At 33.1% G+C, this 122,504-nt stretch overlaps 6 protein-coding genes and 1 long non-coding RNA gene across 12 annotated transcripts in view; 3 read left to right on the top strand and 4 right to left on the bottom strand.

Moving 5' to 3' along the window:
• The first annotated feature begins 1,534 nt into the window (after nucleotides 1-1,534).
• LOC140434543 (FAST kinase domain-containing protein 5, mitochondrial) lies at nucleotides 1,535-14,316 on the top strand. The gene is made up of 5 exons (XM_072522885.1): nucleotides 1,535-2,222; nucleotides 2,648-2,961; nucleotides 4,213-4,930; nucleotides 8,443-8,669; nucleotides 14,187-14,316. The coding sequence occupies exons 1-5, from the start codon at nucleotides 1,604-1,606 to the stop codon at nucleotides 14,262-14,264; spliced, it is 1,956 nt and encodes a 651-aa protein (XP_072378986.1). The 5' UTR covers nucleotides 1,535-1,603; the 3' UTR covers nucleotides 14,265-14,316.
• Nucleotides 14,317-19,734: 5,418 nt separating this feature from the next.
• fest (wurstfest) lies at nucleotides 19,735-33,269 on the top strand. 2 transcript variants are annotated; one of them, XM_072522884.1, is made up of 5 exons: nucleotides 19,735-19,857; nucleotides 21,648-21,850; nucleotides 25,168-25,424; nucleotides 32,045-32,359; nucleotides 33,035-33,269. In XM_072522884.1, exons 1-5 carry the CDS (start codon nucleotides 19,821-19,823, stop codon nucleotides 33,258-33,260), a joined length of 1,038 nt encoding a protein of 345 aa, XP_072378985.1. In that variant the 5' UTR covers nucleotides 19,735-19,820; the 3' UTR covers nucleotides 33,261-33,269. The 2 variants fall into 2 exon arrangements, with proteins under 2 accessions (XP_072378985.1, XP_072378984.1); XM_072522883.1 differs by having other exon boundaries at nucleotides 19,751-19,857; nucleotides 21,636-21,850.
• On the bottom strand, nucleotides 27,639-30,432 carry LOC140434542 (uncharacterized). The gene is made up of 3 exons (XR_011950059.1): nucleotides 30,274-30,432; nucleotides 28,066-29,742; nucleotides 27,639-28,009 (listed from the first exon to the last, which is right to left on the bottom strand). It is a non-coding gene; the product is annotated as an uncharacterized lncRNA (long non-coding RNA).
• A 2,165-nt stretch (nucleotides 33,270-35,434) lies between the features above and the next one.
• On the top strand, nucleotides 35,435-39,749 carry LOC140433684 (dehydrodolichyl diphosphate synthase complex subunit nus1-like). Its single transcript, XM_072521663.1, has 2 exons — nucleotides 35,435-35,820; nucleotides 36,464-39,749. The coding sequence occupies exons 1-2, from the start codon at nucleotides 35,449-35,451 to the stop codon at nucleotides 36,656-36,658; spliced, it is 567 nt and encodes a 188-aa protein (XP_072377764.1). The 5' UTR covers nucleotides 35,435-35,448; the 3' UTR covers nucleotides 36,659-39,749.
• A 5,755-nt stretch (nucleotides 39,750-45,504) lies between these two features.
• On the bottom strand, nucleotides 45,505-91,885 carry LOC140434539 (prostatic acid phosphatase-like). 5 transcript variants are annotated; one of them, XM_072522879.1, is made up of 8 exons: nucleotides 91,826-91,885; nucleotides 52,606-52,734; nucleotides 52,453-52,551; nucleotides 52,087-52,323; nucleotides 49,422-49,607; nucleotides 49,242-49,365; nucleotides 48,426-48,634; nucleotides 45,505-45,750 (listed from the first exon to the last, which is right to left on the bottom strand). In XM_072522879.1, the coding sequence occupies exons 1-8, from the start codon at nucleotides 91,868-91,870 to the stop codon at nucleotides 45,571-45,573; spliced, it is 1,209 nt and encodes a 402-aa protein (XP_072378980.1). In that variant the 5' UTR covers nucleotides 91,871-91,885; the 3' UTR covers nucleotides 45,505-45,570. The 5 variants fall into 5 exon arrangements, with proteins under 5 accessions (XP_072378980.1, XP_072378979.1, XP_072378981.1 ...); XM_072522878.1 differs by lacking the exon at nucleotides 91,826-91,885 and adding an exon at nucleotides 84,292-84,436; XM_072522880.1 differs by lacking the exon at nucleotides 91,826-91,885 and adding an exon at nucleotides 76,954-77,081.
• Nucleotides 91,886-97,449: 5,564 nt separating this feature from the next.
• LOC140433682 (uncharacterized) lies at nucleotides 97,450-98,211 on the bottom strand. The gene has a single exon (XM_072521662.1). It carries the CDS (start codon nucleotides 98,209-98,211, stop codon nucleotides 97,450-97,452), a length of 762 nt encoding a protein of 253 aa, XP_072377763.1.
• A 2,469-nt stretch (nucleotides 98,212-100,680) lies between these two features.
• Nucleotides 100,681-122,504, bottom strand: part of su(f) (cleavage stimulation factor subunit su(f)) — a 36,302-nt gene continuing 14,478 nt past the window's right edge. Inside the window, exons 6-13 of the mRNA XM_072522876.1 lie at nucleotides 118,883-119,041; nucleotides 118,635-118,826; nucleotides 118,378-118,569; nucleotides 116,010-116,326; nucleotides 108,399-108,593; nucleotides 107,353-107,516; nucleotides 101,422-101,556; nucleotides 100,681-101,027 (exon numbers count right to left, since the gene is read on the bottom strand). Of these exons, the coding sequence (XP_072378977.1) occupies nucleotides 100,822-101,027; nucleotides 101,422-101,556; nucleotides 107,353-107,516; nucleotides 108,399-108,593; nucleotides 116,010-116,326; nucleotides 118,378-118,569; nucleotides 118,635-118,826; nucleotides 118,883-119,041 (1,560 nt within the window). The 3' untranslated portion in view covers nucleotides 100,681-100,821. The remainder of the gene's footprint in view (nucleotides 101,028-101,421; nucleotides 101,557-107,352; nucleotides 107,517-108,398; nucleotides 108,594-116,009; nucleotides 116,327-118,377; nucleotides 118,570-118,634; nucleotides 118,827-118,882; nucleotides 119,042-122,504) is intronic.

The following is a 122,504-nucleotide window of genomic DNA, read 5'->3' as shown; positions in this document are numbered from 1 at the left end:
GGGGGGTCTGGTTATATGTGTTCAGTCTAGATCAACGCTGGTTTCCCCCCTTAAACTTTAGTATGTATATTACGAAATATAAAAGAAATAAGCAAGTGGACTATAGTGAAATAAAAGAAAATATAACATATACATTGAATTCTAACTACACCAATTTCTACAAATTTAAAATATGCGACGTGATCCACACTACAACAAATATTATTTATTTAAAGTTAAGTGTTGTGGATGTCTCTTGTCCTCGACACAAGACGAGAACCAAACTATTAAGTGGTTGATTATAAAGACTCCGATTAATAAATTTTCGTCGAAGGAGGTACCAATTCGATATTGAAGTAATTGTAGATTGTGAGTTAAATAATTTTATTTATTTGAGCATGGTTACACTTTTATTATACAATTTGTGTTAAAACTACCAAGTATAAAAACTTGTCCACTTTGCTATGTCTATATACGATACTGCTGGTGAAAGTGAAATAATTTTACGTAGCACATGGTGACCGTCTCAACTGGAGACGTGAGACTGTATTGTCAGACTTCTGACTGGAGAGTATGAATGAAAATATTCTTCTGAGAGTGCGAAATAATTACGTATAATGTATGTACAGCGCGAAATGTGGACGATCCCAACTGGGGACTAAAAAGTGTGTTTATGGGTATAAGAGTATGGGAGATAAATTGTACGTGGAATACGAAACATGGCAGTCCAAACTGGAGACTAAAGAGTGTCTAGTTACCGCTAAGAGGAATCTTAACACAAGGAGGAAAATTAACTATCTTTTTTATTGCCTTCTAGTTTGTATATTCAAATAATAAAACGTTTTGTATAATCTACCATTTTAAAACCTTTTAGTAAAAATATAACGATAAAAATACAGGTATATGCTTCAAATTGTTTCTTTATAACCATAAAAGATATTTTAATCTAGATTACTTACCCATAAATTAGCAGTTTGCCAAACTTTTAATTCATAGTCAAATTTGATTTTTTAAGGCTTAAGGGCTACCGATCATAATTAAATAGCCAAATATTCATATTTACTTTATTAAATGACCCTTTAGGTTCCGTTCCCATTCTTTAATCATGGATTATATTCTCTCATAAACACTTGACCATTTTGTGAGCACTGTCTCATCCAGGTCTTCCTATATATTCACATTAGTTCTTTTAATTTTAGTCTAATTTTTATTTCCTCTTTAGGTCTGGTTTATTCTTTTCCTTCCTCAAGATATATGTGTTCTTTCTTAAAATATTTAAGTTTTTTTTTCAAAGAATCACTTATACCGGAATTATACTTGAAATAAATTTATGTTATAGCTTGTACTTTCGGTAAACTCAACCTATATTTCTATTATATATATTCTTGTAATAAATACAATTTAGCTGTAGAAAGAAGCAAAGAAAAATCTCGAATTAAGTCTTCATGTAAACCACAGGCGCATGAGGAAAAACGCCATAGTTTATGCAACTAAACGTATTCAATACTTGTCAAAATAAAAATAAAATTTGATTTTTGACAACCAGCAACCAGCATTTTAATATATATAGGTTATGTCAGTTATGTGAAGTTTTTTTAAATTATTATTATTTCATTGAATTAAAATGTTAAGACAAATATATCGTTATTGTAAGCCTCAACACGTAGATTTTTTTCTCAAACATAAAAATGTTTCTAGGCCTATAATTAATTATTTAAGTTTAAATAAAAATACATTTTTCTGTTACAATCTTAAATCAAGTTTTCATATCTCTTCAAGTAATAATAATGTATTCATAGATCATGAAAATATTTATGCACATAAAATAGTTTGTAAAGATTTCGTCAGCAGCAATGTAATAAATGTACCAGAAAGTGATGTCTCTTCAACCAAACATTTTCAGGAAGTTCTGGATCAAAATTGGAGGGACTCTACTATAAGCGATATTGTTAATGCCTTTTATCAGGTTAAAAATTTTTGCATTAGGAACGATATACCTATTTCAGATACCAGATTCGACAATTTAGTGGATGGTTTAATGGACAATTGTGAGCACATAAATGATGATCAATTAATTGGTTTACTGTATTGTCTTTCAGAATATCCTTCTGTAGAATCCTATAAATCACATAATTTTCATGATGTGTGGAGTTGTTTGGATGATATCTGTTGTTGGAAGATAATTGAATGGGACAAGGACAAAAGTTTCACAGTTGCGAATGCATGGTACAAATTGCGTTTAGGTAAGTTTTAAAGTCAGTTTTAATCCAAACGAGCACTCATGATATATTGCTCGTCATTTATACCTTAAGTAAGATGTTAATATTTTTTGGTAGCATTTCACAATCAAAATGTTATTTATGATGCTGATGATGTGTGAAAAAGTTTGTTTATTGTTTATATTGACTCTGGTAAAATGTTTAACCTTCCTAACAATCAACAATTTGAATATTTTAAAACTAGGTAGATAGGAATAAAAATGATAATGAGTAAAGAGCACTAACAAGAAATTATTGTTTTCCTTTTTCTAAACTTTTAATAAAAAATCACTGTCATTAATATAAGGACTTTTCAGAAAAAAGTTTTTAATTTTTGTACTGATTTTATAAAATTGCAATTTTGATCTACATTATTTCTTTATATCATACTATTTTTTTTTTAATTACAGGTAAACACTGTGATTATATTTATACACTTATTAACAGAACAGCGAAGAGAGCTGATGATCTCACCAAAGAACAGTTACTTAGCATTTATTTCTACCTTAATGTCTACAGAAAAAGAGCTGTGGACTTTGAATATGAATTTGCTCTAGAAAAACTTGTGAATGATATGGACATTGATGAGATGGGTGTAATTGCCATGGGATATTTTAAAACTAAAACAAAAATTAAGCTAGTAAATATTCAAGAAGCTCTGGCAAAAAGAGTAATAGAACATTCAAGTACTGCACATGATATAACATTAACAGCAATATTAAAGGTACATTTTTTTGTTAAAATGGTATTTTCATATAGGAAGATAGAGCAGTTGTATTTTATTTTCATATTTTTTTGTTATTTCTCTTATATATGAGAGATTACTATAGAGCTATAAAAAACCTAAGTAGAGTAGGCTTCGAAATGCCTTAAAAATAAGAAATGTCAGTAGTTTAGTCACTACTAAGTTTTGGTGAGTGATATACCATTTATGACTTGACATTGCCAATGTAAAGTTTGGTTTTAGAAGTATATTTTTAAGAAAATTAATTAAAAAGAGTATTCATTACAGTAAAAATTATCGAATATTATTTGCATATAGATCTAAAGTAAATTGTAAGTGGCAGTATTCAGTTCCAGACTGCATAGTTTTCCAAAAGAAAAGTATGAGTTAGTTTTTGAGTCAGTAGTGTCAAAATTAGATATAGATAGGCAAATTATTTGTCAGTTTTCAAAGAAGCAGAATGTATTTATTAAGAAATGGTACAGCTAAGAATATTTGATATCAAACCAATGAGTAGGAAAAGGAGGTTCACTCAGATTGGGAATATTTTGATCATCGTCCCAAAAATTCCTTCCATACCTTATTAATAGCTGAAGTAAACTTACTGTTGCAGACTTCTTTAACTGAAAAAAGAAGAATAATCCTGAATAATGGAACTGTATATTAATTACTTTTTATTAATATATAGTCTTAATCTTGTACAGATTGAATTCTTTGATCTAATCCCTATCTAATTCTCAATAATGTTAGGGATAGGGCTCTGAACAACACAAATATGAAATCAGCCGACAATGCAGATCCAATGCGTATCAATGTGATCGTTTGGTTTGTCTGGACTGTCTTTCCTTTTAGACTACACAAATGATATTCCTTTTAGGTTTATTTCTTACTGTCATCTGTAGCTTTCTATAAGATATGTAAAAATAGTCTTTTATTTGATTTTTATATTTCGTTTTATCATTATTGTTATACTTTCCTTTGCTCTTTTTGATACATCACTTTAGCTTTAGTTTTGATACATCCCATAGCTTTGGGATTGCCTTTATTTTGGATTTTCTACAGAGCATAGGTATCTTTTTCACATTCTCTTAATTCCCTCTGTACTGTTATTTGGGCCTTTTAACTTCGAAAATGCTAATCTCAATATATCTCCTTTTCCTTTTTCTGGCATGAAAATACTGTACTTATCTTGTATACCCGAAGCTGTTTATCAGTATAGCTAATTAAAATAATAGCATATTCTTCTTTTAGGTTTTAAGGTATTCAAAGCCTTTTAAAATAATCGGGATAATAGAAAAAATGGTTGACAACCTGTATCCAGAAATCGATAGACTCTCAGATCTATGTTGTACACATTTGGCACTTATGAGCACCGGTATACAAACTTATAACAAAAGAGTATTGCAGAAAGTTTCCCAAAAATTAGTTAAAAATATTACAAATCCAGAAATTATTCGTTTTAAGGACATTGAAAGAGTCTTAAATGTTCTGACAATGTTTAATTATGACCCGAAAACAAATCCTGATATATTTAAAGCTTGTTATGAAGAAATACACAAACCTGAAAGGTTGGCAGAGACAGTGAGATATGCCAGATGTTTAGCGTGTGCTTTGAATTATTTGAGCCTTCGAAATATATACTCTGATGAATTAATGAATAGAATTTTAGATGAAGAATATATAACAAGTGTGTATGGAAAAGGAGCGAAGATGATACCTAGAGAAATATTTTCGTTGGATTGTAGTATTGATATAGAATGCCCAGACTATAAAGGAAATAGACTGCCTCCTCACTTAAAATATAAAGCTGCCAAATGGTTAACTGAGTTTACTCCCAGCTACAATCAGTGGAAGAAATTGACAGCAGCTGATAAGTTAATTTTAGATACAATTGATACAGTTTGTAGTGTAGTTGGTGGTGAAAAATTTATGCATGTAAATTTTATTTTACCACATTTTTCCCGAGCAGGTAAGTGCTCTAGTTTGATTTGCGCTTTGTTTCAAATATTTTTATATTGCTCATTTTCTGTTTCGTTGGTCCTTTTGAGTTTGATTTTTGTGTATGACAAGTTTTTTACCAGTATTATATTTATGTAAAAAGACAGCTGTATGGCAATATCTCCAGATTTTTATATTGCCGATCTTCTGTTTTTCTTAATTTTAGTTCGTGATTTCTAAATCTTCTTCTTTTTACCCATTAACCTGTTGCAGGTATCATGAAAGCTGGAAAAACTAGCCTTCTTACCAGTATAATTTTTGTGTCAATAGTTATTTTATGGCGTTTCAATTTTTTTTTAGTATTGACATAAACCTTTTTGTAATTCCTGATCGGCGCTGTTTTTCTTCAGTACAACCCCCCTTGTTAGTTATTTAGTGATTTCTAAGTTCTGTTCTCTATTTTTCATCAATAATTTTTCCATTATTCATGTTCAATAAGTGCGACTGTAAGTTTTTAATCAAACGCCATATTTGTAGCTGTTAATTTGGTTACATTTTTGTTCCTAGTATGTGTTTTTCTCTTCTTCTTAAATTTGATTTCATAGATCTTCATCTGTTGATGCATCTTAAATGATTTTCGAGAGTTTCAGATGCAGTTTTCTGTAAAACATTTTTTATATTTTGATATTCTATATCGTTCGTTACTTCTAGAGTAGATATTTAGGTTACTAACCTCCTATGGTTAGATGCATATTTACTTTCTAAGATTATTTGTATTGGCTATCACATTTGACCACATTACTCTAACTACATTCCTTTTTTTTTAATGTAGCACTAGTTCCAAAAAAGTGTAGAAGTGCTACACTAAGTCGTTCCTTTGCAAGGTGTAGTGCTACGCCACTCTGTTCCATTGAGAAATGTAGCAAAAAAAGTGTAACATCAGTGTCGATAAATTTACACCTGATTCTGAGAGAGTGACTATCTACACTCATTACACTCGTCTTGCGAAGTATCATCCAACCGAATTTGTTAACTGTTTAGCTGTCAGATGAGTGTTTGTTTACAAAAACTAATTATAATAAAGTTTATTTAAATTAAAGAAGAAAAATCGAAAGTAGAAGAAAACAATAACCTGTAAAATAAGCTGCAGCAGGTGGTACTTCTGATTTCTCATGATGTGTCCCAAGTATTCCAATTTTCTACGTTTTATAGCTGGGAGGTGTTCTAGTTCTCCAGTGATGCGTTGTAATATGGTTTCATTAGATACATGATGTATCCATGGGAGCATGCGTCGATAGCACCACATCTTAATGCATTTATGCATTTACACGAGGCGTTTGTGCGTCCACCCAAAAAGCAAAGTCGAGAGCCTCTCAGAATCCTTATTCAGGTATAGATATTGATGGAGAGATTACAGATTACTTTACTTATCTTATTGAATGTGCCTCTTGATTTTTGCATTAGACATCTTATTTCTCTTAAATGGTCCCAGACTTTATCTAGGGAGCTAAGTATGTTATTGTCTCAGCTATTGGGAGAACTACATTGTTGACATTAAATCGTGTCTGGTCGATCTTGATAGTTAGTGTTAGTGTTTTTTTTTGTTTTTCATACCATATTCACAGCACGCAGTCGCTATACAGTTTATAATTCTCTGAAGCCCCTCTGCACTATCAGCTATAAGGACAATGCCATCTGCGTATCTCAGGTTGTTCACAACCTCTCCATTTATTATAATTCCGTTTTCTATTTTATATAATACTTCTTTAAATAGGTGTTCTGAATAGTTCACAACCCTGACATACTCCTCTTTTTATGTTGAATTCCTCTGATGTTTCATTCTAGGTATAGCTTTGACATCTCTGCGTCTCTGTTATCTATTCCTGACTCTTGTAAGATTGAGATGAGTTTGCTATGCTTGACTATCGAAGGCTTTTTAAAAGTCCCACTTCCTGCATAGAGGTGTATGTCCCACTTCTACTACTAGCTCCATTGTGTGGAGGTGCTTGCTTAATTGACAGTGACCAGTTAAAAACCAACTGCCAAGCGATCGGAGCATTTATTTGCGTATTTGCAGGCGATTTGTTCTGTTTCAAGTTGTTTAAGAACGTCTCCCTGTATTTGGTCTGATCTGGGAACTTTCTTGTTCTTCAGTCTTTCGATAGGTGATTCCACTTCAGTCTGTGTGATGGTGAGTCCCTTATCACCGCTCGAGCGCACTGCCTGAGTTCAAAGTTGCTCCAGGTCTTCGTTTGTCTTTGGTATCTTTTCATTTCTTTTATTTTCTTATGGAGGTTAAAGCTGTCATGTTTGGCTGTAGTATTTCTATTTCTCCGCATGTTTCCTATAGCCATCGCTCTTTAGTGTGCTTGATTGCTCTGATTATTTATCTATGTAATTCCTTGTATTTCACTTGATTTCTATTACTGTGTTGTCTTCTTTTTTCTATACGCTTCAGAATAGCATCTGTTATCCATTCCTGCCTCTTTTCTGTCGTGTTTGAATACTTCTTATTGTGATTATGGATATTTTTATTTTGTTCCAGAGCTCTTCTATTCTGTGTAATGGTTAATATTTTCCGATTTCTTTGTTTATATTTTCTATAGTTTGTTGGAGTATACTGTCTTGTTTGATTGTCTTAACTATTTCAGATTCAAGTATTCAGGTTTACAGGACCCAATTTCCCTAAATTTCTCCATGCTCCTGGTATGTAGCCCAACTCAATCTAGCCTGTAGTGTCGTACATATTTTTTTGTACAAAAGGTCATTTCTCATCTGTAGACGTATTGGATCATATTCCGTCAGGACCCGGTGATTTATATGGCTTAAATCAGTTTATTATCCATTTGACTATGTCGTGATTCTACCGCTTCTCTTGCCATATGCCCATTTTCATTAGAATTATGAGTTAATATCTCCAGTCCGGTGTACTGTCATGTGTCTGGTGATATCAGATTCGTTTCAGACTTAGGAAAGTGTACCCTAGAAAGTTCTTTCAGGGTTTCTTCACTGTTCTGGGTATATTCACCTAACTCGTTTTGGAATGAAATTATATTTATCTGAGGCAACTTTAAGAGAACAATATGGAGCCTAGACATTTATTCAATCTGTTCTATCTCCTCGCAATGTCCTGTCCGTTAGTGTATGCCTTATTGTCCGTTTAACACTGCCTAAAAAGTATTCCAGGTTGATGGTGTGTACTATACAATTTTCCTAAGAAGGGAATAAAATAAATTCTTTTTCTATTGTATAAAACAACATGCACTACTATGTCTTATCTGTCTAACTCTTTCAAAAGATGTTATAGATTTTGTTAGATGATAGTTGTTCCGATTTTCACTCATATATTTTTCAATTTTTTTCAAGAATTTATTTCTACATTCATCAATCTTCAACTATGTATAGGCTATAATCTATAGATCTAAAAGGTAGACCAAGGCTGTACATGGACTGTCAGTGATCACAATTTATTTATAACTTTCTTCATATTTATATATCATATGTGTTCTTTATGACATACTTTAAATTCATTTTCTGTTTTAGATATTATAGTATGTAAAAATAAAATAACTGGTAAGGTTGTAGAACCAGTGGGTTTTCAAAATTATGTATTAGGTGATGTAATGGTACCACATAAAGACAAGTCATTAGAATGGTTCGCAATAACGGTAATAGGATGGAACAATACCGTGAAAGATACTAACATGCCACTAGGTACCTTTATTATGAAGCAAAGACAATTGAGGAAAATTGGATATACTCCTGTTTTTGTAAGTATATTCATATACATAAATCATTCATGCACTTAAGTACAATAACTTCTTATTTGCAGTTAAGTAATAAGTATGGAACAGCCAAATAGAATAAATTTCTGATTTAAATAATAGTACACATTAAAAAAAATTCTCCAAAGACATTTAACACGCTTAAATTTAAAAATCTTTCCTAAATTTAACACGCTTTTAGTGAGTGTTATAATCTCATAAGTGTGAAGTAGGGGCTCGTGACATGTAACTCACAAGGTCTTTCGTTGTCTATTCAATATTCTATTGTTTTCCAATATTAGCAAAAATTAATAGTAAAGAAATAGAGTTTCAATCGGGAATTGCCGACAGGATTTGCTCCAGTTTATTTAAAATATCTAAAAATCTAAATTTCTTTTAAATTAATAATCATTTAATCATTAAAAGGTTATGTTAGTAACCCGATACAGCACTGTATCGAAAGACCAGACAGAATTCTCGAACATCTGTATATATATATATATATATATATATATATATATATATATATATATATATATATATATATATATATAAATGTTTGTCTGTATGTCCTTTATAGAATTGTAAATTATGCATTTGATTATGTGCAATTGTGCATGAACCAACGAAGGTTTCTAAGTTGGTACGACCAATTTTCGACAGATGGTGCCACTGTTATTCTAGTGAATTTCATATATTGCCGTGACAGTTCATGCTAATTTGAATTGAAACTAAAACAGCGAAAGAATAGTGACGTTTCGAGTTGTGGATGACATAAGATTTTATGTAAATTGTGAAATTCATGTCCGGCTCACATGAACAGACAATATTGTGCGTATTTTTATATTTGGGAGCGTTTTTCGAATAGTGTTGTGCATTTCATTGCAAGTTAAATTAATTTAGATAAATAATTCAATCGAATTGAATCTAGTCAGGTATCATCGTGAGTAGAATTAAGATCGATTTCAGCGATTCTCGAATACTGATTTTTTTCACTTTAAATTTTCTTCAGCAAGTTGGTGATCACTGTCAATATTAACATTTCTATCGGTGTGTGAACAGCCGGTTCAATTGAATTGGATCCATTGTGAGATTCGGATTGCTGATTGACATCTAATAATTTTAAGCGCATTTTTCATGTCGTTCTCGTACAATTATGCCTTCGAAGCGACAAACAATTGGCCGATCTACACCTCAAACACGGAAGAAAAGAGCATTACGAGCCTCCAAATCAGACGAATAACGAGCATTAAAGCTGGAAAATCGTCGGGTATATGTCACTGTGACCCGTTTGTCTGAATCATCTGAACAACGAGAAGTAAGGTTAGAAACTGACCGGTACGTACTACTCAGGCCCGCTAGTCTGAGACAACTGAACAACTGGAACGAAGGCTGCAAACTGTTCGAATAAGCACTGCTTGATCAAGACGAACGCTGCACGCTGATTTAAATCTTGACTGACCTCACCTGACTTAAATGACAGTAATAATGATTACAGTCTTCATCCAAGTTTCGTCATTTAAAAAATGGATAAAATTTGTATTGTAGCGCCCTCAAATTTAAAAACGAAATGCAAGGAATGTGATACCCCAGTGGACAAGTTAAGCAGCCAGAATTACATCCAGGTGGTACATGCAACCTTCTTTCACTCATTTTGGCAACCTTACGATCACAAAATAATATTGCACAGGCAATTACATCATCCGGAATTGCATCAACTCTTTTGGATGGTGGCTAAACAGCGCATTCAGCATTAAAGCTGCCATTGAATTTGCAAAACACTAAGGCACCAACATGCAACATCATCAAAAACTCTGGAATGGGAAAAATACTCCAAACGTGTCAAATTATTATATGGGACGAATGTACAATGTCTCGCAAGAAAGCATTGGAAGCGCTTGATCGTACACTCCGAAATTTGAGAGGAAACGCACGGACTTCGGTGGCACACTAATTTTAATGTCTGGTGATTCGACAAACACTGCCGGTTATATCACTTTCAACACCCGATGATGAACTTAATGCATGTCTCAAACCATCAGTTTTATGGCGTCATTTACATAAATTGACTTTGAAAACAAACATGCGTGTACAACTTCAACGGGATGCATCGGCTCGAAATTTTTCAAAACAATTAATGGATATTGGAAATGGGCGAACGCAAATTGATGAATCTACGCAATGCATCAACTTGCCAGCAAACTTCTCTAAGATCACCGAAAGCATAGACGAATTGGCTCAAAAAGTTTTCTTAAACATTACACACATAAATCATCAGTGGCTCAGTTCGCATGCTATATTAGCTGCCAAAAACGTCGATGTCAATACCATCAACTTAACCATTCGGAATGAAATACCCGGCCAAATGACAACATATAAGTCCATAGTTATTGTGGTGAATGAAATCGAAGTTGTCAACTATCCAACTAATTTCTTGAATTCGCTTTATTCGCTAGGCATGCCACCGCACGTTTTTACATTGAAAATTGGCGTACCCATCATTCTTCTTCGAAACATAAATCCAGCACGACTTTGCAACGGAACCAGATTCTCAGTCAAGAAAATGATGAACAATGTTATCAAGGCAACAATTTTGACTGGAAAATTCAAAGATGAAGACGTACTATTGCCGCCTATTTCAATGATCCCGGCATATATGCCATTCTAATTCAAACGTTTACGGTTATTGGTGCGACTCGCTTTCGCAATGACTATCAAAAAAGCCCAAGGACAATCGTTGCAAGTCTGTGGATTAAATTTGGAGAATCCATGCTTTTTACATGGGCAGCTCTATGTGGCCTGCTCAAGCATCGGAAAATTTTTATTTATTCACCCGAAGGAAAAACAAGAAATATTGTGTATCCCACAGCACTTCAATAAATATCGAATTGAAACGAAACGCTGCAATGTCACAATTTTTTCAAAATGAACAAAATCAATAACTTTACTTAATCAGTAGAACCCATTTGTACCTTTCGGTGTTGGGCCGTTTACAATACAATTCATTAAATTACAATATTTGACAGTTGTCTGAGGTGTCCTAGCTCTTAACGAACTTTCTCCATTCCTTCCTATTGGATGCCATCTGTGTTGCTTCCTGCCAAGTCTTACCCTTACTCTGCAGTATCTGCGAGATGTCACTGTTCCATTCTTTAATGGGTCTTCCTCTTCTGTTCTTCCCTATTGGTTTGGCGTCCCACACTCTGTTTACTTGTCTATTATTGTCCATCCGGGTTAGATGTCCGATCCATGCCAATTTTTTCTCTTTGATTGACTCGAGTATCGGTTTGATTTTGAATCTTTCTCTTATTTCTTCATTTCTGATTCTATCAGTTCTTTTTACTCCTATCGTTCTTCTGAAGTATTTCATCTCTGCTGCCTGAATTCTGCTCTGATGTCTTTTGTTTAATATCCAATTTTCTGCTCCATATGTCACTGTAGGTCTATATATTGTTTTGTATATTGTCATCTTGGTCTTTGTTGATATTTCTTTGTTATTAAGGAATCCTCTATTTAGTGCTTGGAATAGTTTTCCTGTGTTTTCCATTCTGTTGTTAAGATCATCCTCGATGTCTCCTAGGTTGTTGATTACTGTTCCTAAGTATTTGTATGAATTTATCTGTATTATTTTTTGTTGGTCTATCATTACTTCTATTTGATCTTCCGTCCCTTGTTTCCTTGATATTTTCATTATTTGAGTCTTCTCTTTGTTTACGTTTAAGTTGTATTTGCTTGCTTCTAGGTTCCATTTCTCTAAGTTGTATTTCAGTTTTTCTGCAGTTTCCGCAATTAATACTATGTCGTCTGCAAATATACACATCTCAGCATTTATCATTTGCATTTTGTTCCAACCGATGCAGTATTTCTTGAATGTTTTCTTACATTCTTTCACTATCTCATCTATTAAATTTATGAATAGTACTGGGCTGAGACTTCCCCCTTGTCTAACTCCTTGGGTTGTTTCAAATGGTTCTGACTGTATATTTAACATTCTTACTGTATTTGTTGTTTTCATGTATATGTTGCTTTTATCAGTTCTTCACTTACTTGTTTCTTCTTTAGGCTTTCCCATATATCTTTTCTTTTGACTGAGTCGAATGCTTTTTCCATGTCTATAAAGCTCAGATGTATTTCTTTATTTTTCTTTAAGGCTTTTTCTATTACTTGTTGCATGGTGAATATATGGTCTTGTGTGTTGTGTCCTTTCCTGAATCCACTTTGTACATCCTCTAATTTATGTTCTATTTCTTTTCTAATTTTCCTTTCTATTATGGTTTCGTATACTTTTGCTGCTACACATAGTAGTGATATACCTCTATAGTTCCTACAGTCTCTTGTGTTTCCTTTCTTGTATATAGGTATAATTACTGCATTTGTCCATTCTCTGGGTATTACTTTTCTCTTCCATATTAGGTTATATATGTATAACCTAATTAGGTTATATATAAGTATAACATAACTATGTTATGTTATACTTATTGTTATACAAAATCAATAAAATGACTCAAAATAAATTGAATATTAGTGTAATGTCTTTCCTTAGAATTTATTTTAGTTGGTGGCTTAGCAATGCGCACAGGATACAGCCAGTTTGTAATATATATTTGTAACTTTAGTATCCTATGAATTATTGGTGGAAAAAAAATGGAAGAAATGGGTAAAATATGGTCTGAAACTCCAGTTCAACACCTGAAAAGCCATAAAAAAATGATAAGAGGAAGTCCTATTGACTTAAAATGGAATCTAAGAGGTCAAATGCATGTACAAAGTTTTAAGACTTCAAGATTTCCCTGTACAAAGTTTCAAGATAATAGGAATTTTGCTTCAAGTAAAAGAAAAAGCATAAGAATTAACAAAAGAAGAAGGCCCGTTGATCCAAGTTTAACAGGAACGATTTCCAGGGTAGAAATCAAAACGTCAAATATAAAGTATCTTCAATTAAAATAAATATAGTACATAATGTACAGGGAGATAAAGTTTTATGACAAAATCCGTTATATCTGTTATTATAGTAGATACCAAAAAAGTTACAAAAATAGGAGGTAGTTGTAAGCTTCACATTTTAAAATTATTTACAAATATACCAAGGTGTTCCATAATACTGTACCGCATCAAATATGTTTTTTTTTAATGAAGCACCCTGTATTTTATTTAAAATTTAATACACGCTTCACTTCGTCGTTACAAGAATACAAAGTTGTTTTGTGTTATACAGTGGTATTTAAAAAGTTATAACCAAATGTTAATGAAAACCGTAACAAGATCGACGCTCTTTATATTTGAAAAGGGGTACAAAGTTTTTAAATAATTGTCAAAATTCATAAAAATTATTGATTTTGCCTGAAAGGGTTCTTTTGTATTTATACCTTTTTATAAAGGATTTTTTAAATTAAATTTTTGTGATTTATGGGATAAGTTTTCCAATGAAAAACATTTTACATAATGCTAAAAGGACAAAACGATATTTCTTTCACTTTTTAAGTATTTTATTTTATATATTCTCTCATATTTTACTCTTTTTAGGTAATTTGGTCAGAGTTTCAAAATTTATCAACAGACATGATGAAAAAATATATATCTACTAAACTTGGATTAGGATAGTGTAAAAAAATTATATTTATTATTATTTTTTAAATATAACATTTTAAAAATCTCTTGTATTTGCTTTTGTTATAGAAAACCTACGTTTTGCAGGTAGTCAAGAAGAGTTCATTGATCCCATACGACTTGTTGAAAACGAAAATCAAATATTTGGTCTGTAGTTAAACATATCAAAGACAAAGATCATGATAGTGAATGGACTACATAACAATCATCCACACATAAGCACGATTGACTGGTTTGAGGTTGTGAGCTCATACTTATATCTAGGATCATTGATCACAAACACAGGATCACAACAGGAAGAAATAAAACATACATGTGATCTGGCAAAAATCGCCGTAGGAAAGATGGCCCAAATATGGAATGACTTTCAAAGTTCACGAACTCTAAAAATGAGGTTTATAACTGCGTAATATTCCCAATACTGACATACGGAAGTGAATCTTGAAACCTAAGACAAGCGGAAAGAAGAAAGATAGATGCCACTGAAAGTCACAAACGTAGAAGTACTACGTCGTATAGGAAAAGAGCCAGAGGTTATATTAATTAACTATAAAGTGAACAAACTCGAATATTTCTGCATTATTACTTCAAAATATAATGCAGGGAAAAATAGAAGGAAAAATAAATCCAGGACAGAAGAATGTCATGGTTGCGAAATTTGTGAGAGTGGTTTGCCTACACCACGAATGCGCGCTTTACTCAGAATCCCTAGTTCATTTAACTATATGGTTCACTGTTCACTGCAATATTGCAGTATTATTACGCGTCGCGGCTTTGCTTTATATACTTTAATACTTTGATCTGTTAACTACTCTAATGTTTGGCATGCAGGTAGTGATTTTCTTTCCGATATACAATAGAGTGGAAAAAAAATGGGCTTGATTTTTCTTAATCAGGACATCTAGGTAAATGTAAGGATGAGTCATGCTTCATCGTGATCTGGAACTTGGACGAATACCATTTAGATGGATTTGAAAAGATACCAAAATATCCTCCACCGTGGTGCCAAATGCCGAATGGGCTTTGACTTGTTTGTAGAATTGATTTTGTGGACAAGCAATGTTTAACGATGGATAAGTCGTTTTGTTGGACATTGTGTAAACCTAAATATCCTGAAAAAAAAAACAGAATACCAATATTAAATAAAAATGATATTATTAAAATCACATTTTTTAATCAAAATCACTAATAAATTTCGACAAAAAAAGTTTGGACTAAATTTCATTATTAGAAAACATACACATGGCGCCGGCTGTAACAAAATAAGTAATGATAAATAAAATAATTTTATTCTTCAATAATATGCTTCTATGCGGACAAAAAAGTAGGGGAAGCTCAAGCACAGTCGCGCGTAATCTCGCATCGTGAACGCACACCAGTGAAGTGAAGTTCCAGACAAACCGCAAACAAAGGTTCAATCGAGCGCGAAAAACGCCAACAACGTCTTCCAACGGTCGCTAAATCCTAGTGAACCCGCGAACGGATCCACGTTGCCGACGGGACGCGTTCTGGAAGCTTTGACCACCAGAAACAAACAATAAATGCGAAATTGTCACGTGGAGGTATATAATAGTGCATGTAAGGTACCAAAACTTGCAATCTAGCATCAAAACCGAACGGGCGTGGCTCCAGCTGGTCGATAAATCCTTGAAACAGGTTATTGAAAAATAAGGGGGCAAGGAGATATTGACACTGGTGCTGATTTAGAGCTCATCGCCGTAGAGCCCTACCGTAATACGCAAGTGCACACTCATCCAGGTAAAGTCAACACAACACAGACACACATCCAAACTCGATTACACCTCACAATATACACATATCTCTAAGAAGTTTTCTAGTCAAAGAAAGCTTAGAATCCTCAAAAACCATAATCTCCTTGGAGATATCCCTTTTGACCTGGAAACGGAAGCATCCGAAAACCAGACCATCCTATGCACAACGGGCCCTCTTCCCAACTTGAAAGAGTGGGAGAAGGGTCTGCGAGCCACCACAGACCACAGTGACGTATCCATATCCATGCAAAAACCCTCAGAATACATAGACACAAACAAAACCATACCAAGAACACTCACAACTCCAAAGAAAACACAAAAGAACACACACACAGAGCAATATCACCCTACCCCGTCCACATCCAAAGCAGACACTCCATATTATAATCCACCAACCCGCAACCCTACCAATCACACCCCTGCACATACACAAAACCTATCTTAGAACGACAATAACTGAAGAAAATGACGGATCACAAGAAATAAACAATAGTATATAAGCTGTGAACAGATGCCTTTACAACCTTCAAAACTTTATAAAATCGAAACAACTAGTAAGATACACAAAGATAAATCTATATAAAATAATCAATAAGACCACAATGATGTACGATAGTGAGACGTGGACGATAACAGAAGCAAACGAAGAGCGACTATGTGTTTGGAAAGAAAAATCGTAGGGAAAATAACAACATAAGAAAAGAAATTAACCCCAGAAGATTCCTCAGAAGACATTCTAAGGAAAAAATGTAAAAGACAAATATGGGAAGAAACCCCAACTAGAAGAAGACCCCGTGGACCCGAGTGTGGAGCTTAAAGCTATGGGCGTGGAGAATTGGATGGAGATTACACAAGACAGAAAGGAATGGATGTATGCTGTCAAGTCGGATACCTAGCTAACAGAGTTAGTAAATAAGATCTCTCGATTTATCAGCCTTTTATAAAGAATATTTTTTTATAAAAGGTTTCAAAAATATTGGGAATAATCTAAAATGAAAAATTATTAGGAGTACGGTCCTGACAGTTACAAATAAGGTACAAAAAAATTGAGTACAAAATTAAATGTTATTTGCCTAAAAATACATGTCTCCTGGAGAGTACTTCAAACAGAAGAAACCAAGTTATTATTAAAAGTCTAAGAATTGGACATACCTACTGCCTTAACACATAAATACTTAACCTTCCACTACACGCGCGCGGACTGACAGTCCGCTGTTGATTGAAATATAGAAATTCTCACATATCTCGCACTATTTTCTGCAGCCGCTTTGTATATGTTCATCCACTCGGCTGCTTTATGTTAGTCTAGACTGAGAAGTTAGTACGTTATCTTGTTTCCAAATCTTAAGCAAATGCGGATTGAGAGTCCGCGCGTGTGTACTGGTGTAACTGACATATGTTTTATATTTATTGGATTATTTAATTAACTAAAGGTAAGATCATGATTTTTTTAACTTATATTATCTTAGTTAGTGTGTGAGCATGTATTCCCACAATTTCATGTATAAATCAATCTTTTTTCTGCACAATCTTACAATCAAAATCAATTTCTTTTATATACAAATAATATGCAAATATTGAACCGCCTTCAAAAGTTAATGGAAAAAGCATTATTAGATGATGAGTAACAAGAACCTTTCTATGATGATGATTACGAAGACGAAGACTATGTGGAAGAAAGAAATGATAATTCAGAAAGCGAACAAGATATTTCGAATATTGAAGTGAAAGCAAATCCTGTCACAAAAGCATTTTTTATTGGCAAAAACAAATCTACTAAGTGGAAAAAAATGTACCACCAAAGAATGTTAAAATCAGATCTGTGAATTTATTGAAACATTTATCTGGTATGAAAACTTCAACTAAAATACTGAAAGAACCACTTGAAATCTGGACATACTTTTTTAATACAGGTATGTTAGAAATTATTGTTGAATATACAAATCAGCATATCTTCAACTGCAGCCAATTATTCTCAAGAGATACATCACCTACGGACATGTGCGAGCTTCAAGCACTATTTGGATTGTTGTACTTAGCCGGCATCTTAAAATCAAGTCACCTAAATTTACGAGACTTATAAAATACACAAGGAACAGGGGTTCCAATTTCTTTTACGGCACTTAAGATTTAGCAATTCTGAAACTCGCGAAGAACACAAAAAGCTGCACAAGTTAGCACCCATACGGAAAATATTTGATGCCTTCGTTACCAAGTGTAAAACTGCTTACAATCCTTTTCATTCTTTTCAGTCTTTTTCAACAGTGGATGAGAGTAGGCGTTTCGAGGGCGTTACCCAGTTAGGCAATATATTCCAAATAAACCCAATAAATATGGGATTAAAATTTTCGCCTAGTTGATGCCAAGTGTTATTATGTAGGACAGCAACCTAGTAGTCATGCTGTGAACAACTCTTCCAAAGCGGTAGTCTTGACATTATGTGAACCCATGTAAGGATCAGGAAGAAATATTAGATACTAGCGATAACTGGTTCACAAGTATGGATATATTAGGTTGTTGTATTCGAAATAATTAATATAGTGAAGTAAAATAATAATAAGTGTTTGTAGATAATAATGGTTCAATATAGAAGAATTTATTGAATCCGTCTCATATTTGCTATATCAATATGTACTGAAGCAACTTTTTGAGGCGCGTGTACTGAAAGGTTAATAACAAAAGAACGATTACCTATATTATCCAGCTGCTCTGATCCACTGACTGTTAAACATATCCTGCTTATATTGTCCGCAATTAATGGAAGAAAGAAGATCCTACGGATTCACAGGTAATGTTAATAGTGTTAACCTATTTAAAAGACATCAAATTATTCAATTATATTTAATGTAATAATTGTATTTGTTATATCCAGTAATAACTCCACCACCAATAATCCTCCAACCACTGGTTGATGTTGTTTTGTGTTTAAATAAAAAAATATTAGTAATCTCCAAATGCAGTATCAGATTTTCCATACAACAAGAACTGTGATAGTTTGAATTGCTTCTCCCCTTATAAAAACTTCGTTTACAAAAATAAATCTACAAACAGCAAGTAGAAAATTAGTTTCCAGGAAGCTCAATACCTATAAAAATAGAACAATGAATTACTTATTGTAAGTATGTTTACAATTTTTTTGTATTGAAAATTTTCGGAAAACAAAATATTTAATTATTGTTTATGTCTTGTAAGTCCTTTTTATCTATATTTCTTGCAAATAATATATCATGTTGTTGTTGTTTATGTCTTGTAAGTCCTTTTTATCTATATTTCTTGCAAATAATATATCATAATTTTTTTTTCTTGATTCAGTATGATGTAAATTATTTTCTAGTTGTTTCTCGTCCTTTTTTTGTTTTTCTTCTTTTTCTTAGCACTGTTCCCTTTTCAAGGATTGATAACATGTACCTTCTTCTTCTGTATTTTGCCATGGTCTCTTGTCTTTTGACACATTTTACTTAATTCATATATTTTCTTTATTTTATGTCTTTTAATGAATTTATGACCTAATTCTTTGTTCTCTTCCTTGAACATTTTCACAATCAGCGACTTAACCTAATAGGTATAGTTTTACAAAAGATATGTGCTTTTTTTTTAAATTAAATTTTAAAATGTCAATTTGACAGTTACATAAATATGCATTTTAACATATTTTTTAATAATGACAGACATATAAACATTTCTCATTTTATGTTTATCTAGTGGACTGTGAAAAGCAGTTTGTTTACCGTAGACAGTTCTTTCAGTTTTAGCCTTTTTTCCCCAAAAATCTTTTAAAATGGATAAACCCCGTGATAAAGTGTTTCGCCGTAAAGGTAAGAATTATTTTCCCCAAATGCTAACTGTATCTTATATATAAATCAAAAGTTCATATTTTATTTAGAAATTCTGTTAAAAGCTATAAAAACCACCTTCCAACTAAAATAAATAAATTGCATATAACGTTTTGACTTTGAAATGATGCCAAATAAAGTATAAAGCTGTAACAGTTGTTCGCTATATGAATAAATTCAAAATCGAGAAGGTTAAGAAAGTAAAGCCAAATATTACCTAGCCTAACCGAATGTTTGTTAATAGGTATATTTTAAAAATTTAATAAAATATTTAAAATGGTTTTTCTAATTATCGTTCCATTTTGAGATAATTTTTTTCCGCCAAGACAAGCATAGCACATTACACAATATTATGCTATATGTTTTTAAACTCTTCTAATTTTTCTAGATAGACAACAAGCTTTAAAATAAGAATGGAGTTGAAATAAATTTTTATTAAGTGATTATTATTTCTAACAACTAGAATAGACAAGTTAAAATATGTATAATTTTTGTAGAATTTGGTGGAATTTCTAGTAGATTTTATCTTCTTTGGCACATTCAGTGTCAAATAACAGATTTCGCAGTTATCTATATGTAAAATATAGGTATTATAGGTATAGGTAAATATAGTTATTAGCTATAATAGTATACAAGATAATTCATACCGCGTATCGTTAAAATCTAAATACGAGTTTATACGCGTAGCTTATAGACACAAAATGATGCGGTGTCTAGCTTATGAACAGGACCGTTCTTAGGATATCTGACGCCCGGTTACGAGAGTAATTTGGTCGCATCCATAAACCCAACTTTCCCAGAAAAATTTAACAATTTTACGTTGTAAAAAACAAAATTGTAAGTGGCATACAGAGTTTATTTAATATAATATAATTTTACAACTTATTTGTAATATTATATAGTAAAGGAATAAATACAGGATAGGATGTTAACATATCTACTAATAAGTTGTATAGTAAACTTTTCTTTTCTTAGTCTTGCACCTCCAGGTCGGAATGGACTTCCGGGTTATGAGCAGGGATTGGCGCGTGAGTGGTTTTCAATTACCGTCCATGCCCGCTCACGCATGTGAGTTAAAAAGTGAAATTTATTAAAAAAAACTTTTAGTAAAACTACGAACTCAAATGCTAACAAAAGACTGATAGTCTTCCTATTGAGAACTGTCTCTTACCGTGTTTACTACTCTATTTGTTCATTCGGCTTATATAATCGTTCCATTCTACTCGTCCATTTCTTACCCAGTCCTTGATGTACCATCAATTTTTTAAGTGGTTTCATCTTTGCTATTTCTAATATCCTTTTGTTCACTCTCTGAGGTCGTGTTTCTGCCGCGTTTGTCATTATGGGTATGATGACTGTGTTGTAAATTTGCCTTTCATTTCTGTCCCGATATTTTTATTTCTCCATATTGTTTCATTCAGGGGCAACCTACGGCTCTGTTTGCTCTATTCACTTGATCTTCCACTTCTGTTTCGAGCTTTCCGTAGCTAGATAATGTGATGCCTAGATATTTCAACTCGATCACTTTTTCTATTATCTGACCTTCCAGCTCCAATTTACATCTTAGCAAATTTGTTTCTCCCATTTGGTATCCTTTTTAGTTCTTACTTTTTTTATTATTTCATCAAAAATTGGTTGAACAATACAGGACTCAGAAAATCTCCCTGAGTAATATCTGCTTCCTCCATTTTAATATAAACTGATTAAAATATCACAAAATTAGACGATTTAGGTATAAATCAACTTTTTACCTTTCGTAGTTACATTTTCAGATAGTATAACCAGGATACCTAAAGTGTACGAAAATGGACGCAAGGATGTACCCCGTCCTAGAAGTAGAAGTGTTTTTACAAGTTCTCATGCTAATGACGACCTTCCTACCAGAGATATTGTAAGGTACGAGGGGCAAACCTCTCGCCCCCTGTACGTTCCGAAACCCATTACAGTGAAAAATTACTTTTCTGAAGAATACAATGTAAGTAGACAATTTTATAAGTTACAGATATTTATTTACGTCTTCTTTTTTTTTGTTCTTTTTCTTTTTACTTGAGTGGATTACATTTCTTTTATTTTCTTTCATTCTTTTTTTTGTTATTTCTCTTAAAATAATATGACAGACATTGTACGAGATTATTTATTTGGAATTTTTTTCATTTTCAATAAGCAAAGCCCATTGGAATTTACTCTCGTCTACACTTTTTTCAGACAAATCCCCTTCTTTAAGATTAAAGTTTGTGACGGGTACCTATTTTAGACAACAGACTCAGTAAAACACAGGTATGAATTAAATAAAAATATATTCGAAATAAATAAATAACAAAATAAAATTAGACCCTATGTAATATATACAATAAAAATTGAAACGTCAATCCTGGCGACGACGGCGATACGACCGTCGCGAAATCTGCGAAAAATAAAACACAATTAATGGCATACAATCTAAACGGCAATTAACGTGTGTTACTACACACAGACGAAAAGAAACGGATCGAAGGAATAGAGATAGAATGTGCTAATTAACACTCAGCCCGGCGAAGAACGGAAGGTGACCAATCAGTAATCGGTCACAGAAGAGAATACCTCTGTCTCAAATCAATACTCCGAAACTCACCTTTCTCTTGCGGCGGCTGCTTTTTTATACGGTTAAAGGACTTCCATCTCCTCTAGCGCACATCGATGGAAAAGGAACTTGTGGTGGTGATGCGTATGTACCGTTCGCGTCATAAAAAATTGGTACAACTCTTATAACCAAAAACCGTGTTTTTTAAGTTGTGTACGTTGGTCTTGTCACATGTGTCATTCTAATTTCTAGGGCACTGTTGCCAGTTCAACGAAAATATTATATGAAACCAGCTAAAAGTAGGGCTGTGTGACAGATCGCCAGTTTTGAGTATATTAAAAACTAAAACATTATCGATCATTCTCTATCAGTCAGTCACATTTATTTAAACATGCATCCTAAAAAATTCTCCTATTACTATTGTAATTTTCGATAATCTTAATTAAGTATCCACACATTGATTTGTGTTTTATTAAAATTTATGAAAATATTTCAATTTAAAAATAATGATAGATAAATCAATCTAGACATAACTTTAAATTATTATAATAAAACATTACAGTGAGATATTGGATTGTAACTGTCACGTTTTGAAAAGCGTTTTTTCGTCCCGGATATTTTATAGTTTATAGTATATATATAAGATAAAGTATAATGTTAGTTTTTCACATTTATTGTTCTTGTAATAAATAATAATTTAATTTTGGTAGTTTGCATGTAACTAAACTTATTGACACAAAATACAATTCGTGTTCGGTATGTAATTGAAGTATAAAATTACAGTATATGCATTCCAATGTTCCCTGTGCCAATACCCTAGGTTTAAAGATCCTTCAAACATTTTGGATATTAGCTCAACCCTATCTCTGGTTATTAAATTTATTAGATACGAGTTTTTGTTGTTAATAATAAAAATAATACCTATCTAAAAACTTTATACATTTTTGAACGTTATTTTTATTATATTTAGATTTTGTGCAATTCCGTGGTCTGTGATGGCAACAACGAATTGATTCATGGACTATTGTGTCCAGTCTGAACACAGGTTTACATTGGGAAAAAAAAGTGTACCAGTTTTATATGACGGGAAGTGTACGAAGCGCTAATGGGACTGAGGCGATGCAGATCGTTACAAGTTGACAGGTTTTTTTTTGGATCGCAATAATTCCTCTTAATATCTGTGAATAGTAGTATGATGTTCCATTAGGAACCTCTGTTCGAATAAAATTTGGTTGTCTTCTACGATGGTACGTCCAGAAACGACTGAAACGAATTCTCAACAAAAATTTGGTTTACTTACCATCATGATACATATTACATTATTGCCCTCAGGTAAATCAGTATTTTTCGTTATTAAACGAGGTCTGCTTTTTCCCGGAGAAGAGAAAACTGTATTGTATACTGTTTTGCTCGCCAATTTAAGTACAGCTACTACCCTTTAAAACAAAGTTAAAATATTATTAATATTTTTAATTGAAATTAAAAAAAAAACCAAAAATAAAAAGTTCCTAACTATAAATATTTTGTTATGTAGTAAAGTTGGCAAATAAATAATGACGCTTGTCATACTTAAAGCTTTATAGTAGTGCACATTTGAAAATTGTACTTTTTTTTATCTCTTGAACAGATGACAACGGTTTCAAGGGTCCCCCATTCCTTTTTTTCTAATTCAAATTACTCGATTAAATTTAAAACGAGTTCTTGTGCTTGTGAGGTAAGAGTTTTTCTAGGCATAATCTAAAAAATTCAATAAAATATTTTATTTTTGTCATTTCCTTCACTTTTTCGAAAACTTAAAAAAACCATTCCTTAAATGTGTGAATAAGGTCAACTTTGTATATAAATTAATGGCAAAATAAAATACACTTACCATAAAATTTCACTCCAATATACAATTAGTTGTAAAAACAACTGTTTGTGTAATATAAATAACTTCTAAAGGCAAAAACAGGACAAAAAACAGCAAAAAACTCAACAAACCGAGAGCCACAAGTAAACAAACCGGAAACGTCACAAATCGTACTTTAAATCTGAAAACGTCCCCAAGCGTCTTTTTTATACCTTATATCCCTTTTCGATGTACTGAGTTTAGAGCGTTCATAAAAATAATGTGTCTTTACTTAATAACAGGCGGTAGCTGGTTTGTCTTTAGTTTCATGCATGGAAGACAATGTGTGTGCTAGATAAAAAGTATGTGTTTTATTTCACCAGGTACTAATGACGCACGGGTAAAGAACCATGGACTCAACTGTACCTTTTGGCTCTCGTTATTGGTGGATATTGCGTTTGACTCTTTTTAGACGTACAGATAGTTTTATGCCCGTTGGAGGACATTGTTTGTGTCTAAAAGTGTTCTAATTTATCATTATTCAAGTTTACATTTTTTTATAGCATGATTCGTTTAAGTCTTTATGATCCTTCTATTTTGTTTAGGGTGGTAATTCAAAGTAATTTAATGCTCCATAGCGTTAATTTTTAATTTATTCAGTTCCAGAGATTTCCATAGGAATTTTGTTTTTCTTCTTCTTCTTCTTCTTCTTCTTCTTCTTTTTATATAGACATGACTCTGTCTGTTTTGCACATACATAAATGCAAAAATAAAAAAAAACAGAAACGTAGAGAATATAAGGAAAGATCCATTAGTATCTATTAAAAGTTTCTGAGAAATGCCAAAGAAAAATATATTTAATATTAAATTGATTTAAAGAGAACTAATTATTTTAAAATTTTAGGATGCTTACACGGACGATGGCTATTCTGGTGGTACCATAATTTCACCACAAGGAATTATCACCATGCATCTACGCGAATATATCAGAGTTGATTTGTCGCTTGACCGCGCTATTCGTATTTCAAATGCAAAAAATGGTATAGTTTTGGCTCTAAGCGCCAGTGGTAGTTCTTCTGGTCTAATCCACCCCAATGGAAGGGTGTACCAATATGGATCTAGGGTAGAAATCATGGCCAATGATAACCACGGAAATAATAAGTAAGTAAATTCAAAGATTATTTTCTATATTATTCTGAAATGAACTTTTTGTTTGGTACTTTTAAATTAAGTTTGTCTTTTACCAATATGAGCTATAAGCTATACCAATATGAGCTGAATATAACTACTTTTACCAATTATGAGCGAATTCTACCAATCTACTAATCCCTTTTTTTTGTCAAAACATGACGTCTTCTAGATTAATTAATTAATTAATGCAATGATACCCTCTAAGCATTCTGTTATCGCTCTATAAATCGTTACCTGGCTTGCTGGTTTCTAAATATTTCTAACAATTTGTCAACTAAAACAAACAAAACAAAGTATGACTTATTTTTAGTTGTCATGGTCGCAAGCTTTTATATCAAAATCGAGTAGGAATTTTCTTTGTTTTTTTTTTCCAAAACCTGTAACAATTATTACTTATAGGTGGGTTATAGCGGGTTGCCAATTGCTTATAGGGGGTTAAAAGGGGGGACTGAACAATCATTGGACTGGAGATAGGGTAAGCAAATAAATTTGTAACGTTTGCGAACGGATACTCGTATTTTGGTTGTAGAGCAAAGTCGTGCATAAGGTTTCCTTTCTTTGGAGGACTAGCAGAACTAACTACGAAAAAGAAATCAAAAAAATACTTACCGAGATGTCCTGGGCAAATACTAAATAAGAAGATATCTAAACTATTTAAAATTAGGACACCGTTTAAAAAAATCCTCTCGCTGCTTAGAAAGAAAGGTTCAGGTTTTTTCTTTCCTAAAAAAATTTCAAGGGTGAATGTTTTTTTAAAAGAAATCATTTTTTAAACTCCTTGTTTAACGGTAAAAATTACATATTTATTTTTATTGTACTTAAACAGTTATTACAAAAAAATATCTAAATTTATTAACAAACATTACTTAAACCTTCTGAATTATTATAATTAATTATCAAAGGTTAATTTTATTTAAAAGAAAACTAAAATATGACAATTAGCTGATTCATTAAACATATTCAGTGGCGTAACAAACTAAGTCAGGACCCCCCCGCAAAATTATAAATGGGGCCCCCTTTAAAAAATTACTAAATGCGACTTGTGTAACAAAAACTTTTTCATAACAACTAACATTTTTCATCTTTATTGGTATAGAATATAATAAAAATCCACAAGGAAACAAAGTTCCTGTATTTGGCTGTATACCATATATTAAAAAATAATTAATAGAACAAAATAGAACAAAAAATAATAAATGATTACATTATTACATAATATTATTCTATGAGATGAACAACTTTCTTCGTGCACTACTATCAGCGAATATATCTACAATTTTATTAATATCTATCTGATGGGCAACCTTACTTTCGATACTTATAAGCGCTAGAGAAGATAACCGTGCTTCTGACATTGTACTACTAAGATATGATTTTATTAATTTAAGTTTAGAAAAAGATATCTCTGAACTAGCGGTCGTGACGGGTAGTTAAAAATAAGATGTACGCATGACACACTTCTGGTATGCAAGCACTAGTGCAATGAAAATCTATGAGAATAATTTTGGCTGCATCATAAATAGAGTTTGCCGATTCCAACTGTGTCCTTATTGATTTTCTAACAAATTGCAGTTGCTCCAAAAACTCATTAATTAAATCTGACGGGTACGCAGCAACTAATTTACTGGATTCGGCAAAAAATTCTGCATCCGATTTGAAAATATATCCACTTCTAGGATCTAAGAATTTAAAATCGTGGTTTACTTTGTACATACTTAAAAACCTAGCTTGAATTTGTTAAATGACTACATCCAGATTTCCGAAAAACACGCCTATTCTATATCTTTCTTCAGGGTTTGAGATGCGTTGACCTTGTAATAATTCATCGAAATGCTTCTTAACTCTACCAAACCTTTTGATTTTAAAAGTACAGGGCAAGCCACAATTGGTAGCAAAATCTTTGGATTCTCAAATGACGTATAGTTTTGCCTAAGATTTGATAAAAATTCTTTACAGTTATGTAAAAGTACTGTTGAGCGTGAGAGATCCATATTTTTGGACTGCAAAAGAGTGACAGCTAGTTAGAAAGACAAATTCTAACTGTTCCATTTTACTTTTTAAATTATTAGCTGTCATTCTCTCCTCACGATCTGTGGTAGTTAATATTATTTTAGACAGTGTTTAAAAATTGTTATGTAGTTCTGCTTTACACCAAGCACAGTTTGAAATCTGGATGACCTCCTAGTCACCGATAATTTTAGAATAAGCGATTTTGGTAGGAAATTTTTCTGCATTGTTAGCAAATGATCCCATCTTTTAATACTTTTGCCGAAAAAATTATAAATACTTTGTATGGTATCATAATAATCGCGGACTTCTAATATATTATTGCTTGCGTTTTTTGCGAGTAGCACAAACAGTAACGCGGTAATTCAGTTCCAGTAGGAGATTTAAAACAATAAAAGTTTTCCGAAAAAGAACAGTTATTGGCGTCTTTTGGGAATGGCCCTTTAGGTTTAGATGGCCCCTGCTGTAGTATTTGTTTTTTTATAGTGAAATCTTCAATATTGTCATTATACAACTCCTTATCAGAACAGTGATCAACTTCATGGGAACTAAAAGCATTTTTTTAATTATTAGTCTATCTTCCCAAATAAAAATGAAACGTTACCTGGAACTACAATAAGCGTAATTAATCTGCTCGACGTCCAATTCTACTTCTGGGTTGTCATTTTCATTTTAAATAGGATTAGTAATTATTGTTTCCTGACTAAGATCAACTGAATCTATTGATGCTTTACCAGCTTCACTAGGCTGCTGTTTTAATTCACCAGTTGTCACAAAAAATGAAGAAATTTCTGGTAATTTTTGTTTTTGTTCGGATTTTTGAGCACGTAGCTTTCGCTTTTCTGAACCACTTTTATATTCCCTCTTAGAACTCATTCTGTCTCCTGCAGATATATTACAATAAGAACGTTATTACATGTGGAAGTGTTATAATTTCCTTATCTTACCGTTTATCTGTTGAGAGATTGTCCAATGATAACACAAGTCATCAATAATTGATAAATAAGTGCGTACCAAATTGATGCAACTAAACCGTAAACTGTAACAAAAATATGTTAATGTAACAAAAATTGTGCTAGAGGAGTCTTGGTGACGCTATCCAGTGTAGCAAAAGGGTAAACTCTAAAATGTACCTTGATACACCTACGAACTAATATGTGGAATAACAGAAGATGGAAGGGATTAGATAGACATAAATTATGTAGAAGAAATAAATAAAGAGTAACTATGAATTTTAAATTATAGCAGAATCAAGTGTTGGCTAGCGACTATGCAGGAGAATGACCACTTGACACTCAAAGAAGGATTCGGCCAATTTGCATGCCCTACAGAGACCGTAAGATATAAGAACTAATGACAAGAAAACCACCAAGAAATAAACAGATGAAAAGTAAAAGTTGCTCTAGTGAATGCTTGGGCGCCAGGAAGTTAAATGTTTTCTTCCGAGATATCTTGTATTGCTGAAATATGAAAGATAGGTACTAATTGAAATATTAAATTTTAACCACACCTTTAATAATTACCAAACTTAGGTACAAACTATTTTAAATGCTTATATACTAAACCACCACCTCTTATATACAATTAACTATAGCTATATTTACATTAAAATCCCTGAATATAATTATAAAACAATTTACCCCTGATATTCCCCTTAAAATTTTAAATTGTGACAAAGATTATATCCAATAATAATGTATAAATAATAAATATAAATATATACTACCCACTAATAGTTAGTTTTCGTTCAAAAATGGTTTAGGTTTTTAAGTAAAAATTCTCCGGGATATGTGTGCACACAATAACCTAACAAAGAGAAATTCAAGGGAGAGTTATAACCTCATCCCTTGGTAGACAATAAATAATTAAATTAAGTTTTTTAATGTTAATGTTTAATAATGATTAATGTTTTTTTTTTTAAATTGAAGATATTTATTATTAAGGATAGTTTTTTGTTATTAAAAATAGAACCAAAAGTTAAAACCTTGAAGAGGACATAGCAAAAGTTATTTAAAGTAATTGAATGATAAACAAAAATAAGTCAGTTCTTCCTGCCGGTTTCCCTCGAAGATGATCCGGTGGAGAACTGGACTCAGGTGGTAACAAGATACCAAACCTGTATTCCCTGGATCAGGTACTATTGGACAAATAAGTCACTTAAAATTCTTCTTAATTTCCCATAAAAAACCACCTTGAAACTTCTTCCCCTTGTCCTAAGTAAGGATAACCCCAAAACTAAAAAAAATTCTTCCCCTGACTTGTAACTGGATTCTTGAGTAGGCTAAAAGGAATAGTTGTGTTACTCCATGTTTTTGTACATACAAAAGGTAAGGAAAAACACAAGGGTTATCAATCTTGAAAGGCGATACAAAAAATGTCAGCAAGTGACCTTAATTGAAATAAAAACCTTAATGGTTTTCGGTAAATAATGACCTTCGAATGGTGTGACAATGTTTTTATAATGTATGGATATATTAAATAGATAATTTTAACGGAAAACATGATCTTTATATATTATAGAATAGGAAAAAAAAAAGAAATATTAGCCGGTTTAAATGGTATGAAATTGAAATACATAATTGTTTGCTTTAACTCTTGAAAGGAAATAAAAATTTGAGATAGATATAGAATCTAATACTTATAATTTATTTAGGTATAAAACTTTTCCTTGATGAAATAAGGTGAAATATAACATGTATAAAATATATGAAATACCTATCAAAGACGAAATTAAAATAGGTCTGAATTTTACTAACAATGGCGGATGATATGAAGGATTTTTCCTTATAATTTATTTGTAATGTTATCTTACCGGCTAGGGTGATCCAACTGAAAATATCCTCGTACAAAACAACAAAATAACTCAAATGGTTTCTTCTAACATAAACAGCTCTTCACATAAAATAAACTTAAACCAAATTCGGGAAAAAAAAGTGGCACTTCCCCAGCCGCCTTGAACAAACGATGTTCACTCGACGAGATTCCAGCAACAAGTGGCGATCTGACGGTGCTACGGCTGTCACCACGATGTACTTTCAGAGTCTTAGACAGAGGGCGGGATTTAATGCCAACTTTCGAAAATAAAATTTACTGGAGTTTTAAATATTTGGTTTAAGAATATTTCAAAAATGAATTTAATTTATAATTAAATTAAAGATTCCAGTCACAAAAAGAAGGTAAACGATTATTTAAGTAACGGACTCGTTACAAAACCAACACAAATAACACAAGATGCAAACAACCAAACAATGTAAGGATATAATACTACTGCTGAATATCGTATCGAAATACTAAACGTAAACAGAAAACGCATTTCTAGATCTAGAAAAATATTGTTCTAAAATTCGCAAAATTGCAATTCTCAAACCTTTCAAATATTTGAGTAGTCACGTACAAAGCATTATAGTTTATAGTCCGGAAAGGATTAAGTTTATGTTTATGGGAGTAGCAGATATGAGATGATAGTTGCCGAATATGCCTATTTAAAAATTTGCATTCTTAAATTTAAACTTACAGGTTTTATGTTAGATGTTTTTATGTTTATGTTTTTAAGATTTCCAGGCACTGCTTAAAAAACGTTGCGTCTGCATGCGTAAAATAATATAAAATAACACATTTTTACATATATTAGACGATCAGATGGGGCCCCTGATATATTGGGGCCCTCCCGCAAGCTTCATGCCGCGGGGGACTTTGTTACGCCTCTGAACATATTTATTTATAAACTTTTTAAATTGAAATCAGAGCAAATCTTAGCGTATTAACGAAAAATATTTATTTAGAAAAATTTAATAAAACTACTTGCTTCACTGGCTAATTATGTCTTTTTAAATCATTAAAAAAGTTTGTTACCTTACATTTGAATAAAAAACATTGTCCCACAAACTTCAAGCAATCAAAACCTGACTTTTGAAAGACACAAAATGGATGGAGGCTGGACAAATCCTGGGAGAAATCAAATACCAAAACTGGACTTCAGGTTATCCTGGATGATACAATATGTGATTTTTCAAACTCAGCTGCCTATTTTCCACTTAAAACCATGTCGGTTTACTTAGCCCTTAAGACGCTGTTATCAAATACTTTGACACAGGATACAGCTCACAACAAAAGGTGATTAACTCACTTTACAAAGATTGCCATACTGAATTTTAAGATCAAATTACCTTCTTCTCACACACACGTGGAATTAAGCGAAACTTTGCCGGCTTTTCCAAAACTTCACGAAAACGATCTTTACTTGTGAAGTCCCTCCGTTGCTCTTTACGGCTGCCAACACCGAAGTCCTGATGACTAAATTCGGACTTCCACAATAAAAACGACTGCTCTCGCGGCCGGACCATCGAGAAGTGACATCATCCTCAAAAATCATAGTCTTGCCCGCATCAGCGGAAAGATTGCAGTTTATTTGCTGCGTAAATATCTGCGCGGAACCAATATCAAAAGAAAGAGCAATTTGTGTGTTATAAACATACTACAAAATTTTTACATGCCCCATACGATATACTTCATTTCCCTATCATCTCTATGTAAATACCTTTATGTAAAGTCTTATTTACTTATTGTGACTTATTTATTCTTAGGTTTGCAAAAATGTGGTATAAAGGAGTAAGCTTTACCAGCGTTCAATGTGCTTTGGTGTACTTAGTAGATTCTGCTGGTACTAGAACTACTACCGATACTTTTAACGATTTGACTCACGATTTTACTCTTAATATATTTTATGAAGACTCACCATATTCTTACCTTGACACTCCGAATACAACACATACCACTCATTTGGTAAATGAAGCCATGAATGTACTTCAAGCTACCAACTGCTGGATGACAGAAGATGGAACCACCAATTGGATTATTAACAATGTTAGGATTTCTCAAACTGCCGACGGACTTGTCAGGTACAAATTTTTAAATAATATTTTCTCTTTTAGGATATAATCTACATCAAATGATTTCAATATTCTCACAAAAATAGTCATTAAATATTTATCTGTTCAAAAGATTATTTCTATTCCTATACTTTCACCTGAGACCCTTTTGTGGTTATTGTAGTTATACGCGGGAGAATCTAACATCTGCTGACGTCAGGCAGCAGCCTTTAAGACCATCAAAACAAGACCATCAGAACACGTTTTGATGTAAACTAATCCATTTGATAATTTTAATATTTAAAAATTTAAAATATTAGTATTATTAAAAACTACAAACAAGAAGTCTTTATACTTCTCTTTAATATTTTATAAATTTTATGAATTTGATATTAAATCCCTGTCATCTGCTATTTCTTTATATTATTCCTTATAGATATCTTGAGATCTATAAGGAATGACTTTTTCAGATGCTATATTCATAAATTGCACCAAATATATATTGATTACCATAATGATTAGAACCATACATAAATCTAGCAAAATTCCTGGTTGTATGGTGCTTCTGGAAAAACAACTAATTGCTAAAGTTATATAACACTTATATAACAAAATATCAAATGACATACGCCTCCTTGTACTCTCTACCTTATTTGATATGTTTAACAAAGTTAAGATTAAATTGTAAATCTGGATTTGTTTCAGAGTTGGTAGAAATAGCAACAAATTTTCTCTAAGGACTTCCCCTACCAATGGCTCTGCATCGGTGTCCTCTCCCTATATGCACTGCACAGGCTCGATGGGACAAACACGCCATCTGTTCGTTAGGCGCGGTGAGCGCCGTATGCACTATGACGGATCAACTTTTATTGTCCGAAACGCCGGACATTCTGCCGGATTCGACGAAAAGCACCAGCTGAAAGTTTACTAGTTTTTCATTTCGTTATAATGGCTGGTATAAAATTTTTTCTCTTTGATGGGGAATCTCCAGTCATTCTTTAGTTGATTATTGTGTTCAGAAGAATTTTGCTATTAGTTTATAAAAATTTCAGTATCTATTTCATTGTGTGATGGAATTTGGCTCAAGGGTTTTTATTTTTAAAGTGGATTTATAAAGCCGTTAAAAAATAATCCAGGAATTCGTAAGAGAGCAACTTACAAAATTGATCAAAGTTAGTATCTTTCTATGAATATACTTCTAAAATAATACCATTGACGTAGATTCGGATATTAGTCAGTTCTTTGCCATCAATAAAATAGTGCTTTGTAGTAGTAAATACATAGTTTTAGTACAAGTTATTAGATATGAACCTGCGAAAGGGATTTATAAGGAATCTCTTCCGTCGTATATATGTGTCATATCTCTCTCGATGGATCTGGCCTATCAAAGACCAACACGTCATTTATTTATTCCAAAATTGATATATGCATTATATAATAATACCTATTTCAGGCAATCTATTGTATTTTTTAGAGGTTACATATTTATCACGAGTCAATGTATTTTCGTTTTTTTTATATCTAGATTATGCATACTTTTTATAGCTATATGACCTCTAAAAGCCCCAATCTTCTAGCCAAAAAAAGTTATAGTTTTTAATTTTTCTCAATTCTGCCTTTAAATGATATAAAATAGGACTGCTAGTTACAATGATCGTGAATTGAAGGTTTATGGTAATAGAGCTTTAAGGTTTCTTTTGACAGGTTAATTGGTACACTAGATTTTCCTAAATTATTAGGTGATTATCTTTGGTTCTTGTCGGGTTATATAACAGTTAAATTTACTAATTGGTGTATTGAGTTTTTATATATTTGCCTTCTTCGAGGCTTATTTTAACCATCATCATAATCAATACTCAATCTTTGCGTATACATTGCTGAACGTAGATCTTCCTCATCACTTTCCATATGTTTCAATCTTGTGTCGCTTGCATTCAGTTTTTGGCAATGATTTAGATCTTCAGTCTTTCGTGTGGGTGGCCTTTTGGTAAGCAACATCGAACCCTGCACTTTGACTTACTCTCATTTTATACCGTGTCATGGTAAGGGTTTCCGCCATAGCTGAGCACTGGTAAGACACAGATTGTTTGAATTGAATTATTTTCAGATTCGAAAACATAGGTCAACTTTCCGAAAACAGTCAGTCTTATACAACAAAGAAGTGCTATGGTTTGGTTATCATTTATCGTTTAAGATATGTATATCTATAGATATTTATAATTCTAATTATCTTCTAATAGTTTCGTGATGTATTTTTGTAAAAACCCCGTTTATTTTGCTTACCCATTTAGCTTTTATTTAGTAGAAATTTTCTTGCATAAATTTCATTTACAGCAGCGTTAAAATGCTGTTAGCTCCTCTGTACTAACTGTTCGTCTGGAAGTGCTGCTAAGTACTTATCTACAGCCGACAAAAAGAGCTGACTAGTGAAGGATACCTTCAGTTTTCAGAATGAAAGTCCGAGGGTGCCAAATTTGGAAATAAGGTGGACGTTCCTGCACTTTCCGACGTGCACATTATCAACTTACACATTAACTTTGAGAGGCGGGTGTATTCCCTCGATGTGAAAAAACATATCTTTTTTCTTTAAATCTTTATTGCGTTCACGAATGTTGGCATTCAGCTTCAATAAATGTTGAGGGTAGTATTCTCGGTTTATTTTTTTATTAATAAATATAACCAAAACAAAACAGTTTTTTATAAAACAATTATTTTCCCTCCCTCTGTTCACATTATTTGATGTACTTTTCCAATTTTTCCACAAACACCGAGAATGTGATGTTGACTTTGTTGACTTTAAAGAATTCTGTTAGTCTTAACTGCCAAGAAGGATAATTATAAATGTTCAGTTTCTTTCCACAAATAATAGCCATTTCTGGATCTGGAAATTCATACTGCCTTAATAGTAATCCACAAATTTTTTCTTTACTAATGTCTTTTTCTTTATTTAAAGCTAATTTTTTAGTAACATTTACTATACTTTGCTTTCCATTCGCAAATATTAAGAATTTTACATGAATTTTTGGACCCAAAAATCCAGTGAGTTCACGGTGAGGTGTGGAGTCTGAAGATTTTTTTCGTAAAATGTGAACGTGTTAGTCAGACATAATAGCATCAAAATGCCTGTCATTGATGGTCATAAAGTACTTTACATTTTATTACATAGTTTATATACATTTTTTGAAAATATTTGGAGAACTCTTTTATTTATTTATCAAAATTGTATAAGGGTTATAAACCCAGAATCTACTGTCAATGATGCTGACCAGTTAAAGAAAAGACTGTCTAGACTAACAAAAAAGCCTCAACATTTAACTATCATTATTTGTGTTGAAGAATATTCATTGGTGGATTTGGCTAACCTCGTATATTGGTGTTTAGGTCTTAATATTCCGTACGTTGGTTTCTATGATTATAAAGATAATTTAAAAAAATATGAAGAGAAGTTACAGCAAATTGTAGAATCCAGAAAATTGGAGAATATCAACATAATTTGACATACCCATGCAGAACAGCGGCATAAAAATAGATTATTGGGTCCAAAATTCATGTAAAACTGTTAATGTCTGCGGATGGAAAGCAAAGTATAGTAAATGTTACTAAAAAATTAGCTTTAAATAAAGAAAAAGACATTACTAAAGAAAAAATTAATGAATTACTATTAAGGCAGTAAGAAGAGAATTTATAACACCTTGGTACGGAGTATAATGACCTATGGAGCAGAGAATTGGGTAATAAATAAACGAAACAGGTCCAAAATCACAGCAACTGAAATGGAGTTCATGAGAAGAAGCTGCTGAGTGACAAAAATGGATCGCATCAGAAATGAGGAGATAAAACGAAGAATGGCAGTAGAACAAGACATACTCAGCTACATCGAAGAAAAACGTTTAATTTGGTATGGACATGTGAGAAGAACAGATCATACAAGGTGGATAGCAAAGATTTCGGATTGAAGTCCAATAGGAAGGAGGAAAAGAGGTAGACCCCGAAGATCATGAAGGGATGAAGTGGACGAGGCCATGGAAAGACGAGACCTTAGAGATGGAGAATGGCAGAACAGAAAGGACTGGAGACGTTGGCTGAAAGAAGGAAGGCGGCGACAGCTGTAAAAATCCTTATATAGATAGATAGATATTAAGACAGTATGAATTTCCAGATCCAGAAATGGCTATTATTTGTGGAAAGAAACTGAACATTTATAATTATCCTTCTTGGCAGTTAAGACTAACAGAATTCTTTAAAGTCAACAAAGTCAACATCACATTCCCGGTGTTTGTGGAAAAATTGGAAAAGTACAGCAAATGTGAACAGAGGGTGGGAAAATAGTACTCGGTTTATGGTTTTACCAAGATAGTTATTCACCATGATCTTCCTCACCAACGAAACTGTTCTCGCCTTCTTGAGTTGAATAATCGGCTTTTGTTTTCTATTTTCACTATTGTTTGGTTTCAGGTGTAGTAGGTAATCATCTAAAACCACATCACACACTTGGTCGATGATATCTGGTGTGGTAGCAGTTTTTAGATGTCCTTTATATAGGTCATCTTGAACATATTCACAAACCACATTAGCCTACCATTTCTATGTGGCGGAAATTGAACGATAACAGCCACAATATTTATTTACATATCGCAAGCGAATTAAGATCGGTGTTAAAACTTTCTTTTACGCACGATACTCTTTTCCCATTTTTAAGATCACTTTTCCAACTGCTTCAAACGACTGCTTATAGTCAATTGCGTTTTGGAATGACTTTCAAGTTTAGATGGCATCTACTAAAAGCTCCAGCGTATACGGCGCAACTGTTTTAATCCAACGGTTGAAAACTAGTCTCATCTACAATCTGTTTGCAATCAGTTTACAACCTAAATAAAGTCTGTCTCGCCCACGGAGCGAATGGTTTTGGATTAGTTGGGTTATAATACAATATTAATGTTCAAAATAGTTATTTTCAGTTTTTCTGAAAAAAAAACAGTGTTTTTGTTCACAAATATGATATTTCTCGGCTACCAGTAGACATGTGAACAAATGATATCATGTTTAGATTTTCCATTAAATTTCCAATCTGAAAAAGTTATTAGTTAGTCTGAAACATAAATAGATTAATATTTTTTTTTGCAATAGCCTTTTTATTTATACTTAGGTATATCCATCTGACAGATCTAATCTCTACATAAAATTAAAATAAAATCTTATATAAATGTTATTAAACTTTTTCAAATATTGAGGTTATATAAATTCTTTATACTATTGAAATAATCTAAACAATATGTTTTAACCAGTCTTTAATTTTCGTATAATTTAAATAACCTTAAAATATTTATATAGTAAAAGGATTTTCAAATGTTTAGGTAATAATTACAAATCGTTTGCAACTGTGACCACGGGAAGAGGTAGAACAAAATCGGTTTTAGATAATGACGTATTTTAAACTGGTTGTCAAAATCTCCCTACGTTGCCAAGGTGACAAAACAGTTATGAGCCCAATCGGTTTTAAACCGTACTTTTAAAACAGTTGCCCCTTGTGCACTGGCCCTTAATATGTACTATATCAGTGTAATACTAAGCCTCCACTTGCGATTTTTGATCGCGGCGACAAAAAAATCGCTGTCGCAAAAAATCTAGAGAGTGTGTCCACTGCGATTTATAAATCTCTGAATTACATCAATTTTCCAATGGATGACATTGAAACCACTTATGTAATCGTTCTTTTGGTTTGGGCGAGAAGTTAACGGCGAATGCATAGTTATTAGATTCATCCATTTACAAATAAAAGATTTTTTTAAAGGACAGTTTTACATGTTATTTAAAAGATTTATGCGAGCATCCTGTCAAGAAGTAGTTTTGATGAATTATTGCCAATAATTAGTTCATCGATAACATATAGTGACACAAAGTGGAGAATCAAGTGGAGTACTCAAAATACCCCAAACATTTCCAGCATATCCCTCGTTGTCTGATATTTAAAATTAAATATTGTTGAAGACACACCAGGTTAAACTAGCTTCAGAATTGCGACTAAACGTAAGTGGAATCATGTCTATGCTTTCCGTATGATTCATCATGGTGGGGCGTCGCGTCGCGGTTAACCTTAAGACTGGTACCGGTTTTTTTATCGCTGTGATTATTTAGTCGCAAATGGATTTACTTGTATGTGAAACAATGTGTTTAATCATTGCGACTAAAAAATCGCGCGAACAAAAATCGTAAGGGAAGGCCTGACCTAAGAGGGAAGATCATAGTAGTGTTGCCACCTTATCACGATACCGAAAACTTAGACCGTAAATATAACATAAATTTACATATATAATAAATTTACAAGTACAATTTATTTACTTGTAAATGTAGTGCAAGTAGTTCTAATTAATAATATATCAAGATGTTGTTGGCAAACTTCAGTATTTTATATATCAGATATAAACCTCTTTTAGGTTCATTCAATTTTTTACATACGGGTTGAAATAAGAAGATAGATGTAAAGTTGAACGGTAACTTATTTGATTTTACTTATTTCACATCATAACTAGAGCTGGTTGGTTTCTTTTAGGGGTTCATTCAATGATTCTTTTAGTCCCACCTCGTTCTTATATCAAATTTCCTCTGATTTTCCAGTGTCGTGGTTATTTCGATATTGCCCTCCACTTCTGATATTTTACCTGATGTGTTTCTTGTATGGTCCTTATTACTCGTAATGATTTTTATGTTTCATACACATTGTTTATTGGACTTCTTTATCTATTGTCTTTCTGTTTCAATAGATAGTGTTATACTGGAAGATAAATTTAAACGATGGGGTTATATTGCCACAAAATACCATCATTGGTAAGAATTCGGTTAAATACAATCATTGATATCATAAACATATTGTTAGATTCTGAATATTATATTTAAAACATTTTTTTTACAAATATCAAGAACATATATCTTCTAAAACCAAATTGTTTTTAAATGTATTTTACATTTCGCCGTTATTCATGCAGCTAAACTAAGAACAAAAATATTCTCGATGGTAATAAATGATATTTAAAATGAAGACTACTATTAGATGTAAGATTTAAATGAGAAAATCTGATAATTTACTTTGATCATTGTGTAAACTTAATATAAACGACTTTAGTAAACAAAATAAACACGAGACTTACCCTTGAGCCAAACAAAAATAATTTTATAAAAGTAATATTTATCCCAAAGACCTCTCGTATTCTTTTCGTTAAATTGATGTTTTTTGATTAAACGATAAATATACGAAAGGTAGCGATTTTTTACCTTTACAAAAAGTGTATGTAACATCAATTTGGTAGCAAAATTATGGAAGGTGTCAGCTTTATTTAAGTTTGCTGTTTTTACCTGTGATACCAAATTTCATGACGAAATAAAAGCGTTTGAAATTTGTAAATAAATAATGATGAATATATAAGAGTTGTTTCTATTATTTTTTTACAGTCTATTTGCTATTGGAGGTTAATAAGTAGTAAGTAATGGAGCCTAGATACTAAAATATGTAGATTTCTGAAAACACTTTATAATCGCTTTGTAAAACGTTGCGTAATTACTGAGTGCCAACCGTAAGCCTGATGTGAGATATTTGTCGTACCCATTTCGTGTTTTAAATATTGCTATTTTAATTCTTCAACTTCTACTTGTCATAATTTAATAAACACTGACATAACGCTCTGTCACCGCAGCTTGTTATACAATAAACGGACACTCGAGAACAATCGGCAACAGTCGCCAAACGTCGCGCGGTCACATTGCCTCAGAAGCATGGAATATTTCGATCAGGATCTGAATCTTTTGCGATCGACTCCAGAAGCTGTGGCGATCGACCGGTCGATCGCGATCGACTGTTTGGGCACCGTTGCTGGCTGCTGTAAGGTATCTGGAGGTAGGTTTTTGCAATCACTTACGAGTTGCTAACACAGCACTTTTCAAGAGTGGCTCAAGAAATTAGGACACTTTTCACAGTACACAAGTACACAATCTTGACCCAGTTAAATATTAAATAATATTTGATATTATTTAATATTAATTAATCTTTCTAATACATATAAAGGAAATCTCAATAATTACTCTTCATCATATTAACAATCCTTCCAAACCCAAAAGCATCACTAAGCCTAGAAATGCCTGGCGAAAGCTTAATCAGGCTGTTATCATAGCCAAGTCTAAGAACTATCTGTGAATGTAGAATGTCTTTCATCTTGCGAAGAACAGCTACTGTATAATCTGTGTCGAAAAACAAATACGACTTGCTCTGTATACAAAAAACCCAAAGGATCACAAATCATTGACCGTTGTCCGTAAACTCCAGATATGAATTTAATTGTAGAAAGACCACATGCGGAATATGTCTAAATGCACAGTAAGGGTTTCTTCAATTTCTTTAAAATATTTTATCCTTGTTATAAGGACCCAGTCATTGGCCAAACTTTCCCAATGTGGTTCCCGGTATGCCCATGATATACAGGCTAAATAGCAGTCTATTCTTCAGTTTTCTAGGTATGCTAATGTCGGTTACCATCACCCCTTGGATCGTTCGATCGCTTAACGTATTGTTAAATATTTGAGCGGTGATTTTACAAAGTATTGTTTGGAGAAGCGTGCAAACCATAATCTCTATTCAAATTGTTTCGTAGATCGCAGTTAGGTCTATTAACGCGGCTGCAGTATTAAGTTTTCTCTAAAACCTTGCCTCAATAAAGATGGTAAGTGAGAGAACTTAATCTGCGCAACTTCTTTATTATCGGAAGCCTGCCTGCTCGATCGGTATTTCTTCAAGTTGTTTTCTTATTCTATCGAGGACGAGTGGTTCTAATAACTTAACGTTGCTGATAATTGGCTATTGGAATATTGGCTATGGGAAAAACCCCATTTTGACCTGTGTGGTTCAGTTATTTCGCGCACCTTTTTATACATACTAAATGTGCCATTCTTTTTCTGCAGTTCTTCTATTTTTTTCATTTGTTGCTGTACCATTTTAATAGTTTACTTTTTCCTTGTTTCTTGCATGGTGGTTTTGATCTGATTCCAGTGGTCTTCGAGGTCATGTGTTTCTTCCGATTTTTCGAACTTCTTTTCTATCTCATCTATCAGTCAGTATTTAATTGGTTAGTCGATTGTTGGCGTTTTACTTTTTCAAGTTTGAGTTTTATGCCACTGATTAATACACAGGTTTACAAAAAAAATATTTTTTAAAATTGTTTGGAATTTCATAACTGATTTTTATGTATTTTTCAGCGCTGATTGCAAAAATGCAATCCATTTTTTTCTATCACATTAAGGTTTTCTCACAAAAAAGGAATTACTTTTTGGTATAATAACAAAATTTTAGCAATTTTTCAAATTTTTTCTTAAGTTAAAGGATTTTATTTCATGTATAATACATGTTATAAACTACATATCTAGTACACTTACATTTCTCTTTAAGCTCATAAGTCCTTATAGTAACGCATTTGCTTTCCGTCGAAGCTTCTTTTATTGCTTTTCCGTCTGTGTACTCGTTGAGGGTCATCTCGTTTTAGCATCCAGCAGTAGTCATATATCATGTTGACGTTCCATCTTCCTTGATACCTTCTTTCCATTTTCTTGATATCTTGGTGGAATCTTTCACCCTGCTCTTCATTTACATCACCAAGGTTTGCAGGGAAGTAGTCTAGATGTAAATGGAGGAAATGAACTTTAATGCTCATGTTACATCCCAGCTTCTTAAAGTTGTCGAGCATGTCTGCGACGATTGTCTTGTAGTTAGGATCTTTTTTGTTTCCTAGGAAACCGGTAACAACTAGTTTAAAAGATGTCCATGCTGCTTTTTCGTTTGTTTCCATTTTGTCCATAAAAGGGATCTCTCATCAGTTTTCTAATGTCTGGTCCGACAAAGACTCCTTCCTTTAGTTTTGCCTCGGATAAACCAGGAAACTGTCCATAAAGATACTTGAAACACTCCCCTTCTTTTGGCAACGCCTTTACAAATTGTTTCATTAACCCCAACTTAAGGTGGAGTGGTTTTAGTAATACCTTTTTGGGATCCACAAGGCTTTTCCTCTCAACATTTTTAACCCCCACCTGTAAGGTTTTTCTCAAGGGCCAAACTTTTTAATGTAGTGTTACTTTCTGTCTCTACTGTCCCATTCACAGAGAAAGCAAGGGAACTTTGTATAACCACTTTGTTGACCAAGCAGCATTGAGATCACTTTCAAATCACCACATAGTGTCCATTTATGGTCTGAATAGCAGAGTTTGTTTAAAACCAGTTCGAGGTTTTCATAACATTCTTTCAAGTGAACAGAATGTCCAACTGGCATAGAAGCATACTTATTGCCATTGTGTAGAAGCACTGCTTGAAGGCTTCTTTTTGAAGAATCTATAAAAAGTCTCCACTCATCAGGAGCATATTCTATTTTGAAACGTGCCATAAGTCCAGGAACATCACTGCAAAACACCAAGTCACCTTCTTGAGAGAAAAAAGATACAAACTTCTTTTCCCTGGAACGATACCAAGAAAAGGACGTACCCGGAGCCAACATATTTTAATCTTTTAATCTAGACCCTAAAAGTTCTGCCGAGTCTTTAGGAAGACCTAGGTCTCTAACTAAATCATTCAGTTCAGATTGTGAGAATGGAACGGGATCGGTTGTGCCAGGATCGTAGCCATCACTGTCTTTTTCACTTTCACCTAGCTGAGCCAATGGCTCGTGATCATCTAAAATGCCATTCAAAGAAACTGGAGGAGAGGGTATTGGTACTTCAGGTCCATGAGGAACAGGGCGAATGGCTGATTTGATGTTAGGGTAAGAAATATCCTTTTTGTATTTCAAATTGAAACCTTGAACATTGCAAGAACAAAAATAGCAGTCATCACTATGGTTTTTGGGCTCCCTCCAAACCATTGGTATTCCAAAACGAAATGACTGCTTTTTACCTTGAAACCATTGTCTCAGTTCTTCAACACACACTGAACAAACTTTGTGTGGGGCCCAAGACTTGTCTTGATCACCCAACTTTATACCAAAATAGACAAAATATACCTTTTCAACAAAATCGGAAATGTTTCTTTGTTGCTTTTTAACTGTATAGTTACCACAAATGTAGCAAAAGCAATCTGGTGAGTTGATACATCCTCTGGTAGCCATTTTTCATAAAACAACTTTACACCACAAGAAAACAATCTGTTTAGGCTGATGCCTTGAATTTATGTTCTTTGTAGTTCGATAAAAAATCACTGAAAGTTATTTGATTCACACTTTATTGCCAATTATCCGTGTGTCACGAGATATCATTTAATACTACTCTCACAATCACTACTACAAATCACTAGTAACCACAGCACGTGAACAGCACAGAGTGAAGAGATACTGTGAACTGAAGAACAGGTAGCAGAAGCTCACTGCTTGGTGATGGAGAGGGGGATGGGCACTGTGACAGACAGGCACTGACATAAAAGATGCTCAGTGAGTCAGTAAGTGGATGGCGAGGGAGGGGAGGCAATGGACAAGTACCGACATGAAAATAATGCTGGTTTCTCCTAATCAACTCTTTATTTTACATACAACTTGTATAGTAAAAAAACTGCTAAGTAACTGAAAATACCTTAAAGTATTTTTTATACTTATTAAAAGTACTATGGGCTTAATAAACAGTTCATAAAGATCCAAAAAACCAAAAATTCAAACTCACTAGAGTACGGAACTATGTATAAAAATATCGAAAAAAAGCTAAAAATAGACAAGCAGTTTGTAGAATAACTGTACGTGATGGAATGTTTTCACTATTTTTCCCAAAATTAGCGTTGAAAATACTATAAAAATCACTTATTCAATTTTAAACAATTTTTATGTCGCAGACCTGTGAGGTGATGATCTGAGGGGACATCTGCTCCGGGTAATGTTTTAGTCATTAGTCATAATTGGCTATTGGCCTGTAGTTTTTGAGGTTATCATTTGGCATGCGAAGTTTTAATATGACAATGACCTTAAAGCGTTTAAGTTCTTAAGATATGTTACCAGTCTCCATGATATCTGTAAAAAAATGATTCATCCATTCTCTTGTATATTTGCAGTTGTTTATTAAAAATTCGGGGTAGATATTATCAAAACTTTAAGCCTGATCTAGTTTTACATCTTCGAGAACTATTGTGAATTCTTCGCTTGTGAATTAGGTTTCTGTGACTCCGGATTTTACGGCTATGATCTTTTGTTTTACCTTAACTGTGTGTGAGTTATGTCGATATGTGATACGATGGTATTGACATTAATTATTATTACGTTCCTTGTTATAGGACCCCCACTTCCTAGTTTTCTCAATACTGTCCATGCTTGTCTGCTTGATGTTTAGAAGTTTAGGCTTTCTACCGTTTCCATCCATTTTTGTTATCTCACTGCATCCAGGATATGAAGCAATTCGTCGGCTATTTCTTGATCACCACTTTCAAAAAAGTTTTAGTATAGTTCTTCGCTGTTCTGAGCCAATCAGGAATGTATTCGTTACGTATTCCTTGGAATGTATTTTTTAGCCACGCTTATTACGGCTCCGACAATTTTTTTGTAGTTTCTACTGGTAAGGGGTATCCAGCCAAGAATCTTGTCCAATACCGTAGAAAACCCACTCCACATACTCTTCTTTAGGTTTCACTGTGTGTGGAAAATGGATGTTATTATGAAAATTTGTGTTCCTGCCTCTATCATCACTGGGCGATGCTGACTGTACGGGAAGTCTGATGCTGACTCTCCATGCTGCGTATACAAAGCTAGGTTGATCTTTAGCATTGTTTCAATTATTGTAGTGCCTCTGTTTATGGTGTCTATTCTAGTCTCCCACTTAGACGGTTTAGAGTCTGTAAGGATGACTTGGGATCGGCAGGACACAGCTATTGGTTTGTAGGTGTTAGTATTTTCCAATTTTTACAACCAAATAATGAATTTAAGATTAGTAAATGTGGAAGCAAGGACAGCGTTTTCTATATTTTGTTAAGTATTAAATCGATAGGACTAAATAAAATATAAAAAATGGTTTACTTTTAATCATTTTTAATAATGCTTTTATTCGTTTCGTTTAAAACAACTATCTGCCTATCGTGATCGCTTGGTTTTTAGTATAATCTTATTATTTTCTGTTGACTTCTTAATTGCATTAAATGGTTAGTAATACATATTCGAATATAAGAAGAAATTCTATGATTATGTAAAATAAAACTTGTATTTAAAAAATGTATTAATTTACACATCTGCTTAATATTAATATCACTATGGTCCTCTTAATTCAGGTACAACAAATCCTGCATCATCTACTTTACATTCTTCCTCCCAGTTTCCAGGAATAACACTCTTGGTAAGCTCTTTAAGTTTGGTCAACGGACAAAAAGTATCACATCCAGGGATTCTTAGTTTAAATGGAGGCACTACGGTTGTGTTTCTTAAGTAAATCTGAAAAATAAAAAAAGATATTAAAACTATATATACAATAAGCTTTATTTAAAAATACAATTTTTTCTAGAAAGTATTTGTGATTGTGATTCTTATTTTTTGTTCTACTTAAAAGAGAGAATGATTGACTGTTTTATTTCATCACAGTAGCTAGTGGATAGATAGATACTTGAGACTGAATTACAGCTTAAATAGAAAGATCTATAGATCTCAAAAAGGAAAGTAGAAGAATTTTAGGAATTTAAGAAATCGTGGTGACATGGACAATTGTAGACAATTTATCGAAGACTGTCTAAAATTAAGTTTTTTTTTAAACTTGGTTTGCATAGCATTATAATGAATAATATGTTGAAAATTTACCAAAACAAATTATTTAAATATCAAGAAGGAACTAGATTGTAATGTTTCTAAGTACGATACTTAAGTGTATTAAAAAATCGTATCCCTTGATTGGAATTGTAAGAATTTTAAGTAAACATTGCAAATTTTTCTTGTTTCATTGAAGAATAACTGGTCAAATGATTGATTAAAAATAATTGTTATAAATTAGTAATGACATTTAAATAGTGTTTAAAGTAGAATAAATTTAATGAATATTGCAGGTCACTCTTTTTCCTGGTAAGTCTACCACAATAATGTAAAAAGAACTTTATAATTGCAATTGATATTGATTTGTGTGTTTAAGCAACAATCAGGGTTCAGTTTCAGTTCTTTGGATATCTTAAGTTTTATAAAAGGTTCATAAGTCTAAAATTTTTATTTTGGATGTTAAGTAAAATTTTAATGTTTTTGGTAGGAGAAAAGAAATGATTATTAAATTTAAGGTAATGTTAAAGTTTGATTAATCTGTGTTTTTGAGATGTTCTTTGATTCTTTGAGCCAGGGTTCTCATTGTTCTACCCACATAAGTCATGTTAAAATCACCACAAGATAATTTGTAAATACCACTTTTGTTTTGTGCATCAATGTTGTCCTTAGTTTTGTTAAAAAGTTCATTTTGACCTGTGTGGTTCGGTTTTTTCGCGCACATTTTTGTACATACTAAATGTGCCATTCTTTTTCTGCAGTTCTATTTCAAGACATTTGTTGCTGTACCATTTTTCTTTTGCATCATTCTGATTTCGTTATTGATTTTGTTGTATTCTTCAGTTTATTTATTTTTCTGTTTTCGTCTGTTTTCCATCTCAATATTTTATCAGTCATTCATTGTTATTTACGTTTATTAATAGTTTACTTTTTCCTTGTTTCTTGCATGGTGGTTTTGATCTGATTCCAGTGGTCTTCGAGGTCATGTGTTTCTTCCGATTTTTCGAACTTCTTTTCTATCTCATCTATCAGTCAGTATTTAATTGGTTAGTCGGTTGTTGGCGTTTTACTTTATCAAGTTTGAGTTTTATGCCACTGATTAATAAGTTATGATCTGAGGGGAATTTCGGTATCTTTCAATAGTTGTTATATAATCGAAATCTCCTCTTTAGTATCTGCTGGTGACTTCCAAGTGTATAAACGAAACTTGGGTAGTTTGAAGAATGTATTTGTCACACATATATTGTTCTCTACGCAGAATTCTACAAAACGATCTCCTCTGTCATTACGTTGTACAAGTCCGAGTTGCCTACAATGTTTTCTTGTCTACCTTTTCCTGCTATGGCATTAATGTCCCCCATGATTATAATATTTTTATTTTTCAGATAAGTCATGACCTTCTTTATATCATCATAACATAAAATTTGTCTATGTCATCTGCACTACTGCTAACAGATGTCTACATAATAGAAAAATCCCTAAAGACTGAAACAAAAATTTAGTAATACTCTTATACAAAATAGGGGAAAAATGCGACCAAAGAATTATAGACCTAAATCGTTGCTCAGTCAAGTGTACAAACTGTTAATGAGAACAATTATTAACAACAGGTTCACTTACAAAATGGATAATTATCAACCGGTAGAATAGGCTGGCTTCCGCAAAGGATATACATCAGATCATCTACTGATAATGAGAACATTGATATATGTAGAAGCAAGTTAATATCAACTACCAGTATTTCTTGCCTTCGTAGAGTATAACATGTCATAGGACAGTATCGAGATGTGGGTTATAGGACAAGCATTTAAATGTAGAATATAATTGAGATATAGGCAACTTATATAATACATCTTTTAGGATTCATTTAACCGCTTCGACGATATTAAGTCGCCTTATCGAACTCCTCTCTTAATGGGAATGGAGCTTCGCAGGCTATACTCCTTGACAACGAGACCAATATTAGAAAGCCACAATACAACATTGAAGACCCTACAAAAGTAGACGACCAAGATACAAGAAAATAGTTGAGACGAATGGATGACATTAAAAAAATAGACGAAAAAAATATGTTGCTCAAGATAGAGATCGATGCAAGGAGCTGGGAGACGCTTATGTTCAAAAATTGACGATATTAGATCAAGAAAAAGATCGTGTGGAACCTTTGTATAGCCAACTTAAAATTGTTAATTATTTGAATTAAAATCAATCAAATTATTTATTAAGTAATAGACATCACTAAAACAGTGATGTCTATTACTTCTCTTAAATACCTTCTCTTAAAACTACACTGTCTTTTTCTTGTTACTAACTGCGATGATAAAATTTTACATTACTATTCTCCCATTACTGTAATTTGATTAATTTACCTCGACTCCATATTCATTTGTTGATCTATCCTTAGATAGTTCAAATAGGATTGAAATTGCGTAATCAGGTACTTGTTCATCCCAAACTTTCAAAGCACTCATCAGGTTAACGATGGTACCATCATGACCTCCGTACAGAACTGCTTTCCTTGCTAGCTTGCCTTCAGATTTAGCTGACCAATCTTCGATAAGTTTCTTTACCAATACACCTGAAATAAAAAAGAGTTAAGAAAGAAAATATGTAGCATTACGAATAAAAGTACTAGGCTCGGGATGTTATGAACTTTTTAGCAAAAATAAACGACAGAAAGACTAGTCCGTACATACGAGAGCTGATACGCTAATGGTCCCAACTGAATTAATAACTTGCTTTTACCATTTCAAATATACATTTACAGGCTAGCGACGAACCACCAAAAAGATGTCTATGAGTTACACCTCGTTGGCTACCGAGCAAAGTTGGTACCAATATGTTTCGCAACTGTGCAACTTTTTTAATAAACTGTTTTGATTGGAGTGAAGGAACATGTAAATAAACAAGAAAAAGCTCCTGGTGAAGCAACGTTTGAATTGTTATTCGATCAATGTAAAATAGCCAATATAGATTTATATAAGCATATAGATGTATATACTTGGCTGATACTTCAAACCTCCAAACGAAAATCTCACCAAAACGAAATTATTTTCCACTCCAATAAAAAAATCGAGTATTCTTATAGCATACAGTAGTATATTTAGCTTATGAATTACTAAGCCGTCTTCGCTTAAAAATTAATCTGAGATAATATAATATACCAATAGAATACTAATATTTACCTCCAATCAATCTGTTCATCTGGTCATTGTAGGCATTCAACACAAAACTTCTTACTGTGGGGAAATACATTCTTTCGGGATAATAATTTTTAGTCCAGTCGGGTAATTTTAAATGAAACTTTTCCTACAATAAACCAAGCGTAATTATAAATTTTCTTAAAAAAAAAGCAAACGGCTTACCTCAGCCATGAGGGTAGTATAAATGTCCTGAACTCCTTCAAAATCTTCAGTTTTCTGACCTGTAATGTCTGTCAATTCTTTGTAGAGATCTTCGTATTTACTAAGCATATCTTTAATTTCTTTTGATTCAAAAACTTTCTTTTTCTCTACGTGGTACTTGGGACAAGGTTTTCTTACAAGTAAAAGCTAAAATTGATAAGGACATTAGTTTAATTCAGAAATAAAATTTTATATTGTTACATATAGTCGTGTACCACAGGGTAAATATATGGTATAACCACCGATTTCCATCAAAACGCATTGATTTTGAGGAAATTTTGGAATTAACATGTATTTACCCGTATTTTTAAAATCTACCCTATGCCGATATGTGCTTGTTACTATGAGGAGTAAAAACATATCTGAGTTGCAAAAACTCAATAAAATTATAACTTAAGCATTTATTAAGTTGAAAAAGATTTATAGGGTTTGGATCAAGGTTGTATGCTACTGCAAGGTACAGTACATTTAACCAACTTACACCCCTAACCGTTTTAGGTTAGGTTAGGTTAGGTTAGGTACCGTGTACCGTTTTTGAGACGTCTGCGATTACGGGTTAATGTTAGGGTTTTGGTAAATATATTTAACTTGTTATTTTTAAATGAATATACTTGTACTAAAAATAAAATAATTGTGGGAAACATTTTAATTTGTTTATATACGGTTTCCAACCATTTCTAAACTTTTTATCAAACATAAATAAATTACAATCGGCATTTCATTAGGCTAGTTTGCTTAATGTGTTTAGGATATTTGTAAGCGGTTATATTATGTTTTACCTCTCAAACACAACAGTGAGAAAGTTTCTGTCATATTGATCTAAACTCAGTATCTTGTAATCAAAACGTGTAGTTTCAAGTGACCATCATGCCTAGACGTAAGTTGGATATTGATGAATTAATTGCAAATGTGCATAAATACTTTACCATGGAAAAGACAATGGTGGACCTTTAAAGTCATTATTATGTATAAATTAACGCGTTTGTGACGCACTCGGGATAAGTGAAAGTAAGCTAAAAACTGTAATGAAGACTGTCAGAAATTCTCAAGAAGATTTTACTGTGATTGAGTATCACGAAGACAAGAAAACAACTGGTAAACAGTCTAGGAGCATTGACTCACCTGATGTAGAAAAATTTGAAATTCGCAATATTTTGTATCGAATGCGTGAAAACAATCAACGCATCAGTTTAGGTAATTTACTGGCCAAAATAATAGAAAGACAAATTTCTAAAATTAAGAGGACTAGCCTTTGGAAAGTGTTGAGAGATTATGGATTTGAATTCAAAAAAGAAAATAATAGGTTACTTTTATGCGAAAGAGGTAGTGTGGTTCACAAAAGAATTAAATTTTTGAGAGAATATACTAGACTTAAATATACCTATACTTAGATAAGACATGGATATTTGCAAAAGGTGCAAAAGAATTTGGCAAGACAACGGCAAAAAACCAATAAAACACACAGATAGCGAAGGCAAAAGACACATCATACTTCATGCAGGAGCAAAAGAAGGCTTTATAGAAAACGCAAATTTGATTTTTTCTTCAAAATCAAAATCTTCTGATTACCATAAAAACATGAATGCAGATATGTTTGTTAAATGGCTTCAGGAGAAACTGTTAAATAGTCTGAGTAAACCATCAGCTATAGTTTTAGATAATGCGCCTTACCATTCGGGGATTTTGAAGAAACAACCCAAATAATCGTGGAACGTACCGAGCATAAAAAATTGGTTTGTTAAAAAGAATATCAATTTTCCGGAATACGCCTTCAAATTAGAGTTACTAGAAATTTTGAAACGTAATGAAAAACCAACAGTTTCTATTGTGGACCAAATTGTGTCAAGTTATGGACATCAGGTACTACGGTTACCGCCGTATCACTGCCAGTTTTATCAAATCGAACACATCTGGGGTATATGTAAAACGTATTATGATAATTACGTTGGATGCAGTGGGTATAGTGACGATGCAGTTAGGGAAATGTGGCAAGAAGCTTTTAAAACTGCAACTCCAGAAATATGGTCTAAAACTGTAAATAAATGTGAAAAATTAATAGAAGAGTGGTGGATACGGGAAAATAAAATTAGTGAAATTAATCCAGTGATTGATTACAGATTTACATAATGATAGCGGTAGTGAATTTAGTGACGATGGTGATGATTTATAAATTTAAATAATCAGTAAGTACACTATTATAATGTTATTTACAAAATAATTGTACAGCAGGTTAATATAGGCAAACATATTCTAAACAAAGTAAGTAATTAAAAAGATTATGGAGAACTCCAGTGCAGTTTACCGTGCCTTTTACTACAACGAAAGGTTTTCTGCGAGTTCCATTAATCGTTTAGAGGTGTAAGTTGGTTGAATGTACTGTATTATGTATGCTTTGTCAACCCTTTTTGATTTTTTTTTAACCCCTATAAAGCTTTATATGTTAATTTAAACTTTGAAAAAATGTGCTGAATTTTTCATAATCTATTTATATTAAATTGTCATTTCTTGTATTAAATTCTAGTATCCTCCTCCATATAGGAGGAGGAATACTTTATTTGCTGCTGAGTTTTGTTTTTTTAAACGATCTTATCTTTAAATATAATTCCTTAAACTAATTTATGCTCACCATATCTTCTGATAAAGGTTCAGAACTAACTGGGATTGGTTGCCAGTCTAAGGGTCCCCAAACTTGTTCACCTTTAGGAGGCCATAATCCGGCATTTACCAACATCATACTTGCTTTGGTTCTGTCTACGTCAGTTGATTGGGTGTAGTATTCTTCGGGTGAGTATTTGTCACCAAGGAATTTTCCGTATCGTTCCCTGTAGTATTTTCCGATTTCGTATAAAGCTTTTTTACCTTCCTAAAATGAACACAAGCGAATTACAAATATTTAAAATAATACAAATATTTAAAACACAAAAGTAAAATATATTTTAATTTGAATATGATTACTGTTGAGTTTTTTGCTGTATTCAAGAATAATACTCACGTTGGTTAGTTGTCCCCATCCAGTGGGGTATAAGGGATCATTTTTGTAGGGATCGTTGGGATAAGTACTGACAGGAGTTCTGGCACCGTGTCTCATAACCTGCAAAATAAGAATATTAATAATCCACTAATAAAAATATGATTAATTACTTACGATGTGGACCATTTTCAGTTCTCTGTCGGGAATACCACTAACGTGGATTGCTTTTATCCCTACTCCCAAAAAGACCAAAACAGCTGCCATAGCTGTCACGGTACCGCATATAAATGTCCATCTCCTCATCTGAAAAATATAAAATAAAATTATTTAGCTTACAAATTATTAGTATTTTAATTTAAACAAACTTAAGTTATCACATTCGGAAATGTCCAATCACATGAAGAATATGAAGTTTACAAAAGAGTAAGAGTAATAATAAATAACCCAATTAAAGAACGTGATTGAAACGAGGAAGAAACCAGTTACAGACGGAATAGTGATAAACACTATAAATAAGGAAACTTGAGTAACATACTTTAAAAATCTGGACGATCATAACAGTAAAAACAATAATAATATAAAAATCGAAAACCCGTTATCTCAACACGAGCAACATTATCTCCGGCAAACATTACACTAGAAGAACTAAAAACAATCATACAGAAATTGAACAACCGAAAATCGCCAGGCATCGATAATATTCCAAATGAACTGCTTAAGTATGGAGGTCCACAAATAACAAAAAACTATTAAAACTATATCGAATAGTTTAGATAATAGTTTAGAATTAATATTACACACCCTAATTAATAAGACGCAAGTATTCCAACTAGCGTCTCTTTATTATATTGACCAGTTGTGTTGTTTGGTTAGGGGTCTAGGGACCTCCTTATTTCTAAATCTGCCGACCAAGCTTATTCGTAATATTCGTCCATATAACCACATCTCAAAGCGTTTAAGCATCGCTTCACTTAGTGTCCACACTTCCACTCCTTACAGTAGCATTGGAAAAATTTAGCATTATGTCATTCAAACGGGAAGGTCAATATTAAGATCGTGGCTGCAATATACGTTCCCCATTTTTACAAAAGTGCCTCCGGCTTGCTCTATGCAACTTTTAATTTTTACGGTTGGATCCCAGCTGACATTAATATTACTGCCGAGCTATACGAGTTTCTCTACTCTGCTCAGTACGGCGTATCCTACTTTTATACCGTCATCCTATATATATATATATATATATATATATATATATATATATATATATATATATATATATATATATATATATATTACCAACTATCATACATTTAGTTTTCCTAACGTCGAGTTTTAATCCATACTGATCACAGATTTGTTCTATTTTGTTTCTTAGATTTTGAAGGTCTTCCCCGAAATTAGCCAGCACTAAATTATCGTCGGCATATCTAATATTATTTACGGTTACACCATTAACATTAATACCTTCTGTTGTCTCCATTAGGGCTTTCTTAAGTATATATTCTGAATACAAGTTAAAGAGTAAAGGCGATAGTATACAACCTTGCCTGACTCCTAATTTTGTTATTAAGATTTATAATATTTCAAGCATTTTGTTATGTTGGACCTTGTCCAAAAAGTCTTGAAAAGCTTTTTCAAAATCGATTGCACAGGTGTATACATTTTAATTTATATCTCTGCATCTCTGGATCAGAACTTAAATACTAAACAAGGCTTCTCTCGTACCCACGCAAGTCTTAAATTCGAAATGAATATTGCTAATTCTCTCCCCTAATATCGTGTTTATTCTGCTATGTATTACTCACAGGAAGATCTTCAAAACGTGAATTATCAGATTTATTGCCCAATAATCCTCACTTTCCACGGCCCATGGTAAGTTTGTATAGCCCATGTAACCTCACTTTCTGTTATAGATGGACATGTTATTAGCAATCGACATATTATAGCGTTTTACTCTTATATATTCAAATAATTTAGGGATGTAGTCTTTCAATTCTTTTAATTGTTCATGGATATCTAATATTCTGTGACCGTTTTTGTCTTCTAAAGTTTGGGATAGTTGTTTCCGTTTGATTCCGGCGAGCTCTTGTAATTTCTTGGGCAGATTTCAAATTCAAATGTGTTCAATTTCATTACAATCTTTACTATGAAATTGTATTTTCGAATGTCTTATCTTCTGCCTGATTGTTCTGCATGGATCCTCTTGTATTCATTTTTATTTCTGATTTCTCTTTGGTCCATGAGTCTCTTGTTTTCTTCTTACACTACTAAAAGTATATAGTTGGTAGATATTAGATAAACATTAGACCTATTATTGACTAAGTCTCCCGTCCCTTAAATTAGAAGAAATAATGTGTTAGCCATTTTGCCCGGTGGCTATTTAACTATTCTCTCTCTAGTCACACCCCTCCTTGCGGAGTTTTTAAGATGTTTATGCTGTTCTTGACCAAAAGCCAAAAGTATAAAATTGGTGACTGGCCGGGTCAGCGCATTTTCTTTCTTGGTCATTCTCTGGATAAACTGTTTACTAGTTCCTTATATTCTCTTCTATTTCTTGCTCTGTTTTTGACTTTACCGCATCTTAGTCCAAGTTTTTCGTGTTCTCTCGTTGTAGTTCTTTTCCAGCTGTTGTCAGGTCTTCCTCTCTTACCAATGGTAAAGTATCACCCTCAGAATTACATTCAAAATAGGGCTATTTGACTACAAGATCGAAGCCAAGTAAGTAACCTGTCAAATTAGTTGCCACAAAGCGTCAATTGATAAACATTTAAAGGTTAACACAATCTCTTTATTTATAATTTTTTAAAAACGATTTCCGGATTCGCAAACGAAACGTCAAAGCAAATGTAAAATACACTTTTTAATACAATCAATTTATTATATTATTTATTTGACTTAAGCATGCCATAAGAGAAAATGCCATCTATCTATCACCAGTTATTTTATTTAACTCATTTTTTTATTTCTTATACGTAAATATAAAACAACCAAGAGAAAATGCCATCTATCTATCACCAGTTATTTTAGGTATTTAACTCGAAATTAGTAAGATTTCGGCAGAATTACAAAGTTACAAAGCGTCCATCTTTTGCTTCAAATTACCAAAATGAATGCAATATTTGTAACTTCCAACAATAATATTGCTTTTCATTAAACAATTGTGTTAAGTAAATAAATTATATAGGAACGAAAATACACATCATTCCTCAAAACAGATGTATACTTACACATTTGTTATTTTTTTCGTCATTACCAGACATTGTAATGTACTCTACATTAACACTAATCACTGCCAACACTTTTCGTCACTAGTACATCACATTTTGTAGTGTTTCAACAAAGATTAGGTTTGTTTATCTAATATTTAAGTTTTAAAACATTGAAACTTATACAATTTTATCAATGTTTATTATTTTATGTCGAAGATTATGTCGCAAAACATAATTAAAAAGAAGCCGTTATTTGAATTTTTTGTTTTTAGTGTAAACCCACTTAGAAACTTTACTAGTATTTGTTTACATATATATTATTCTGCTTGTTTTAAACTCTTAGAGATCAATAATTATTTTTGTTGAATAGTTAAGTAATAAGAATAGTTCTTTTTCGCTATGAACAACAAACTTTAAGGATGAACTTTTTCAGTAACTATTTTAATTTACTAATTCTACCTTTATAATTTTATAATAATTATGAAATATAAAAAAGATACAAGTAAGCAAACCAGAAACATAAATCAAAGAATAAGAAGGGGACAGTCGGCGGCATTTGGAAGACTTTCTTAAATCACTAAAAGTCAAAAAATAACTTTAAAATTCAGAACAAATGAATTCGATCATGTGTCATATCCTTTTTAACATACGGAGACCAGGCATGAGCATATACCAGAAACAACTTAGGGCAAAATAAAGAAAACTCAAACAGCCATGGCAATATATATGCAGGATGTATCACTGGCAGACAGAAAGAAAAATACAGGAATAAAGCGCTAATCCAAAACAACATAACTGAAAATCATGAAATATATGAAGATGGAAAGTGAACAACATAATTGGGGGGATAAATGGAAACGAATAGGAAACGCTCATATTCATCATATGAATGGTATTATGCAATTATACATTTGTGTACTTATGTGGGTTAGTGTATTGTGTTTGTGTGTTGTGTGTTGCATATGTATTGTGTATGATTGTAGACAATGTGTCTCTAACTTTCTTAATCCACTATTGTTGATATATTCTTGTTGTCGACTTCTTCTTTTAGTATTGGCAACCAAAGCCTGCTACATTCTGCAGATGGGATAAGGTTGCTACACATTTTTTTTTTCATTAAGTAGGATGAGAGCTGATTCTTTTATTTTTATCTTTTTAGTGCCTGTTTCTTTCATGATTATTATTGCATCTATCCATTGTACTCTGTGTACAATGTCCCAGGAATGTTTGCATACCTGTGATCTGTCAAGTCCCTGTTTTTGATCTGTGTTTCATGCTCGTCTATCCTGACACTTATACTGATCTACAGATAGATTACAGATATGCAAACACGTCTGGGACAATAAACACAGAGAACAATGGAAAGATGCATTAATAATCATGAAAGAAATAGACATAAAAAAAAGAAAAATCAAAAAGCAGCTCTCATCCTACTTAATGGAAAAAAATGTGTAGTAAGCCTACCTGAAGAAGGCCATCAGGTTTTGTTTGCCAATACTAAAAGAAGAAGTCAACAACAAGGAATATACCAATAACATGGGATTAAGAAAGTTCTAGACACATAGTCCATAATCACATACGCAACACATATGTAACACACAACACACAAATACAATACACAAACACATATACTCAAACGCATAATGTACATATAAATAATGCAGAAACACGCAAAATAATTAAAATTTGATATACCGAGGATACAAAATCCATCCTCAGATTTTTTCAACCAAAACATGGCTGTTGCCTGCAACAACGTAGCCAAGTAATTCAACTGTCAATTTTGAAAAGACATAACCCCCTCAACAACTTTAGCGGTTATATTCTTTTCACATAATTCTTAAATAATCATTTTTTAAAACGATCTTCGGAGTGGAAATTGAAACCTCAAATGTTAGGTAAAATTTAATTTTTATTACAATCAATTGTCACTCAATCCCATATTAACACAACATTTTACTTAGAACAAAGAAATATATTAAAATTTTTTAAAGAAAATTTTTAAAAGGAAGTATGTGAGTCAAATAGGGATAAAATAATATTGGAATAAACATGTAATGTAGAAAGAAGTCACTTAATATAGGAGATAAAAGCAGAAGCCAATAGACTGAAAATCAAGTTAATCGACTTGGACAAGAACACTTCAAAAATTTATTAAAAACCACACCTACACAAAAAAATAATACTTAACATCTGGAAAAATAATTAAATACCATAGGAATGAAATATCGAAATGATAATCCCAATATACAAAAACTATCACATTCCATGTAATAAAAATCCCATTCTTAAATATAATAGGAATACATATTATTTTGCAAAGTTGTATACGAGACACTCAGAATATATGCTGAACAAGCAACTGGAGAATATCATTGCAGATTTTATAAGAAAAATCAACCATAGACCAAATGTTTTCGCAAAAACTACAGGATATAATATATATGATACTGACTTTAAGAGTGTCTATGTCAACATTGAAAGAAAATTATTGAGCCATACATTAAAAGAATTGAATATACCAATAGAACTCATTACTCTGATAAAAGAAACACTCAATGTCAATAGTAATGACCGATTCAAAAAGAATTGACTAACATAATCTATGTTATAAAAAAACTAGGTCAGGGAGTGGCCTATTATTTGATGGTCTGATAAGTAACCTTCTTCGCCGGTTAGGGCGCTGCGATCTAAAAAAACATTTTAGAAAGTCTAACTTTTTTTAGGCACACTTGTCAAATTTTAGCGCGATCTAGCTATTTGCGTTCTCAAACGACCGTGCTGCCAACTGCTGTTAAAATAGATAACTAATAAAATAGTGATTAATGTCAAAAATTTGAATAAATTAGAGTTTAAAACTGGTATAAGTTTCATACATTTATGACCAACCTTGTAGTCAGCGGTAAAATCTGATTGAGAGCCATAGCATCGATCAAGTAATAGCTTACAAATATCTAGGGCATGAGATTCACTTAGCCCGAGATAATCAGACAACTGAAATACAAAGAAGGATAGGTCTCACATGGGCTGCCTTTGGTAGATTGAATAACATTTTCAAGTCTGTTATCCCAGTTTGTTTAAAAAGAAAGGTTTTTAACCAGTGCGTTTTACCGGTTCTTACATATGATGCAGAAACACTGAGTCTGACAAAAAGAACAATAGATAAAATAAGAGTTAGACAACGCGCTATGAAAAGATCAATATTAGGCATTACCATTAGAGATAAAGTACCAAACCTAGAAATAAGAAGAAGAACGGGAGTCACAGATGCAGTTGAAAAAATAGCCATGGCTAAATGGACTTGAGCCGGACATGTTGCCAGATTAACAGATGATAGATGGACCAGAAAGATTCTGGAATGGCGACCAAGGCATATCGAAGCAGAGGACGACCACCGACTAGATGGACGGATGATATCAAGCGCATCACCACCAACTGGATGCAAGAAGCTCAAGATAGAAATAGGTGGAAAATTTTACGGGAGGCCTACGTTCAGCAGTGGACAAATATAGGCTAATTGATGATAAGTTTCATCAAATTTTAAAAATAATGAGCGATAAGAAGAAAAGTAATCAGAAGATAAGTAATTTCCTAACAAATTTACAATGTCAACAAGCGATATGCCTATTAGTATATATGCACTTGATGAACCACGTACTGGACGGTCCTTCGATGCAGTTACACCAGAAAATGTGAAGAAAGATCATAAAATAGTTTTAGCTTATCGTAAAGTAGAGATGCGTGAATTGGCAGGGGCCACAAGAATTAGTAAAGAGCCCTTTAGCCATGTTTTAAACAAAGTTTTGAATATGAAAAGATGATCCTGTTGATGAATGGCGCGTTTGCTGACCATTGTAAACCTAATGCAACGCAATTCGTTGGACTTTTGTTGTCAATTGGTAACCTTTGATAAAACCAGAATTCACGACTACACACCGAGAATATAATGAACGTACGACAGTGCACTGAAGCCAACAAAACTGCTCATAAGCGGCCAAGAGTGGTTCAATGGTTGTGGCTACTGTATTTTGAAATTACAAAGGCTAAATTTTAATTGACTGTCTAAAAACAGTAGTCCGTAAAACTATAAATAGACAGTAGTGTTATTGGACATGTAGGTTATAGAGTGGATTATTGGACAAATTGAAGCAGGAATTCAATGACAAACAGCCCCGTATGCAGAAGAAAAGGTGTTGATTCTCTAAAACAATGCAAGAGCGTTATGACAATGGCAAAAAACTGTGAGTTGGGATTCGAACCGCTTTCTCATCTGGCTCATTCTCTTGATTAGAGCCCCTCCGATTATTGTGCGTTCCCAGATTCGAAGAGATGGTTCGTAAATAAAAAAAAATAGCTCGAAAGAAAAGATTATTAAAGAACAAACTATTTTTCAGATCTTCCATAATCGTATTATTCGGACGGCATAAAGTAGTTGTAAAATCGCTGGAATCTTTGTATTGAGTTAAAACGAGACTATATCAAGTAAAATAAAAGAATTACTTATCATAGTACACAGTATGTACCTTATTCATCATTACTCTAGATAAAGCAATTAGAGAATTAGCACTCAATACCAGAGCCACAATAATAATAAAAAGTGCACAAATTTTAGCGTTCGCATTAAGAGAAGAATACATATTAAAAGTAGAACATATAATCGATTATTTAGACAACAGAGATCTGATCTTATCAAGAAAAATAAAGTGTTATATATATATATATATATATATATATATATATATATATATATATATATATATATATATATATATATATATATATAATTCCTAAAAGACATAGTCTTACCATTCGAATTATAGGCATAAACATTGTAAAAAAAAAACGACGAAAAACTGTTGGTTCTTTAATCATGTATGAAGGAACATACAGCAGGTAAACACTCAGAATGGGTTGTCAAGCCAATGATGATCATAAAAAATAGAAAAAGGAAAAAAATTAAAAAGCAAAATAGGATCCACAAGTGTTACAAAAAATATTTTACATTGACGAATTTTCGAAATATAAATGTTATGTAGGGTGTTATATAATATTTTATTTCATGTTTAGGTATTACTTAATATAAATTTTGAATAAGCCAGTCCTGATATCGTAGTAGTACACAAATTAAATTACACAATAGCCAATTGTAACAGTTTCTTACCTTAGAAAAAATTAAAACACAACTTCATCAAATGATCTGTCTTTATACGATGGTTCTCGAAATAACTAACACACTTATTTATAACAGATTACCATCCTAATTAGTTTTTTTTTATATAATATATTAGTAAACATAGTGCGATATACAATATCTAAAACTTATTTCAAAAACAGTGACCTTTAATCAATTTAGGTAACCTTCAGAAGAAGACTATAGAATAATATGTAGCAAAAGTAAATATTTGACAAAGTTATTATTTTAAAAACAAAATGGTAAATAACCTATTTTTAATCATGTTTGTAATGTTTTCTTAAAAGAAACATTAGACATTATATAACACTTGTGATAAACAGAGACTCTTTCAGTTTGTATGATCATAATTTAATATTTTAATATATTGGCTGTAACATTTACGTTAACCATTAATGCCATTTTTTACATTAACAACCCCTTTTCTCAGATTTACATGTAGCTTCATTTAGCGACAGGCATTCGAGTTGATGAACAGAAAACAAACTACTAGTAATAGAAATTTAGTCCCGATTTTCGACAAAGCCAAGACAAAGAAACTCGCTTTCTAAATTACGAGCCCTAACAACTAAATGTTTGAACAAACGAAAATTTATCCTTCTTTTTCTTTATGTGCCATCTCCGCGACGAAGGTTGGCAATCATCATGTCCATTCTGACCTTCAAGGCAGCTGCTCTGAACAATTGCCTTGAGCTGCAACCAAACCACTCTCTCAGGTTCTTCAACCAGGAAACGCGTCTTCTTCCTACGCTTCTCCTACGCTCTACTTTTACTTGAATTATGAGTCTCAACATGTATCTTTCGCCTCTCATCACATGTCCGAGATATTGCAATTTCCTTTCTTTTATTGTATTTTTTATTTCCCTCTTTCTGCCTACTCACTCTGCCTAACACTTCTGTATTCGTGACCCTATCTACCCATGGAATCCTTAACAATCTTCTAAATGTCCACATTTCAAACGCATTAAGTCGATGTATCGTATTCTGGTTTAATGTCCATGATTCAGCTCCATAATAGAGTGTACTGTGTACATAGCATTTAATTAGCCTTATTCTGAGGGCCAATGTCAGATCTTTGCAGCATAAAATATTTTTCATTTTCACGAAATTGGCACGTGCTTTTTCAATTCTGACTCTTATTTCTGCAGTATAATTGTTATTTTCTGTGATTATCGTTTCCAAGTAAGTATATCTTTTTACTATTTCAATCTGCTGGCAGCCTACCGTTAATATTTCGTTTATATTGTTGTTCTTGCTAATTTTCATGAATTTGGTTTTTTTGATGTTAAGAGAGAGTCCGTATTTTCCACTATATCTTAATACTTTGTTCATTATTCTTTCTAAGTCTTCCAAGTTGTCGGCTATTATGACTGTGTCGTCGGCATGCCTAATGTTGTTTGAAAATTGAAAACCAATAATGTTTGAAACAAATATGTCGTCTACCCCCAATATTATTCAAAATTTATTTTTAACGAACTTTAAAATAATGAAAAATGCGGAGATTAGGGATACACGTATATATATATATATATATATATATATATATATATATATATATATATATATATATATATATATATATATATATATATATATATATATATATATATATATATATATATATATATATATATATATATTTAAATAACAGCATATTTTATATATTATGTTGCATTGAAGAGCAGACCATGAGGATTTTATAGTTGGGTATTGCATATAAATCACTTTATAATGTATATGATTATTGAAATCTACATGTCAGTTTCATGAGAAGAAGATCTCAACAAGAGATCTGCAAAAAGTAGAGTAATAGATAAATATTAACGATTTCGAACTGACTGCAGCCAAGATAAAGCTCGTTATCCTGCAAGAGTCAAGAGAAGAAAACACGACTTCTACAGTGGGTATTCTTCTTAAAGTACCCTCTACTTAATGGAGGTTGTCTACTACTAATTGCAAACTCCTCCCTATCTCCAGCTATTTAAAATTTAGCTCTGTTTATTGTCGCATGTTTCTTAGCCACGATAATCTTTTCCTTCCGAGTATTTTCTTTCCATGACATTTCCTTTCACTATTATTATTCAAGTGGTATCTCCGCGACGGAGGTTGGCAATCATCTAGAGACGGTTGCTCTGAAAAGTTAATTTCATGTGCTTAGAACCGTACCATTCTCTCAGATTGCGCACACATGATATTCTACGTCTCAGGTATGATATTGCGCAGGCCACTATCAGCTGATTCCCCACTATTGACGTCACAATGAGAGCAGCCGTCATTGTAATACATATTTTATAAATTTTTTAGCTTTCGGCTTCTTTGGTAAGCTTGTTGTAGATTTTATCGTATTTTTGTGAGATTTAAGTTGATTTGTAGGATTTTAGTGTAAAAGAAGTATTATTAAGAATATTTTGAACTCTTTATGCGATTTTATAAGTGCTAGTGACTTTGTACGTATATCTACTTTATATGGAGACTATTTTGGTGCTTAATAAGTTATAAATAAGGTACGTTTAATTATTATTGAGTCAGTACTTAATACTCAATTATACACATACCTCTCCTGTATTCAGTCTTTAGGGACTTTCACTAGAAATAGTTTATAAGCTAAACACAAAATGCGTTGTGTAGTAGCTGGTTGTTTAAGTGATAATCAGACAAGAGGTGCCGATAAATCTGTTAGGTTTCATGGTTTTCCCAAGCACTTGGTAGTGAAAAAACTGTGAGTTATTACTTGTTGCCGTGAAGACACGTTTATTACTACAAGCTCAAGGATTTTTTCCCAACATTTTAAATCAGAAGACGTTGAACGAAATTTGCAGCACGATTGCTTTAATATAAATTAAAGAAAGAACCCAACCTGAAGGGTCATGCTGTTCCTTCTCTTCATCTGCTGCAATCAAAAATTTTAACTATAAATCAACTTAAACGGCAGGAAAGACTTTTCAAAAGGGAGTCGAAGAGGACTTTGGAATAGATAATTACACATTCTACGTACAAATTTATTATTTTATTTTACATAATTAAGTAAAAACACTTTAAGTATTATGACATGAAAATAATATCAAAACATTTATTTTTTAGTTCTACATGACCATCCCGATGCGGTGGAATTTCGCTATTGTTTAAAAAACTATATTTTAGGAAGGAATAAAGGGAATTTATCTGAAGCTGGCAACACAGGAGCTGATGAGGTCATAGATGGACCAATCGATAATTTAGGAGAAGTTTTGTTAAGCAAAACATATTTCTCAGATTTAACTGGCGAAGCAGAAAAGAAGAAGTGGATGCAGACATAGAAGAATTAATCCAATTACATTATAATGCACTGGACTATGTCAGTGTTTATATATGCAAAAAATAGATCTATCTGAAACGTCCAAAAGAATTGGTGGCAAAAATTCATGAGTTTAATACTATATTTAATAATTTCAATGGGTCTGAACTTCAGTTAAAGTCGGGGAAAAAATGTTTACAAAGACTGGTTGACTTATCTGAGAAAATTGAATGTGATTACAAAATAAAATATCGGGTCTTCCGATCTCCAATGTATTTTAGAATTAAGAAATTTATCCTAAAACTTAAAGACATGAGAAATAAGAGAAAATCTTAACTTAAAACCTTGTGTTTTATTTGTACTGAGATTTAATTGCAGATAATTTGTGATTAATTATTTTCTTCTGTTTACATGCAACTAGATGAAGGCTTCCTTGTCACTGGAGAAAAATACATAAAACAAGTCAATCAAAAGCGAGCTCGTAAAATTTACGAAGGTTACCTTTCTAAGATTAAAAAACGAAGAATACAAAAAAAAGTTTTAAATAAAAGTCACAAATTTATTTTTGTTTGCTGTATTATTTATTAATTTTTTCAATTAAAATAATAAAACACCCATATTTTAATATATTCAAAATAGTTCAATAAAAACTCTATTAAACTATTAAAGTGACTTTTTATTGCCAATTAAAAATTAATTGTATTCCGAGCGCCGATGTTCTTACGGGAATATTTAAAATCACTCTCATTGTGACGTCAAGCGCGAACTCGTTCCAATTTTCCACTCGAGAACATCATACCTGATATTCTTTGTATCATGCTACGTCTCCCTATTCGCTATGTGCAAGTTAGAAAGAGCGACATGTAGTGTCATAGATCAGCGAAATTTTTGGCACTCTTAATATATTACTCGTATGTAAACTGAAAATAAAATTACCTAAACTTGTTTATTTATTACAAGAATTATAGTAATTTATATCAACATTCAACGAAAAATTTTTAATGGATTTTTTATTTTAAAAATGGGTAGCTAAATATATTTTTTACGTTTAGATTTCATCGTTTGAACATTAAAGATAGAGATTACTAAAAAGTAAATATTTCGCATAGAAATGTAATACAAATAGACTGAGCGCTGCAATACAGCCACGTTTCCCCAGAGCGACAAAGAAAACTGACTAACAGAACGGGTTTATTGACCACGTGACCTAAATGATCAATGGGGAGGTCATGTTTCTCTACAAAGCATTTTTTTCTTTTTCCTGCTTTATTATCTTCCTGATCTTGTGGCCAATCTCCCTGTATTTATTATTATCTTTGCTCTTAAATTGTCTCCGTTTTTCAGTAGACAATTTTTAAGTCGATCCCAATGCTCGTCAATATCATTGGTGTCTATGTTCAGTTTGCTATCGTGCATATACATATCGCGTTGGAGGCATTCTTTTAGGTGGGTTATTTAAGCTTGCTTGTGTCTATTGTAGGAATTCTTTGATGTATTTTAATGTTTTTAAGTGAGAGCGTAATCCTAGCGATAAGTGGGTTGTGATCTGAAGCCACGTCTACTCCGAGATATGCTTTCACTGCTTTAAGAGCATTACGGTTCATTAAGTTAATCTTTCATTGATCATAATGCAGTCTATCCGGTTCTTAACTACTTTCTCTGATGTATCTGCGGGCGATCGCCTATGTATACTCATGCAGTAGTTTTTTTGGTAGCTTGAAAAATGTGTTTGTAATAATCAAGTTTTGCTCTTGGCAAAGTTCCGATTTCCCAGAGCATAGTTTCCTACACACTTTCCACTTCGCTCCTTTTTAATATTTTTATTGAGATCACCTAGGACTATCGTAAGTTTTATAATTTTCGCTATTTTTAGTATCTCTTTAATATTCCGGTAAAATAATTCCACTTTTTCTAGGCATTCGCCGTAGGAGCATAACCCGTCGGTCAATAAGTCTTGTGCCTAACTAGTAAAACGACACTTTTTGCAAAAATGATCCTGTATTCATGAAAATAATCTTTTTAGCGGCGGTATAATCATTTCAACGGTTTTCTAATTTTTCAATGCCGCCCTTGTAAAACGTATGTTTGCCTTCCAAATAGCCTTCAGTTTCAGCGATTACTTCTTTGTCAAAGCGATATTCTTGCCACGCTGGAGGTCAGATATGGCCTACACGGTGAGTGCGGAAGCAATTCAAAGCCTAATTCGTGCATTTGTGCCATCATTTTCATCGACTTGTGACAGTGTACATTATTTTGGTGAAATAACAATTTTTTCTTGAACAAATGAGGCCTCTTCTTTACGATTTCTGTCTTCCAACGCTCCACTAAACCAATACAGTAGTCGATGTTGATTGTTTCTCCATATTTCAAATAGTAAATTTTTATTCTTTTTTTTTGTCTTTGTGTTTACATCAAGTAAAGCAAGTAAACTAAAAATTGGAAATGGATAGATACAAAAAGGACAAAATCTACTAGTCGATGGTTTGCATTAGGTTGGAATAATTGTCTGACACTTAATAAAAAATTAGCTTAAGTAGTTGTTACTCTAAACTCAATAATATAGAGTAACAATTAAATGATCTAATTTAACCCTCCGTCGTACGCCTGGCCAAAACTCTTTTTTTGTATTAACTTTACATTTTTTTGCTAAAATTGTGCGATATTCTAGGTACCGTAGGTTTAAGCACTGCAATACGATGCGGGTAATTCCCCAAGTAAATAAAACTGAATCATGTTGTTTCCCGTTCTTTAAAACTGCATTTATAATGGTAAGAAAAGTTATTAACTCTTATTTTCGTAACGGATGACATGATGTCTATTTTGATAAAGTGAAATTGTTCTCACATGTTTAGTTTTTGAGTTTTTGAGCAGTGAGCACAAATTAGGAACGCTTAAGGCAAAAAGAGTAGGTAAAAGTTTTTTATTGTACTAGTGTAGCAGAAGTAGATTTTATAGAAAATGACTATATAAAATTGAAAAAAAAAACGATTCATTTTAAAATTTTCTTGAGTATTGGTAAGATTGTTAGTGTATGATTTATCGATATTTTATCTATTCTTTATGTACATGTACTTTAGCTATTCAAAATAATTTTTCATGTATGACATCATTTCTTTTTAATTTCAGAAAATGGATCAAAGGCAACGCTACGAACGCTACGAAAGGAGTGCAAAGTTTACAACACTTATACGAGACAGCTCCAACTGATACCGAGGAATTTTCGGATGAAAATGATTCTGAAGAATCTTTGTTGAACGCTTCAGATCACTAAGAGTTAATCAATTATGAAACTGACACTAAACAAAAAGATGAATGAGATGAAGATGCGCCAATTGAGCAAAATCGTGTGGAACAATCAGCTGAAGATTGTTTTAAAAGGCGCTTTTATTACTTCGGTAAAGATCAAACCAAATGGAGAAAAACTTTATATTCACGTAACATTCGAACAAGAGAAGAAAATATTATCTCTCATATACTAGGCTCGATAGGAGAAGCAAGGGATGATTCCAATTGAGGTATGAAATCATTTCCTCGGCTATATTCTTGACATAATTGTTCGACATACAAATATGTACATCGGAAAAGCTATTCCAAAATATAAAGATAAACATAATGTGAAAATAACATCCAAAGGAATTGTAGGCTTATTTTGATTTACTTTATGATGATCTAAAAACGCACAAAATGAAATTTACATGACTATTGGGCAGACCATGGAATGGGATCCGAAATCTTCGTAACTGCTATTTCCCAGCGAAGAATTAGAGTCCTATCGCGTGTGATTAGATTTGATCATACAGACACTAGGGAAGAAAGAAGGGCCATTAATAAACTGTCTGCTGTTAGAGAAGTATTTGAAGTATATACCAAAAATGTAAGTATTTTTATACTTCTGGAGAAAATCTTACATTAGACAAAATGCTTGTAGCTTTAGGACGATGCTCATTTCAAATATACATCCCTAATAAACCCAACAAATATAAGATAAAATTTTTTTCATTGGTTGATTCGAGAACCTTTTACATGAACAACATGAAGATTTACTCAGAGCAGAAACCTCAAGGACCGTTTTTGGTGTCGAACAAATCCGATGTTTCAATAAGAATATGCCAACATTTTTATGGTTCAGGACGAAATATAACTATGGATCGCTAGTTCACAGACATTGACGTTATTAAAAGATTTCATCGTGAACGCTTGACAGTTGTTAATACAATTCGGTCGAATAAACGAGAACTTCCAGAAATACTGCGTACAGTAAGGGATAGACCAGTATTGTAATCTGTATTTGCTTTTGGAAGCTATGCCTCCGCAATTTCCTCTGTCCCTAAGAAATCTATAAATGTCTTACTAGTATCGCCCTCGCATCGCGATATTGACAACATCGATCCGTCAACGGGAGATGCCCAAAAGCCAGAAATATTATATTTCTACAACCTAACAAAAAGTGGAGCAGATGTGGTAAACAGAATGGCTTCAACGTATAATATAGCCAGGGCAACTGGAAGATGGACAAAATGTTACCAATTTTATGGACTGCTAAATGTGGCTGCAATTATTGCTTTTGTGATAACAAGGCACAATAATCCAGATACACCCTGTATCGCGAAAAAGCTAACAAAAGTTAATATTAAAAAGCTTCTCGTTTACAATGTTTAACGAAGACCACGTTGCTCAAGCCAGGGAGCTTCATTGGGGGTTGGTAAGAATATAGATAAACAAAGATTGCAGATCAAAAACAGATAGATAAACGATATAAATTAATTAGATAACAAAATATAACAGTTTGACAAAGAAATAACAACAAGGAATACAGCTAAACTGTAAAACAAAATGGACCAATAAGCACAAGTATGAAAGCACAAGAAAATATTATTAACTCATATGGTAATCAATATTTTTCATTTTTGAATGGAATTGGTAGTTAATTAACTGGAATAGAATATTTGGAATGGAAATATTATTAAAATGATTAGAATAAAAAATATTTCTATTAATTTTTTTGTTATATAATGAAATATATCGATGAAATTAATTTGGCACAGCTGAAACCATTTGTTTCGTAATTTTGTATGTTTAATTTGCTTAATTGGGTGTTTTACTAAATGTAGATATTGATTAATCATTAACACATGACACGTTTATGAAAAACAATTATAAATCAAAGAGTTATCTATTTCGATTAATTAAAAAAAATTGTATTTGGCAATTATTTATCAAGGTTAATTTTTAACTAAAATTAAAAATAACATATACCAATTTTAGAATATGATCGTTTTCTTCCTATTTTTTATGAAAACACACAATAAAAAATAGTAAAATTTGTTACCCGTAGACCCATGAGTCAGCTAGAAATAGGCTTTATTGTTCATTTTATTTAATTTCGGCGTGCTCTGTACTTAATTCGAGTTCTAGATGTATCAAGATTCTTACGGCTTAAATTGTATGGCTTCTAGCCCCAAGGTTAAAGCACACTTTGGCGTAGGGTAGACTTTGCTTGTTAAAGTACTCCCTACTTACTGTTAATAGCGGTATTAAAAAGTCATGTAAGTTTCATAATATAATTGAACAATTATTTGTTAAAATAGGATTAGGCCATGGTGCAATCATAATTGCTGCACCTATACCTACACCTATCTATATACTGCCACTTTATTCAATAACCAAATACCAGTATCATGGTACGACAGTGAAAACATTCTGGAAAATCAAAAATGATCCCTTTGGCTTTGTGGTCATCTTAGCCTGCCCTACTGCACCTGGTTAACAGAAGAATTATGTTCAATACCAGTGGTAAACGAGGGACAACATATTCAAATGGACAAAATTTTTAACTTTACTGGCAGTCTGTTGTGCATTTCATGGTTTTCATCAGGTGAATAAGAATCCAAATAACATGTACAGAATATTAGATTTGATAGTGACTGCAGATGTGAACACTATTGTTACTTCGCAGATGATCTAAAGTGTTACCTCTCGATATCATCCCCGAGAACTGTCATAAATTTCAAGCAGATCTGGCCAGACTGGACGAATGGTGTAAGATCAATCACATGGATCTTAATATTTCTAAGTGTCACCCTATAATATTTACAAAGAAACTAAATAAAATTAATTTTAAATGCAGAATAAAGGAATAAAAAGTTCACAATTGTCACAAGTCATATATATTCGAGATCTTGGTGTTATTATGGACTCCACACTTTCATTTATCAATCATATTATATAATATATTATATATATGATAATTTCTCGAGTTCTAGGTATGCTTGGATTTATTAAGAGAAATATATCAGAGTTTAAAAAAGTATTATAGCTATTCCATTACAATACTGCAGTCTTGTTAGACCCCTATTAGAATATTTTTCCTCAGTCTGAAGCTTTTATTATACCTGTCATATTCACAGAATTGAGTAAGTGCAGAGAAATTTTCTGCGGTACGTAGCATATAAAGCAAATATTTCAAAAATTAATTATTATCAAGAGGATAACACGAATAAAGCGCTTAACGCTAGCTGAATTTCAATCGGTTAGGGAACCATGGAGTTCTATTAACAATGACTTTCACATAAAGAGCATTTGGCTGATAGTTGTGCTCCTATCGTGCATCAGAGTGCTATTCGCTCCGTGCGTGACTGACGCGACACCTACCGCCTTCATCTGACTGTTTTGGACCTACCAATTTTCAGGTTAAATATATGACATTTGTTTGACATTGTTAAATACAGGCGAGATTGACAATTATTAATAATTAACTTTTTAATTATCTTTTTTCAGTTTATGTACAAAATAAATGTAGTATTAAAAACTGGGTTTCTCAAAATTCATCATAATATATCTTTTTAACCCCAAACGGAAAAGAAAGGGAAAAATCTAGTACTGGAAAATCAAGTTTTTCACGTGAAAGAGCATATTTATAATTAAAAACAGTAATAGTAAAAGGTATGATATAAAAGCTAAAGTCATCAGGCACTCTGCAGTTAGCTTGAAGCCTTATAAAATATCATTTAAGGTAAATTATTAAAATATTTCCTATTTCAATTGCATAAAAATGAGGTTATGTGATATTTACTTTTTCATATTAATAGCACGGATATATCTTTTTCTTTTCTCTAATTTATATGTAATCTTTGGGAACCTATAAAAACTACACCTACTATTTTTGTTATTATTAGCACAATTAAATACGCAACATGTATTTGCACACATTTTTGATAAAATTTATGCGTAAAAAGATTCCATGATTCCAATTTTGTCATATTTTGCCGCTACGCACGCTGGCATCGTTTCAAGGTACCCCTACCATGGTCACGCACGGAGCGAATAGTGGGGAAAGGGATAGTCTGGAGCATTGAAGCGCGGTGGAGTGATTCCTGTTTACACACGAATTAATACACCTCGCTCCAATGAATTAGGTTCCAAAGGAACCTGGACAAAGAAGTGAGAGATCAAGTACAAACAGGAAATAAACTGGCAGGATGCCTTAATAACACTATATGGAGAAAAAGGACAAATTAAAACTGGGATAAAGTCAAGAATTTATAAAGCCAGTGTAAAACCAATAATGACATATGCCTCGGAAATAAGACCCGACACAGCCACAACACAATTGCTACTAGAAACGGCAGAGACGAGAGTACTGAGAATAATTACAGAAAATACGCTGAGAGATAGAAAGAAAAGTGAAGAAAGCTAGAAAAAATGTAACGTACAATGTATAAATGAATGAACACTAAATATAAAAAAGAATGGAATAACCACATAAGCAGAATAGGGGAGTCCTGTGTCGTCAAAATAGCAAGAGATAACTCACCAATCGGTAGAAGAAGTATCGGACGATCGCACAAAAGATTGAGTGACAACCTTCCATAGAGGTATTAATCCGCCAATGAACAAGCAGAATTGCTTATAAAGAGAAAGAAGAAGAAGAATTTCTTTATGTATATATTATTCTATAGTTAGTATTGCTATTGAGGTTGTAAATTTTTATAATCGTATCTAAAAGTGGGCTAGGCCTGTTGATAAATAATAATAATAATAAAAATTTCAAGAAAATCGATGCAAGTTGTTGGAATTCGGAGTTAAAAACCTTGGTACACTACACTATACGATCTTAGAGGTTGGCAGTTCGCAGATCTTTATAGAGAATCCAATTAATTATTAAAAACAATTTTACCTTCTATCTAAACTTCTACGAACTTGGGAGATTTTCATAATGAATTACATAACATAAGTAGAACTACTGTTAAAATATTGATATCAACTAAACCAAATTTAAATATTAGCACCATATATTATTTAGAGGAAGTTAAGATTGATACAATGTAAACTGTCAATTGTAATCACTTTTGGAACAAAATAAAGTTAGTATTAACTGTATACTCAACTGGTTCGTTTCATTTATAAATTTTAACAGTTTATGGTGGCGCAGGCCATTTTTTCCGTCGGTAAATAGATAACCTTTGTATACTAGTGAGTGTTGAGGTTTGAAATGGCAGTGAATTACATCTCTACGGTGCCAAAGTTACTAGGCCGCGAAAATTACGATGATTGGGCTTTCGCAGTGTAAAATTATCTTGTTCTAGAAGGTTTGTCCACATGTTTAGAAGGAACTGAAACCGAAGTAGACAAACAAGAAAAAGCTAAAGCCAAGTTAGTTGTTTTGCTTGGTTCATCGTTATATATACATATAAAACGAGAAAAAACTGCGAAAGAAATTCGGGACGCTTTAAAAAAGTTGTTTGATGACTCGGGGTACGTGAGAAAAATCAGTTTATTGAGAAAGCGATTGGAAGATTGAAGTTTAATTGCAAGTTATGTAAACAAAATAGTTGAAAAAACACAAAAATTGAGTGGAACTGGTTTCAAAATTGACGATGACTGGATAGGTTCGCTACTTTTGGCGGGATTACCTAGTCGTTTTTCACCAATGATAATGACGATCGAACATTCGACAATTGTTATTTCTACCGATTCTATCAAAACAAAATTGTTGGACATGGAAAGTGATGTTGGTAACACTGGTAGTGCATTTGCAAGTGGTAGTAGTAACAGAACCAATCAGAACGGACGGTTTGAAAATCACAGAAGAAGTGATAAGGGCGTAAATGACAAGAGAGCCAGAGATCTGTCGAAAATCAGATGTTATCATTGTAAACAAAGCGGACAATATAAAAATAAATGTCAGAAATGGAAAACATCCGAAAACCAGGGGTTTAGTACAGCGTTTCCCAATGGAGACTTTAAAAATACTGAGTGGTATATGGACTCGGGAGCTAGTGTTCATTTAACGCCAAATAATACTAAAAGAGTAAGTGATACAGATCACATTAGAGTTGCTAACAAGAACACAGCCAAAGTAAAGTGTTCAGGTGATTTGAATTTAATATCTTTTGTTTGTGAGAATCATTTTAATATTGTAGTTCAAAATGCCCCTTGTGTTCCAGAACTTGCAGCAAACCTTTTAGCTGTCAGCAAACTAATAGAGAATGGGAATTTAGTTAAAATTGAAAATCATTGTTGCAAAATATTTAACAAAAATTCTGAAATAATTTCAAAGGCTGACTTGATAAATGCTGTGTACAAATTGAATATTAAGGTTAATAAAGATTTCGAAAATTGTTTATATGGAGAAAGATGGCATAGGTTTGGCCATATAAACAGTGTTTACTTAAATAAAATGAAAGATGGAATGGTCGACGGACTGAATGTGACTGGTAAAATTGACATTAAAAAACAAAACTGTATAGTTTGTAGTGAGGACAAACAAACACAATTACCGTTTCCACAGCAAGATCACAGAGCCAGTAGTTTATTGGAGATTGTACACACTTATGTATGTGGACCTATGGAGAACAGATCATTAGGTGGCTCCAAATATTTTGTTACTTTCCAAGACGATTTTAGTAAAATGGTGTTCATTTATTTTATTAAAACAAAAAGTAAGTTTTTAATTGTTTTAATAATTTTAAAAGTATGGCTGAAAACCAGTAGGGTGTTCATATAAACACTCTGCGAAGTGACAATGACGGAGAATTTTGTTCAAAAGAATTTGAAAGATATTTAAGGGAAAATGGTGTTATACATCAAAAAACGAATCCCTACACTCCTGAATAAAATGAAGCATTCGAACGTTTGAATCGAACAATTGTAGAAAAGGCAAAGTGTCTTTTGTTTGATGCCAATCTAAGAAAATTTTTTTGGGCTGAAGCTGTAAACACAACTATTTACTTAAAAACTACATCTTTGACTTCTGGTTTAAACAAAACACCGAAACACCGTTTGAAATGTGGATACATAGTAAACCTGATATTAGTGGTCTTCGAATATTTGGCAGCTATGTAATGGTACACGTTCCAAAAGAAAAAAGATCAAAGTGCTATTCATTCATATTATCAAAAAGGCTATTTTGCATATTTTAGTAGGGTATGCTGAAAATACAAAAGGATACAGGGTGTATAATCCAACCATCAAAGAAATTATAGTAAGCAAAGATGTACAAATTATGGAAAAAACAAAAAAGTTTGAAGTGATTCATTTTGATTTAAAAGATGAACATGAGGCAAAGAAAATTCTAGATTCAGCGGGAGAGCAAAACGAAGATACTGTTGAAACTGAAATTAAAGATAATGGTAATATTTTTAGTGACGAAGAATCTAGCTTAGAAGAAGTAAACAGAAAGTCAGAAAGCAATTGATGAGCAAAGTGTAGAGAAGCCATGATGATTGAATCTAATCTTCCGTGAGAGTAATGCATGGGATGTGGTAGATGTGCCAGAAAATGGTAGTGTAATTAATAATAAGTTAAATGAATGTTTAAGTTAAAGTGTAATAGTGAAAACAAAGTTACATATCGCGCAAGACTAGCGGCTAGGGCTTTTAATTAAAGAGAATATATAGACTATACAGAAACTTTTGCGCTACTAATAAGACATTCTTCTTTAAGGTTGCTTTTTTCACTTTCTATAAAATTAGGTTTGGATATTACTCATACTCATACTCATGTTAAAACAGCATTTCTAAATGGTCATTTAAAAGAGAAAATATACATACAATCATCAGAGGGTTTTGATTTAGCAATTAACAAATGTTTAAAATTAAATAGGGCTATTTATGGGTAAACAGTCGTCTAGGGCCTGAAATTATGAAGTAAATAATGTTTTGGAAAATATTAATTAAAAAAATCAAAACATGAATCTTGTATCTATATAAAAAGAGAAAATAATAAAATTACGGTCGTAGCAGTATATATGTATAATTTTTTTGTATTTTCAAACGATGGAAGTGAAACAAGTAGGCTAAAAAATGAGCCGAGACTTAAATTTGGTATTAAAGATTTGGGTAGAATGTTTAGGTATGCAAATAGACTTTGATCCAAATAGAGGTTATATTGCTTTGAATCAGAAAAACTATATTATTCAGTTGTTAAAGAAATTTAACATGAGTCATACCAAAGGAGTTAAAACTCCAATTGAACCAAAATTATCTTTAAAAATGGATGATAGTAACAATTGTATTAGAGACAAATTTCCTTATTAGAGGCTAATTAGTAGTTTGATGTATTTATCTGTTTTAACCAGACCAGATATATTATTTACAGTCAGTTTCTTAAGCCAATTTACCAATATATATATATATATATATATATATATATATATATATATATATATATATATATATATATATAATGAGTCTTATTGGAAATCTGCAAAATGAGTATTAAGGTATTAGCAATACAAGCAATACATTAGATCGTAGATCCTTTACTGGATATGTAGTTAAGCCTTATTGCTCTGCAATATCTTGCCAAAGTACAAAACAAAAAACGGTAGCTTTGTCTAGCTGCGAGGAAGAATATATGGCCTTGTCAGAGGTTGTTTTTCTTAGGGGTTTGCTAAGTGATTTAATTGAAAAAACTGAATGTATTACTTTATTTAACGGTAATTAAAGTGCATTAAACTTATCAGCAAATCCTATTTATCATAAAAGAAGTAAGCATATTGATGTAAGTTTTCATTTTTTGAAAGACCTAATATCTGACACAATCATTAATGTAAAATATATGCCTACTGATGTTATGCCAGCTGATATGTTGACTAAAGGTCTAGTTGCTGAAAAACTGCACAGATTATTGAAACTGTTAGGTATAGGTAACCTATAGATTTTGTTTTATTAATAAGTGGGGGTGTTAAAATATTGATATCAACTAAACAAAATTTAAATATTAGCGCCTAATGTCATTTACACAGGAAGTTAAGATTGGTACAATGTAAACTGTCAATTGTATCCACTTTTGGAACATAATAAAGTTAGTCTTAACCGTATACTCATCTGGTTCGTTTCATTTATAAGTTTTAACAGCTACGTCACCGACACTGTTCAGATATACTGCTACTTATTAAAAATTAAAAAAAAAGTAAAACAGACGGTAACCTCTTTTCTCGTAAAAAAACACATCTAGATATTTGGAAAAAATCAAATGGTTTTAACAAAATCAAAGACTTTATTTAAAATATATTGGTCAAATGAAATGAACGCTTAAAGGGCGTACTAAAGTGAATTGTATATATTTCAGAAGTGAAAATCAGTTACAGTTATGTGGAAGTATAAATTTTCAGATTACATACGTGTTATTTTCAGAGATAAATCTAATCTGCGGTATACGTGAGACAACTTGTATATTGAATATTAAACACTACATTGTGTATCGTATAATAAATAAGAGGCCATTAACATATTGTTAGTACTGTTAGTAGTAAATAAGTCGTGTACATGTTTAACAAATCTATTGTATGGTTCGTGTTTATTATTTTTTCACATGCTCTTTCAAAACTTAAATATAATCCTTACTCTACTTTTGCGATTGCTTTTGCAGTTATTACAATCCATTTTGTATATTTGGTACGTTTTTATTATAGCACTTCAACGTTGAACATTCACAAAATATTTACGATAAACAGCATTCAGAATGATGTGGTACTAAAAATTGCATGTCCGTATCAGGTCAAGGGTCTGACATAGATGACCTTAAAAATATAAATAATTATAATTATTATTGTCAATATTATGACCAATAATGCTTTTTAATTGATGATGAATGCAAGGAAAAACTTCGTCTAAGGACTAGCAACCCCAGTAGAGTCACACGTTACCGTGTGATCAATTGCGTTTATAACTTAAACCTCCTAGTTTTTTTAATATCAAAGATGTAATTTAAAGTTAATTTAACTGGATTTAAAGGAATTTTACCCATAAAGTTAATGGCTTCAAACATGTAAATCCAGATAGATGATGGAATAGTCATTTCGAAAACGTTCTGTGATGTAGCGCGATAGGATTTTTATATTAATATACCTTTTTTTAAAAGAAATTTTTTAAATAAAAAATTAATATTTATATTATATAATATATATATATATATATATATATATATATATATATATATATAAATTATTATATATATATATATATATATATATATATATATATATATATATATATATATATATATTAATGTGATATGAAAAGTCAGAGGTGCGCCAAACAATTAATTAGCTAATTAATTAATTAATTAAACTTATTTAAATGATGCAGTTATGATTTTATCACACTATTTAATTCTCTTATCTCAGGGTTATATTCGTGCTTCAATATCTATGCTTTACATATGATAGGTAAGGTCTGAGGGATACTGGAATAATAAACATATATGATACAAAATTATATATTGAAATAAAATTTACACTTAAATATCTTAAACAAAAAATATCTCATATAAGGATTATCAAAATTTTGTTCTACGTACGTGAACCTTTAAAAATTAATGTTATATACTATATAAATGAAAATTTCAAACCAAAATTGTTGTTCTATATCTCCTGATAAATATTTCTATCTTTTCCGAAGCAATTAAAAAAAAACTTTGTTGATAAAGGAAAAACTGACGAATGGTAAAAAAAAAACTATCTCTCTGATGATGAGTTGTCCAAATCCTTGTTCCTTGTAGCCTACACTTTCTATTCTTAGCAGTTACCTAGGTAATCAGGAATCTTACAACAAATTATTGCGAGCCTCTCGTCTACAATGATCTCCTTCAGATGCACGTATCGTTCAAAAGGTGCTAGTCTCTTCTCCTCTCGATAAACGGAATCTCTCGTTCCGACCTGAACAGTGACTCTTGGAATATATAAGTAGAAAAGTATGACTTACAATATTTTACTGGATCAGCTTCCGTCAGGATACACTTAGTCCACGAAAACTCACAAACATTCACTTCTAATGCTTACTATCACTTGGGAACCGCCAAAGAACAACGACTGTTCGCCTTGCATCCTTGGAAAACAACTAATTATCTTTTCTCCCTCAAAAATCTAGCTAAACTCTCCTTCCTACATAGCTATCCCATCTTTTTTTCAATGTCCTCCAATCAGAGTTCCTCATACTTCCTCCCATCTATCATTTAGATGACAAACAACAATTTTACCTACAATTATAAATTTCCTAAAAACTATTAACATGCTAATCGGTTTCTACAAATTCTTAAGAACTAACGGAGAAATATAATTTCTAAATTCTACCCTATTGACTTTATTCACTGTACAAGTCCATTTGGAAAACCCGGTCGTATTGTTCAATTCACTTAAGCTCCGTCATTCGAATATATTTTACAAAGAAAATAATTTATGGATATCTTTAAATTTTGTTTACTACAGGTAATCCAAAGATAATGGACTTTCATTTCTTCGAAATATCTTTTATAGTTTATTAGGTGAATTATTTGACTTATATTTTGTATTTTGAAATATTTAAAAAAAAAACAAACCAATATTATTCTCAATTTTACATAGCATAACAATATATATATATATATATATATATATATATATTTGCCTCTGGTGCAGTAATAACCTTTTTTTTAGGCTAACGTATTTTTTATTTGTCATCAATGTTTGTTTTGAAAGAAAAAAATACGGTTTTTTATTGTTTTTATTGAAGAGGCAGAAAACAAACCAAATTGTTCATAAAACAGGCATACGAAAAAAATGGAAAATACAGAACGTGGTAAAATGTGAAATTTCAATGACTAATATCGTGTATTGTCTCCACTTGCTCTAATGACCTCTTGCAGACGACGGGGCATACTCTTAATTTTTCTCCGGATTACATGTTGTGGTATGTTATTCCACTCTTTCACTAACAGATCCTTAAGCTCCTGTGCGTTGTTAGGAGGAGATGTTAGGGGTTGAATACGTTTTTTCAAATCGTCCCAGATATGTTCGATGGGATTCAGGTCCGGAGACCTAGCTGGCCAGGGTAACCTCGTAATTCTAACCTCGTCCAGGTATTGCATACTGATAGTGGCAACGTGCGTTTGCGCGTTGTTCTGCATAAAAACGACGTTTTCTCCAAGCCTTGCCATGGTATGCATAACATGTTCTTCCAGAATCTCCGTAATGTCCCTTCGTGCAGTTAAGGACCCATTTTCGATAAAGGGTAATTCTGTGCGGAAGTCGGAAGATACACCTCCCCAAGCCATGACCGAGCCTCCACCAAATGGCATTCTTGGAGCAATGCAAGCTTGTGAAAATCATTCACCGGTTCTCCTAAAAACTCTTACACGTTCATCGGATCCAGTTAGGCAGAAACGGGATTCATCTGGGAATAACTCTTTGCTCCAATCATTAACTTCCTAATGCGCGTATTGTCGAGCAAAAGCTAGTCGTGCAACTCGATGCGCCAGGCGAACTGGCGGTCCTGTAGCCATTACCCGAGAAGATAGTCCAAAAGAACGAAATCTTCTCCTGACTGTTGCAAAGGTAACATTGCGATTTCGTACTTCCTGTAGACGATTTCGATGCTAAATCGCAGTTGAGGTCTGGTTTCGTAAAGCCTGAAACACAAGAAAACGGTCATCTCGTACCGTGGTCATTCTTCTTCGTCCAGAGCCAGGTCGTCTGGATAGCAAACCCTTCTCCTGAAAGCGTTGAAGCACTTTTTGAACCGTAGAAAGGCTTACGCCAACAGTTCTTGCGACTTGCCGTTGAGTGTGACCGTCTTTCACAAGCGCAACAATTTGTGCCGTTTCAACAACAGTCAAGGGTATTTTTGGCAAAAAATAAACAATAATAAACACTAATAATGGCACTAATAAACACTAATAGTGGCAATAATAAACGTTTGTTCGTTGCGTTTGAACAGAAAGTCGAAGCACAAATGATACATTTAAAACAAGCGGCAGTTACAGGAACCGTTCATTTTGGTAAGTGTGCACTTTTCCGCGAAATCATCACTATTGAAATTTTTTGTTGCAAAGGAAACCGCTAAGCCGACAACAATTCTCAGAAACATGCATTAGTTTGTATTTGTCTTATTATTATTTACGATAAAGCTCGTTAAAAATGAAATATCGGTAATTTTCAAGGTGACCCGGATTTTATGATCGCGAGTGTATATATATATATATATATATATATATATATATATATATATATATTTATATATATATATATATATATATATTTATATATATATATATATATATATATTTATATATATATATATATATATATATATATATATATATATATATATATATTTATATATATATATATATATATATATATATAATTAATATAATAAATGTTATGGTTGTAGCATGTGCTCAAGATACCATTTTCACATAACCGCTAAATATTTCTGTCAGAATCCATCGCTTAATCACGAGCAAAAGCTTTTCATGAGTTTCTTCTTGAATTTTCAACGGTAGAGTTGATGTCATTACTTTAGTTATCTCCTTTTTCATTCGCAAGTCCATCTTTTTTTCAGGTTTAGGAATATAGTATGTAATATATACCAACTTAAACTTAATTAAACTGCATTTAAAGGAATTTTACCCATAAAGTTAATGGCTTCAAATATGTAAATCCAGATAGCACTGATGATGGAATAGTCATTTCGAAAACGTTCTGAGATGTAGCGCGCTAGAGTTTTTATATTAATATACCTTTTATAAAAATAATTTTTTAAACAAAAAATTAATATTTACGTTTTAAAAACGCATATTTATATATAAAAATCGACGGGTTTCAGCGTTTTTTATAATTTTCTGAAACAAGAACATCAATATTTTTATTCTATAAACTGTTTTCACCCTATATATAATATTGATCAGACAGATATGACAGATTCTTTCCAAAATGCTAGTAGCTCACCATAATAATCTACTTATCAGAAATTGATATAAAATTACTAACATTCACAGCGTGAATGGAGAACTGAGTAAAAATTTCTGGGTTATTAAAAAATACAAGAAGGCTACATACACCAAATGCCAATAAAGGTCATGCTGCATTACAAGTGTTTTTAAAGGATTCTTTAGAGGTATTAGTTAAGTAAATTGTGACAATCATTAGCAGTAACTAATACCTGGTAGATACGTAATTCAGTCCTATCTATTGACAACTGTTACCAATTTGTCGCACCAATTTTTTTTCATCTTCGTTAACTTCGTCAACTGCATCTTTTCATCCAAGTTTTGGTCTACGTCTATGTCTACTTTCCCCCAGGCTGTAAGATAAAGAGTCGTCTGGGATGGTTTTTCTATTATGGTCATGCTAGATCTCGTGCCCATATCGGTCTTTCTATTTTTATAAGAGTTTTCACGTATTTTGCACCTGCTACATATTTGTCACCAGTGGCATCACAGCTTGTTATGAGCCAAAGCCTTCTTCAGAACAATCCTCCATTCGCCCCTTCTCTGACAACTCTTCTTCATATTCTAATTCACAATAGATTTTAAATCATCATCTGGGTTGGCTTGATACGTAGGTCTCGATCTTTCTCTGGCTCATTGTCCCGGTCTCCGGTCAAAAACTTTTTTGACTTTTGCACCTTACTTTGGCCCGATTATATGCCATATCCATCCAAGGCATACTACCTTAATGAATTTTACAATATCAAGTTCCCCAAAACTTCTATATATCTCAAAGTTGTAACGCCTGTGCCACAGACCCTGCTCTTTTACTCCTCCATATATTCTTCTTAGGGTTTTGCGTTCGAAACGTTCTTGGTCATTCTGTAGAAATAAATTCGTATTTTTTATAAATTTTATGGTTGTAGCATGTGCTCAAGATACCATTTTCACATGACCGCTAAATATTTCTGTCAGAATCCATCGCTTAATCACGAGCAAAAGCTTTTCATCTGCTTTGAAGGTGGTCCACCTTTTCGATCAGCATGTCGGTACAAATTTCTTGAATTTTCAACAGTAGAGTTGATGTCATTACTTTGATTATCTCCTTTTTCATTTGCAGATCCATATTTTTTTAAGGTTTAGGAATGTAGTATAGAAGTAGCACCTTTTCTCGGAACGACCACATCGAGTGTCATAGGGAGATAAGGAGATGATTCTTGAAAGCTGGTTCTCAGGTAGGACACCTAACTGTCTACTATGACTCCACGTGTCACACCCCGGGGAACTGTATTGGTCTGCAGGCTAAACTAAGTGAGGGTAGCCATATATGGCGAAAATGTCACCAAGTAATTGTCGGTAAAGCAATCCCTCACTTACTGACTAACGGCTTCGGATGGATGAGTTGATAAGTGGTTGATCAACCTAGATTGTTCTAGAGTTGAGAGTGCGGCCCCGAGGGTGGATGAACCAAAAATTGGCTAACGGCATAAGGATGCAGGAGGCAAGAGAATACCATTATATGGATATCCCTAGTACAATTATCCTGGTGATATAAACCAATAACGGCGTTACATATCATGGTCCATGGAAGCCAAGATCCGACAGGGAAGGAAAGGTCAAAGCCTCCCAAGTCGTTACCTAGGGAATTATTTTTCATAAGAACAGAAAGGAAAAGACAATACTATTGAACACTAGGACTATTGATCACAAAACATGTTTCAGACTGGTAAGATGCACAGTATTATTAAGGAAATAAACAGGTTAAATATTGATGTACTGCTCATCGGTAAAGACAGGTGGTAAACTCAGGCTGCTTCTCGACAGATGAAGCCGCAATATATTATTCTGGTTGCGAGGACAAACAACACCGATACGGTGTGGCAGTAATATTTAATAAAAAAATCTAATAAACAGGTACAAGGCTTTTTCCCCATCTCAGAAAGAGTAATGATATGACTGACATCTCCCACCAAAAATTTAAGTGTAAGTTCCTACGGCGAATACAGACAAATTACAGTAGTCCTAGGGGATCTCAATGCAAAGATTGGAAAGAAGCAAAGTGGAAAGTGTGCAGGAAACTATGGCCTGGGAAATCGTAATGAGAAAACAATTTTGCCCAGAGCAGAATTTGATTATAATAAACATATTTTTTAAGCTACCAGACAGATATCTAGCAGTGACGTAACCAGGATTTTATTTCGGAGGGTGTCCACTCGTTTAGGTTTAGCCCTCACCCTTTCTACAAAACGTTTAGAAATTCAATCCATCAATGTTGTATTTTATTTTTTTTTATATTTAATTTTGTTTAATTATTTTTATAAATTTGTTATAAGAGTGAGTAAAGAACACTTACTCTTTTTAATATATTTTTTTGATTAAGGAGTTTGTCATTAACGAAACAACTTGCACAGACAAATGATGACAATACGGTCCTGATAAACTATTTTTATAAGTATTATTATTAATCAATGAGATCATGGAAGATATCAACATTAAATTGATTGGTTTTTCCAGAATTTTTCTGAGGAACAAAACAATTAGATAGAAGAACACTAAGATTGTAGGAAAAAAACAAAGATAGATCAAATAAAAATCGGGGAAAATACAGATGGTGGAACTGCAAAACATGACATTAGAATAAAGTAATGTATACCAAATACATAGAATAGAGTAAATAGAATAACTATGTAGAGCATAATAAATGTATAATGATTTTGCATATTGATACTGAAAAATCCAGATTATTAAATTGATGGGATGCTGTATAAAATGCTGTAATCAGTTATAGGAAATGGATGATACGCCGATGATAAAACAGTCAGCTCTGCGTTAAAATAGTAAGAAGAAGATAATGAATCATTGGTGTTTTCTCTTAGAATATACTCAATAACATTTTATAAATTTCTTTTTTTACTTTTGTGATTTAAGACCTGTCAAATAAATAAAGGAATAATACATTTATAGTTTTATCTGTATAGTTTCATAAAATTACTTACAGTTAAATATTCGTGTTCTGGTGGAAGTTCTTGACGAAAACTATTCATACTGCCAAAACAGTGTTTTATATCTCTTCATTCTTGTAAAACGAGAATGATAATTTATCATTAAACCGGTCTAGTTTGTATTGAGTTATTTTATCAGTTCATTATTAATGGTGAGAAACTCGTTACATTATAACATCACTAATACAATACCTACATTACTTTTTACTAACTAAAAAATACGAAGCGAAGTTAGTTAAAAAATAGTATGTCTTTATAAAAACAATAGCTTTAAAATAAAGCCCAATAATTATTCACATATGTTATAAACTTAGCACTTCAATTAAAGGTTAAATGAAGAATTATTTACTAACCAAATTGTGTTTTCACTTTGAAAATTGCAGTACCTATTTATTTTTATCTAAGGTGTAGTTTGTTCAACCTTGATAAAATTTTAATTTCGTACCGAACATTTCCATATAAACAATGACCTTGAATGTTTCACTGACCGATATTTTACAAAATAATTTTTAAGATTTAAATATTGTTTCTGACAATTATTATGCGTATTACCTAATCGTCTTTTTATTTCCTAGTACCCTATGTTTCGTAATTAGCTTCTCTAATTACTTTTAATTTTACTTAACCCTTACTTAGTACTAACACAAAAAATTAATTATGGTATACGTGGGTACACCGAGACGAAAAAGTTTAGGTCTTTATTTTTTTTTTTTTTTTTTTCAAAATGTTTTTATTTACTAAAGTATGGCGAAAAGACAACTAGGTTAATTGGTAATACATATGAACACTTAAAGTAGCAAAAATATCGTATAGAAAAAAGTTTCACTCAAACAAAATAATAGGTGCCATTGTCTCACTGTACCCTTCCCTTCCTTGGGGGAACAGTGTTATTGTTATTTTTCTGACTTTTTGTAAGCTTTGTCCATAAAATTGTACAATTTTCAGTGACAATAAAGCATATTTCTATTCTATTCAAATAATAACTATTAAGAAAGATAAAACCCACTAGAGAGAATGCAAAAACTAGAAAGAATCTCGGCCCGAATGAAGTACCGAATGAGTTGTGACAACAGAGAGAGGATATTTTATGTGAATTTTAGATTTCGGAAAATCATTTGCCAAAGTCTATCAAATCAAATGAATGAAAGTAATAAAAACTCTCGCATCATTATGAATTTGTAATGGAATGATATTTAAAACTCTCATAACAGACCAACTAGATGTTGACAGAAAAAAAAACGCAATTTTGCACTGATTAAAATAGTAATGTCTGTAGCAAGTGCAAAAAGTTTTCACGAATAGAAATATTGATGCCAGGAGCCGTCAGGCGAGTGCGGCAATTCCATGAGTTGCAAAAAAGGACACTTTATGCAGGTTTGCATACAGTATTTTTTCTACAGCCGTATATAAATATTAAAATCAAAAGAGTAATTTGGAACATTTCAGCTTTGTCCATAAAATTGTACAATTTTCAGTGACAATAAAGCATATTTCTATTCTATTCTATTCCAAGAGTTAACCTATTAAGAAAGATAAAACCCACTAGAGAGAATGCAAAAACTAGGAAGGATCTCGGCCCGAATGAAGTACCGAATGAGTTGTGACAACAGAGAGAGGATATTTTATGTGAATTTTAGATTTCGGAAAATCATTTGCCAAAGTCTATCAAATCAAATGAATGAAAGTAATAAAAACAAATATTGATAATAAAAACTCTCGCATCAATATGAATTTGTAATGGAATCATATTTAAAACTCTCAGAACAAACCAACCAGATGTTGACAGAAAAAAAACGCCAAATTGCAATGACTAAAATAGTAATGTGTGCAGCAAGTGCAAAAAGTTCCCACGAATAGAAATATTGATGGCAGGAGCCGTCAGACGAGTGCGGCAATTACATGAGTTGCAAAAAAGGACACTTTATGCTGGTTTGCATACAGTATTTTTTCTACAGCCGTATATAAAAATATTAAAATCAAAAGAGTAATTTGGAACATTTTAACTAAACATCTTCCGTAAATTACATTTAGTGACGAATACATAATGATTGAATTAAAAATTGTAGATAATATAAAAAAATCAACAACTAAATTATGAATATTTGTTTCATTTCGCAATGTAAATATTGAAAACAAAATTGTTTGATTAATTAATGTGCATTTTGATCCAATCACGTTTTTTTCCTGCTTGATTTATAGATAAAGCTTCATTTAAACTTTGAATATTTGGAAGAGTCATTTCGTTTCTGTTTGGTTCTCATAATATGATGTTGAAGATTGATTTAAAATTTTGCTGATATTAGGTCCTTGTAATTTCAATTTCCATTTGAAGAAGTTGATGGAACTTTGTCTGATCTCCACCAATTGTTGGGGGTAAAGCTTATTAAATTCCTTTCCCCAGCGGGTACAGTACCAAATATTTAAGGACCATGGACTGTTAACGACATTCCTTCGATATACGTAAGCAGACTTCACGGCGATGATTCCTTATGTGTTTGGTTTAATCGGGTTGTACTTACAGAGAAATAAAGCGTAATCAATCAATACTACACATTTAACAACTAGAGAATTTACAAAACATACAGAATATTTTCATAGTGTTTTTGGGGCCCGCGAATATAGCGAAAACTAAATGCACTTTTTTTACTGCATTTTTGAGAGTAAGAGATCGTTAGCGTACCGAGACCGCACAAAGCCGTACATTCGGCTTGCAAGTTAAGAACACACAATCACATCTGCGATTTTTTGGTTTGAACCAATCTTTATCTAAAAGGGTTGACAGGACGGCGTCAGTGATTACAACCCAATGCCCTCATAAGGTATTTATGACACAAATATTTTAAGACAAGAAGTACAGTCTATCACATAAGATTCAAGCGAATATTTGCGAAAACAAAAATTAAACTAAAATTAATATAACTTGTAGTTTTTACAACAGATCAAATACTTTCATAACTGGATATGTCCAGGACCCAGGACCAGACGGAGTGCACAACTTCGGTCTTAAGAGTTGTGGAGTGTTCATAAATATCTAATTACTTTATTAAATTATTTTATTAATTATTTAATTAATAAAGAAATATTAATAAGTCATGTTATTTCTCATCAGCAAGAACTACCACAATTTCTTATACAAAGAACAACTTATTTAATATTGAAAGATCTACAAAAAAACCCAAGTACCGCCCAATTCCCTGCTTTCCAACTTTTTATAAATTGGTCACATCCGGTGTAGAATAGCGTATCAGTATTTTACCAATACTGTGTAAACAATATCATAGAGCTTCAATAGAAAGGATGCGCTAAGGTTTACATGGGCTGCAAAGAACAACTTATAATCAACTCATTCATCTCTAATCAGGCATACATCAAAGAGGAATCTATTTACCGCCTTTATTGACAACGAGAAGGCCTTTGACTCAGTGCCACATGAATAGTTTATAGGTATATTAAAAATATATAGAGTTGATGATAATATAGTAACCTTTCTAGCGGTGAAACCCCTATCCCAGCAACTGAACTCCACTGACTTTGGTTGTAGCATCAAAAATAATAATACTGCAATAGAGAAGCTTAATCATTTCTATAAGTGTGCTTTGAAAATAATGGCTTCCAGTTGAAACCTAAATCAAATGCTAAAAACTGTAAAATACTTTTCGAATAAATATTACCTTTGGATACTTTGAACTAGACAAATGCCGTATGTTAAACATAGAAGAATAATTCAGTCCGGAGGAATATATATGCAAAATGACCAAACAAAAATGATATGTAAAAATACCTAAGAGTACAACAAGCGCAAAAAATTATCCAATTCCGGCTTTGTACGAAGACTAAGGCAACTACATCGCTCACATATTTGTTTAATGCACTAAATACGTACACATATTTCGCGCTTCGCTACTATTTTGATATTATTAATTGGTCTAAAGCGAATATAAAAAGTCTTCAGGGGAAAGTAAGAACAAAGGCACAAAAACATAATCCACGTAGTGTAGAAGAGAGAACAAAATTAACACGGTATATGGGAGAAAGACTTACGACTCACGATTATAGGTGAGCAATGAGAAAAAAGTTGTTAATTTAAATTTTTATTTTCAGAAACAGGCTGATATATCTACTTTACATTGCGAAATTTGCGCAGTAGATGAGACAATACCGCTTAGTATAGCTACGAACTATTGATTGACATCAGGACAGGTATTCCCGAAATAGAAGGTTTCCTACATACCATTCAGGATCAGATAATTTCACCCAACAAGAAAAAATTTCAGAAATTTATCTGCAAAAACCGTCAAGTAAAAACGACAAATGCCTATAATATGGCTGTCAAACCCAAGAAACCATTCAACATTTTACCACAGATTGCCAGGAATTTGTCGGAACTGATTATAAAGAACAACCTAATTCATTAGCAAAATTGCTACATCAAGAACTAGCAAATAAACTGAGAATTATTCAAACCAACCATCTCCTTTATTATCAATACGTCCCTGACAATATGCTTGAGAATGACAACTATAAATTATACTGGGATGGTTCACAGACCAATCAGTGGCACATAATAAACAGGATCTTATAGTAGTTAACAAAAAAACTATACAAACAATACTCACTGATGTGGCGATACTTAACAACAACAATGTACGTGTTAAATACAACGAGAAGATCGACAAGTACAGAGATCTTGAAATAAGGAGACAATGGAAAATGGAAAGTACTTAGATGATACCTATTATTCTCCCTACTACTGGTGTCATCTTGAAGAACATTATCTTCTTCTTCTTCGTCTAGCAATTCACGTCCACATCTGAACATAAGCCTCTTTAAGTCTTCCTTTCGATTGTTTTTTATTGTACGCTACTTGTAGCCAATTTTTCCCGGCAGTCCTTTTCAGATCATCTGTCCATCTCATAGGAGGTCTGCCTCTGGGTCTTTTGTGTTGGTATGGTCTCCAGGTTAAAATTGATCTGTGCCATTTGTTTAGATCGCTCCTAGCTACATGTCCAGCGTATTCCCATTTCAACTTTAATGATTTTGATCGGTGACTTTGGTTTTCTGTCTTATCCATGTGTTTGTTTTCTTGTCCTTAAGTGATATACCTAGCATTGCTCTTTCCATCGCGTGTTGAGTGACTCTAAGTATATTCATATTCTTTTTTGTGATTGTCCATGTTTGTGCCGCATAAGTTAATATCGGAATAATGCATGCATCAAAAACTTTAGATCTAAGATGTAATTGAATTTGTTGATTTCTGAGTATATAGTTCAGTTTACCGAATGCTGCCCAAGCTAACTTTCTTCTTCTTTTTATTTCTTCAGTTTGAATTTCCCTATTTAGTATTATTTTTTGTCTAGTTTTATATATATATTTTATATATATATATATATATATATATATATATATATATATATATATATATATATATATATATAAGTATATATATTCTTCAACTTTTTCTATAACTTTATCGTTTATTATTGTCACGGTGTCTTCAGAGTGCATGACTTTTGTTTTGAAGAACATTATATAGAATATAAAATAGTGAATATCTTTAAAAATCCATACATTCGATAATACTTTCGAGAGGGTTTAAAACAGTTCCTTTTGGACCCAATCCTTTTGATCTCATAGAGATCTGGGATACGTGAAGTTTCTCCTTAGAGGTACTGCGAGCCTTATGGCTTAAATCTAGATAATAATATAATGAAGAGGAGAAGAGTCACGGTTATTTGTCGATATATTTCAGGTATTTTTTCAGATATTCGGGAAATCTTTAGTTGTTCCATGCTACAATAGTGCTACATAGAGATCAAAATCCAGAAAAAATGCCCAGAATTCATTTCATGAATGACTCCGAGCCACAACCTAATTTAAGACGTTGTCACGTCAAAAAAAAGGAAAAGACAGTTTAGATTTGATTTCACGTACAGGGCGCCTCTGCATCCGCTTATACGTATTTCGGCCTAATAGGCCTCATCAGAACGGCTTTCACAGTCGCTCTATGTTTAATACATGTTTAATATTAGTAGTGCAGTGTACAGTCACAGTGAGTGTATTATAATAGTGAAGTGATCTAATTACTCAAAAGACTGAAACCCCAAAATAGGTCATACAAGACTCTAGAGAGTGAGTTGAAAACTCAACGTAATCTAATTCAATGCAGTCCAACTATAAAACTGACTAATTGTAATATTCATTTTAAAAATATTAATCATGTATCTTTACAATAGGGGAGAACTATAGCCCACTCCTCAAAACAAATAGTAGCATATACAGATGACATAGTTCTTAAGTTCTGGATGTTAAGATCTTAAGCATTGGAGTACTTTGGCCATGTAAAGGGAGGTCTTAAATATAGCTCGTTACAAAATATTATACAAGGGAAAATAGCAAGCAAACACAAAGAGATCTAGAAATTAACGAAGGAAAAACAAAACGTCTGTTCTAGAAAAGAGGATAACAAGACGAGATAAATCAAAATAAAAAACTACATTTTTAAAAGAGTTAAACAATTTAAATACTTGGAAGTAATCGTGAATGGTAAAAACAAGAAGAGTAAAGAAGTAACGGAGCGAATACTTGCAGGCAACAAAACATACTGGAGATACCATAGGCTAATGAAAGACAAGCACTTATCCACGAGTTGCAATCAAACCAATAGTTATATACCCAGCTGAGACAAAGTACCCCACAGAAAAAGATAAACAAATATTAAGAATATTTAAGAGGAAAATCCTAAGGAGAAAATTAAGTTCGGTAAGAATGACAAACGAAGAAATGAGAAGAAGACTGAACCAGAAACTGAAGTAGGTCGGACACATAGAGAGAAGGAAAATGATTAAGAAGGTCACCAGATGGAAGCCAGAAACTGAAAGACTGAGGGAAAGACCTAGAGAGAAATGGGAGGACCAGATCATGAGAGATATCAAAGTCCTAAAAGTGGGAAACTGGAGGGACCTATGCACAGATCGAAATGACTGGAAAAAAATTGTAACGAAAGAAAAGTTACACAACAAGAAGAATGCAGAGTGATTCAAAGTATCTGAAATATGTGAATTTTCCCTTAGAGTAAGGGATAAATCTGAATAAGTGTGTATTAATTTGAATTATTGTTTGATAATATATATATAATATAATATAAATAGAGATTGAATAAAGGAGAGAGAGAAAGAAAGAGAGAGAGAGAGAGAGACAGAGAGAGCAAATTTATTCTTTTTCAATATATTTGTGCCAACATCGTTAATGAATTTTATTTTATTTTACTAGTACTATGGCACTCTGAAAGAGCTTTTTATTTGAATGTGTAAGCTCTGGAATTTTCAAATAGCTATTACTTTGTAGAATTTAATGGTTCAGTGTATTTTTGTAATTTCAGGTTGTCATCTAGGGAACCTCTAATAGTCTACTATATTGTAGTTAAATGATACATTTCTTTTCTTTTATTCTGGTGATTACAAAACTAATTTAAAAAAGGATGTATCAAAAGTATATTTTTTTTCTTGTAAAAAAGACTAATATTACTCACACGTAGCCAAAATCTCCTTCTTCCTAAAATTCTAAATCTTACCATGTGTACATCACTTAAAAAATATTTGGTTTATTTTATAGTAGTTCCTAGGTACATATCTACGATCATTATTTTAATGTGGCAATTTTCACAAAAAAATGAAAACTAAATGTAACACTTCAAATGTAAATAATTCTATTTTGTACGTAATCAAGCTAATCTTGTAAATAATAATATCATATCGTATAATGTTATCATATAAGATATAAAACCGTATCAGAAATAAGTCTATTAGGGGTGACCGAAGCAAAATGAATTTGTGTGACAAGTAGTAACTATAGATTGTCTCAAAGTGGCTAGTCTGTACAGGGTAAATGCACAACATCGATGAAATACTTCTTTGCAAACTTGTATTAAAATAAACGTCACTTCTTACTACTTAGCCTAATACATATTTTGTGTTGAGCTTGTGTTGTAGCTTAAGTACTAATGCCCACTAACGACCCTGCCTGGCTTCCTTCTCTCAGTGATTCTCAAACATAAATAATATTTACTACAACATACTTAGGTTAAATTAAAATATAATAGAAATTATGAAATGCGTTTACTTATGTCACACAAGCCGTTTGTTTTTATTTCTTCAGTATGTGTTAGCGATACAAACCATTTGTTTATAGATTAAAATAAAATCGAATAAAATAAAACTAAAATATAAAGAAACATTTTATTTATGTATTGTTCCGTTCAAAAGTTAAGGGGGAACGACTTTTATAAACCGCACTGTATATGTTGGCAGTAACAAAATGTAGAAATATCCGAAAATAAAACTAATAAATAAGTTGAAAATAAGAGAAGTCATTGTATTTAATTTCATGTGTAAGTAATCGTAATTGTACACCATTATATTTAGTTCCTTTTTCTGTCAATCGCTGTTACATTTAGTTTCTGCTTCACTATCATCATCATCATTATTATCGTCACTGTCATCACTATCTCCGTTATTTATATTTATAATAATTGGTTCGATATCATCCCACAAATTGTCAATTTCCCACATTTTTTTTCTGTTGCTATTACGTGGTTTACGTAGTTTTTCCATTTCTCTGGCGTAATGACCTGGTACGCTGCTGTAATTAAATTTCGCATTTCAGCTTCTTTAAAATTCGCGTTGCGTCCACCTATATACCTTTTCACTTCACTCCAAACCATTTCGATGGGATTAAGTTCACAGTGATAGGGTGGGAGCCTCAGAATCTTCACATTGTGCTTTTTAGCAATATCTTCTATTATGTACCTGTCATATTTTGCTTTGAAGGCCTTGTCTACATCAAGTAACTCGCATTTTAGGTAGTCTTCTTGAAAAAATAGGTCCTTTGACAGAAGCCGTTCTTGAATATATTTTTTTTTTGTGTTGAACTGTTGGGAATTTGTTCTGACTTTCTGCTGTGATAGGAGGCATTGTCCATTACCACAACAGTTTTTTCTGGCAAATTTAGCATTAAGTTATTTTCGAACCAATCTTCGAAGGTCGGTCCATCCATTTCGTCGTGGTAGTGCTGAGTATTTTTCTTTGAAAAAAACGTGAGCTCTGCTCCATCAACAAATCCACTGGTAGATCCTGCATGCAATAAAACGAACCGCGCACCACTAGCTGTTGGAGCTTTTAATCCTGTTGTTAGACCACGAACAAAAGCATTGCGATGAGATGTAATTGTTTTATCAACCCATTCTTTTTCACACTGTGCCCGATATTTACCCATGATTCATCCAAATACAGTATGTTGTATCCTTCTGCACGCTATTTACGAATTCCGCGTAAATAACGATGACGCCACGAGATGATTTCTGGTTTTTCAATCAAAATTGAATTTCTGCCAAGTTTTATAAACACAAAATCGATATCACTCAGCAAGCGATGTAGCGTGGCTCGTGAAAAGTAGGGCAAAGTTTCTTCGACATTTACAACAGCTAATATGGTGTTTATTGTTGGTGGTATGTTGTCACGAAAAAAGTGATGGACTATTCTACGAATTTGGCCCCTGACACCTTCATCATACTTGTTGTCACGAGAATTACCAATCTTTCGCTTCTTGGTCCTGCTCTTTGGAGATTGTAATCCAGCAGGTGATGAATATTCCTGTCGTATGCGAAACAGTCTTTTCGCAAACACCACTCATTTCTGAAACTTTCCTAATTACACTTGATACAGAATCGTTGTTATCCTGATTAAGATGATAATTAATAATATTCATTAGTATCTGCTTCTCTGAACATTTCAGAGCTTTTCCACGTTTCCATTGGAACAATTTCCTCCATTTTCCGGTAAAAATTCGGCGTCAAATATAACAATAGCTAACAACAGAAAATAACAATAATTGCCAACAGCAAATCATAACAACAGCCACCAACAAATAATAACAATAACAAAACAGTAACAGTACATCCAAGATGGTACAAATAATCGTAACTCGAATATGTTTACGTGCTCCGAAGAACAAATAAAGACTAATTAAGGCCCTGGATGTATCAAGCTTTTAAACATATTCTGTACAAGAATTACTCTAATTGCTTCTTAATTACTGAATAACTTAGAAGAAAGTATTTGCAGTTGATATCAACCAAAATTACAAATTCCTTACACATTATGGCAGTAATTAGCACCGCAGGGACATAAATAACATTTTAAATTTGGCAATTAGTAGAAATTACCGGAATTATTTTAAACTTTGAAACAAATGTTTATTTAATGCTTATTTTATTATACTACTGCTACTAATAAAAGATAAAAGTTGATAAGTTACTATTAAAAACAAATAATGTAAAATTATTAGCAAACGATATTTGTAAATTACATAAAATTGTACGTGAGGACTTTTTGAGAACTCCTGGTTTATTCCGTTTATTTTGAAAGATAGACAATAGAGAACGCCATCGCTCACTGCATAAAACTGGCAAAACTTGGCGAAATTCCCATAAGGTTAACATTGCATATCTTACCCTGTACAGACTAGTCACTTTGAGACAAAGTATAGGCACCTTTCTTTATCACTAGTTGGGGACTCTGCAAACAGACGCCTGAGGTAAACATTTCCGACAGTGATGGGTTCCTAAAACTAAAAACCCTCTCAGAATCACTTCGACCAGCTTGGCTCTGGGTCGGACCTCCCTGCCCTCAGTAACTCCGATGTGGTCGGGACCAGCTAAATCCCACCCCTCTCATACTAGGGCATCGGATTGGTATTGTCCGTTAGAATATAACTTCTCCCCGATGTCATTCTTTTGCCTGATTCTCAGTCGCTCGTCATCAGACACTAGCTTTTGTCTCTCGCATTAATGCGACCATCACGCCCTTTTCTTCCTACGTATACATACATACCTTCCGACCGTCGTTATTTCAGTCTCTTCGTAGCCCTGGCTCCAAGTGAAAGGCAGAGCCGCGATGAGCTGTCCCGTGTGCTATTTGTCGCCGTCCGTCTGCACCTCAGTCGACACTCACCTCATTCCACTTGCACTTGTGCCTGCCGCCATTTCTGTCTCTCTCACTCTCTTATTCATACTTGCCTTTAACCCGGTGTTGTCAACCTCTCCTTCTTCTACATCTACGGGCCAATTCTGCCTCCTTGATAGCTACTAGAACTGCATCTGACCCCCGCGTAACTAGGCGACTATAAATGGGTTTTGGAGGGAATCAAGGTAACACGAGACTTAAGCAGACTCGACAAACTACAAACGGTCTGTCAGCCCCGGTCACGATACAAACGGTCACGATATTATGAAAATCAAATATTTCAAAAATTTCAAATTATAAGAATATTATCGAATATAATTATTATCAAAATAATCAAATGATTTGAATTAGCAGTAGGCAAATTATTACTATTTTAAGTAAAAAGGTATGCAGAATAAAAATATTTCAATTAAGTATTATTAAAAATTTGAAGCTTAAGTTTCTTTAATAATCTTTTTAATGTATAAAAAAAATGCACTGCTCTAAATGATAATAAACATTCAAAAATTTACAGTTTTATACCGATGTTTACTTGTATCTTCCTGCTTAGAACTGCAACTGGAACTGGTTAGCTGGATCTCTGGATGCCGCTAGATTTTTCACCTCCAAACTGCTGGAACAGTAGACTTAAGGACTGCTATTCAGGTTCTCTGGTGCTCAAAGGCTCTCGTAGGGCTCCTACCCCTAATTTCGGTGCTTTCTGGTCTTTGTTATATTTTTCTTTTCTCCACACTTCGAATCCGATCGTCGATCTTGTACGGAACTGGGGAACAGTTATTCAGGTCGCTAAGGGTCGTCTCCTTCAAAGCTCCAATCCAATTAACGCCCTTTTGATGTTGTTTTGTCGAAGAACCAATGGACAGATTCGATTGTATTTATAAGGATGAAATCGTTTTGTAATGCTCCTTTGTCTGATTCTTCTGGATCGACGATGGTAATACGATAAAATCTTGAAGTCGTGGAGTAAAATTATGGTTTTATTGACAGATACTAATAATTACACTATAGATGTTAGTTAGATAACTTTCTATAATAGACTGCGCTCAAATCTCCAATTTATAATTTCACAAATAATGTATAGGTAGGTACCTCAGCACAGAGGTTAATGCTTCTATCATACTAATAAAATTTGAACTATGAGCTTACAATACAATTTAATCTAGGCCATTTGCAATACTTAGGAAGTTCAATTAGAAAAATATGTTATTCGACAATTTATTAAGTGTAGGTTTGCAGGTTTACTTTTTTTGCACTTTAATTATTAAAATATTACTCGATATAGTTTTACAATGTCTCAATTATACACGGTGAAACTATAAAAGGTTAAAAAGTTAAGAATAATGTGAGATTACAAATTAAGGGATTAATTTGTGGTTGAACACAAACGCTTCCTCAATGTCTATGAATATACCTAGGTGGATTTTTTATTGTCCAGCGATCTTTCAATTCTTCCCACTACATTATGCAGTGCAGAATCAGTAGATCTTCCCGAAGTATATGCATGCTGATTTGGGTGAAGCGGGTTATGGATCAGAACTTCATCCCTTATGTACCTCTCGCCTAGCCTTTTCATCGTTTTCAACAGAAAGGATGTTAGGCTAATTGGTCGGAAAGCCTTTAGTACGGTGTAGTCTATCCTATATGGTTTTGGTATGAAGACCACACGTACCTCTCTCCATTTCCTAGAAATATATCTCACAGCCAAATAGGCTCTGAATATTTCCACAAGGTGCGGCAAAAGGATATCCAGTCCCCACCGTAATAGGCCTGGATATATGCCGTCAAGTCCTGGTGATTTGAAAGGGGTGAAGCACAATATACCCCATTTTACCTTTTCCTCATTAATCATTGTTCTGGCGAGATGCCAGTCGTTTATTGAGGGTATGATTGCTTCTTCCATCCAGTTTGGTGCTGTTGAGGCGCTAGAACCGGGGAAGTGTGTTTTCATCAGGATCTCAGCACTTTCGCAAGGGTTGGAAGTTTTGTTTCCATCTTCCTTCGTTAATATGCCGACATGCCGATGTGGGTCCTTTGCAAGCGCTTTTTGTAGCCTGGAAGCCTGAGGGAAATCTCACAGAAGGTTCTCCAAGCAGCTCTTTGTCTTTGTCTGCAAACTTTTATTGACTCTCAGATTTTATTGATAAGAATCGCAATCCTCTTTGAGTTTGGTGCGTTTTGCTCTATTAAAAGCTGTTCTTGCTATCTTCTTAAGGTGTTCCAGTTGAGTGCACCACCAAGAGTTGGTTTTTTGACTTTCGTGGACCATCTTTATTGGACAGGATTTTTTATAAGCATAGCTTATTTTGTCTTGGATAGATACCGTATACCTTTCCAATTCTGTATTAGTTCCTGAAGCCTTTTCATTCCGCAGAGCATCTTCTAAGAGTCGGTTGTAGAGTTCTACATCCGTATTTTTAGGGTCGCGCGATTTGATAAGGCTTTTTTCCAGACTAATATTATAGGTTAGCCAGCGGTGATCAGACATAGAGGTGTCCTCCGATACTTGCCAGTTCTGAATTTTATTCGATATTTCAGCTGTTGTTAGCGTGATATCTATGACTGTTTGGCTACGAACATTAATAAAGGTAGGTTCGGTGCCTCTATTTAAGATATACAAATCTTTTCTAATAATATAGTCATAAAGAGACTTACCTTGAGCGTTGTTATCTCTGCTATCCCAACCTAAATGTTGAGAGTTTGAATCGCAGCCGATAATAAGTTCTACCTTCTGACTGAGACAATGGTCTACCAGACCTTCCATTTCCTTTGTTGGTGGTGGGGTGGTTGCATCTGAAGGTAGGTAGACCGATGCTGGTATCAACTCTCTATTTTTGCCCTTTTCCCATGGGCATTTCACTTTAACCGCAGTTACGTCTGAGGTGCAAAACTGCGCCATTGGGGAGGCTTTGATTTCCCTGGGAACATATATTGCTGTTCTCGGTTGTTGATTGCTTGGTGAGCTGAAAATTTGACCGTTTTAACTGCTGAAACCAGTTATTTTGGTCTTAGTTATCCAATGTTATTGGATTAGTGCTATTGCATCCTCCGTTACATCCAGGCGGCGACATAGTGTCGCCGTTGCCACTTTTTTGTGTTGGAGGTTGCATTGAATAATAGTAACCTTATTTTTTCCGACGTCCTTGCCCATGGCTTAAGTATCGTTCCGGTTCTTTTAGTTGTCCATTTCCTCCTCGGTTGAGGAGGGGGCAGCTTTAGTCGTTTCGGAGCCTCCTCCGCATAGTTGGTCGACCATCATCTGATGGTCTTCTCCCTGCTGTGGCACTAGGGGTGTCTCAGTCTCAGCAACCGTTTCGGCTGCCGAGTGTCTGAGGTTCCTGGTTCCAAGGAGGTATCCTTCACTTTGTTGGTGCTTGCTTTTAGAGTCAATGAGATGAACGTGTAAATCAGCCTAATTGCCCTTTTCCTAAGGACAGCCATGTCATCGTCTCCGATTCCGAAGACGAAAAGGTGTCCTTTAGGATCCTTTTTTACCTCACGGTGGAAGGTGCACCATCTCGTAACTGCCATGTCTAGATTTTGCGCCATTAACCTCGGCAGCACCCTTTTCTGGGTTATCAGAGGTGCTAGTAGCATTTGGGAGCTTATCCTGACTGACAACAGCCAGTGATGCTTCATCCTACGGTTTGAGATCAGCTGTAACCTTTTCCATCCATGCAAGCGCCCCATCGTCATCACAGACTACTCTGATGATCTCACTCGAGTAAGTCCACGATTTAAACTTGGTTGCTTTTACCTGGCTGCTGGAGGTGGACAAGATTGCTCTGTTGCTCCAATTCCTCGATCAGGCTGCGTTTAATAAGGTTTGCCCGGTCGGCAGTGACCTTTTCATACGGGTTTACCTTATCTCTAATAGCGACCTTAAGATGTCTTCCACGAAGCTTTGGGAACGCGCAGCGACGTTTCCACCACTTCTTAACAGCGACAACCCTTCTCTGGTCATAGCATTTTTATACCAATAACTGGATGTAAAAAAGTTCCTCTCGTGTTTCCAAACCGTTTTAGAAACCGAACTAAGTTTTTCCCGTTCTCTTTTCACATTTGTTATAAATCCGCTTTTGAATTACTTTTAAGAACACTTTGAGTACGTGGCTCATTAAGCTTGTTCAATCACAAATTAATCCTTTAATTTGTAATCTTACATTATTCTTAACCTTTTATAGTTTCACCAAATATAATTGAAACATATCAAGTAATATTTTAATAATTAGAGTTCATTCACCTGCAAACCTGCACTTAATAAATTGCCAAATAATATATTTTCTAATTGAACTTTCTAAGTGTTGCAATAATGGCCTAGATTAAAGTGTAGTGTAAGCTCATAGTTCAAAGTTTGTTAGTATGATAGAAGCATTAACCTCTGTGCTGAGGTATACATTATTTGTGAAATTATAAATTGGGGATTTAAGCTCATTTGAGCGCAGTCTATTGTAGAAAGTTACCTATCCAACAACTAGAGTATAATTATCAGTAGCTGTCAATAAAACTATAATTTTTACTCTGCATTTTAACCATTTATTTACCATCGTCGTTCGAGAAGAATCGGACAAAGGGGCATTAGAAAACATTTCGATCCTGATATTTACATCGAATTTGTCCTAGCTAAATAGGCGACGATCCTCACAGCGATTGGCTTCTTTGGAATTGGTACGAAAGTTGACTTCAGCCAATCTGATGATATTTTTCCACTATTGCATATATTATTAAAGATATTGCATAGGTGTTGATATTGAAGATTTTAACTATTTCTGCGTTTACATTGTCAGGTCCTACAGCTTTATTATTATTTAAACCTGCGATCGCATATTTCACTTTGGATTCTAATATTGGTGGGCCAGTTAAGCCTTTATTTTCATTCGTAGTATCAAGTTACGATCGTCAGAGAAGAGATCTAGTATACATGTTTTCCCGAGATTGCATAGTTCGTTGTGGTATGTTATGATGTTATCATCTTTTGTTATTTTTGAGTAACTACATTTTCTCAAGATACTTGTTTTTCTTTAATTTTTTTTTTATGGAAGAGTTATGTTTTGAAACTAGTACATAGTTCTACTTCCTCGCAGTTTTTAATTATCGATTTATTTTTGTTCTCTTATTTTCTTTTTCATCCCTTTATTTATTTCTTTGTATTCTCTTTCATTATTCTTTAAATTTCTCCTTTGTTCCATCATGTATACAATTTCCTCCGCCATACACCTTTTCTGTGCTTGTAAAAAATTAGGAGTATTAGGAAATCATCAATAAATTAGGTTAGAGATGAATTGCTCATCGGTAAATTAACCATACTGTAATAATTAAAATTACAGATAAGGTGTAAAATTGAGCCTATCCATCTTTATTAAAAAAATTTAATAAATGTCAATATTTATTTATATCATTATAGGAGACAGGGAATATTGTTTAATATTTTATTTCTATTGGTACAAAATACTAATCTTACAGCAATAATCTAACGAAATACACATAAAAATATAAAGTATAAGGCAGCTTATTTAACTCTTTTTTGTTGCCTCTGCCTGTATATGTCATTAGTTGGTGGTAATGGTGCGTCTTCGTCATCTGATCCATCCAACCCAATACCCGTCCTCTTCCTTCTCTTCAAGCCAATACCACCACCTTCTTCTACGATCCAATGAACAGATTTCGCAAGATCAAAAAGACGGACATCGCCGTTACTTTCTGCGGGTGTTGGGACTAAAAATAAAGTGTCAAAAATATTAAAAATTAAATCATTTAAAACAATGTTATAATGTGTCAAATATTAAATATCTCTCCCTGTCAATCTTAGTAAAAACACTCAAATACATTTTTATGTATAAACTAAGATCACTATCGTACTAGCAACTAGTACTTTTAACTGTCTTAAGTATTTTAATGTTTTTCAAAACAATCCTTGCTTTTAAAACCTATATAAAAACAAACAATTTAGCAACAAGTGTTCTAATACAACAAAACAACAATTTTTTGAGAACTCTCCACACTGCTGTTAAATGATATTGATGGAAAATATTATAACGATTTACTCAATGAAAACTATATAAAAACGTATATATTTACAATAAAATAAAAGACACGAGTATGTACTTACAGTTTTCTGGTAGGTAAATTCTGTTAAAGATATCCATAAGTATATCTATATGAACAAATGGTCCTCTAAAACAAGAAGGAGGTGGCAACAAAGTACATAAGTGAGCTGCAGCTGGCGGCATTGGAAAGGAACCCCCTATAAACAAATATCAAAAATCATATCATAAATTTAACTATGTAACCAATGATATCATTTATTCCACTGCTGTAGAAAATGAAGAAAGATTGGTTGTTGACAATGATGATAATGTTGATTATTATGAAACCACAAAAAATGATTTCAAAACACTTAAAATTTTGAAAAAGGGTTGAAAAAAATGGGAATTTAGTATAAAATAAACTAAAGCAGAAATTGCGAAGAAAAAGTAAAAAAAATATAATATAAAGGAATTAATTCAAAACTTGAAAGATAAAAACTTGGTTTTCTAGTTGTAGTCTAGATGTAGTATTTCTGTTGTGGTTAAGATATAATATATGTGGGTGCCCTGTATATGGCATATAATTCTGCATTAAGAATACTGTAGTGTATTGGCTACTTATATTTTTGGCACATAGAAGATATAACTGCTGCTCCCACGCCATCTGTTGATTTTGAAGCATCTGTATATATTTGAGAGAAATTTGTATAGTTTGATAATAAGTTTTGCAGATCTTGATATATTATGTTAGTATGATGGTTAGTAGTATTTTTGTCCAATGAAGTTAAGGTAGTTATTATTTTAGGTACTCCCAATGTCCATGGTGCAGCAGGTTCAAAACTAACGGACAAGCCAGTAGGTAAGGTGTTGAGATATCCATTTTGATTTGGTGATAGGTTTGTGTAGACATGATTTATTGGAGAAACATGTTGATAATCGATTAAAGTGATCATATTTGAAGGTGTGGTTGTTAGGATTTGCATTTGATTTAATTGCGTAGGTTAACTTTAAGTACATTCTTCTGTAATATAATAATGGTTCAACTGCTTCGCAATACAGGTTTATATTGGTGTCATTCTGAAAGCTCCTAAGACAATACGGAGTACAGTATTGTGGATTGTATCTAAAATTTTAAGGAAAGGCTCAGTAGCCGATGAATATGCTATCGTACCATAGTCTAATTTAGATCTGATTAGTGTTGTGTAGAGGAAGAGCATAGTTTGTCTATCTGCACCCTAGTCTTTTTTAGACACTGGTTTAAGGATATTAAGTCTTCGATTGTCATTCGATTTGGCATTCGATTGCCAAATTTTTAGTATGTTCTTTCTAATTTAGATGTTAGTCGAATGTTATTCCAAAAAATTTTACATTATTTTTTCAAACTAGTGGATTGTTATATAGTAAGAGTGGAGGATAATAATTAGGGTAGTCTTTCTTATTGATGTAGAAACGTTTGTAGCATATTCGTGATGTTTTCCATATTTTGACTTCTCGCATAGATAACAAGGTCGTCTGTGTATAATACACCTTTCAATGATGCGTTCATATTGGCTAAGCCATCATTTATTGCTATTAAAAAAAGTGTAGGGCTTCAAACTGAACCCTGCGGAATACCATTCTCTAGTTTTGTTTTTGGTGATAACACCATTAGTTTTAAGTTGGAATGATAGATTGGCTAAGAAACTCTTAATGAACGCTAGGCACTGTCCCCTGATATTTAAAGTATGTATAAGTGGTATAATATGCTCCCTTGATGTCGAGTATGTGTAAGTGGTATAATATTGCGACGCATTTTGGATTTGCAGCAAAAGCTTACGTACTCAAGTACGTCATTTTCTAATGCTAGATTATTGTCCATTGCTAACTGATTTCTATAGAAACTACTTTGACTTAAGTTTCGATTCTTAAGAGTCCATAAAAACCTTTTATTTACAACTTTTCCCAGTAATTTACCCATAGCACATGTGAAAGCTATTGGTCTATATGAATTTGGATTACTTTTTGGATTGTTTGGTTTTAAAATTGTTATAATAGATTCTGACCATGTTTATGGAAATTTATGTTGCGTCCATATTAAATTAAATAACTTTAGTAAGTACTAGTAAGCGTTTGAAGCTAATTTTTTTATAAAGTTCACTGGATTATCATCAGGTCTCCCTTCCGAATTTTTAAACGAATTAAGGACATCGTTGTATTCTTCCCCCAAAAAAGGGAAGTTTATAGGACTTCTATCTATTTCGTCGAAAAGTCAATTAGATTATGTTGCTTAAGTGTGATAAAACTCTGATTATACTGGGTATCACTGGATCTATGTTTATAAGTGTTAGCCATTTCTTCTGCGATTTCCTTGTCGGAGGTAATAACCTTATCTTGAATGTTTAGTGAGTTGAAGTTTAAGTTCAATTTTTTTCGCGATATTCGTTTTATCTTATTACATATGTCACTCATAGGAGTAGAGCTGTTTATTTTAGAAATATAATCAATCTAGGATTGACGTTTAGCTGTCTTTATTATCAATCTAGTTATGGCTCGAATTCTCTTATTTTCTAGTGGTTTATTTCTTTTGTATTAGGCAGTTTTACTTTCTCTAGTGACCTTTTTACAAGACTCGTTCTACCATGGAACTGGTGTGGTATGTTTGCGTTGGAGCTGTTTTACCGATTGGGTTTTCAGCTGCCTTAATAATTATTTTGGTCTAGAGTCTATAAGTTATCTAGAGACTATTCGACATTAATTATTGTTGTCGAGTACATCTTTATATCCGACTCTTGTAATGTAAACATAGCAAGGAAATAAAGAAGGAGAAATTAAGGGGTAATTAGCCTAGAAAAGAGTAATAATTATTTAAGTAATTATTACATATTCCAAATTGATTAAAGAACAAATAAATTTATAGCTAGTAAGTAACATAGTTAATGTATATATTTTTACATTAAACAAAGATTGAAAACTCGACCCAGTTTAAATGTATTACACGAGTCTCAAATATCAGGTCACCACGGTTGCTTAAAAGAAAAAAAAACAATAACTCGACCTTGGTACTACGACTGAAAATTGAGTATACGGGCTCATAAAAAACCGAACAAGCGGGCCAGCGAGGACTAGTGGGAAGATGGCACTCGAGAGCGCCCCACGCAAGAAGTGACGTAGAAGTGCCGGTATCTGGAGATTCGAAAGTTCGCGATAGCGCGCCGTGCTTCAACTGACGTAACTAAGATCTATATACTAACCCAAGGCATATCTAATAATACGGAATTGTCCGCCCTTTAATTCCTTGCTTTGTCTCTTCTCGTCTCCCTTCGCGCCTGATTGAAACATTATTGGTCATAACTGATATTTTGTAGTATACAGTCTATTTAATACATTGTAAACTCGAAATTTGTTTTTTTGTTCTTCCCGGCCGTGACAGGTAGAGACTAGAAGAGATACACATTTTCGCTTATGCAGTGCTCCGGCTTCTAACGTAAGCCCATAGCCTCTCGCTCTTTGCAGGACCTGAGACCGAGAAGTCCTTAATCCCTTCCTCCCAAAATCTCACTACCCTCTTATAAATCCGCGAGGGCGAAACCAGTTAGTCCAGGCTAGTGGAACCAGTAAGCCTTGCCTCGCTCGCAGGGATAAGTATCCCCTAAGAATTGTAGATGCATTGATAAGGATATTGAGACAGACGTCTTCTACAATGGTGACAGCAATTATTAGACTCTGTCTGTTCGGTGAAACGCTTCCAATCGGCTGTATCTATTTTCCATTTCGACGAAAAACCGGTTTGGTTGGTTATGCTGATTGTTTTCTATAAAATTAATGGATAGTGGTCACTGTTGTATGTGTATTGCATTGGATACCAAGACAAATGTAGGTAAAGATCGCATATTGTTAGATCAAGTGGAGTAGCTTCTCCATTTCTTATATTAAATCTAGTTGGACTTCGGTCATTTAAGAGAGACAAGTTAAGATTACCTATAATTTCTTCAATTGTAGTACCCCATTGGTCTTTATATGCTTATATCCAGATCTGATTATATGCCTCCAATGCCATATCTAATTTAGGCCTCCCAAAATCATTCGAGGAGTAGAAATTTGATTGAAAAGATCCTTTAGTTCGTTTCTGGATATTACTGCTCCAGGAGGTAGATACACATATATATTGTGAAGGTTTATACTAGTTTTCCCAATGACGGCAACCTCAACGGCCTCCAAGTTAGTATTTAGAGGTATTCTTAAATTACTATTTAAATGGGAATAAGCCACAATTAAAGGTTAAAATACGTTTATTGACGTTCCATTCATTTATTATTTTTGTATTTTGAGAACGATTTCCGAAGTGGAAATTGAAACGTCAATAAACGTATTTTAACCTTTAATTGTGGCTTATTCCCATTTAAATAGTAATTAATTTAAAATGCCACAAGAAAATAGCTTCAGAACAATATTAGAGGTATTCTTATCGAGGCATATGAATTATTAATTAACATTGATACACCGCCACTAGCAATGTTTTGACGTTTTGATTAGGTTTTATTTGGTTATAACACAGATAATTTCTTAAGTTTATATTTTGATTTTGTTTAAAATTGGTCTTTTGTTAATAGATAAAATACGGATTTTTTTCTGAAAGAATGATTTGTAGCATAGGTAGATTATTGTAATAGTTATTGATTTCCGCGGTCAGATAAATGAAAATTACTGAGTTCTCGGGAAGAACCGCGTTGAGAATTTAAAACTCGACGTTTGGGCACCCATTTTGGAGCCATTATCAAGAGTGATACGGTTCGGTTCGAGTTCGGGGTCTCAATCTGCCTACTCCCCTCACTCGAGACGTACCAGTATCGTGTTCTATATTGCAAGAACTGTCTCTCGGCACTGAGGTCTCAATCTGCCTACTCCTCAGTGTCGAGTGACAGTTCTTGCAATATAGAACACGATACTGGTACGTCTCGAGTGAGGGGAGTAGGCAGATTGAGACCCCGAACTCGAACCGAACCGTATCACTCTTGATAATGGCTCCAAAATGGGTGCCGAAACGTCGAGTTTTAAATTCTCAACGCGGTTCTTCCCGAGAACTCAGTAATTTTCATATATATATATATATATATATATATATATATATATATATATATATACATATATGTCTATACTTTATGTTTTGAAATAGGTCTGTTATCTGAACATAGCTTAAAATAAATGGTTTATGAATGCTTCTAGAAATTTTCCTTTATTTTGTTTTTTCTTGGGATTAAGGACTTAAGGTATCGTCAATAGTTCTTTTTGAACTGGTTTGTGAAGACTGAATTTCCATACGTAAGGTAGTTGTTTAGCTCGAAGTTTGTTTGGGGTTTACTTAATTTTTTGTAGTTGAGGTATCGATTTGAGTTGAAGTAGGTACCGGTGTGATGGTTGATATATCTGGATGAGTATATGTTGGGATTTTTTCTGCCGTGGATGGAGGAATATAATATGAGTTTGGATTGATAAGTTTATTGCAGTTGGTTGCCGTATATCCGTATTATTTACAGTTGTAACACGTTAGGTTGCCGCTTGTTAAGTAGATTCTGTATGAAGTTTTATCGTAATTGATTACAAACGATTCTGGAGTTGTAAGATCTGTTGGGCTGATAAAGATTTGCCTTCTAAAGCTCAGTATGTGACTAAATTCAGGTAACGATGCATTAATTTTTAAAAAGGAAATTGTAGACAGAATAACAAGTCCCACGAATTCGGGTTCTTTAATTAATACATCATGGGGAATGCTTGAGCAAACATTAGAGAGAATAACTCTTTGAAAACTTGTTCTCACTTAATTTGAACTATTTTGGAGAGCCAAAATAAACACACCGTTCTGATATACTACCAGGACCGGCCTATATCTATATCTTTCTAGGCCCAATTTAACGTGTTTTTACATCGATATATCACCCAATGTTTGGTAAATTTTTATTTTTCCCAACCGCTTTTCATAGTAATTAGAAAATCACATATATTAGAAAAAAAATTAAAAAATTGTTACGTATTCTAACCTGGGACAGGATGGTCTCCTGGCAAAGCTTTAGCCTTTGGTTTGTAAGGTATCATTTGCGAGTAATCTGGTACAGGTAAAGGTAAATCTGGCTCGAATTCTATTATTGACTGTAAAATGTGATTTTTTCCAGCAGCTCCAGTTATATTGATTACCTCGGTATATCTAGAAAAATACAACATATTAAATTTGTAGTGGTAAATTGTTTGGGCAATTTAAACTTTATGCCAACTGGTAAATACGGATGTTGACTATTTTGGGAAAGTAAAACCGTACGAAGTATCTAAGGTGAGTGACCCAAATTCAGACAGTGTTCTAAATTCAGACATATTTCTGTTTATTCGGTTAAAACAAGAAATTTAGTGTGTCTAGATAAACGTTAAGACATCTATTGATTTAATTTAACAATAATTTTTTTCATTTCAATATTCGTCTCCTATCTTTCCGACATTATATCTGTCAATACATAACCTAAAAGTTGGACGGTTATTCAATAACCGAATGTCAATTAAATTTGACTGTATAACCAGCTATCCCCAAAATAAGACGAAGGTGCTCCTGGAAAAATATTAATTTGGTTCACTAATAATTATTTGATATTTTCAACTAACAAACTTTATGAGAGCAGTTAATTTGCAGTTGAAATTCCATTGGTATATAAATGAGGCAGTTAGATAATAATATGATAAAGTATTTCCGCTTCAAAATAAGCTGACCCAAATTAGAGTAATGACCAATTTGAATTTGATGTCACATCTCCATCTTTGGTATAGAACTAATAGAACTTTGACCACACGTCGATATGTTATTATGTTAAAATAATTAATTTATGGCATAAAACATATTCGGCACTAATCAACCAATACATTAATGTCTATAAGAGACTATTGTATTTGTAACACCCTTTGCAATACTTGCGCCTCTAATCTAATAATAGTTTTACACTCCAGAAATTGTAAAAGTAGAATCAGAAGAATAGACTAATCTTCCAAATATGTGTTTCCACGGAAACATTATTGCTTGTATACACGTACTAGTTTTACATACCCAATACTTTTCAGTTCTTGAGGTGTGCATGGAAAGAGATCCAAAAATCTGTATCTGTCTACTAATTGAGCGGTTTCCTTGCCTTCAAATTCCTTAATTTTTGACAAAACTTCTGATCTTCTCTTTTCCACTTTAACAATGGATTGTAAATCCCCTATGTTACTTTCGAATTCTAAAAATCGATTCCAAATATCCCTGAAAAAAAAAACAATAAATAATATTTTATACGAAATAAAAGTACATTGTAAGCATTTAAATCTTTAAAAAAGTATCGTATCTTTAACTCCATTTCTTTGCCCTTTCTACAAGAATTCTGTGACATAGTTTGTTAACGACCTCTTCCCTTAAAAAAACTCATTATTATGAAAGCATAAAGTGGAAAAGCCGGACTGTTTAATTCACGAAGACCTAGCAAACGACAATGGAATAACGATTTACGGATATGCACATGGAATGTACGAACCCTTTATGCCCCAGGTGCTCTTAGACTGCTAACTTGATAAAATGAAAGCCGATGTAGTAGCGATTCAAGAGATGAGATGGACTAGTTCAGGAATTATCGAGAAAAGAGACTACAATATATACTATAGCGGACATAGCACCCGACACGAGTTTGGCAGTGGTTTTCTAGTCAGTAAAAAAGTAAAGCAATTAGTCCTTAACTTTAAACCCATAAACAACAGAATATGTTATCTACGCCTTAAAGGAAAATTCTTTAATTATAGCTTACTTAGTGTACACGCACCTACGGAAGAAAAGGAGGATAATGAAAAAGATGAATTCTATGACACCTTAGACAAAGAATATGATCGATGTCCACGTCATGACGTGAAAATCATTGCTGGGGACCTTAATGCAAAAATTGGCAAAGAGCAATTTTTCCAGCCAACTATAGGACGTGAGAGCTTACATGAAGAGTCAAATGATAACGGGTTGAGACTAATAAACTTTGCAAGTACTAAAAACATGATAGTAGGAGGAACAAGATTTCCCCATAAAATGATACACAAAGGAACATGGAAATCCCCTGATAACGAAACCATTAACCAGATAGATCACATCCTGATAGATGCAAGGCACTCTTCCGATCTCATAGACGTCAGAAGCTACCGAAGCCCAAACATTGACAGTGACCACTTTCTTGTAATGGCAAAAATCAGAGGAAGAATATCAAACCTAAAGAAAGATAAACACACGAAACAAGACAGAATTAATGTTGATAATCTGCGCATTGAAACCGTTGCGAGAGAGTATAGGAGACAAATGGACGAGGAAATGGAGAGCCTGGAGGTGGGGGAAAATGTAGAGGAACTGTGGACAAAATGTAATAACTGAGAAAGCAACAAAAATATTGGGGAAAACCAAACCAGTTAAAGAAAACGAATGGTATGACAAGGAGTGCCAAGAAGCAACAGATAACAAAAACAGGGCATACCTAAAGAGAAATCAATCTGGATGCACAAGAAGAGCAAAGGAAGAATACCGCACCCTAAGAAGAGAAGAAAAACGATTACATAGAAGAAAAAATAACACAATTTGAGCAAAAGCAGTTGGAAAGCACAGAATGGCTAAGAAATCAAAATGAAACTCGAAAGTTCTACAGAAATCTAAACAAAATGCGCAAAGAGTTTAAGCCAAGAATAAGGAGCTGTAAGGATGTAGAAGGAAACATCCTAAATGATACGGCCTCAACCCTAAACAGATGGGTTGAATTTTTCGATGCAAAATTTAATGGCCATCATATCGAAGAAGCAGATAACACCCTAGCAAATCGAAATGATTGGAATCCTTTCAACCCAAACGAAAGACCACCTACCATCGAAAACGTTGCCCAAGCCATTAAAAAGCTTAAAAATAATAAATCACCAGGAATTGATCAAATTTGCAGTGAGCTCTACAAGAATGGTGGCGATGCCCTACTACAGACACTGCATAAGCTTTTACTTATTGTTTGGCATAATGAGACCATGCCTTGTGAATGGTCTCAAGGCGGGATATGCCCGTTACATAAAAAAGGTGACCAGCTCCAGTGTGAGCATGTGTGAGCGTGTGTGTATTGAGGTATAACCCTGTTAACAACTGCTTACAAAATACTAGCAAATATTCTCTACGAAAGGCTGCAAGTTTACACAGTGGGCATAGTTGGTAAATATCAAGCTGGATTCACTCCAGAAAAATCAACAATTGACCAGATTCATTCAATAATAAGACAGATTCGCGAGAAAACATTAGAATTCAATATTGAAACTCATTACCTATTCGTCGACTTCAAGGCCGCATACGACAGTGTCAAGAGAACAGTGCTATACCAATTATCGGTCGGAGAAACTTATCCGACTAACGAGAATGACAATGTCTAACTTAGAAGCCTCTGTTAGAATACAGGGAGAGAATTCTAGATCATTTGAGATAAAGGATGGACTCAGACAAGGGGATGCTCTGGCTTGCCTCCTATTTAATATTGCCTTAGAAAAGGCAGTCCGAGATACACGAATTATGTTGAATGTTGAGCAATATCTCCTAGAATTGGAAACAGCGGCGAAACAGGTCGGTCTAGTCATTAACGAAGACAAAACCAAGTACACGTTGGTTACAAAGGATCCGATAGCAAATGAGGAACGAGAAACAGTCTTTGGAAGTCATACCTTTGGACGTGTTGACAACTTCACATACCTTGGGTCGCTATTGACTGCTACCAATAAAACAAGCGAAGAAATCAAAAGACGAATAAATCTTACAAATAGGGCAATACTATGGACTCCAAAAGCATTTCCACTCAAGAAACATTCAAAGAAGAACTAAAATTCTTATATACAAAACATTGCTGAGGCCGGTCCTCACATATGGAGCAGAAACATGGACTCTAACGCAGAAAGATGAAAGACTTTTGGGAATATTTGAGCGTAAAATACTCCGCAAAATATTTGGAGCTATAAACGACCAAGGGCAGTGGCGCAGAAGATATAATTTCGAATTGTATCAGCTCTTTGATGAGCCAGATGTCATAACGTTCATTAAAACACAGCGACTTAGATGGGCTGGACACATAATACGAATGCCAGAAAATACGATTGCTAAAAAGCTAACCACAGGAACACCTGTAGGAAGAAGAAGCAAAGGCCAACCGCGAATTAGGTGGTTAGATGGAGTTGAAACCGACTCAGAGGGATATGAAGCGCTCCTTTTATTAAAATATTAAAAAATCAGAAGATGGCAACATGTTGCCAGAAACCGAACAGAATGGTGACGAATCTTAGAGCCAGCCAAGATCCACAGAGGATTGTCTAGCCAAAGATGATGATGATGGTTTGTTAACTTTTTCCATTCTTCATGTATATTTTGGAACGTTTTTAATACAAAGTTTTGAATTAAATGTTATTGCCAATTTCCTTCTTTTTAACATTTCCGATGAACCTTTTGCTTTGACCTCCTTTATTTAGGTATGCCAGAAGAATACCAATACATGACGGTGAATTCACATAATATAGTCCGTTCGCAATATATTTTGACAGATTCATTGTTGGAAATATACACAAAAATTCATTTTGTTAATAAACTGCACGTGATTTTTTTGTTTAAATATTGGCTGTGCGCACGTATGCATGGTTATACCCATTTTCTTAATCATTAGCCGTTTCCATATTTCCTTTTTATTTCTTATTTTTAGTTTTCAATAGTTTAATTCTTAATCCAAGAAACCTTGAACACGGCATAAACGTGTTGCAAGGTATAGTACGAGTCGCTTAATTATTCAGTAATTTCAGACATCTGTCATTACAGGTAAGCCCCGGTGGTTCTGAGACCAGGATTCTTTATTGGCCTAAAGGAAATACATTTTCGAATTCAATTAATGACAAAAACTTCATCGTATCTAGTTAAAATAATGTCACCCACAATTTGAATAATAATCTTAACATTGCTTACAGATATCATCATCATCAACATGTATGCGTCAACTGCTGGACATAGGTCTCCCTCAGCTCAGGTCGTCAGTCCATCTAGTTGGTGGGCGTCCTCTGCTCCGTAGTGTTGCTTGTCTTGGTGTCCACTCGACAATACATTTTGTTTATCCGTTGTCTGATAACCTGGCGACGTGTCCTGCCCAATTTCATTTTAGCGACGCGATTTTTTCGATGGCGTCTGTTGTTTTTGTTCTACGACGTATTTATTCGTTTGGGCTTCGGTCTCTCACAGAGACACCCAACATCTGGCGCTTCATATCCCTCTGAGCCACGCGAATCTTATTTACTATATTTTTTGTGAGTATCAATGTTTCCGCTCCATAAGTGAGTACAGGCTAATCCTATGCGACGTGGGAGCTTACATGCCTGGTTATCTCTGCCCAAGCGAATTTCATGTCCTAAGTACTTATACGATGCAGTTTGCGGAATATCCCTTTCATCAACAGCAATATTTCGATTTAGCACCAGACCAGTTATTTGCGTCTTGTTCATATTAATCTTTAGTCCGACCTACAAGAAAGCGTGATATAATTTTTCAAATGTTATTATTGCATCATCTATACGATCGGCTATAAGGACGATGTCATTTGCCAATCTCAAATGACTGAGCTTCTCTCCATTTATGTTGATACCATGCTGGTTCAGATGTGCCTTCTTACAAATATGTTCTAAAAGCGTTGTGAATAGCTGTGGAGAGACGGTGTCTCCTTGCCGTAAACAGAATTTATTTGTTTCTTGTTCAGATAGTCTTACGCTAGCTGTGGCATTTTGGTAGATATAATTATGTTAGTGTAGCGATCGTCTATTCGACATTTTGTCAATGATTTTAACATTTTCTGATGGCTTATGGTATCGAATGCTTTCTCGTAGTCAGCAAATACCAGTGCCAATGGTTTGTTGTATTCTGCAGACTTCTCTATTAGGTTCTTTATCACTAGTAAGTGGTCGTTAGTGCTGTATCCCGATCTAAATCCAGCTTGTTCTCTAGGCTGATATGTCTAACTTAGCGTCCAGTCTTGTTTTGATAATTTTGGTGAACAGTTTTTATATGTCCTTGCTTGTGTAATAAAATAATGACTGCATTATTCCATCGAGAAGGAGTTTTTCCTTGGTAGATGCATTCGGTGAAAAACTTGGCCAAAGCCTGAATACTTTTATGTCCACCTAGTTTAATCGCTTGGATCACTACTCCGTCATCGCCAGGGGATTTGTTATTTTTCATTTCTGAAAGTGCCGTTTTGATTTCGTATGGAGTTATTTCTGGCATTAATTCTGATCCCTGGTTTGTGATTTTGGGCAGGGGCTGATCATGCCTTTCGTCGGTGCTCTCATACATTTCGTGATAAAAGGATTCGACAACCTCAAGGATTTTGGTTCCATCCGTAGTAATGTTTCCATTTTTGTTTTTTATTTTGTACATATTTTTGTTGCCTTTGTTGTTCGTATTTTGCCTCAAAACTTTTAAACTTTTGTTTTCTTGAATTATTTTAGTTATTTCTCTTGTATTGTTTTCTGTTACATCTTTTTGGATTAACCGGTGCATATCTTTATTTAATTTTTTCATTGTTGTGTAGTTGAAGCCGTATTTTGCCGTCAGCTGTCTTCTTTTACCTATTAGCTCTTTGGTATTTTGGCTTAGTTTTTCTTTATGAGTCAAAACGGTCGGGCAGCATTCCCTTTCCGTTTCTTTTAGAGGCTTCGTTATACCATCATTTGCTTCATCTACATCTTCCATTTCGTCTTGCAAGTCTTGTATATGTCTGGTTAATGTATCTTCATACAGGTCGTTGTTTTCTGGAGGATATTTTTTCTTGTTTTTAGGATCATCTTTGTTCTTTCCAATTTGACATTTAATAGTATCTAAGCACGGATTAATCGGTGGTCGCTTCCTATTGAAAATTTGTTGAGTACTTCGATGCCTTTGATTATTTCTTTTATGTTTGTTATGATTTAATCTATTTCAATTTTGACACTGCCACCTGGGCTGATCCATGTCCATTTACAGCTATAGATGAGGAAATTAATTATTTTAATGTTCTTAGGAATACCTTTTGTTTGATTTTTTTCTAACTTTTTAGGCTTTCTAAGGCTTGTTCTCCTGAACGAGGTTCTGAAGATCCAGACAATGACGAGAAGATAGACGATTGCTTGAATAATCCTAAATATCATTTTCTTTTCATATTTATTAACGATATAGCTTTTAAATACCTTTTAATAAACGGTACGATTTATAACCCTAACCTAAACTAACTTGAATAGACTGTCAGAGGCGTTTCAATGGTAGTATTTACGATTACTACGCATTAACGAGATATTTGAGATTTTGTAAAATCAGTTTCAATGAATTGAAACCAAATCCAGTACCAAGAGATTTTTTTGTATGTTTGTAGGCTCTTGATGGCTCATGAAATGAAATGGATACCACCAAATCGTAAGAAACGAGGAAGACCAAAAAGAACATGGAAGGAGGGAATAACAAAGGCAATGAGCTCCCGAGACTTGACCGAAGAACAATGGAATGATAGAAATTCGTGGAAATTAGGCATCGGACAACGACGCAAGACGTTTTGAAACCGATATATATATATATATATATATATATATATATATATATATATATATATATATATATATATATATATATATATATATATATATATATATATATATTTTAGGCTCTTAAAAGTATTACTAGGAATAGAGTTCGTAAACTTGCTGATAGGATAAGGTCAGTGAAATTTGTACTTGATAAATATGTGTTGAATTTTGTGTGTGTATGCTCCTCAAGTCGACCTGGGGGAGAATGAAAACAAAACTTTCTATGATCAGTGAAACATATACTAAGATATTGGGAGATATTCAGTTGGAAGAAAGAATCATAAAATAGGAGGTGATTTTAATGCACATGTGGGTCAATCCAAGAGTAATACATGGAGGACTAATTTTGGAAACTAGAAATGATGCTGGAGATGAAATGTTAGATTTAGCAACGACATTCTTCCCAAAAGAGAGAAGGTCAATTTATCACATACACAAGTCGACAAAATTATTCTCAAATAGATTATTTTTTGGGAATAAAGAAGATAACGTGAATGTAAGGACTGTAATGTAATAGTCAGACTAAGAGATAAGCAAATATATCCTAGATTAATAAAAGAACTTAAGAATACTTTAATAAATTAAAATAGCTGTTTACCAAACTTTATTAGGACAATTAGAAACTATAGCACACGTATTGTTACCATGCGTGTCTTATTTCATATTACTTTTGCTACACTTCAAGTTTAACATTGAAAAGTCAGTATTTTTATATCAACAATATTTGGCCCAATAACCGATATGTCATAAATATAGTAAACAGACAATAAACCGAGGTTCAGTCGTTCAGTATTTCATTCATTGTCGCTATTATGTATTTAAGGAAAGTTTCGGTTTTACGATCATATTTTTTATGTACGTGTTAATAATAGTAGAGTGTAGAGACCGTCTTTTGTTTATGATTTTTGACCTGGCAAACGCCTGGCGAACGCAAAAGCAACATCAATATTTTTTTAAAAGTGCAACATGAAGAAACGGTTGTAAATTTGGATATAAATCCAAAAATACGTTTTTATTGAAGGCATAGTGCAGTCTATATTTTGAAACTTACACAGATTTCTCAGGTTCTAAACTTCCTGATGACAATACTCTTTCGAATAATACTCTGGTGTTGTTATCTTCATTCAAATGCGATAAATAATCTATATAACAAGTAATATATTCGGGAATGGCGCCAAACTTTTTTAGACCCAGTTCGAAAATTCGAAAAGCAATATTTTTGTCTTTACTGCAATAGTATTCCATTAACGCAGCACATACAAATAAGTGGTATTTAGAGCGATTGTCTTCTCTAGCTTTCTTGAAAACAGCTCTCGCAGATTTAATACCTTCTGCCCTTCTGGCGAATTTCATGTATTGGATGTATGCCTGCAAAAACAAAATATATTAGGAAATGTTTGGTATCTATCTTTTATATCAAAATACTGCCGTTTATGAATAGGGCAAAGTATGAAAGAGATAATTCTAGTATCAGCATATCTCTCATATGATGAACCCGAACAACCACCACCAAGGGAGTTGGAACAGCTAGTGAGCGATTTCAGAAAAAGCTGACTGCATTTGATCATCGGCTGTGATGCGAATGAGCGCCATCTGACCTGGAGCAGTACCAATAATAATGAAAGAGGTGACTCATCACTACAGTTTGTTATGGAATATGATTTAATAGACATACTAAACGTAGGAAATAAACTAAATTTCGTAACTTCACAACGAAAGGAGGTATTTGATATAACAGTGACCACGACTCACGGTGCTAAAACTGTTAAAAAATGGCATGAGTCTGATTAGGTGCCTTTGAAATAACGGGTAATGAGCCTATCAAGAAAACTTATTGTAAAACAAACCGGGAAGAATATCAAGCAGACCTGGAATATTGTTTAGACAAGTTAAAAGTAAGATAGGGCATACATTGGACCTAGACATAGCCGCCGAACAATTTCAAGACAATTATCCTGACATGAACTCCAACACGAAGGTACCCTGGCGGAATAACAACTTTGCAAATCAAAGGGCAAAATTAAGTCTTAAGTTCTCTCAAAAGACCTTCAGATAGGTTTTCCTCACTCCAAAAGAAGATAGGTTAATACACTCAGAATGGCGAACAGACCATGAAAAAGCTTTTCAGGGTGCACTTTCCTAAATCTAAAACAAAACTGATACCACTAGACACATGCCAGCAGACTGGACAGCATACCATAACTTATGGATCTAGTGAAAACTGGCGCATGGAAAACAAGTGGTAAACTATGAAAAATTCAAATGGGTATTTAACTCATTTGAGCTATATAAATCACCGAGTCCAGATGGGATTTATCCAATACTTCTACAGAAGGGAAATGAGCTATACAAAAAAATATGTATGATACTAAACGCTAGCTTAGGACTGTAGAAGTAGCTTTTTAAAAGTAGATATAATCATAGAACTAATAGTTTGATACAGTATTTCCTATGTTTCTGTTGTTTAAGTGCATATCGTACATTTACGTAAATTTCAGACTTTTATATGTGAAATAGACTTTCTGCATTTTGACAATCGAAATGTCTTACGCTTATATTGTATCCTAGTCACTTACGTCAGAGATAATAGAGGGAGTTAAAGTGCAGGACAAAACGTTAACGTTAACGTATAATTTGACAGCTACTTGTGCGCAGTAGAGGAATACACACGTTTGCGTTAACGGGTATCCGTCACCTTGCGTGCGTTTACGAATTCCCTTAACGTTATCCAAATTGTTCCGAGTATTACCGAATGCGAAAATTAAAAACTTTTTGTTGTTTTGTGATTTTAACCAAAGATTTATCTTTTGTTTGTATTATTGTAACCTAAGAATAGTGAAAAAAATCGAAAAAAAAAAATGAGGAAACCAATTTTCCAATAAATTATTACCAAATACATGTAGAAGTACAGCATCGTCCATGTCATTATCCTCTAAATCAGATTCCCCAAACATTTCAATATTAAGGATATCTTCCATTCTGCTATAAAAGCAATAAAAATATTTCATAAAAAATCTACCTAAACCAGGAAAAAAATATAAAAGGACCCTGTCTAATCATTCAAATTTGTAAACAATCCACAACAAATCTGAGTAAAAGTAAGGTTAGAAACACACGTTAGACGTTAACGTTTTACACTTCATAGTTAAAACGTATAGTGGCCGTAAACGTAATTTCTTTACGTTTACGTTAGTGTTAACATTTACGTGTTACCTGCACTTTAACTCTCTATTATATACGAATATTTGGTAATTATTAAGAAAATACATATTAAAGTTGATAACACTCAGGAAGGTAAATTGTAAAACATACAAAAATAATTACTAAGGCCACAATCCGCTAAATACTTTTAACATGAAGCAATGTTGTTACTCAGCATATCCAAATGGTTAAAATATAATAAGGTTTTATTATCTTACCAGTGTAGGATCGATATCGCTGGTTTCCAAATATTTATTATAAATTTGGTGCACTTTTTCATATTTCAGTCTTCCCTCCTCATAATCTGCATAAGCAAAGTAGAGAAGCATATTTTTACTAAGCAATGTACTTGTAGCACGTTCAAACATATTTGCAGCTTCCTCACTAAACAATTTGGATGCATTTACATCCTAAAAACAAACATTGGGCACATTAATTAAATTTCTTGTTAAAATATCAGCATTCTTATTCTTACCCCCTTCTCTGCCAAAATCTTACAACTGTATTCTAAGAATTGTGCGGCTTGGTACCAAATGTCAGGATGATGTCCAAGACATAGTAAACATTGTTCAAGGGCAAAAACCACTCGTTTAGTCAGTAGAGCCGTATCTTCAGTTCGTAGAGGATTGCTCTTTTCCCAGGCAATATACTTTTGCCACAGTTCCACCTTAAGAAGATAAAAGAGATTAGATGTGTTATTACTTATTATTATCATATACTTACTTGTTTTCTTTCGTCTGGACTGGCACTTGGAGGAACACTTGGAGCATTTCTATTGATGCCTCGTATTTGAACTTCTAGTTCTTTTACCACTCGCCTAGCGTTCATATAGTCTCTGCTTCGCTCAATGCTCATTTTTTCAGCAATTATAGCATTTATATTCTAAAAGGCCAGCAAAACATTATTAAGAATAATATTAATAGAAATAAAGACTACTTTGGTTGTACAGTTCATAGACTTCTAGTGCTCAGGCTTGTAGTGTCTGCGATTTACCACAAAATATTTAGAAGACAAGTGTTTGACTACCAACTAGTGTAACTATTTATAGGATTTTTATAGGATAGTAAGTAATTTCTGAGTACCAACCGCGTTGATGTTGGTCTGGTAGTCGATTACGATATTTTGATTACTACTATGAACTATTTTCATTTCTAAAAATGCAGATTCGCTTAAGTATATTGATCTGAACATTCTGGCTTGGAGATGTATATCTGAAATTATTTGTAATATTTCATTTTGGACAGAAATGATCTCCATACTGAAAACGTTTGATATTTCAATAGCACATTTTTTAACATCTTCACGAGAAAAAGGATGAACCATGAGGCTTACGATATTCGTCAGTGTTTTTAAATCCGCGAAGCGTCTTTCAAACTAACTTTGAATGTTTTTCAGCTGTGTCTCGTAATAATCATAATTTTAGTGAGACTTTCGGCCACATATAAATAATTGCTAACAGGTTTGCTGAACGAACATATAAGGTTTATAAGTATGATTGTTTCGTGTTATTTATTTGTTTGTATATGTATTTTGGTTTTAAGATTTTTCCTTGACCCTCAATGAAAAGATAAGACGGCACCCTTTTTTCGTTTTTATTTGTTTCTATTGTATATCATATATATTTATTTAATTCTATTTAATTTTAATAAATTTTATTTAACTTTACTTATTTTATTAAATTTTATTTAATTTTGTTTATTTCTGTTTAACGTTATTTAATTTTATTTAATTCCATTTACCTTTATTTAGTTTTATTTTATGTTACTTAATTTTAATTTTATTTAATTTTATTTTGGTAAAACGTTGACCTTTGTCAAACGTCATTTTATTTTTATAGTGTATATGGTAAATGTATGCAAATCTTACCTTAGAATTATAGTAACCCATATTTTTAGCAATTTTGCGAAACAATTATTTACTGATGAAGTAATAAAATTTCCAAGTAATTATATTTGAATCATCAATTTGTTGAATGAATTAGCAATAAATCAACCGTATCGTTTCAAGAACAAAATATGAATGAAATGTCAGATGTTGGTAGTTCAGATTTCTCTCCTAGAGGGAGTAGTTACCCTACCGGACAAACAGTGTGACTTGTCGTCCTAGTCTTTTATATAGATAGATGAAACAGATCTTCGAGAAAAATCGATAACATTCGCCAAACATCGCGTGGTCGCATTGCCTGAAAAGTCTGGAATATTTCGACCAGGGTCTGATTAATTTTGAATTCTTTCGTGTTCGACTCCAGAAGCCATCGCGATTGACCCTTTGGTTGTCATAGACAAACTAATATATAAATTTTAATGATTATTTTGCCAGTCACCATGCGATGGGGGATCCAATCAATTGCCATCTACAGTCAGACCACCCAATTTTTTACTTCCTCCTATTTTATCCTTCCATCCCTCCAATTCTGGCTTGGGTCTCACCTATCCTCATCTCCAAATTTTAGGATCAACAAACTTTCAAAATAATTAAAAATTAAATTTTTAAAATAATAAACTTCTTGAATGTAAACCAAGTATATATAAAGTAATATAAAGCTTTAATACTCCAGTCGTCAGAGACGAAAATGCTACTTTTACAAAGAATATTAATTTTGAGACCCCAAAAAAGATGCAAACAAGTTTACCACTTTTACCCCCGGGCTTCCTCCTAAAACCCCCCTCATAGAGGGGTTAAAACGCAGAAACATCGATTTACCAAAAATCTGTACTCCATAGCAAAAAATCTTTCAAATAAAAAATATAGCTGAGATAATTTTAAACAAAAATGGTTATTAGCACTTTTCGTGTAGAATTAACCGTTCTCTCAGAAACAACGCTTGAAGCGACCGTCGATTTTTAATGTTAGTTACGCACGCGAAGTCAATGTTAAATATAATTTGTATCACCTCGACGGTAAAAATTCGATATCTTTTGATTAAAGTGTCTTGAAATCAAGATGCGTTTTAAAGGTAAAGAGTTCAGCTTTCGTAAGCAATTTTTTTATTTTGCCGCAAATAAACTCAGATTTTATAAAGGCGTTAAATACATAAACGTGGCGCGATTTTTGCCATTTTTTATTATTCTCACGAGATCAATACGATCTATACATTTCATTGACTGGCCACTATGAACTTTCGACTACTCGAGCCTAACCTTCAAAACCTATAGCATGAAATTTTAGTTTTGAGTTTTACCAACAAATGTGAGGCATTTGAAATATGCTTAAAAAACGCTGGATTTAAACTTTCACAGAACAAACGATCTAAATCGTTTAAAACTTTTTTTCAATTACAGTAGTACGTTTTTCAAAAGAACCAAACTTCTGCTATAAACTACACTCACAAACCGTCTTCTTGGAGGCATTTGATATATTAAACATTTTAAAGTAGACGACTTTAAAGTGATATTGCCAACATTGTTGAGTTGCGCTCCTGGGACGACGTTACTTATAAGATAGTTCATTCGATTACATGAAATCAACTTTAACTTGAGAATATCCGTCAGAAAAGATCATAACATGTAATTCGTCTTTAAAAAGACAAATACATGCCATGATGACAGTAAAATTCTCCTGTTAGTGATCCCATAGTAAATTATGAGGGAAAAACCAGGAAAAAACCTCATAGTACTATCCCGACATGGTAAGTATTTGGTCCTGCATTTAGTTTACCTTCAATGAACACCAAACTCTGATTTTATATGTTTGTTATTTAAAAAACATAAATGATGTATGCTCTATATGTTACTGACTTACTAATAATGGTATTTTCCTTTTAATAACTTCCTCTTTCAATATGGGTAACCAGATCCTACTACATTCGGCCGAGGAATTTGCGACACAATTGGTCTCATTTATCATAATTAGAGCCGCTTCTTTGATTTTTCTCTTTTTACCATCTGTTTCTTTTAGGACTATATTTAAATCATTCCATTGAATCCTATCCTTATCCCATGCGTGTTTACATATTTTTTTATATTAAAAATAGAGAATTTGATAGATCTCAAAAGATAGGACACTTGGATCAAAAGATATCGAATTTTTACTGTTGAGCTGATATAAATTTTATTGAACATTGATTTCGCCCACGTAACTGACATTCAAAATGGACGGTCGCTTCAAGCGTTGTTTCTGAGAGAACGGTTCATTCTACACAAAAAGTAATAATAAAAACTTTTGTTTAAAATTAACTCAGCTACATTTTTTATTTGAAACATTTTTCCTACGACTTACAGATTCTTAATAAATCGATTTTTTTGCGTTTTTACTCCCCTACGTGGGGGTTTTAGGTGGAAGCCCGGGTGTAAAAGTAGTAAACTCTTTTGCATCTTTTTTGGGATCCCAAAATTATTATAAGAAG

This window comes from Diabrotica undecimpunctata, chromosome 2 (assembly GCF_040954645.1).
Source record: "Diabrotica undecimpunctata isolate CICGRU chromosome 2, icDiaUnde3, whole genome shotgun sequence".
NCBI lineage: Eukaryota > Metazoa > Arthropoda > Insecta > Coleoptera > Chrysomelidae > Diabrotica > Diabrotica undecimpunctata.
This window is presented reverse-complemented; position numbering and strand designations above follow the sequence as displayed.

Bases quoted from the DNA above. Each gene is read 5' to 3' on its own strand.
- LOC140434543 (XM_072522885.1), top strand. From the start codon at position 1,604: ATGTTAAGACAAATATATCGTTATTGTAAGCCTCAACACGTAGATTTT. The intron at 2,223-2,647 runs GTAAGTTTTAAA...TTTTAATTACAG, and splicing joins ATGGTACAAATTGCGTTTAG to GTAAACACTGTGATTATATT. The intron at 8,670-14,186 runs GTAAGTATATTC...TACTCTTTTTAG, and splicing joins TTGGATATACTCCTGTTTTT to GTAATTTGGTCAGAGTTTCA.
- fest (XM_072522883.1), top strand. From the start codon at position 19,821: ATGGATAAACCCCGTGATAAAGTGTTTCGCCGTAAAG. The intron at 21,851-25,167 runs GTAAGTAGACAA...TTAAAATTTTAG, and splicing joins ACTTTTCTGAAGAATACAAT to GATGCTTACACGGACGATGG. The intron at 32,360-33,034 runs GTACAAATTTTT...GATTTGTTTCAG, and splicing joins ACTGCCGACGGACTTGTCAG to AGTTGGTAGAAATAGCAACA.
- LOC140433684 (XM_072521663.1), top strand. From the start codon at position 35,449: ATGCCTGTCATTGATGGTCATAAAGTACTTTACATTTTATTACATAGT. The intron at 35,821-36,463 runs ATTTGACATACC...ATAGATAGATAG, and splicing joins AATTGGAGAATATCAACATA to ATATTAAGACAGTATGAATT.
- LOC140434539 (XM_072522878.1), bottom strand. From the start codon at position 84,339: ATGAATAGTTTTCGTCAAGAACTTCCACCAGAACACGAATATTTAACT. The intron at 52,735-84,291 runs GTAAGTAATTTT...TATATTTTTCAG, and splicing joins CAGAACACGAATATTTAACT to ATGAGGAGATGGACATTTAT. The intron at 48,635-49,241 runs GTAAATATTAGT...TTTTTATTTCAG, and splicing joins GATGAACAGATTGATTGGAG to GTGTATTGGTAAAGAAACTT.
- LOC140433682 (XM_072521662.1), bottom strand. From the start codon at position 98,211: ATGGCGCAGTTTTGCACCTCAGACGTAACTGCGGTTAAAGTGAAATGC.